This window comes from Lissotriton helveticus, chromosome 2_1 (genome assembly GCF_964261635.1).
Source record: "Lissotriton helveticus chromosome 2_1, aLisHel1.1, whole genome shotgun sequence".
NCBI classification, from domain to species: domain Eukaryota; kingdom Metazoa; phylum Chordata; class Amphibia; order Caudata; family Salamandridae; genus Lissotriton; species Lissotriton helveticus.
This window is the reverse complement of record NC_136059.1, coordinates 718,695,359-718,839,537: the sequence shown is the minus strand read 5'-3', so window position 1 is coordinate 718,839,537 and position 144,179 is coordinate 718,695,359. Positions and strand designations below refer to the sequence as shown.

The following is a 144,179-nucleotide window of genomic DNA, read 5'->3' as shown; positions in this document are numbered from 1 at the left end:
GCCAGTTCAAACCGGTGCTGGGGCTCTCCAGCCCCAGTCTTGGCGCGAAGCTGGACAAAGGAATGGGGGTATAACCACCCCCCTTCCTGGTCCCACCCAGAGGAGGGACGTAGCAGGTAATCCGGCCCCTAGATTTGGAATAAGAGTAGGAGCTGTGTCCCAAGACTTCAGATCATCCTGAACTCGACTTGAAACTAAGAAGAAAACTGGACTTCGACATTCTGCTGCACAGAAGACTGAAGAGAATCTCCCTTGTGGCCAAGGAGTGACCACCCTGTGAATACAGGCACCAACCAGCAACTGGACGTCTGCTTTGCCACCACCTCCCCCTGGAGCCCGAGCCCAGAGCCCAACAAGACCTAGATTCCCAGACATCTCACAGCCCGATCCACAGTCCCTGAAAAGAAGAGACCCGTGGATGCATCGAGAGACGTGGGACTGGCTATCTTGAAAGACCCCCGAGAACCTGACTGCGCAGCACCCGAGGCCCCCTCGATGCTGTGCTTTGGGGGTTGAGAAGCCCTACCACCGAGCAGCATCTGCACAAAAGATCAGCCCCCCAGCATCTTCACGATCTACGTGGGCCCCTTTTGCACTTTGCCACTCGGCGCGTCATCCCGGTCACTTGCCATGTGGCTAGTGGCCATCCTGGCAACGGAATCTACAATCTAAACTGCTGGTCTGGTTGCTCAAGACTGTCCCTCGCTCCTGTAAAAAGGATCAGCACCTCTGACCTTGCTGGTCCGAGAACTAAGCTTTCTTCACTTCCTGCGTGGCTTGCATTAGCCAAGGCCTGTTTGCTCCAATCAAGTTGCTGACACCGCCATCACCTAGAGCCTTTGTGGGACAGCTCGTGATCGACTCCTCGACGTCCTACACCTCTTCGTGTCCACGTGGCTGCGGAGACAAGCTGCACCTCATCGCCTGTTTGCACCCGACATCGCCTGGTTCCATCCTGGTTCCTCACCAGTCACTGGCTAGTGACTTCTGAACATTGTCCCCTCTGCTTTCAGGTCTTCACATCCTCGATCCACCCTTGGATCACACCGGACACTTCTCGCCTGGACGCCTGCAGCATCTTCATCCTCAGGCACCATCAGACTGCGTGACGAAACCCGACACACTTTGGCACCTATGCACCCACTTCCTGTGGGTGAGGTAACTTACTAACACCGGTTTTCTTACACTGGTACACCCTTCTAGTGCCTAACTCTAAAGTTTGGTAGTCCTAGTCCAGTCGGAAGACTCCTTTTGCAGTAACTTTGTAACTTTTACACACCATTGACTTTGCATTGGTGCATGCGTGTGCTTTAAGCGCTGCACCCGAGTCCCGCTGGCCTTTCCCGACTTCTTCACTGTTAGTCCCGAACAGTTCCAGCGGTTCCCCAGGCCCTAGGCCTATTTTCTTTCCAATTGGTGGTTCTTATTCCACTATTTTAGTATATGGTTTAAGTGGCCCCTAGGGCTCATCCATATTGTGCAACTTTTGTATATTTAAACTGTGTTTTGTTTTAACACATTTGCTTCTGTGCTCATAAAGAGTATAGGGGATATTTGTAGTAAATAAATATATATATATTTTCAATATATATCTGTGTGGTGTCCTTTCATTTGGTATTCAAGGGGATTGTGTATGGTAAAACAGCTTGCTTCACATGCCTTTACAGAGTTTAGCCTAAGACTGCTTTGTCCACACTACTAGGATAGCTGGTCTATAAGGTTGACTTACAACCAATCATCATAAGGGTTGCTTGGCATGGTACAAGGTGATCACTAGAACTAGTGAGCATCATATACCAGGCCAACTTCTCACATTGGTGAGCAGCGGTTGGGATTTGAGCTTGCTGTTGTTTTACCATTACAATCTTTGAGAGTATCATTTGAAAGATCATACAGGTACCTGTTAGGTACATATAAAACAAGACTAGTATACTTAAGTTCTACTGAACTTAGTTGTTGTAGAGGATAGGGAATAGCACACCCTGACTACAACTACTAGCTAGGTTTAGTAGGTAAACACCAGTGTAGGTAGATTGCAACATATCCACCCACACTAGAGCAATGTCTGGAGCAGAGGGGTCCACTGGACCTGTCCCTGTTGAGAGTGACCCTCCAAGGGCACCATCCAAATTTGCTATGTTAAACTTTAAAGAAATGAGGCAGCTGTGTACCTTAAGAGGTCTCAAGACGGGTCCAGCCCCTACCACAGCACACCTTAGAGAGCTTTTAGACCAGTCTGAAGCTCTAAAGACCTCTAAAGCAGACCCCACAGGGAATGTTGAAGGAGGCTCTCCCACTGAAGATGATAATGCTGACGCCCCTGTCCCTGTTGTCCAGATAGATGAGGAAGACCAGAACACTGGAGATACTCAGCCTGAGGATGAGGGGGATGAAGAGGAGGAAGAAGAAAGTGATTCTGATGATGAGAGACTTAGTCAGGTGCCAGTCAGGAGACTTAGCCAGGCTAACTTAAGCCAATTTGGGACTGAGTCAGGGTCCAACCCACTCAGACCCCCAAGTGGACTTAACCAGGAGTCTAGGAGGAGAAGGAATCACTCAGGTGAATCCAATGCTTCCCATGCTTCTAGAGGTTCTCATGGTCACTCCAAAAGAGGGATGACTAGCCCTCAGAGAAGGGAACATGAGGCCAGAATGAGAGAGGCTGAGCTTAGGATCCAGAAGCAAGAATTAGAAGTTGCCCTGGCCCAAGAGAAGCTTGCTAAAGCAAGACAGCCTAGAGAGAGTAGATTAGGATCCACTGGTGGCAGCACTATCCCTAAGGATAAAGACAGGTCCTATGACAATAGAAACCTGAGTAAGATTGTGCCCCCCTACAAAGCTGGGGATGATATCCACAAATGGATGACTGCACTTGAGAGGGACTGCAGAGTACAGCAGATCCCTCAAGAGCAGTGGGCAGCAATCTTGTGGCTCTCCTTTGAAGGTAGAGGCCGAGACAGACTCCTCACAGTTAGTGATGGGGATTCTAGAAACTACCTGGTCCTGAAGAGTGCTCTGATTGATGGGTTAGGCTTAACCACTGAACAGAACAGGTTAATGTTCAGAGAGACCCAGAAGACACAGACTCAGGACTGGTCTGAATTTGTTGAATGTGCCACTAAGGCTCTGGAGGGATGGTTGCTGGGAAGTAAGGTTACAGACTATGAAGGATTGTACAATTTGCTTATGAGAGAACACATTTTAAATAATTTCCAGAACCAGCAGTTGCATCAACATTTGGTTGACTCAGATCTGACCTCACCCCAAGAATTGGGAAAGAGGGCAGACAAATGGGTTAGAACCAGAGTTAAGCAAAAGAACCAGACCCAGAACCAGGGTGGTGACCAAAAGAAAACAGACCAGAAGGGTGGGGAGCAGAAAGCTAAAGACCAGAAGTCTTCAACAGGGCCCCAAACTAATACTGAGGGTGGGTCCCAAACTTCCAAGAAGAAGAAGAAAGAAGGTCAAAGAAAACCCTGGTGTAGTACTTGTAAAAACCCCTCTCACTGGACCAGTGAGTGTAAAAAGAGTGGAGCGCCCAACACTGCAGCCCCTAAGGCACCTGCACCGAATAGTACAGTCAGCAGTGTTGGTCCACAAACTAAGGGGGTAGTAGGTATCACCTTGGAACTGAGGGAGAGTCTGGCCTAGTCAGAACCCCTACACAGGCTGTCCTGATTTGTGATCTGGACATAGATTTGTCCACTACTGTCAGCCCCAGTAATCTGGGCAAGTACAGGCAGACGCCTTTGATTAATGAAAAAGTGGCTCAAGCATACAGGGACACATGTGCCAGTGTCACCGTGGTGACACCTAGCTTTGTGGACCCTAGACAATACATACCAGGTGATAATTACCTGGTGACCAATACCAGCAATGTCACTACTACACATAGTGTGGCACTTGTTAATTTTTCCTGGGGAGGGGTAACTTGCCTAAAAAGAGTTGTGGTTAGTGCTGATCTCCCAGTAGAATGTTTGTTGGGCAATGACATGGAGAGCTCTCTATGGTCAGAAGTTGAGTACAGGACTCATGCAGAGATGTTAGGGATATCATCACATGTCCTTGCTGTGACCAGGTCACAGGCCAAAACGTGCCTCTCTGAACCTCAGGTCTTGGATCCTGGAACAATGGACCAAGCACCTTCCAAGAAGAAGAACAGGAGGGTAAAGGCTGTGCCTTCCCAGCTGCCTACAAGTGAGGATCAGCCTTCACAGGAAGATGATCTTGAGACCCCTGAAGGAACTGTCCCTGAAGAACTGGAACCTGATCAGGTTGAGTTTCAGGGGACAGGGGGACCTTCTAGGGCAGACTTGGGGCAGGCTCAGTTAACCCGTCCTTCTCTTGAACCCCTCAGACAGCAGGCTGCTGCTGAGGCTGCTGGGAATGCTCAAGGTACCCATAAAGTGTATTGGGACGATGGGCTCCTTTATTCAGAGGGTAGGGACCCCAAGCCTGGTACAACCAGGAGGTTGGTTATACCTCTGCAATTTAGGGGCTTCCTTCTAACCTTGGCCCATGATATTCCCTTAGCAGGACACCTAGGCCAGAACAAGACTTGGGACAGGCTTGTCCCTCACTTTCACTGGCCTCACATGTCTGAAGATACAAAGGAGTTTTGTCGCTCCTGTGTAACCTGCCAAGCCAGTGGCAAAGCAGGTGGAACAACAAAGACCCCCCTGATACCACTACCTGTGGTGGGGGTCCCCTTTGAAAGAGTGGGGATTGATATTGTAAGTCCAATGGATCCCCCTACAGCATCTGGGCACAGATTCATACTGGTGGTGGTGGACCATGCCACCAGGTACCCAGAGGCAATTCCCCTTAGGACCACAACAGCTCCTGCTGTGGCCAGGGCCTTACTTGGAGTTTTCTCCAGAGTGGGGTTTCCTAAGGAGGTAGTATCTGATAGAGGTGCCAACTTCATGTCAGGATACTTAACAGCTATGTGGAAGAATGTGGTGCCAATTACAAGTTCACCACTCCCTATCATCCACAATGCAATGGGCTTGTTGAGAGGTTCAACAAGACCCTAAAGGGTATGATCAAAGGATTACCTGAAAAGCTCAGGCGAAGATGGGATATCCTTCTGCCCTGCCTTCTGTTTGCTTACAGAGAGGTCCCACAAAAGGGGGTTGGCTTCAGCCCCTTTGAATTGTTGTTTGGGCACCCTGTAAGAGGACCCCTGTGTTTAGTGAGGGAAGGATGGGAGTTACCTCTCAGAAAACCCAAGTAAGACATAGTGGACTATGTACTTAGTCTCCGCTCCAGGATGGCTGAGTATATGGAGAAGGCATCCAAAAACCTTAAGGCCAGCCAAGAATTACAGAAAGCTTGGCATGACCAAAAGGCTGTCTTGACTGAGTACCAGCCTGGACAGAAAGTATGGGTGTTGGAGCCAGTGGCCCCAGCAGCACTCCAAGACAAATGGTCTGGACCCCATACTATCATTGAAAAGAAGGGAGAGGTTACCTACTTGGTGGACCTAGGAACTCCCAGGAGCCCCCACAGGGTGCTCCATGTTAACAGACTGAAGGCATATGTTGACAGGGCAGACATGGGCTTGCTCATGGCTACAGATGTGGGGCAGGAGGAAGAGAGTGACCCCCTCCCAGACCTGCTGACTCAGAACCCTGAATATGGCTCAGTTGATGGTGTGGCCTTAGATGGCAGCCTCACTGAACATCAGCAAAACGACTGTAGACAAGTTTTGCAGTCATATAGACATATGTTCTCATTGACACCCAGTCAGACTAACTGGTGTACCCATGTGGTGGACACTGGTGACAGTCTTCCTGTGAAAAACAAGATTTACAGGCAACCTGGCCATGTCAGGGACTGTATAAAGACTGAGGTGCAAAAGATGCTGGTATTAGGTGTTATTGAGCCTTCAGAGAGCCCCTGGGCTAGCCCAGTGGTGCTGGTCCCCAAACCCAACACCAAAGATGGCAAGAGAGAGATGAGGTTCTGTGTCGATTACAGAGGACTCAATGCTGTCACCAGGACAGATGCACACCCTATTCCAAGGGCAGATGAGCTCATAGACAAATTGGCTTCTGCCAAGTATTTGAGCACATTTGACTTGACAGCTGGCTATTGGCAAATCAGGTTAGCTGAGGAGTCTAAAGCCAAAACTTCATTATCTACCCCAGGTGGGCATTACCAATTTGTGGTGATGCCCTTTGGTTTGAAAAATGCACCTTCCACCTTCCAAAGGTTGGTGAATCAAGTCCTTACTGGGTTGGATGACTTTTGCGCAGCATATCTGGATAATATTGCTGTCTTCAGATCCACCTGGGAGGATCACCTGGTCCACCTGAAGGAAGTGCTAGAGGCTCTGCAAAATGCAGGCCTCACTATCAAGGCCACCAAGTGCCAGATAGGGCAGAGTAAAGTTGTATACTTGGGCCACCCTGTAGGTGGAGGCCAAGTTCAACCACTGGAGAGTAAGATCCAGACCATAAAGGACTGGTCCCCTCCAACCACCCAGACTCAGGTCAGAGCTTTCTTGGCCTGACTGGGTACTACAGGAAGTTTGTTAAGAACTATGGGTCCATTGTGACTCCTCTTAATGATCTGACATCCAAGAAGATGCCCAAAACGGTTCAGTGGACAGTAAACTGTCAAAAGGCATTTGATGACCTGAAGAAGGCCATGTGCTCTGCACCTATCCTGAAGAGTCCTGACTACTCAAGAGAGTTCATTGTCCAAACAGATGCTTCTGAGTTGGGGGTGGGAGCTGTGCTTTCACAGCTTAATGTAGATGGTCAAGACCAGCCCATTGCTTTTATTAGCAGAAGGCTGACCCTCAGAGACAAACGTTGGTCAGCCATTGAGAGGGAGGCCTTTGCTGTGGTGTGGGCCCTGAAGAAGTTGAGACCATACTTGTTTGGCACTCACTTCAAGATTCAGACCGACCATAAGCCCCTCTTATGGCTTAATCAGATTAAGGGTGAAAACCCCAAACTGCTCAGGTGGTCCATTTCCCTACAGGGGATGGACTTCACAGTGGAGCACCGCCCAGGGACTGACCATGGTAATGCAGATGGTCTCTCCAGGTACTTCCACTTAGAACATGAAGACACAACTGGTCAAGGTTAGTCTAATGTCCCTGCGTTTGGGGGGGGGGTTGTGTAGGAGAGTAGGGTCTGCTATCCTATGGTCACCCCAAATGTTTGCTTTTTGCTTCACTGGTTTATGACTTAATGTGGCTGTGGGCCCGCTAATCAGATCGACAGCCTGCTGTTCTCTCTCTAAATTAATGCCAATGCACTCTAGGTGCATTACGAATTGGAACTGGTTCACCTTATAGGCCCCTGTAACAGGGTACCCAGGGCATAGGTGTTTCCAAGGCTTACCAGGGGCTGCAGCACGTATTGTGCCACCCCTGGCCAGGCCTCCATATTTGACACAACTGGCTGATCACTCAGCTGGGGTAAGTCGGTGTAATCACCCCTTACTTAGGTATAGTATGCCTATACCTAACCTAAAATGGACACATATGTTCCTATCAGCCATTCCTATGGAAGGCCTCATCAATCCTGGAGGCAGAGTGCTTGGAAATATGTGAGATGGTGCTCTAGCATGAGCTGAGCCTGTCTGCAGCTTTCGGAACCACTTCCTGTAGCCGTTCCATGATACTGCCATACCATATACTCTTAAGTGCATTATAATCCTCGCGGTTATTTGCTAACTTTGGTTTGGCTTTATCAAAACATGTTGAGTAAGATGTCATACGAATTGGAATACTACCCCCTCGCCAGTTCTGGCGACGGGGGTGGCATTCCACCCTTCTAGAGGGACACGACATGTACATAACCTGAACCCCGGTTAAAGTTAAACTAGAGCCTCAGCATCACAAAATGGATGCTGCCACCACAGACACAAGTCTGACCTCCTGCTGCTGGGAGTCCTTCCAGCGAGGGAGGCTTGGACAAAGGGTTTCCTGCCTTGGGAGGTGTTAGCACCACCCCAGACAGGATTTTGTGTATTGGGTAGGACAGGGCTGAATAGAATGAGACATGCCTGGGGCACACAAGGTGTCCCTGTGCATATGCCAGTTCAAACCGGTGCTGGGGCTCTCCAGCCCCAGTCTTGGCGCGAAGCTGGACAAAGGAAAGGGGGTGTAACCACCCCCCTTCCTGGTCCCACCCAGAGGAGGGACGTAGCAGGTAATCCGGCCCCTAGATTTGGAATAAGAGTAGGAGCTGTGTCCCAAGACTTCAGATCATCCTGAACTCGACTTGAAACTAAGAAGAAAACTGGACTTCGACATTCTGCTGCACAGAAGACTGAAGAGAATCTCCCTTGTGGCCAAGGAGTGACCACCCTGTGAATACAGGCACCAACCAGCAACTGGACGTCTGCTTTGCCACCGCCTCACCCTGGACCCCGAGCCCAGAGCCTGACAAGACCTAGATTCCCAGACATCTCACAGCCCGATCCACAGTCCCTGAAAAGAAGAGACCCGTGGAGGCATCAAGAGACGTGGGACCGGCCATCTTGAAAGACCCCCGAGAACCTGACTGCGCAGCACCTGAGGCCCCCTCGACGTTGTGCTTTGGGGGTTGAGAAGCCCTACCACCGAGCAGCATCTGCACCAAAGATCAGCCCCCCAGCATCTTCACGATCTGTGTGGGCCCCTTTTGCACTTTGCCACTTGGCGCGTCATCCCGGTCACTTGCCATGCGGCTAGTGGCCATCCTGGCAACGAAATCTACAATCTAAACTGCTGGTCTGGTTGCTCAAGACTGTCCCTCGCTCCTGTAAAAAGGATCAGCACCTCTGACCTTGCTGGTCCGAGAACTAAGCTTTCTTCACTTCCTGCGTGGCTTGCATTAGCCAAGGCCTGTTTGCTCCAATCAAGTTGCTGACACCGCCATCACCTAGAGCCTTTGTGGGACAGCTCGTGATCGACTCCTCGACGTCCTAGACCTCTTCGTGTCCACGTGGCTGCGGAGACAAGCTGCGCCTCATCGCCTGTTTGCACCCGACATCGCCTGGTTCCATCCTGGTTCCTCACCAGTCACTGGCTAGTGACTTCTGAACATTGTCCCCTCTGCTTTCAGGTCTTCACATCCTCGATCCACCCTTGGATCACACCGGACACTTCTCGCCTGGACGCCTGCAGCATCTTCATCCTCAGGCACCATCAGACTGCGTGACGAAACCCGACACACTTTGGCACCTATGCACCCACTTCCTGTGGGTGAGGTAACTTACTAACACCGGTTTTCTTACACTGGTACACCCTTCTAGTGCCTAACTCTAAAGTTTGGTAGTCTTAGTCCAGTCGGAAGACTCCTTTTGCAGTAACTTTGTAACTTTTACACACCATTGACTTTGCATTGGTGCATGCGTGTGCTTTAAGCGCTGCACCCGAGTCCCGCGGGCCTTTCCCGACTTCTTCACTGTTAGTCCCGAACAGCTCCAGCGATTCCCCAGGCCCTAGGCCTATTTCCTTTCCAATTGGTGGTTCTTATACCACTATTTTAGTATATGGTTTAAGTGGCCCCTAGGGCTCATCCATATTGTGCAACTTTTGTATATTTAAACTGTGTTTTGTTTTAACGCATTTGCTTCTGTGCTCATAAAGAGTATAGGGGATATTTGTAGTAAATAAATATATATATATTTTCAATATATATCTGTGTGGTGTCCTTTCATTTGGTATTCAAGGGGATTGTGTATGGTAAAACAGCTTGCTTCACATGCCTTTACAGAGTTTAGCCTAAGACTGCTTTGTCCACGCTACTAGGATAGCTGGTCTATAAGGTTGACTTACAACCAATCATCATAAGGGTTGCTTGGCATGGTACAAGGTGATCACTAGAACTAGTGAGCATCATATACCAGGCCAACTTCTCACATTCTCCAGCTTTAATCTCGAATAAAAAGACCTGGGTTGATCTTTCATGAATTACTTTCAATGTTGCCGGATTCATCAGATAAACTTGAGCACCTTGTTGTTGTAGAGGAGTTATCATTTGGCGAAGCCGCCACCTCCTCTCGACTGTTGCATGACTAAAATCTGGTTTGGAAACAAACTTTATTCCGACTGCTTCTTTCTGAGAGTTAGTCCTGGCTTGATCATACACTATTTGTCTTAAAAGAAAGTTCCCCAAAAAAAATTTGCTCTGGGTTCTCATTTCCAAAGCTACTACTGTCTCATTTTTTCTTCAAATTAAAGGGAAAGCGGTGCGCCCTTTGGATCTTCTGGTCCCAGTTCCAATTAGACTGTGATGGAAAAGCTGCCCAGAGTAATTTCACGATGAGCCCTTTGGGGTCCTCAACCTCAAGACCTTCTGATATTCCTAGTAGTCTCAGGTTATTCCTCCGCAGCCTGTTTTCCTGTTCCTCTAGCTTGGTCATCATGTCGGTGAGGCAGGCCTCATGAGTAGCGCATTGTTCTTTTACTTGCGTTACTTCAGTTTCAAGAGTCTCTGCTCTCCCTTCAACCATTGAGACCCTGTCGCCGATATCGGATTTTATTTAATTTTCTGATTCACCATGGAGTTTTTTGGAAGCCCCATTTGCAGCTAGGCTGTCTGTTCTAGCTTCCTCCTGAAATTGCTTGATGGACTCAAACATCGATGACAGAGAGGGTTCAGGCGTATTTGCGATCGTTAATTGTGGACTTGCTCCTTGTTGATGATTAGTGATCCCAGAGGGTAAAGATCCGTGTAAGTCTGAATGATCCCACTTCAGCTGACTGCGTCTTTTACTTCGGGCTTTTTTTTTATAGTATCAGTGACCGAATCATTTTGCTTCCCTTCAGACTTACTGCTTTCTGTCGAGCTTGATAGCTCATTGTCTGTTCCAGATAAAGACAGAGAAAAAGTTTTCATTTGCTAAGTCTGGAGTCTGTGGGTCTATTGGTCTGTAGTTCAAATTTTCAAGACCATTTTCCACATCCTTATAATCCTTGCAGGGAGTCATTCTTTCCACTTTGGGGTCAGTAAGAATGGTGATAGTGGTGGCAATAGAGGGAGTCTTAACGTTAGTAGCAGTGGTGGTAGCGGCTATGGCGTCTTGATTGCATAAGTAAGCTCTGATGCCAGCTCTTCCTCGCACACAATAGTCTCTCCTCCAGGGTAATTCATGACTGATTGTGTTGCTTGTAAAGAAGGCTGTATGGTGCCTTGGGCTAAGACCGCTCCAGATAGACTACTTAGTTCAGTTGGAGCGGGAGTAGGTGCAGGGGTGAGTGTAGGGGTTTTTTGGAGCACAGAAAAATGTCTAACAATGGATGGAGAGCTTCCTTCTCCTCCAGCTGCATTTTCCTTTAAACTGTTCGCTCCGCCAAGCCACCCCGTTTTTTTGCTACCCCCTACATCCCTTTTACTTTTAGTTGGGGGGTCTAGTTTATCCGTTATTTTCTCCACCGTATCTTTTTATCCTGGCTCCTCTTGGGTTGTGATAGCCTTTACGTTGAGGGTCTTCTGGCCGTGAGGAGACATTCCACAGCCGCTACTGCACTTTGTATTTCTGACCACTTTTCCGCTGTTTCCACCGGATCCCATCAGAGAGAGCGGAGGCAGCTCGGCCTCTGTTTGCAGCAAAACCAGCACCGCAGCATGCGCGCAATGTCACGGAGACTCAGGCAGGCGATCCAGTGTCTCTATGTCCACTCCAGACGTGAACGGAGTTTCGAAGCACCCGGGATTCAGGTGCAACGAGCGGCGGGGTCACGGCGAGCATCCATCAGGTGAAAATCCTTCGCATGTGGGCCAGGGCTGTTAGCTGATCGCAAAGTCCAGCCAGTCAGGTCAGCATCAGGTTGCAAGTGGCGTGGCGGCCGGGAAAGGGAAACGCTCACACTAGCGCCATCTCATGTCCCCATTTTTAATTTATCAGCACATACTTTAACATCAGCCGAAAATTTGGTACTCACATCTGGATTATCATTCGTACCTACACACAGCAATGATTTTTTTCAAACCAAAATTGAACTTCATTGTGTTTTTTAGGTTTATTTGTTTGATAGATTTTGTTCCAGACAAGAAACACCTACTTATGACACAACAGGGCTCTATAAGACTTCAAAATGTATTCCATCTATCCATATGATCACGAAGGAGATAATAACTTCTGAAAATGCTGTGATGATTGAAACAAAGAATGTCTTTAACAACTCTCATTACAACAAATACTATTTGTCCAAAGAGGAACACAGAGCTCTCCAGCATCTACAATCGCTTAAAAATGTTGTTTTAAAACTAGCAGATAAGGGCGGTGTTATTGTTCTCATGGGCAAACCATCATATAATGAAGAAATTCATAAACAACTTGCACCGACTGATAACTATAGAAAGATTTCTAATAAACCTACAAATGAACTGAGTAAAGTCATCTCTACTCTGAGTTCGAAAGGTCTTGATGAGGGATGCGTAAGTGAAAAAGAAGCCACATTCTTGAACAATACAAACCCAACAGTACCAGCAATATATATATCGACACAGATACATAATAATCCTGTAAATCCACCTGGACGCCCGATTATTTTGGGATGCAACTCAATTTTGAAACCCTTAGCCCAGTATGCAGATTTCTTCATTAGACCCTTTGCTATTAACCATCCGATCTTCAGTAGAGATACTACAGCAGTGATTAAACCCATAGAAAACCATCTGTTTGATCCTCTTGAAAAACTCCTTGTAACTATACATATTGAGAGTTTGTACCAGTATATATCACAAGATACTTGAAACACTCTTAGAAACTAGAGCACGACCGCATCAAGTTCCAACATCTTTTATTCTTGAATGCACTGAACTATCCTTAAACAAAAACACATCGGAAATATTGATAATCCATATAGACCATACATTGGAAAATGGATGAGATACATTAACGATGTGTTTCTAATTTGGAAAGGAGATGAAGAAAGCTTATTGAAATTCTATGAATGGATTAATGGACTATATCCGAATCTGAAATTCCCTATTAATTACAATAACCAGAATATGAATTTCCTACATATCTCGAATAAGACATAAGAAAACAGGTTGTTTACTACTCTATATACCAAGCCAACAGCAAGAAACACATTATTAAAATTCAACAGCGACCATCTGCAGGCATTAAAAGACAATGTACCCGTTGGGCAATTTTTCCGTTTAAGAAGAAATTGTTTAAAGAAAGATGACTATTTTATTGAGGCTAATAAGCTTAAAGAAGAACTAAAAGCCCATGGTTATCCATCCAGACTCCTACGTAGGTCTTTAAAAAGAGCATGGTATAATGACAGAGAAGCTCTTTTGGATATCATAGAAAGACCAGAACAATCACATTTGATTTGTGTCTCTACATTTGGCACATTATCAAACAAGTTAAAAAGAATTTTGTTTCTGGTGATCCGAATCGTTGTGAAAAACCTCTATTTGCCTTTCAAAAGGGGCCCTAATTTCAAGCACAAATTGATTTGAGCATTTGTTGAACGTACCCCACCTAGTATTCATCAAATGCTCCAAAAGGCAACAATTGTAAGTCATTATAAGTGTAACAACTGTGTAGCGAGCAACACTACAAAGATAGTAAAAACAAACTTTCAGATTAATGGTCACCATTGCCTTTCGTTTTTAATACTGCTAATAATTTATCAGGGTTTTGTACCATCAGAATTGTTAAATAGGGATATAATAATGGCTAATCTAATGAGTCATCAAGATCAATGATACTTTTCATTTTTCTTATAATTTATTTCATCTTGTTTCATATTCTGACACTTGTGGGGTATTTATTCTTTCCTTTTCTTTTTACTATTTGTTTCTTATGCTTAAATTACCAAGACCATTTCTTTTTTTTTTTTACGGAAAATTAGTGCTCTATCTTTAGTACTGAGGTATGACATCATAGTCCGTTATGACAGGTATTTAAACGAATCTTTTATGAAATGTGTACAGTGAGGCAGAAATACATATACGGTGTCTCACCACCTTCCCTTAAAATGGTTAACAAAGGTTACCTTTATAGATTTTTAGGTCTTGCCTGGCATTAGCAGTGCCATACGAGTGCCTTTTGTAACTGATACAAATCCCAAAGAGACTTAAAGCCACGTCCTCGTTTTCAATTGGCGCGCGTCAGAGTTTATGTTAAACGCTGGCGTGTGATTGGCAATCGGGGTTTTGTGTTACCGCCTTGTCCACTTTTAATATCGCACATGTGGACAGGCCGTCGCCATCTTTGTGATGTGGGAGGGTTCGGTTCTCTGGGGTGGTGTCTTTCTTCTATAGGTACACCTCAGTCCTGCTTGTCTAGCCTCCCGCTTGCATGTGGCGCTATGGCTTCTCACAGATGCTTTAACTGTGGCTTGTATGGCTCCAGAAGGCGCAGCAGCAGCTATCTGGTTCTGGTGCGAGTTGCTCAGAACCGCAGCTGGAGCCCGGCAGCCACTTCCAGCTTTGCACAGCGGGGGCTGGGGAGGGCGGCCCGGGGCAGGCGCCCGAAGCTTCTGCCGGCTGCAGCATGTGGTTCATCTACCTGCTCAGCTAGCTGTCTCTGTTCATACAGGTGGCCTTCGTGAAGGTGGCGATCTGTGAGTGCCCTGGTTCTTTAGGGTCTTGTTCCACTCTCTTTGGTTCACAGAGTATTGTGCCCCAACCCTGTTAAGCGCCCCTCCTCATTCAACCTCTGCCCATTGCTGCCCCCTTTTTTTCTAAACCCCATCCTCCTCTCCTTTATTGAACTTCCTGAAGGTCCTTGGAAACCTTTTGACCCATAAAGATTGCATTTTTTAAAAGCTCTTTTATTGGGAGATAGAAGCACCCAGTATCTTTGTCATTTGGAAGATTATCTCTTTCGCCACACATGATAATGTTTCTCATGTTTACCCAGTCATGTTTTCCTTGGCATTCAGGAACTTTTAGTCCTGAATTTGTAATGGAACAAACAAGACTGCAAGTCCCAGAAGGTAACCTTATTGGGCTTTTTCACCGCCACTCTCTCTGATGACTGATGTGTCTCTACCTTTTCTACATTTTCTCTGGTACTAATACCGCCTTCAATGAAGTTTGCATAGCCGAAGAATTCCACTTGCTATTTTTTCAAGCGAATTCCACCCTACTTTCGCTTTCATTCTGCTCCATCCCACCATGGGTAACTGCTGGGTAGAGTTGCGCCCTGCCCCTATGGCACACATGTCATCCCCTGTGGGTAACTGTGTGGTGGGCGATGTTTCGTGTGATTTCAAAGGTTTACTGGTGCTTTAAACTGCCCCTGACGTGTGAAAGTTCCTGCCTCCTCTAATCATGGAAACACACAATCGGGGCAGGCAGAGGAAGAGGCTAGCATGCTTTCCTTTTCTGTAGACTTGGATGTTATCCCTCAGGCTCTGGTGCGTGAGGAGTTGTAGATAAATAGCACACACCCTAGAGCAGGGTCTGGGAGCAGGCAGCCTCGCCTATGGTTGTTCACTTGCAGTGGTGTGCAAACTACTCTCCCCCAAGCTAAAGGCACCCCTTTGCAACAACATACTAAAGCTTGTGGGAAAGAGATTGCCGCTTTGTCTTTTAAAGTGTACGATTAATTTGTCCCATGAAACTTACACTGGGAAGCATATTTTACAAGGGGCATTGTTAGTTTTTCGTAGGCTCGTAGAGCCTAAAGAAAATATGTGACCGCCTGTTGGCGACAGCGAATTATGGCAGCTTCCTCTGGAAACAGATAACAGATAAACACCAGTAAGGTGTATTACGAGAGCATTAACCAGGACCGAAAAACAAAGTTACGCAATCTCTGCAGCCAGAAAAACCCACTACAGCTAACAGGGTTCTGTTTTAAACTCTTATGCAGCCGCTAATGTTAAGAAATGCAATTTAAGGTCTCTTTTCCTATGTATTTAATGTAGTCTATGAACTGTAATGTATGGATCCTTTGATTAAGTTAAAGCCATTTGCTTTGCTAATAGTATTGTATGCTAGCTTTGCATTATTTAGTGTATATTTGCGATATGTGCACATATTTGCATATATTTGCTCTCCCCTTGCCCCTTTCGTCTGCCTCATGCTATTGTAATCCTCACTATACAAAATTAACACATACTGTTCTTCTATGCCCCTTTGCTGAGGCAGCCGTGCGCTATACAAGTCACCATAGCATAGCATAGCATAGCATATTCATTCACCTCCAAATCTGAAACACTGCTCCTTTCCTAATAACACTATGCTTTAAACTACTACACAGCTAACAAAACAATTCTCACTATATGCAACTACAACATATCACAAATATACACTAAATAATGCAAAGCTAGAATACAATACCATTAGCAAAGCACTTTAACTTAATCAAAGGCGAGACTGATTGCATTTTCAATGCTTGTTTGAATCGCGACAAAGCGCCATTTCCGGCATCGCCTGGCTGCATCCACATTACATCGGACAGCTTTGTGAGAATGTGACTCTCTATAAGATCCATCCTACACTATGGTCACCACTCTAGACTCTAATATTTATAAAGCAAGACTTCCTGCTTCCCCCGCCACATCTAATTGATGTCAAAACGCCGCGGGGATGTCACTACCCATCGGGAGGCATGTAAGTATTTCTTATAAATGCGGACTAAGATTCACGATATTTAATCTAATACCTGCATGTTTTTTTCAACAGGAAGGTTGTTATGCTAAATCTGTGAATGTTTGCCATGTAAGTAAAAATCCCAATTTGTTCAACCTGTCACCATTTTGGAAGCCTTGTTCTTTTACACCGATATACATTGATGCTTCCAATCTCATAGTGAGAACATCAATGTATCGTACTCGCTAATATATAGGAACACTCTTTCTCCCAGCAAATGCTGACTTTGATACAAGTTATTTGAGACAAGAAGTTTAATGTCATCAATAAAACCAAATTTAATACCTCACTATTTACTTAATTTTTGGTTTATTTGTATCAAGTCGATGGTAGACAACTTATATACCACCATATAAATAATTTGTCTTTTTGACAGATTTAACCACTGATGTGCATCCATTAATTTCCAAAAAATGGGCATGTCCCTGTGATTTTGATAAAAGGGACTCCACAATCCCCTTTGATTTCCCGATCAGTCGTGTAAGTATATTTTAAATGCAGGCTAACTACAGTCATGCTTCAATGATCATATAATTTATTTCTGCCCTTCGTTCTTTTTCAGGACAATATATATTGTGACTCCTTTTGGAGCAACCACTTACGATGCAACTTACAACTGTTCATTCTGGGACTCTCAAGTGAGCAATATCTTTTTATTTTTGCATAACTATGAATGACTATCACTCTCTGATCTTTATATGATGGGTGACCTTTTTTCTTTTCATTGTAAAATAAAAAAAACAAATTCTTCATACAAGCACCTTCTCCTAAAATAGATGATGATCTTTTAAAAATAGGATCTAGGTCTTTTTGTACACGCTATTTTAAGAATGTTTGTCTCCTCTTTTTATCACTACAGGTGTTGTAGCTTATTTCCTTTTCAGTTTATTTCATTTTGAATGTGTTAGAAATGTGTTAGTTATTATATTCCTTGAATACTTCGTAGGAGGTGTCTTTTCCATCCTCCTGAAAAATCTATAGACCTGAAGATGGTCGCATTGATTTACAGAGACTGAAACGTCAACATAATGTCCAATTGACAAAAAAAAACTTTTGTCAAATATACTATTTGAAACTTAGCTCTATTTTCTAGACAGTTTCAAATACTGTGGACAGGATTTGGACTTTAAACACATTTGTGCCTAATTCAATGTTGGTCGGAAAGCCTCCAACCACAGGTCGGAGGCTTTCCGACTGACATCGAGGGTTTCAAATCTGACTGCCTAATATCCATGGAGGCGGTCAGAATTGAAACCGTCCAGTCATTTCCGTTTCCGCTATTGAGATAACGATGCTCGGAGAGCCTGTCGGAAAGAGAGTTTCTCCTTGTGGTCTCCAGTGGGGCCCAAGTGGGCACCTTCGGTCCCCCCTGTTAGTCCCCGCACCGTGTGGCAGGCACCCTGCCTGCCAAGCGGTGCAGGGATGAACACAATCTCCAAATTCCCTATGGGAGCCTCTGCTACGGCCAGTTTACGACCGCAGCACAAGCTCCCGTATGGAAATGGGAGAATGCAAATGCACCATGTACGGTCATATTGTAATTATGACTGCAGACGGGAGGTCAGTCGCTCCCAATTCTTCAATGATATCAGTCAGAGGAAACTCCTACCGACATCATTATCAGCCCCATCGACATGTGGTCCCACAAGATATGTATAATGTCAATGTGTTTTTGAGATTGGTCTTTTGTGAACCCCTTGTGTCTATATATAACATAAACCTTTTTAGGTCGAGCATTCAAGACCTCTTTAATATACTTTAGTATATACGTATATGTGTATGTACTTTGTGGGATCTGGAGATCAGCCCTAGGACTTGTCTGCTTCCGCAAAGGGACTTTTTTTCTGTTCAACTGCCTCTATTTAACTGTCTTGATAGAAAACGACCAGCAGAGGTCAGTAAAATAGTAGAATTGCTTTCTGCTGAGGGACATTCATTTTTTACTTTTCTGGCAACTGCCTCTATTCAACTTTCTTGACAGAAAACAACCAGAAGAAGTCAGTAAAATACCAGAATCACTTTAGCATTCTCTAGATTCCAGTCCAAAGAAATTGTCTTCCACGAGCACCCGTAGACAATAATATTTTTTCAAATCTTGTATTTTCAGTGTTATGAACACCGAAGGCCCTGATTTTATATTAAAAACAGAGCTTTGGACTATACCATTTCCAGCTGAAAGGCAATATTTCTTTCCACGCAGTTTGGTGCTTACTTTCCCTCCATGGTAAAGAACAGTAGATGTTTCAGCACCCTGGCTAATGAACTGCATAGCTAAATACATACAAGGTCACAAAGGCGAGACCGATTGCATTGTAAATGCTTGTTTAATATAAAATATTATTCTACACACCTGCTTTTGAAAAATGTCTTTCTCTTTAAAGTAATGATTTTTTAAATTACGTTTTGAATAAGTATACATTAAATTATTGATGTCATAACATGACATAATGAATCTAAAGAATCAGATAAACATATTTGTGAAATAAATACCTTGTGGGCACTCTCTTCTACTATATTACTTAACAAAGCTTTGGCATCAGTCAAACTGTCTGATCTCCGAGTAGGGTATGCCTCAACTCACTTAGAGATTAAGCAGATGAACACAAGAATATAGTTATAGCCATTATAAACTGGCATCTCGATATAATCTGTTTGACGTCTTGTAAATGAGCCCTCTAATTTTCTGAAATAATTCATAAGAACACCAGTCCTTCTAGCTTGATTACTCTTCTGGCATACCAAGCAAAGGTTACACAAATCTTCTACATTTCTAAATTTTGTGTATGCCCAATATCTGTTAAATGTGCGTACCATTTTATCCCTGCATGTGATTGATTAATCAAATATCTAGTCATGGAATTCAGCATAGTGTCAGGCAATACATATTTATACGCAGGAGGGATATAGATGTCCTGTTAATTTTTATTGTAACTTAACATTCCCCATTTTCTTCTCTCATCCTCTGGCGCTTCCTCATGGAGATCTCCCAATTCAGTTAAAGAAATTAGAACGTGATTTCACAGAAAACAACTCACATCTTCTGTGTTTACTACATCATTTTCTCTTGTCTCATCTTATTCTGTTCCTTGAGTCACAGTTGTATTCCCAAGTGCACAGTATCTGCCCAGTTGAGCAGCGTGTTTATTTCCAAGAGTGACAACATAATTTCCAGCCTTATAGGCAGCATGTGTGCCACATCAATCTGTTTTAGCTTTTATAACGCTTTCAATAAATAAAGAATATAGACTGTTCTTGATGGCAGATACAGAGGATGTCCTAAAACCCCTTTATGACCACAACTATTGTTTGGAACAGGAAGTAATGTTAAAGGGTTCAAGAAATTACATAATTTGATGCAAATATTCTTAGCTGCCAGTATGACTTGTTCATATCTGGCCAGACAACTGTTTGTCATTGAATGAGTTTCAGTACTGGTCAGCAAAATCTCTACAGAATGTGGAACAAACACAATCAATGTATCTCCCATCACAATCCCTTCGCTTTGCTTAATTACGATGCAAACAGCTGCAACAACTTTTCAACAACCAGGAGGACTTACTGCTACTTGATCCTACAGCTAAAGCATGCCTGTGCAGACTGACACACACATAAAAAGAAGGAATCAGAGGCAAGTTAGGATGGCTGCTTCCGCCATCTGTTTTTCACTCTATTTGACTTCCAAGAGAAAAGGCTGCTTTCTGGACCTATGATGGTTGGATTTAAAGCGAATTAGTGAATAACAGGAGAAGGAAGGGTACTTCAAGTTAACTCATTTTTATGGAGTTTGACCTTGCAACATAAACATAGCTCACCCAAGCACATCACAGCAACAGGAGCACCTGTGCTCTGTACTTATCTCATCTCGCAGCCAAATGTCACCACCGGAAAATGTAACTCACATGACTGATCTCAAAAACAAGCAGACAATTCGTCTTAGGTACAGAGTAACTAGGGCATTAACATCTATTGCTGTGTATAGAAATTGAAGATCTGGGTGCCCAGTGTGAGTGGCACCTGTGTCTGTGTTTAAAGGTCAGCCGTCAGTTGTGTCTCTCCAAATTAGGGAAGTTTGAAGAACGTAACCGGAAGTGCCATTAGTCGCACCCAGCCAACAATGCCTCAGCTGCACTCTTCATCTTGTAAAAGTGCCCGTTGTGCAGAGACCTTCAAAGCTGGCGTCACGGTCCATTAAGAAATGCCACAATAGTATTCTCAAACCTTTATTAACGTTACTATCGAATTGTCTGCTATTAACTAGTTCTACCAAAAAATGCCTCATTTAATTATTTAAGCTAATGGAAAACAGGCTCCCCAGTTGGTTCTGACTTGAAGGGGAGATTGGGGTGAAATATAGTACATTATTACAAGCCCCTGCATCTGTGGAGATTAAACGAGCGACCTGCTGCACTTATTCTCGTGCATTCATTGTCTGCCACCACAATGTGACCACGCCTCAGACCTTAGGGACGAAAATCCAAAACCCGGCGCCTTTAAGCTTCTCTGTTAGTTAATCCGTCATTATTTTATCTGCACCCAGATGGAAAGGTGACTATTAGACGGGCATATGGAAATCTAGAGACAGATAATCCAGACACAAACTGCATTGTCTGCACTATGTACTGCAGTGCAAGTATTCAAAGTTAAATATAACCTCAGAGTAAACATTGGAATACAGTTGGACATCTGGAGTTCTCATATACATGAAAGCAAGCAGATAAAGTGCTACGTTTGTCAATTTATCCTGTCAGTATATATTTATGCATACCTAGCGGTGGAGCGCCCCCAACATGACGTTGCTGAGAGAGAGAAGCCCTTGTAGGCCAAGTGCAGAAAGATCTTCCCCTGGTGCCCACTGAAAGTCATGTCATTCAGAAACATAAATCCGCAACATTGTGCCGCAGCACATTAGAGCAAGCACTCTGCTCTGAATACAGTGGGGTGAAAATGTGCACCCAAAAGACATCATCCTGGGAAAATATCCGGTCGGCTGGAGCCTGTAATTAGGTTTGGATATTTTGTCCACCCAGTGTTGAAAGCAGCCCCTAAGGCAGTGGTCTTCAAACTTTTGAAAAGCAAGATCCCTCATCGAATGTTTTTAGGCATAAGGACCCCCTTCTGACAAAAATTTCTAGAAGCTGGTACTTCTTATCATTGACAACCATAAATGTTCTCAAGAGAAGTGGTCAATCTGGGGTTGGACCTCATTAGTACCAGTCTAACACCAAAATAAAGCAATAAGCAGCAAAAAGGTGACTATTACAGCTTTACAAAAGGCCTTCTACAGAGCGGCAACACCTGTTGCTGCTATTTGGCAACTTTTTAACCTTTTGAGTAAATACATTCTTTTTGATAAAATCAGCAGATTATTCAGCAGATGATGGATTATGTGGCAAATGCGGCAAATTTATAACTATGCTAAAATCGCTGCGGTCACACAATCACATAATTCCAGTGGCCCATGGTATAATAGCTGTAATGCATAGGCTGACACGTTATTGCACTGCATTAGAGGTAAACCATACTATATTTCATGAGATGTTGACGGCTTGGCATTTACAGCTGCATGTAACTGGAGGTAGCTGAACATCATTCATCATAAACAAAATGTACGTACGCTGTTTAGGTCTTTCAACGTCTGGTAGGTACATATAAAATAACGTGTAGCTTCAATGAATAATAAATACATTTTAAAAAGTCGTTACTCTGTGGGAAATGCACTATGATAAATTATGAGACCTCTATAAGTTAATGCAATGCAAAAGTTTGTGTGAAACCAGAGAGCCACAGAATTAAATTGTGGCTGATGCAGTGCAGAATAGAGACTTGTATTTATTTTGTGCTATGAGGTCACAGCCCATGAAATAAAAGTACTGTGAATATGTAAGAGTTTATTTTATACTTGAATTACACACAGTATAAGATAGACCGCTACAAAATGTGCAAAATATTCTACTATAAAATGGTGCTTCCAAAATATGGTGGCTTATTTATAAGCCCCTTGATCTGCCGAGTGCGTCATTTTTATGGGCTTCTGGTTGCGCAGAAGGCAGACCCATATCTACGAGGCCACGCAAAGTCACTTTGCGTGGCTTTTCATGGCCTTCTAGATATGGTGTAAGGCAACACAGTGTATTCCATGGGCGTTGCAGTGGGTTTTCCCATGGGTTTTGACACATTCCCAGATTGACAAGGATCTGAAAACCTGAGGATGCTTCAAAACTGTACGTTGCCCCAGGGTATGCATAAAGAGGAGAAATATCTTTATATCTCCTTAATTGTTTCCTCTTTCTACATGTACCACACATAGAAAGAGGAAAAAGCCTCCATGTTTTTTTTGCGCAGGAAGGTTTTCCTTCTTGCACAAAAACAATCCAGGCAACAATGCAGACGGCCTTGCACCATGGTGCAAGGGTGCCTGCGTTGGTAACATCCCTCATCAGCCAGGCTAGCTTAAATCCAGCGGCAAAGTGAGCAAGGGACCCACATCTGAGCATACCCTGCCAACTTAGGGCGAACAAAGCAAACACAAGTAGATGATGGACGGAGCGCTGAAACTTTTCAGACACTCACAGTGACAGATCTGGGTTGAATCCATCATCATTCTTGAGCTCACTTCGCTACCCCAGTTCAGACCCAGCCATATACAAATCAGTCTTGACCCTGTGCCTCATGAGAACAATCCAGATCAAACTGCCAAGCCAGGTCCTCCCTGGACCGGAAATAAGCATCCTGGGACGGGTTTCTGGCTATCACCTTTAATGAGCCAGGCTAGCTTGAATCCAGTGGCACAGTGAGCAAGGGACCCACGTCTGGGCAAACCCATCCCACTTACAGAGAAAAGTGTTATGCAAACAAATGATGGACGGATTGCTGAATAATCATACATTCACCCCAGTCAAGAGCTCTGGGTTAAACCCATCGTTCTTTTGCTCACCATGCCATTCCAGTTCAGACTCAGGCATATGCAAATCAGTCTTGACCCTGTGCAGCATGGGCGGATTTTGCGAATTGGCAATCCGCGAAATTGCGTATTTACGGAATCGCAATCCTCAAAATCCGCGAACTCTCGCGAATTTTGCGGATTCCTTTTTTTTTGTGTTCGCAAGTGTTTCTGCCATTTCGCAAGGGTTTTTTACCAGTTCGCAAACGCGAACTTACTTGTCGGGTAGCAACGGTCGCGACCATGTTGTTTCTACGTCTTTTTCATTACAGCACCCTCTGTTTAACCACTGCCACCCTCTGTTTCACCACTGCCACCCTCTGGCTCACCCATGCCACCCTCTGGCTCACCCATGCCACCCTCTAGTTCATCACTGTAGATTATGGGGGGGAAAAGCACACCTGCCCTGCCTCAACTGACATGAATGAATTAATGTGTCACTGAATTTGAACTTCCAGGCTGGCACCTGCTTCCTTATCTGTAATTGCTTTCTGTTGCAGTGTAATTTTTTTAACAGGACCTTTGTTGTATACTTGTAGCTATTCTCTGAGCCTGCTGTGAGGGTCAGAGCAGGGTCATAGAATAGTTGCAAGTAGGCAACTGAACTCTGAAGGGGCCCCTCAGGAAGCACTACAGGGAATGGTTACTAATGATAAGATTGAACTTTTGCACCTGCTGAGTGCTTTCAGTTTTGCAAAAATCCAAATATCCAGCAGCATCCACAAAACGTAATCCTTCCAGGCACTACAGGGAATGGTTACTAATGATAAGATTGAACTTTTGCACCTGCTGAGTGCTTTCAGTTTTGCAAAAATCCAAATATCCAGCAGCATCCACAAAAAGTAATCCTTCCAGGTCAAGATCCAAATCTAAGTGACCAGCACATGAAGAAAGCACTGGGAGGAGCCTGCTGGACAGGAACAGGAAGTTGGAGACTGTGGGGCACTTCCTTCCTCCCACCCCCCCCCCCAAATGGACTCCTTGCAAAACAAAAGTGCAGGCAAATGTCAACCTGAGGAGTTATTCTGATAAAAATCATCATTTTCAAGGTTTATGTTGCCTGCTGGTGGATTTCTTGTGCGAAATTGTAAATTTTGCAATCTCGCAATTGCGAGATTGTCGCTGCCCGCCACATCTACGTGTTCGCAAGTGTTTACTCCCGCAAAATTGTATAGCATTCTAGTTGGCAAGTGCGACCAAGCAAAAAATCCGCTTCGCACGGATTTACGAATTTTCTGCAAGTTCGCGAGAGTTCGCGGATTGCGAATTTGCCAAAAATCCGCAAAATACGCGAGCGGAACGGATTTTACGCCCATGCTTACTCATGGGAACAGTCCAGCCCAAACAGCCAAAACAGGTATTTCCTGCACGGGAAACAAGCATTCTGGGAGTGGTTTCTGGGTAACACCCTTCATCAGCCAGGCTAGCTTGAATCCAGTGGCAAAGTGAGCAAAGGACCCATGTTTGGGCAAACCCTGTCAATTTAGGGCGAACAAAGCAAACACAAGGAGATGATGGACAGAGCGCTAAAACTTTTCAGACACTCACCCCCTGGGTAGAATCCATCATCATTCTTTAGCTCACTTCGCCACGTCAGTGCAGACCCAGCCATATACAAATCAGTCCTGACCCTGTGCCTCATGGGAACAATCCAACCCGAACTGCCAAGCTAGGTCTTCCCTGAACCGGAAAAAGCATCCTGGGACCAGTTTCTGGGTAACACCCTTCATCAGCCAGGCTAGCTTAAATCCAGTGGCAAAGTGAGCAAGGGAACCACGTCTGGGCATACCCTGCGAACTAAGCGAACAAAGCAAACACAAGGAGATGATGGACGGAGAGGTGAACGTTTTCAGACACTCACCCCCAGTCACAGATCTGGGTTAAATCCATCATCATTCTTTAGCTCACTTTGCCACCTCAGTTCAGACCCAGCCATATGCAAATCAGTCTTGGACCTGTGCCTCATGGGAATAGTCCAGCCCGAACTACCAAACCAGGTCTTCTCTGAACCGGAAACAAGCATCCTGGGACCTGTTTCTGGGTAACACTCTTCATCAGCCAAGCTAGCTTGAATCCAGTGGCAAAGTGAGCAAGAGACCCTCGTCTAGGCATATCCTGCTAACTTAGGGCAAACAAAGCAAACACAAGGATATGATAGACGGAGCACTGAAACTTTTCCAACACTCACTCTCAGTCACAGATCTGTGTTGAATCCTTGTGTTTGCTCATCTCTTCTGAACCATATGCCCACATATGGATACATTGGGGTGTTATGGTTCAGAAGACATGCAAAGAGAAAATGAAGTCCAAAGAAGTTAAAATTTAAATCAAAAGTGGGGAAATATTGGAATCCAATGTACCTAATTTTTATGGAATGTAAGTGTTGTGAGAGGATTGGCAAAGCAAGAGGTTGTGCCTATGACACCAAGGCTCAAACCTATTCGCGTTGCCAATGCTTGTTTTTTAACCTGCAGGTCTCCATGATTGTGCACGCATGAGTGGCCACCATATTGGAATGATTTTTCTTGACGGAAAAGCAAAAAAAAACAAGATGATAGTCCCTTGAAATGATTTTTCTTAAAAGAAAAAAAACATTTCAGAATGGCCAACACACCTGTCCACATGCATGACAGCCATCTTGGCTTGATTGTTCTCTAGCTTTATGAAAAATCATTCCAATACAGCTATTGTGCATGCTTGTGCACCCACAATGGCTATCTTAGTGGGGTTTAAAAAGCATTTTAATATGTCTGCCAGCGAGACAGAGGCCAGCATCGCTGGGAACACAAGACAGCTGGAAGGCAAGAGGTCACTGGGAGGGACTAATTGTTTAATAAACAGAGCACGACTAGAAAAGAGCTGGGGGAGCATTGACAGAAAAGAGAGGGAGAGAATATACGGCCTCATGCACAAATCTTTCCTGAGATTGCAAACCTTGCGATTCACTAAATAACAAGATTTGCAAATATAACAGGGTTTTTCGGTCCGTACCATAGACCTTTTGCCAGTCAGAGTATCAATTCTGACTCATGAAAGGACTCTGCAATTCTTTCTGAATCGCACATAGGTGTGACAGCGAGAACCCCTCCGATTGCAAAAGGAATGCATCAGAGGCTTACAACCGCGATTGCAGTTCCAATACTTTGATGAGATAATGACACCCAAATTGGTGATAGTTGATTCAAAAAGGGGTAGGGTTCTACTTAATAGCCATTCCCCTTTGAAAATCGTGTTGGCAGCCTCAGAACAAGTAGGCAGTGGTTGAGGGAACCACTACTTGCTCTCCCTGAAGTTTTCCAAAACGGAAAACCTTTTTTTGAAGTAGCACTGTTTCTTACAGGAACAAGAACTGCTTTAAAAAAAAAAGATTTCCATTTTTCAATGTAGTCATAGGGATGGTGGTCTGCTGTCTCTTGCAGGCCTCCTTGTCTGTGAATGCAGCCAATCATAGGGGGCGCAAACTGAAACATGACAAAAGCTATATATATTAGGCAGGTTGTTCTTGGACTCCCCGTGATTCCGTATTTTGTGAATCAACCTATTCGTTCATGGGTCAGATCGCAATGTGCTATTTAATTCGTAAAAAGTTGGTGCGCAATTTGAGCCCACTTTTTGCAAGTGAAATAATAGTGCATCAGGCCCATTATCTAGCACAATCTGATGGCAGCAGTAAAAGAAGATCATAAGTCATTCAATGAAAACACCCAACGTGTTTCATCCGTGGCTATGGACTTCTTCAGGCCAGAATGTTCTCAAAAATAGTATCCTCAGGTAATTTTCATGAACACACCATCGATCATGATCCAAAATGTATGTTGGTACGAGAAAGCAAATCATAGAACCCCAATAAAAATGGATGATGTGTAATATGATATCACCCACTGGCAGTAAATTGAAAAATCTCCAGATATCCAACAATGATTCTATAGTTGAAGGTCAACAAGGGAGTCCATCCACCCCACTGAGGCACTTGAATCGATGCCACAGACCGCAAACTACCAGCGACCATTACTCCCAGTGTACCAGAAAAAGTGAAATTGTTCATACTGTTATTATTGGTGTTTCACCTTAACTTTGTTCCTATTTGAAATGCCCTTGCTCTAGGGCTGCATCTTGCCAGAATGTGCGGATAGTTTTGAATTTCTATATCAGGAATTGTTTAGGGACACAGGATAGGTTTATCTTGTTTCTAGTATTCAATCAAAACATATTCAGAATCAGAACCAAATGCCCGAGGGTGGGACAAATGCAGGAATAGGGAGGAAAGGCATTGAATCAGGTGCAGAGAACTGAGATAGAAAATAAAATCATCAAATCATGAGCAAGGAAGGTACACAACGGCTGCTCTAACTCTATATTCGGTACAAATTGTGTATGGCAGACAGACCGTTAACCCTGTCTTTAAGCCAGATGTACAATGTAATTTGGTATTCACGTATGAGAGGCAGCACCTCTATAATATCATAATTGTTAGATACTATTATTAACTAGGTGAGAGAGGAGTGAATGGTCTTACGCAAACTTAAGTAATTAGTGCCTGATCATGAAAGCAGGTGTTATTAAAAAGTCTTGGGATTACCACTTGGAGCTGTAGAATTAACTGTGCCCCAGGAGGCGTCTCAATGCCTGCGTCAGAAATATAAAGAGGTGCACACGATGCTAAGGAGGATAAATTTATCCTTTGTTAGAAGACCCCTCACTCGCCAACCTAGTTGTTGACATGCTTCATCATCAGGGTCCCACCCGGATAGCCGAGTGCCATCCGGGTGTGCTGAGACACCTCCTGGGGGTACTCCTCCATCTGTTGTTTATCTTTTGTCAAGGGGACAAGGAGTATTCCCTCTACACAAGAAAACCCTTTCTCTCCCATTGTTTTCAGAATTAACTGTGCCGACAAAGCGCCAAGACAAGTGTGAACCTTAGCAGCGACCCCATATACCAATGGGCTACACAGAAGAGGTTGATGCCTTGCCAGTGGGCACCATGGCAATTCCGTAGTGAGGAGTGGCTGTCGGTAAAGAGTATTGCCAAGTTTGGTCCGTTGCACAGGAAAACTGAAACTTAGACCTGTGGGTTGAAACTGAGCACCGAGACCTGCCCTCTGACCTGACCCAGGTACTCTGTAGGACATCGAGAGGACTTTTCTCTGTCACTGGGACCCGGTTGGGAGCACAAAGATAAACCTCTTGACCCTGTGTGGGAAAAAGATGAACTTAGCACGCCAACGGAAGGATGGAGCACCTCTGATCGCTGCTGAGCCCGCCATGCCTCTCAGGAGAGAGCTTGCGCCTGCTGACTACTGCTGCACGGCCAAGTTCAGACTGATTCGACCAAGCAGGACTTGAGCATTGCAAGTGCCCACTGTTGGGGCATCTGCTGAAATGATGAACACTTCTGTACTGCTGGAGTGGGTAAGAATTGATATGGTGATCTCACTACTAAAGGTGCTACGGCACCGTATACACTTTGACTATTTCCTAAGAGTTAGAGTGGACTCTTGTGTAAGGCCTACTAATGAGCATTCCATGTATGCGGCCACCAGTCAATGAGGAATAACCCTAACTACATTTTAAGGAAGAGAGTGGGACAGGGATTTGCCAGATAAACACTAGAGCCCCACCTCCAGGGGACTCTGTTATTGCTTAACAATACTGTGATACTTCTTTCAATGTATAAAAACAAGTATTTGACTGGACATTAACCTATTAACATTACTGAGTGCACTTTGAATTATGAGCCATGTTCACTAACATGTATCTACACTTCCCCCCAAGGGAGCCTTTGACGGCATGCTTGGCTACAGCTACTACTAGGAGTCTAGTGGAGAATGGGTACTTGGCCCTATTGCTCAGGATCCATAGGAGGTCAGGTCCTAGAGCATCAGGAGTAAAATGCCTCACCCATCATTGATGGTCCCAGTAACCTTGGCTTGCCTCGTGGCCCTTTGTAGGGGTTTCTGACTGGAGGTCTAAATGTTTTTGAAGATTAGGTGGGTTGTACATATTCATTTCTAAAACTGCATGGGACGTATTGCTGAAGTCATCAATATCTCGAGCTTGTTACTTTTTGGATGGAAGTCCATCTTCCCAGATCTCTGTTCCCCCATGTCATTTAGTGCTGACTCAAACTATAAGATCCATGGTATACTCCCCTGTAATATTGCTTGCCAGAGAAGATTTATGAGGGAATTTAGGAAGTCAGTGCTCAATATTCCCTGATATCTTGTACTAAGCATTAATTTTTATTCACTAAATTGAGTTCCAAGTGAAGCTGAGATTGTGCAGTACAATCAATAAGATGGAAAAATAGCTGATAAGTGTGGCACTGCGCCGTGTCTAGAGCAACACAAAAAAGATGATGGAGGGAATACTGAATATTGTCAAACATTCACTCCCAGTCACAGATCTGGGTTAAATCCAACATTCTTTGCTCACCATGCACCCCTAGTTTTGACCCAGTCATATGCAAAATGGTCTTCACCCTGCTCCCATGGGAACAGTCGAGCCCGAACTGCTTAGGTCAGATCCTCCCAGGACCGCAAAACAAGCATCCTAGAACCGGTTTCTGGGTATCACCCCTCATCAGCCAGGCTAGAGTGAATCTAGTGACATAGCAACCATGGGGCCTATGTCTTGGCATACCCTTCCCACTTAGGGTGACTATAGTAATACAAAAAGATGATGAACAGAATGCGGAACATTGTCAAACATTTACCCCAGTCACCATTCTGGGTTGAATCCATTGTTTTTCTACTCACATGCCACCCCCTTGAACCCAGCCATATGCAAAGCATTCTTGACCCTGTTCCCCATGGGAACAGTCAAGCCTGAACGGCTAGGACAGGTCCTCCCTGGAGCGGAAAACAAGCATCCTGGGACCGGTTTCGGGGTATCACCCTCTCATCAGCCAGGCTATCTTGAATTCAGTGGCATAGCAAGCATGGGATTCATGTCTGAGCATACCATTCCCACTTAGGTACACTAAGGCATCACAAAAGATGATGGCTGAATGCTGAACATTATCAAACTTTCACCCCAGTCACAGATCTGGATTTATATCAGACATTCACCCCCAGTCACCCCCAGTCACAGATCCGGGTTCAATCCACATTTCTTTTGCTCGTTTCACGGTTCATGGTGAGTGATGAGTCGAGTACGATGCTGAAGTTCTTGGTGTAGTCTGAGGGGGTAGGTGGGCTTTCCAAGGGCGGTCGGCCACCAGGTGTTGTCCCATGCAGAAGGAGTGGTATCGAGGACGAGGACTTCTATCTTCTCAGGAATTAAGCTGCAAGCAGCTGTTGGTCATCCAGACTGCGACGTCTTGCATTCCTTTCTGGAAGCTGAGTTTGGCAGTGCTGGGGTCTTTGGTGAGGGAGAGGATGAGCTGGGTGTTGCCGGCATAGGATACGATGTTGAGGCCGTGTTGTCGGACGATGGCTGCGAGGGGGGCCATGTAGATGTTGAAGAGGGTGGGGCTCAGGGATGAACACTGTGGGACTCCGCAGGTGATTTTCGTGGGGTCGGAGCGAAAGGGTGAGAGTCTGATCATTTGGCTTCTTCCAGTGAGAAATGATCTGATCCAGTCTAGGGCTGTTCCTTGTATGCCAGCGTTGTGTAGTCTGGTGACTAGTGTGTGGTGGGAGACAGTGTTGAAGGCCGCTGATAGGTAGAGTGGGATGAGGGCTGCGGAGTGGCCTTGGTCCAGGAGGGTGCAGATGTCATCTGTGGTGGTGAGTAGGGCAGTCTCTGTGCTGTGGTTGCTTCGGAATCCAGATTGGGACGGGTCGAGGACGGTGTGCTCTTCAATGAATCGCGTCAGTTTCCGGTTAACTGTTTTCTCTGCAACTTTGGCTGCAAAGGGGAGGAGCGAGATGGGCCGATAGTTCTTGAGGTCGGTGGGGTCAGCTGCACACTTTCAGTCATCTGGGAAGGTGCCTGTTTTGAAGGTGGTGTTGATGGTGCGTTGTAGTTTGGGTGGGATGGCAGCTGCAGCTCTGGGGTAGATGTGAGGGGGAGGGGTCGGTGTAGGCCCCGAGTGGATGCTTTTCATGGTCGAGGCGGTGTCTTCAGCTGTGATTGGTGTCCAGTTGGAGATGGTGGGCTGGCTGGTGTTTCTGGGGGCCAGGGGGCAGTCTGTGGTGCTTGGTGGATGGTCGATGAAGTTGTCATAGAGGTTTTTGATCTTGAGGTGGAAATAGGTTCCAAGATTGTCGCTGTGGTCTTGGGATGGGGTGATGTCTGTTGCTTTGCTGCGTGGGTTGGTGAATTCTTGAATGACACTGAAAAGTTCCTTGGAGTTGGTGGAGTTGGCAAGAGTTTTGTTGTGGATGAAGTTTCTCTTGGCGGCTCTGATCTGGTTGTGGTAGCCCATCATGGCGTCCTTGTACGTGGTGTGGTTTTTGGTTGTCTTGGTGTTTCTCCAGTTCTTCTCAAAGGCATCTGCAGGTGCGTCTGGCTTCTTGGAGAGCAGTGGTGAACCAGGCGGCTTTCCCGGGGTGTTGTCTGTCAGGATTGCGTAGCGGGCGAGCTCCTCTGAGCAGTCAGACATCCAGGTGTGGAGTTCTCTGGCTGCACCATTTGCGTCGGGTGCCCAGGTGTGGTTGTCTCGGGTGAGGGTGGAGTTAAGTTGCTTGTCGGTAACCTTGCTCCAGTTACTTCATGGTGGGCGTGGGGTTGGTTTGGGTGCCTTGGGTTTAGTGATGGCGAAGTGTACGCAGTGGTGGTCGGTCCATGGCGGCTGCATTGTGTGGCTGTATTGGACGCTTTTTCCTGCCATGAAGATGGAGTCGAGCGTGTGTCCTGCTCTGTGGGTTGGTGTGTTGATGAGTTGTTTAAGTTCAATGCTGGCAAGGTTGTCACAGAAGATAGAGGAGTTGGGGTGGCTGGGGTTGTCGAGGTGGAAGTTCAGGTCTCCAATGAGTATGTAGTTTGTTGAGGCTATGGCATGGGGTGCTGTTAGACCTTGCACCATTGGCGTGGGTCTCCCTTCCATTTTTGCTGTTGCCTCATGTATTTTTGCTGGTGTTAGATGCTTTGGGCACTGTGCCACTGCTATTCAGTGCCACTGTGCAAGTGCTCCCTATTGTAAATTGATGTATGGATTAGTGATTCCATGTTTGGCTACTTTGGTTTACTTGTCAGACCCTAGTCTAGTGCACTGAGTGTGCCAGGGCGTATATTCCAAATACTGCTGGTGGGCCTGCAGCACTGGTTGTGCCACCCACAGAAACAGCCTTGTCCATGGCGGCTGCATTGTGTGGCTGAATTGGACGCTTTTTCCTGCCATGAAGATGGAGTCGAGGGTGTGTCCTGCTCTGTGGGTCGGTGTGTTGATGAGTTGTTTAAGTTCAATGCTGGCAAGGTTGTCACAGAGGATAGAGGAGTTGGGGTGGCTGGGGTTGTCGAGGTGGAAGTTCAGGTCTCCAATGAGTATGTAGTTTTTTGAGGCGATGGCATGGGGTGCTGTTAGACCTGGCACCATTGACGTGGGTCTCCCTTCCATTTTTGATGTTGCCTCATGTATTTTTGCTGGCGTTAGATGCTTTGGGCACTGTGCCACTGCTATTCAGTGCCACTGTGCAAGTGCTCCCTATTGTAAATTGGTGTATGGATTAGTGATTCCATGTTTGGCTACTTTGGTTTACTTGTCAGACCCTAGTCTAGTGCACTGAGTGTGCCAGGGCGTATATTCCAAATACTGCTGGTGGGCCTGTAGCACTGGTTGTGCCACACACAGAAGCAACCTTGTAAAATGTGTCTAAGATCTACCATTGCAGAGCCTGCTTGCAGTCTGGTACTGTCATGCTGACTGGGCAAGTGCACCCACTTCACAGTCCCTAAACCTTCCCTTTTCTTCATATCAGTCACCCCTATGGTAGGCCCAAGGGCAGGGTGCATTGACAAGCCCTGATGTGTGTGGCATGTCCTAATAGTGAATTACAGCCATTTTCGTTTTTCACTATTGCAAGGCTACCTGTTCTCCTTAGGCCAGAATGGGCTGTTAGAATTGTTACATTTTATAATCCTAACAGGCTCAGAGAACATGGTAGAAATTCGAGTTTAGTATGCCTGAACTCAGAATAATAAAATACATCTTTTAGTAAAGTTTATTTTAATATTCTGTGTTTGCAAATACCACTTTTAGAAAGTAGGTATTTGCTTGTCTAACCATTCAAACCTGCCTCTGCTACTTTGTGTATTCCTATGTCTGGTTTCTGTGAGTGACAGGGCTGGGGAATTCCAGGAGACAGGCGGAGTCACCCAGTGGTGAATAGAGATATCTGCATCTTGTGCCTTCCACAATGCTGGCTCCACCTCCTGTGGAGCGTATGATGTTTCTGCCCTGCACTGTGAAAGGAAAGGAGAGGTCTGGTAAACAGAGTGCTTCAGAACTGGTTTGGACTAGGCAAAGCCACCGCTACCCTCAGAGAACAAAGGATTTCTGGGTATAAATATTGGGACCCTGATGCCATGAATTTAGATCCCTTTTTGGACTACAAGAAGAAACCTTTACTGAAGAGAGGAACCTGAAGAAACTGAGGAGAGACTATTCCCAAGCTGAAGTGCTGCTTGGGGGATTGGCCTGCAGTGATTGCTTTACTGCCAAAGGAAGGAGAAAGGAACTTTGTAACTTTGCTTTCAACTTATGAAGGATCTCCATGGGCTTGGAAAAGAGCTTACCTCCTGCTGAAGTCTCAGGGACAACAGACTTCACCCCCCGCTCCCCAGAGTTCTTTTGGAAGTGCCTGCTGCTGTTTTGGGTATTCTGAGGAACTGTGTGTCGCAAGGAGCTGGAAGCGCGACTCAACGAGAAGAAGCGTGTTGCCGTCGCTGTGCCTACCGTCGCAACTCCGGAGAAAGGCGGGTGTCGCCGCTGAAACTGTTGCCCTGCACCGCATTGGAGAGAAGCGTGCCGCAACGAAGAGGAAGCGTGTCACCGACGCTGCTGCTGCCGTTGCAACTCTGAAGAAGGAGGGTGTCGCCGCTGTGGTTGTCGCACTGCACCGCATCAGGAGAAGTATCTCGCAACGAGGTCGGAGTGTGTCGCCGTCGCTGTGCCTGCCATCGCAACTCCGGAGAAGGAGGGTGTCGCCGCTGAAACTGTCGTATTGCACCGCATCGACCAAGAGCCCCTCACATCCCCAAGAAGCGTGCTGCCATCGGAGCTGCTGCCGTCGCATCGTGGATGTCGCCGCTGTAGTTTTCGCATCGAGCGGAAGCTTCACGCATCGCTGAGAAGAGCGTCGCCGCTGGAGCTGTTGCCGCCGCATCGTAAGGGTGTCGCCGCTGCTGTCCACGCATCGAACCGAGAGTTTCTCGCATCCCCGAGAAGCGCGCCACATCTGGAAGATCTTCACATCTTTATTTCTTTGCACCTGACTTTGCTTCATTTCCCATCACTGCGACATTGCTTGTCGTGGAAGTGCAACACAACTTAAGGTACATTGACCCAGAGTGTTGCATCTAAGAACTGAACTGAACTAAGCTTAAATCTACCATCTTAAAGTAATCATAGTGTGTATTTTTGTCGTTTATGGTCTTGTAGTAACTCTATATAAAGTCTACTTATTTTTTATATAAAAGCTGTGTGGTGTCCATTTGTAGTGTTGTCACTGGGTTACTGTATGTGGTCACGACTGCTTAACTTACAACGCCTCTGAAATAAGCCTTGACTGCTCGCGCCACGCAACCTAGAGGGTGAGCAAGGGTTATTTTAGGTGTGTAATCCCCTTTCTCTGACTAGTACCTACCTGTGCCAACCAGTGATCCCCAAATCTAACAGGTGCGATGAAGTCGGTGATGGTGGTGGCGCAGGGTGTTTGGGGGCCAGGGGGTCGGTAGACAAGGGTTTCTCGGAGTGTGGCTTTGGGGGTGGTCTGGATCTGGAAGTGCGGGTGTTTGGCGGAGGGGAAGGTTTCGCTGGAGGTGGTGAGGTGGAGGGTGCTCTTGTGGGCATTGGTGATGTCCCCTCCTGGGTGGTTGGGGCAGTCTTTCCTCTGGATCTTGTATCCGTCTGGGATGGCAGTGCTGATGTCCGGGACGGAGGATGCGTTGGTACAGGTACTGGCATTTTAGGGTGTTGCCGGTGCTGGCGTTGGCGGCGTTGGAGGCTAGGGTGGTGGTGTGGGACTGGCGGCAGTAGAGGCAGGAGAACTGGCCAATGGGTTGTGTTCGGCCAGGCCTGCTGGCATTCTCTAAGTCTTCCAGGGTTGAGTGCGAGGAGGGTGGTGGTGTCGTAGTGATGGGAAGTGGGAGGTCCGGGGTTCCTAGCGCTGGCCACGGTTGGGACACGAATGGGTGCAGACTGGCTTGCCTTTGGTGAGCCTTTGGCGCGCCGGCGGCAGCCCACTGCGCGCGTCTGCAGCACGAACCACACAGCGCCCGCCATTAAGTAGGAGAGGTGGGAGGGAGTAGAGGCTGGGAGGCGAGAGCGGGGGAATTCCGGGGGGAAGGGCCGTAGGGGCAGCAGCAGCGAAAGGATCAGGCATGCACAAGAAAATAAAAACAGGGGTGGAATTAGAACAAGACACAGATGGGCACAATAACAGTGGCACAACAGGGAAAATTAGGAAAAGAAAAAAAACGGCTGAGAAATGTTACGGTGGTTGCAGGCAGTCTGGTCCCAGTTGGAGTGGGTAGCAGGCGCAAGAGCAGACAGCAGCCTTGAACCTCTCAAGGAGGAGGTCGGGTCTGGAGGCAAGAGACTGCGGGGAGAGAGTGGACCTAGACCGAGGGTCAGAGGGCTTACTCCACAAACTTAACTTCTGGCCATTTTGAATGGTAATCCACCAAAACCGATGCAGATCTCACCTCACATGGTAAACACTTGTAGGGACATGATATATGAAATGCTACCTTTTGCCAAGGAGACACAGGCCAAGATACAGGGTTAAGGAGAGAAGAAAATACATTCTGCACACTCACTCGCTGTTTTGTCAATTATTTTATCTAGGCCTGGCCACCAGAAATTGCTTCTAATAAGACATTTCATAGAAGACATTCCCAAATGGCCCTCGTTAGCCATTTGTAGAATTTTCTCTTGCTTTCTTTGTGGCGGAATAATTTTCTCACCCATGAAAAGCAATTCTCCCTCATTCTCAATCTCGTGAGAAACTTTAATGTAGGGACCCATTTCTGAAGTGGCACATCTTTCCTTGGTCCAGCCTTCTTTCAAATATTGACACGCAATGTCACTGCTCATCTCCTTCTTTCATTGCTCTTCAGACACACCCAAAAATTCTGTTGCAATTGTATCTCTGATGGTAGCTATCATTTCACAGTCATCCTCATGGCCTGCATTCTCAGTATCAGAACGTGGTAATCTCAACAAACAATCTGCAGTGAGATTGCTCTTCTCAGGTACATATTTAACTTAAACATTGTATTCTTGTAACCTAGAAGTAAGTCTTGCTATGTGTGCCGTAGATCCACCCTCCCATTGGAGATAAAATTCCGACAAGAGGTTTATGATTTGTCCTCAGTAAAAATGTATTTCCCCCATGTAGAAAATAGAAACCTTCTCAGGGGTCCCACTGATACTTGGTCCTTTCAAACCAACAAAGAAGAAATTGTCACAGAAGCGAAATATAAAAGTAACATCTTTATTAACCTCAAATGAGGGAGACTACGTCACACAGAAGTCTTAGCAACTGAATGAGGCAGTCTAAGGAGTACAGAAAACTGGGGCCTTATATATGGTTAGGGTTGCATAATCAGCATAAGACAAAGGGGCAGTCCTGGCACATGTAAGCATGCAAAAATGACTAAGATGGGCATGCAAGATCTGCTTGCTCAACAAAGTGGGAGGAGCTAACAGTTGCTAATTGTGGTGAACACATCCTGACATTTACAGACTAGAAACAGTTGCAAGGATAGCTGCAAGCTCAACTGAGCATGTGCGAAGGTGGAAGATGCTAAATATAGTTTGTTTCTAGGCAGATTACAAGAGCAGTCAAAACTGAGGGAGGACAGAGAACATGGCGAGCACGTGGCAGCACATGGCAAACAAGATGGCTGCCAGAAATAATACAAAATGGCCTTCAGCTCATGCTAACAAATCTGTCCAATCTTTAACACCCACACATAGTTTCAAAAATGTTCTATGGCCCAAACACAGGCCAACAGCTCTTTTTCAATGGCTGTATTTCTCCTCCTCGTGTCAGAGAGTCCTGGACACAAATGCTACACACCACTCATCTTTACCACTTCTCTGACTCAATATACTATCAATTCCATATAAACATACGTCTACAGTGATAACACATTTTGTCCAAACAAAATTACTTGAGCATTGGTTTGCATGCAACCTCTCTCTTAATTTGTTGAAACGCTTTTTCTATTTTTTCCTACCATACAAATTCTGAGGAATTTCTCATCAATTCTTTCAGAGGTTCCATTTTAGAAGCAAAGTTTTGTATAAATTTGCTGTAATATGTCAATGACAACAGTTTTCCTTGTTATCAGGCGCATGTGCCTTGATTATAGCATCTACTAAAGATCTTTTAGGCACCACCCCACCCCCTGAAAGTGTGTGTCCAAGATATTCTACTTCAGTCTTGCGTGTTAAACCATACTTCTCCAGTCTTTCGCACACAGCCTTAATGTGTTCAAGATGTTCTTGGTTAGTCCTTGAAAAAAAACAAGAATGTCATCTTGAAAACACTTAACAAATTTAGCCACATCTTTGAATATATGGTACATCAACCTTTGAAACATGGATGTCTCCGAGGCAAGCCCAAACAGCATCCGTTTAAATTGGAAGAAACCTTGTTGTGTAAAATAAATGCAGTGAATTTCTTTGAATCTTCCATCAGTTCAATTTGATGATATGCTGAATGGAGATCCAAAGCCACTTGTTAAGATCCAGGGGCATCAGGTAAGGACAAGTTAATCATTTAATGTTGGCAGCACAGTACAAAACATTCTTTAGAAAATAACGGCTATCCCAGCATAGTACTAAGAAGCATTACATAAGATGCATCACTGATTCATAGACATAAAAGAACAATACAACACCAGCCCATCCCAGTTTGGACCCAGTCATATGCAAATCAGTCTTGACCCTGCTCCCTGTGGGAACAGTTCAGTCCGAACTGCCAGGCCAGGTCCTCTCTGAACGGGAATAGAAGCATCCTGGGACCAGTTAAGGGGGGTTGGGATGTGCCTTGTGTGGGTATTTAGTTTATTTAGGTGAGTTGTTCATCCCATGGATTGGAGATGGTATTAGTTTCTATGATACTATTTTGATTAAAGCATTAATGTTACGGTCAGTCAGATTATTCTAAAAGTGTATAAAGGTGCTGTTTAAAGCATGAGCTGTGTTTTTCAGAGCAGTCAGGTGTGTTTGTGTTCCCCCTTGTTTGTCCAGCCAGACTCGCAAATATTTGCAGCTTTTGACACAATCAATATTGGGGCCCTCGAATTGCCAGCAAATTCTTATGTGAATTTTGGGGGTGCAAGAGGACACAGCAGCAAGATGGCTGTCCATAAGCGAGGCTCTGCTGGTCAGGACATAGATCCTTCAATTATCCATGACAATGAGTGGCACATAGGTTCGGAAGATAGCCTAAAGTGCTGTTGAACAGATGCTAACCCCAACGGTGCAGTATACAGCCAGAAAGACACGGTGGAAGCAGGTGACCACTGAGCGTTCATCTGCCAGTTCGGCCTGCTGCCTTCTTGGTGAAGTGAGGAGGAGAGGGAGAGCTAGATGGGAATGCAGCCTGCTGGTTTGGGAGTCAGTGGTAAACTGGTGGCGGAATTCGCCCTCACTGCCATTGGTGGTCTGTTGGTTCGAAGTTGGGGAGGGGATGGGGCTAATGAGTTATCTCAAGGAAGGTGCTATGGCAGTGGACGACAGAGGAGGTGAGGCCATGGGCTTCTTCTGTGTTCTGTGGGAACTTGAGGATGCACGGTAAGCCCGGGTGCTGACCTCTTCTGACCTCTCAGTTGCAGAAAAGCAAAGCAAGCACAACAAAAGCCCCCTCCCAACAAAAACAAAAGACTGTCCAGCAAAACAGAAAGAATAAAACATAGGAGGCAAAGGCAGTGGGGATATCGCCCATTGCCTCTGGAGGGTACGGCGGCTGGTGAATCCACAGCTGTGGGCTGGTCGCAGGCATATTACAAACACAAAGCTGAGCACCATAAAACAAGACTGGCAGACGTGCAGGTATCTACAGGCATACTAGAGGACACTGGCCTCACTGTGCTCCCTGTGTTTGGTCCGTTCGGTTTGTGCCTCCAGCGGGAGCTGGGGTTGATGATGGGGCATGGAGGGGACTGCCCGAAGAGGCTTCAGATTTGATGACAATTGTAATCTGTTCTACATACCAAAGTCAAGCTTACTCACACAGAGGAACAAATTCCAATAACAACTCAGCTCAGGAGCATAGACTACTCAAGATACTCTGCAAAAGCAGCAGGCACGGCCACATAGGTGTTGTGGTCACCAACAGGATATCAGTGGGAGGTGACAGGCACTGAACCTTCTGACATCGCACCAACAGAAATATGTAAAAACAATGGAAACAAATCTAAACTGGCATTTGAGACCTTCCACATCCATTCCCAGGCACCAACAGCATAGAACACCACTGATTAGCAAAAGTTTGTGACAGAAGTGCACCAGATGTCAGACATTTGCTTCTTGACATGACAAACAGCCTGGATAAGATCAACTCCAAAACAGATAGTGTCACTGATCAGCAATGGCATCGGTTAGCTAGAGCAGTAAACATCAGAAACAGAAGATATATCAAAAGGACATAGTAAAAAAGTCTTCAGTAGGAAAAAGTTCTAGAAGTGATAAGGGCGAAAAAGGAAGACCTGAAAGCGAGGTCGCTGAGAAACTACCTTCACATGCTAGTTGTTGTGAAAACAACAAACATTGGTTACATGAAAGAATATGTGGGAAAAAGGCTGAAATAACCATTTGGGGAACCTCCCTTACACCTCCCCTCTTCTCATTCGAGCAAAGCCAACGTTCCCTGTTCCCATGCCCTCCTCCCGGGGCACCATCCCAACCAATAATTGCATGGCTGTTCAATTACAAAAAATGCAACCCAGTGCTGACATTAGCCAGAAAACAAGAATCCATTCGATATAAGAGGAATTATAGATCTTTGTATCCAGACTTCCCACTGCAGTGCAAAAGGTGAGAAGAGACTTCCTAATCAAACTCTCACTACAAAACTCTGTAATACAATATAGATCACTCTTTCTGGCTGAATTGAGGCTCATGGTGGATGGGAAGTCCCGTCTCTTCTCTAACCCGAAGTAAACGTATATATTTGTGTAACAGACTTTGCAACAAACACATTCAACATGAAGAGAAAAATCCCCTTAACTGTAATGAATAAACAACAAACCAAAGGCAAGAGTGGATCACTGTTAACCCAGTTCACTACCTTTGCAGACTGTTTACAGTAATCGTTGCTATTTGCAGGAAATTGTGTTACTGGTTGAGGGGGGTGTGATCGTACTCAAGCAGCAACCACAATCTGTCAGGGTGTGTCACAAGCAAACCCCAATTTAGCATGTGCTCAACCTTCTGGTATCTTGGTACAATAGCATTCAGGCTTAACTTTGAGTCAATGGGTAACATATCTATACATCACTTCAAGCAGTACTAAAGTGAAAACACCAAGCAAGAAAATTCCCACACTAATTCAGAAAAATAGGGTAAAATGTAATAAATTATTTGAGACCAAAATAACAAAAATCCAATCATTAGCACCAGAGATATGCAATTTTAAAGTTTTAACTGTGGTTATCTGTTTGGCCTAGACTAGAACAAAGACACAGGTTCAGGCTGACCGGGTTGGAGCCCGGGTCGGATACAGGGACCATGTTAGGACCCCTGAACAAAGTATCTTAAATCATGGTTGCAGAATATTGCGGATCCAGCTGTGAGGATGAGGCGCACAGCAGCAATTCCAAGGCAGCTGCAGGGCTGCAATGTAGAGTCCTGCATTGGATTTGAGGATACCTTTGATGAGGAACTCGCAATCCGAAGCATTGCATTAGAGATGCGTCACCTAATGGTGGTTCTGAAGAAGCTAAAGGGGTGGCGCTGCAAAGCCCCTTGTCGCAGATAAGGATTCCATTTACGAGGAGCTTGCAATGCGAAGACTTGCATCGAGGATGCGTTGTGCAACAGCAGTTCCAAGGAGACTGCAGGTTGAGATACTAGGTCCTGCATTGAGGATGTGTCACGCTGGGGAGGTACTCAAGTGAAGCTATGAGATTTGTGGTGCTGTGTCTGTTCTGCCCACAGCACAACAGCATGGATGGCAGAGCACCTTCAGGCCCATTTCCAAGGGTCCAGGACTGGGGTGGTACCACTTGGGGGGTAGGGCGCACAGCAAAGACCAGGTGCTGGGTTCAAGGTGTCTTGAGACTTTTATGCCCCTGATCAGGAGGTCAGCCAACTAGCCCTTGGAGTCCCTCTGGTGGTCCTGGGCTCAAGATACCGCCCCAGTCCTCATCACTCAAGTAGCAGAGCAGTCGGGCAGCAGGTCACAGAGTCGGAGTCTTTCTTGCATAGCAGCATTACAGGCCTTCTGAGTCTTCCACATGTCCAGAGGTGTACTGAGAAGTTCTGTCTAAGGGCTCACTATTTATATCTTGTGCCCCCCAGAGTTAATTGGCATGGAATTTTCTGCCTCCCTACCCTGGCCTCAGCTTGTCTGGGGTCACAGAAGATAGTGTCAAGCCCTTTGTGAGTGTGCTCATGCAGAGCCTTTGTGATGTGCGAGTGTGGTAGGTGACAGCTCCTTCCCCTTATCAAGTCAGAGATGGCCCACCTACTCCCCTTTGTCTCAATGTCAGGGAGTAATACACAGAGACCAACTGCCAGCTACACCTGGTCAAGTGACCAAGGGTACAGGCTGCATGTACAAAATGGTTAAGAGACGAAAATGTCATCTTTCTAAAAGTGGCCTTTTCAGAATTGTGACTTAAAATCTGACTTTATCATTAAAGAGGGTTTTAAAGGACAATTATTTAGACATCACACTCCTACTTGCTCCCAATTGTAAGTTAGCGCCTATTAAATGAATTATGGTAACTCAATGTTATCCTACTGGAGAGGTAAGCCTTGGAGTATTTAAAAAGAAATTTAGGAGTTTTGCACAACCAACACATGTAAAACTTAAAAGTGCATGCCCAACATTTTAGATACACTGCAGCTTGCACTCTGGGCTTTTTAGGGTCTACTCTAGGGGTGACTTTTGTGTATTGAAAAGGAATGTTCAGGCCTGGCAAAAGATTTATTCAGCCAGGTTGAAATGACAGATTAAAACTGAACACATAGGCTGAAATGGCAGGTCTGATACATGTTTAAAAGGCTACTTAAGGGGACGAGGCCTGGTACAGCCTATCTCCGGAGCTCCATGTCAAGACAGGCCCCATTAGATGACAGAGGCATCCTTGGCATGGAGGGGGAGATGTGAACAACTACCCTGTGCAGCAGCGGAACTGCGGTAACCAATCCTCGTATCTCAAAAGCGGAGAAAGCTCCCATTCCGGCCCTGTGCTGCAGACTGTGAGAAGGGCCTGTGGCAGAGCTGGAAGCCACTGCCCACAGTGAGGGTTGACACCCAATTGGACTGGTTGGATGACTCCTTCGGTCAAGCTACCGACAGCCCAGAGGAGGCTTTGAGCTTGAACTAGAGCCCAGGATGCGGAAAGAGCCCCTCATGTCAGCCTTGCACAGTGGACTGTGATAAGGGCCTGCGACAGGTTCAGGAGCTGTGGGCCACAGCAAGGAATAGTGCTGATCAGGACTGACTGACGACAAGTGAGTGTCATCTTCCATTGTCATACCGGCAACCTGGGGGAGGCTCTGAGCTCGCCCCCTCCTTTCTACAAAATAAGTCCATCACCCATGGAGCGGGTGTTTGCACGCACTTGTCTTGCTTCGCACTTCCAGATAATACAGAATACCACACAGTGGCTCAAACATGATGAACACTACACTACAACCCCTAGATAGAGATTCACTTAAAAAAATTAAGTTAATCAAAGACTCTCTTTTCAGAATAAGGCTTGTGCTTTTATTTATGCAATGCAGAAAGGCTTTCCCAGATATCAAATGAACAACAATCAAATGTATATAGCTATATATATATATGTGTATATGCAAGCAATATTAACACACTTGGGAAATACAACTGTTAAATGCATGGATAATAATAAACACAAGCAGCAGATAATAATGGACATCAGGTGATGACTTTGGATGTTTACCCAGACTCACTCACACAGCACAAAGTCAATACTCAAATAAATCACTTCTGATGATGATAGGCTCTGGAACTGAATATGCACACTGACGACAGTCATGCACCACAATGACTGTTATAGCCACTGGAAACTGCATAAGCGTGCAAACAGCCACACATCAAAATGGCAACAATTATAAACAAATCACCTCACCAGTTGCAAACACTGCATGTTAGCACACTCCAGACTGGGGAATTCACAGCTAGGGTTAAGAGCCTCAGCAAACCGGTGTTCTGCTGTACCGAATTAGATGCATCCATCCCATTCAGACTCCAAAACAATCCCAGTCTCTAAATTAACAAACCTCAGCTTTATAATCTCAAAACACACCAGAAGGTTCAAGAGGCCTTCCCTTTGTGCCAAGGTAACTTACTGGATTTGGCCACTTTCTTTGCAAGCATTTCGAAGGCAAAAGGAGTTCCCACGTTCTCTCTGCATTCTCACATGTTCCAGCCCTTATCTTAATGAAACTTACAAAAGTCTCCAATGGTACATTCAACAATCTCTTCAAAAACAAAGCAAACTTGAATGTGAATGACCCAAACAACTTGATGTAATCTGGAGGCCTGCCTGTGTGCGCAAAAAGCTTAAGCAAGACAGAGTCACAATTCAAGATGACATGAGGGCATGTCAAAGCCAATAGTAAGAACTTCATGATACTTCCCAATGTACAACACAATGCACATTTGTGCACCACCGCCTATAGCATCACATAAGTCATCTCTCAATGTAAAACATAATGCACATTTGTGCACCACTGCCTATAGCATCACATACTTCATCTCTAAATGTAAAACACAATGCACATGTGTTCACTACTGCTCATAACCCTGCACTTCGGGACCAAACTGTACATTCCACACCTCTCTCTCTCATGCATTCAAATGCACATTCCACACGTTCTGTTCTTGGCAAGCAGTTCTACTCTGTAACAGCTCCCACTTTAAGACTGCAAGATTACACAGAAGAAATATTCAAGGGGAAAAGGCATATGCAGGACGTACATTCAGGCTAGGGTAAAATAAAACACCAAAATTCAATTAAAATGATGGTAGTCAAAGGTCATCACATGGTTTCAAACCAAAGGAGTGCCTCTAGCACTACATTCCAACCCATGACCTTTGAGTATCATAACATACATTTAAAAAATCAATTATTTAAATAAAAGCACGAATATAAATGAAGCACACATTAAAACAGTGACATTAAAAAAGCATGTAACATAATACTTCATTTAAAATTGCTCATGAATATCAGATAATCATCACACATTCAAACAGTGACATCAAAAGCATGTAACATAATACTTCATCTAAAATAGCTCATGTGTATCTGATAATAACTCAGCTTCAGGAATAAATGTATGATGAATACGCAAAATGAATGCACAAATAGAATCAAACATTTTAACGCCTTGATGCTCCTAGTGTTATAAATGGCTAATTCTGGAACTTCTACTATTGAAGCAGTCAAACATATATTTTGCTTAAAATGAAACTCACTGGGTTTAATGGAAAAATATTCTGCTGTGTGAACACAGCCTTCTTGCTTTGAATTATTTATTTTAACATTTTACTTTACTTTCAACATTATCAGTTTATTGTATCCAAAAACAGTCTTTACTAGGTAAGTTAATCTGGTTGATTCAGACAAAGGATGTCAGCAACAATGTCAGTCTGTGCTGAATGGTGATCACTCCAAGGTTGGGGGGGGTCCCACACCCTCACAGGCCCACTCAGACAAAGGCACCCACGTGCAGGACAGGGACATCAGGTACACCAACATGTCGCAGTATGATCTGGAAAAGAAACAAGCATCACTATTCTTGCAAAAAATATTTTTCAAACAGCACATTTTCTCCTTTTTATGTTTTGGGTCTGTCTGCACATTTTTATCATTTCTGTCTGCATGCTTCTCAGCTGTCTCTGGGGAATTATCTGAGAATTCTACCTACACTTTGGCCTCTGAATTCTCGGTATTAGAGTAAAACTCTCCTTCTCCTTGCTCAGTGAGAAGGGGGGGGGCTGTCTCCTTCCTGACTTTCTCTCCATACACTGCTGAATAAGTGACCCTTGATCATTTGGCATGAGCCCAAGACCATCCAACTGCCCTATCTGGTCTGGTAATTTTCATTTCTCCAGCTAGCCCCACACCTCCTGTGCAACTGGTCTGCGCTGTGCATTCTGACACATAGGAATCACAGTTCTAAGTAAGTCTAGGGGGATATGCATCACTTCATTCTCTGCCCACCTGTTAGTAGTCTCTTTCTCTACTAGGTGCTCGCACTTAATCATGCACACCAAATCAGAATTGTGTCCCCCCGCCTCTGTCTCTAAGATTTTAGCCTTTTCATCTGTAAGGGAATTAAAGCTTCTGTCTAGTAAAGGTATGGTACAATGAGCATCTGCATGATACACAGTAGCTACGCTTTGCAGTAATATTTCCTGCCACTTCACTTGGGAATCCTGTGTCTCAGGCACCTCAAACACCCCCCCCCTGAACTTTCTACAGGGATCTGCACCATCTGTTCCTGCAAAACTGCAGTTTCTGCTTGTATGCACCACTTGATCACATTTGCTTCTTGTGCATTACCTGTTGTGTATAATTCAAGGGAAAGTTCAAAATTCAAAATCACATTATGCCTTACTGTCATTGTATTGGACACCCGATTATTGCCTTGGCTGCCAGCAGTTTGAGGAGCTGGAGCGGGACCAGGACTCATAGTCCCAGGCTCCTCTGGGGTCCTAACCGGCACCGACGTCGGCATCCAGCGCCTGGGGGTGCTTAAAAACACCAGAGGGCTCCCGCAGCACAGGATGCCCGATTATTGCCTTGGCTGCCAGCAGTTTGAGGAGCGGGAGCGGGACCAGGACTCGTAGTCCCAGGCTCCTTTGTGGTCCTAACCACCACCGTCAGCATCCAGCGCCTGGGGGCGCTTAAAAACACAGGAGGTCTCCCACAGCACCGGATGTGCGCGGGCATGAATGGGCAAAGTCCAAGCCAAGGGTGGGCCCGTCTGTGCCCGTCAAAGGCCAGAGGAGGCTGGGCTGGGCCACCCCTCTAAGTCCTGGTTTGTGAGATCTCTCGTGAGCCCCTGTTATCTCCATACAAGGTATTGTTCTTCTGGTTGTCCTTGACTCTTTTCATGTGAATTAAACTTTGCCACCTGCTGGGGTTATCAAATAATAAATATGGCTAAAAGGAAGGGCCCGATTGACCAACTTGGGAAAGGAACAACAGGGAGACTGGACGCTTTCTTAACTAGAGCTGAATCTGTTCTCAACCATGAGATTCAGCTAGCATAACATCGGCTATCACTAGGACCCCCCTTCTCGCAAAAGCGCTCCTCCCTAGGCAGCACCATTAGGGCATGTGATACTCCTACTGCCCACCTAACATCTCCCACTGCCTCTCTGCCTCTTGCACTATCAAAATCATCCTCTCCCATAGTGGATGTAATGACGGACTCCAACATCACCATCAGAGGCCAAGCCACTAAAATCCAGTCTGCGAATGCTAGTGAACCTCTTGTTAAAAAAAGGAAAACAGGGGAAGTACAGAAGCAAAATCCCCAGAAACCAGCTTGGGCAGTGAGACAAGAGGGACTGGCGGGTCTAGGGCAGCTGAAACTGGCCAAATTTTAAATGGGTTTACTCTATCAATGCCGGCTCAACCCCCGGATCACTTGATGATGGTACTTGGGAAGGAGTGCAGACTATAGTCTCCACGCTTTTGGAACCACTTTTACAAAAGATAACCCACATCGAGGAAAGACTTAAGAACATTGAGGATGTCGGGACCAGCTGGAAGAAAGACCGAGTTGATAACAACTTTGCAGTCCTTTGGAAACGACTAGATCGGCTGGATACTTTGACAAACAGACTAAACTCACATGTAAAACCACTAAGCCTACTATTACTGAGGTGTTGGTTACTAATCTACCAGCCAATGGCATACTTAATTGTAACCCACAGATTGCTGCGCCAACATCCCTTCAATCTTCTGGTGTGTGTGGCACCTGCAGTAAAGTCAAGGAATGTTTTTCATCAGAGCCACTAACCGTGCAGTACAACCTTTCTAATGCTGGTGGTACTAATAGCTTGCCTGAGACTGTTCCCCATATGTCCTCAGTTTTTCGTAGTGTGCCTAGGAGTACCACAGACAGTACAAACTTAGGGGGTGACAGACTTTGTGCAGGGGTTCCGGACCCCAAGAGAATAGAACGATCAGGCCAGCAGGGAGGTACTTAGCCTGCCACCGGCACCATGTCCTTTTGTCTTGGTCCTGGCAGGGGTACCCCCTATCAGGAAAAACCAAGTGGAAACATGGGACCAACTGCGCAACAAAAGTGCTGATTGGTTGTCAAAACATAAAGGGTTTAGGGTGTCAAACATAAATTATATCATCATGGTGCGTAGAGTATGGTGGGTAGAGCCGTCTCCTAGGAATATTGAGGGCACTGTACAGACATTAATTTTCAAAACCCATCAACAGTTAGATCCTTATTGATGGCACAGGAGGTAAACACCACCAACTCAACCCATATCTGGTCACTGCCTCTTGGATATTTTTTACAGACCATCAATGGGGTTTCTACCTTTATCTGGTTTAGATAATCAGGACTGACTGCCCTCCCTGCCGGTTTATAACGAGCCGAGTTCTGAGATAAACAAGCACCTGCCCGGTGGGCACTGTACCATAGTTATGTCTGCTAATGATCCAAATTTAAATATAATAAGCTGGAATGTTGCTGGCTTGGCATCTAAAATGTCTATATGCCAGACTAGATAGAATTGGTCCAAAAACAGGACATCCTCATGCTACAGGAAACATGGGCTACGTGGGTTCTATACTTAGATGGGTTTGAATGCTCTAACATTGTTGTCCCCATTCCTAAGGCAGGTCGTCGATCTGGTGGGCTTTCAATTTGGGAAAATGTTTCTGCTGGAGGCAGTGCAAAAGCTCTTGACACAAAAAACAATATGTTTTAGGCATTGATTTACACAATGGGGGATCTCTGTATTTGTTTAATTGATTTTTATAATAATTATTTCCACACCTCACCAAACATCCAAACATAAATTTTATTAACCTGTTTAAATTTATCTCAACTTTAAAAAATCATAAGTTATAATAATCGAGATGGTATTTTTCTGGGGGTGAATTTAATGTTAGGATATTTAGTGGAAACAAATCAAGCATGGATTCTCTTAATACTGCCGCCCCTTGTAATAGGAGGATCGAATTATTGGATTACCTGTGCACTCACAATTTGCTTAATATTATGGAAATTGCCGTAGTACCCAACAAGGATAAGTATGTTGAGCCAACATATGGAGGTAGGGGCAGTGCGTCTACTATCAACTATATTTTCATTTCCTCTACTCTAGAAGATTTCCTGCTAAAAGCTGAGGTTTTACCAACTGTTCAAGGTGAACACAACCCTATCCAAATAACATTGAGAATTGCCCCTAAGCCAACCTATGCTAAAGAATGTGGCTCTAGGAACCCTTCACCTTCTACTGACAATCTGAGACAAGTCTGGCGAGCTATTGATAACAATGATCTGTTTCTTAATATGGTAAAAAAACACTTGCCTCTTATTGACACTTGCTTGATACTAATTGATCATAACCCTGAGGCAATTAGTGTTTTCGCTCAACTTTGCGAAGGCATTGCATTTATGTTATCAAGGCCCATAGCTGAAACACATTCTGATCCAGAGATTTTTCTGTAGCAGAGAGCTTCGCAAGGCACGCATAATGAACCCCAGAGACCAGGTTCTTATTAAATCCTTGAGGCAGCAATATAAAGCAGTCATCAGCCAACGGAAGGTTTAAATTATAAAAGACTGTTGGGGTAACCTTGCATGCGTTTCTATATGGAAGAATGGGAATGGCTTTTGGGCTGCAGTTTAAGACATGAGGTCGATGGGACACTCACTGACTCCCAGAAGCTGTAATTTAACTATCGATGCATGGGAGGCTCATTTTTCTAAGATTTATTTAGCTACTACTCAAAATTAGTTCCATTATGAATATACATCTGCCACTAGGATTCAAATATCCCTGTCAGAAGTGGAGGACGCTATCCAACATAGTCTATGCAATAAAGCTCCCGGGCTGCCCATTGATCTCATTAAGAGTAAACCAGAGTTCTGGGCGCCCCTTTTATTAAATATTTTTAACAACTTGTCTAATGCCACAATTCCCAGCACATGGTCTTCTAAAATTATCGTACCTATTTTTAAAAAGGGTGATCGATCGAATCCAAGCTGTTACAGACCGATCTCCCTGATTAATAACACATTGAAAATTTTAGGGAGGATCCTGTATTACAAGATAAAGTCATGGGATCAGGAGGGCCACATTTTACATCCTTGTCAGTTAGGGTTCAGAGGCAAAATAGGCACTGTTGAGCAGTGCCTATATCTTAAATTGATTATTGGCAAATACACTATAGCCCCAAAAATTCCTTTTTATATGGCTTTTATGGATCTTACCTCAGCCTTTGATTAAGTTAATAGGTCATGATTATGATCAATTCTTTTAAAATATGGCTTGTGTGGGGTTTCAGTTCATTTTTTAGCTTATTTGCATAGGGACTGGAAGGCCCGAGTGAAGATCGGTAAGGGTGGGGAGGCATCAAAAGACATTAAAATTGGTAGAGGGGTCAGGCAGGGGTGTGTCTTGGCCCCTCTCCTTTTTATCTTATACATTAATGATTTGCATGAATCTTTGGCAAAGCTTACTAACGACATCCCTAGAATTAATGGCAATATACTCCTCACCCTACTATACGCTGACAACGCATAAAAACGCTCTACGTGCTCTTGTATGTGGTTTTGTAGATTTTATAGCTTTTTTAGATCTACGTACTAATTTAAAAAAATCGTTTTTAATGGCTTGCTGACCTAAAAAGTATCTTATTTATACAATCACCATAGACTCTGAAAGTTTACATCGCACTTGCACTTTTCCCTATTTGGGATTGGTATTGGCAGCAAATGGCTCATGGGGTGACCATGTGGCGCATAGTAAGAGCAAGTTCTCCAAAGCCATTAATTCAATACTTGGCCTCCCGCAACCCAAAAAGACAGAGGTGGTTTTAGCTATTAACCCCTTCTCCGCGGGGCTAATTCCCCTGCGGTACGGGGAAGGTGGGCCGCGCCGCGGTGCTTGTGATAAGCTCTGCTCGCCGCGCAACACAGTGGCCCTGTGCTCATGACGAGCTCGTCATGACCACGCATGTTTAATGGAAAGCCCAGCACAGCAGGTGAATCATCCCCGCGTGGGCGATCCGCGGTGGTCATGACAAGCTCAGCTCGTCATGAGCACAGCGTCACTGTGCCTCATGACGAGCTGAGCTCGTCATGAGCACCAAGGGGTTCCAAGGGGTTAATAAAAAAAATGATTTCACTGTATCCGGCTGCCTCATATAGTGCAGAGGTTTGGGGTTTCACAAACTGCATATTAACACAAGAGACCACTAGTAAATTCACTAGTGGTCAGGGGGGTTTCAGAAAGAAAGAAGACCGGAGTATGTCCTCCCTAAGAAATATATTTCACATAAGATACTCCAATCACACTCTATTAAGACAAGTTGTCAGATAGTGTGTGCTAAAAGGATAAATAAACAACTGTAGTAGTGAGGATTGCGCACTCAACCACTTAGGGAATGAGGGCCATGCTAGTCATGTCCGTGTAGTTTTAAGGGAAGAAAACTAGTTCTTAAGAGTTACCCTCATACACCCTAGTGGTGTCATGCTTCATCATCGGGTCACCCCGACCCCTAAAAGTCGAGTTGGGCTCAACCAGAGTGTTGAGTAGCTCTTTGGATAGATGAAGGAAGGGGACTTAAAGATAAAAAACCAAAATCTGACCCCTGGTTTCCCTTTATTCTTGGGTCAGATCGGGTTATTAAAAAATTCTAAAAAGCAGGTCTTTTTTGGATTTTAATGGTCCTAAGACCCTAGTGCCAGTGCCCTAAAAAGCGGGTCTTTTTTGGATTTTAATGGTCCTAAGACCCTAGTGCCAGTGCACAAACTGCAACAGCATCCAGGGTGAAGAAAATAGATTTTGTCGGAGACTCCTAAGGGTTCTGATTTCCTCATCACAATATGTTTGTCACAATGATTGAAATTGCTATTTATCGAAGATTATATCAGGGCTTGTCCAGCCATATTTTGGCTTTCAATCTGGAAAAACGCAGGAGCGATCCTCACTAGAGACATAATAAAGGATTGCCTTAAGTGTGAGAAGGGCACGGACATACCTTGGCTGGTTGATGTAAGGGAGAGCCTAAATAGTGTGAATCTTGAGCACATTTTTCAAAACCCTACAGATTTAGAGGGTATAAATAAAAAAGCGATACAGGATGCTTTATATGCTCAGTATAGTAAAGCAAGATATGTAAAGGAGTCACAGAAAACCTCTGTTGCTAGGCAAGTGTCCATAGAAGATGTCACTTATTTGCCATTCAGCTATCGTTTAAAAAACATAGGTCAATGGGAAAGAGGATTGCGCTTTTGCCTAAGGACCAGTACATTGAGATACTTACTTTGTTTTCCTTTGGAATATAATGCTAACCTTGATCAACTGTTATACCCTTGTGATGACCGAAGTAATCAAACAATGCCACACTTTCTATTTTTATGTAATTTCTATTCAAAATATACAAAATGGATGTTGATGCCATTTTTTAAGAAAAAAGCCATTACTCACTATAAGCAGCTTACATGGAAATCCTCAAATTGCAAGAGGATGAATTAATTTTCCGTGTAGGCTCATTTTTAAAAGCAGCAGTATGTGCAAGCAGAACAATGGTCACCATATGAAGGATGCTCTTAAAGATAGCCTACTGATATTGTATTCATGATTATTGTTAATTATCTGGATTTTTCCCTATTGGTGTAACTTATAAGATAGTAGCCACATATATTTGACCAGTTCTTATTCATAAAATGTTTTTACATCGCTGTACCTCTATCAACCACATCTTTTATTGACCTATGTGTTACTATGCTGGTATTTGAATTGTGCTTTTATGGATATTTGTATCCCAATAAAGATTCCTTGACTTGACTTGACTTATTGTCATCTTCCCAGTGTCCATCAGCATGCAAAAACACAAAAGCACCGGTATCTGCCCTGTGTCTGTCACAGCACAACTCAAAAACAACTGTGTCTACCCTGTGTCTATCAGACCACAACTCAAAAGCAACTGTGTCTGCCCAGTGTCTATCAGAGCACAACTCAAAAGCAACGGTGTCAGCCCTGTGTCTATCAGAGCACAAGTCAAAAGCAACTGTTTTTCAAAGGGAGAAAAACATTCTCCAGTCCAAAAGTCTAAGAGCATCCTCTTCTTTCCTTGTTTTTCACACATACTCCAAGTAGCACAGTGCCCCTGACCTGTCACATGTAACTCAATGTCTCCTTTCTGTATTGGCCACATGACTGAAACACATTTGCATAATCTCTTTTGCAGATTTAACAGCACATTGCCGCTTTTCTCCCCATTTAGAGTCAGAGTCAAGTTAAAAAATAACATTTGTCATCATTTCTTTTTGCAAAATAACGTCTCTCCATGTGAAGCAAGGTTTGTCATTCATTGACCAGTCTGATTTGTAACTGTAACCAACAATCTTTAATTCTGACATGCTGGTTTGTTTATCTGCCTGCATGTTACAATCAAAGCAGTGTGTATGAAACTCTGCTTCATTTTCTAGAGTCAAAATTACTTCCAAAGAAACCATTCATTTCGGGCTGAGTAAGGTCCTCCACTTTGTCATCGGCAACTCTTCCTACGCCCTCCAGCGAGTTCTGGCAGAACTCTGGAGGCACCCACTACATAGGCAGGGACCCCAATAGAGGTGCTCGCTCCCTGGGAGACAGGACGCAGGCACTGTAAGCAGTGATGGCACTCATGCAGGAACACGACAGAGACAAGTCATGCTCTCCCCTGAAGCCCACTCCACAGAGGAGAGTGCATCCTGAGAACTGGTGAACTGTGTGCCCCATACTCTGTTGGAAGAGCAAGTGTCACTGCATTGAGACCTGATTGAGGGGACGGATAGCTGAGTACCATATCACTTTATTATAGACTGTTTCTTCGTAAGGGTTCATGTTTTTCTTCTCAAAGTTGGATTGTTATTTGCATGCATCATATCTGCTTTGGGCTTCATGTACTACAGTATGCCTAATCCTGTGTGCCCCCTATTCCAGCCCACCTCTTGTGTGCCACTCCATGTACCCGTCCAACACAAGTGTGCAGCATTAAAAACCTAGTGATCTGAGCTGCCCTGCGCTATCACCACTCCATTTCCCTACACGTCAGGGCGCTTTGCGATCCTTCTTCATCCCCCACCTACAGAGAATTGACAGAGGCCCCGACACTGCACCCTACCAATAACACATTCTCCAGACATAGTGGATCAGGGCTTCTCTCTTATCTCTTTCCTGACCCTATTCATGACCAAGCAAAGCATAACCACACTACCTCCCCTCTTTCTCAGATCTGAGCCCGGGGTCCACCGTCGCCCACTGCAAAAAGTTATGCCCATATCCATCCTCCACTGGAGTGCCTATCGGGACACAGGTTAATTTAGTGACTTTTTATGGTTCACCCTGGCAAGGATTATCTTTTGGGGTACAGAAGATGATATCTCCTAATCCTCAAATGTTATCTTGAGGATTAGGAAATGTTATCTCTTGATGAGGAGAACTATCCACTGCGGAATGCCATAAACTCTCAGTATACACCGGAGGTTGACACTGCAGATACTGTCAAAAGCTTTCTCAAAATCATTGAAGTTGATGTATGGTTGTCTCTCCTACTTTGTGCACTGCTCTGTGATGTTGTGTAGAGTAAGGATCTAATCAATAAAATCTCTGCCCTTGCTGAACCCAGCCTATTATCTTCTTAACTGCTTGTCCACTGCATCAGAAATGCACTGTATAATGATTTTTGACAGAAGGGTGATTCCATGCCAGTTGTTATAATGCTCCTTTCTTTGGAATCTTGATTTTGATGTATTAGTTCCAGTCATCTGGTACTTTCTTTCCCTCCCAAATCAATGTACACAGTGGTTGGAGGATCTTGGCTGGTGTTTCAGGAGCTTTTTCCATTCTTGAGAGATTGGATGACAGTGATGATCTCTTTTATCTGTGGTGGGTGGTGTTCACATCTAAGTCTGTCTCTAATTTTTTGATGTATGTTTCACTTGTTGGTACCTGCAAGATGCAAGATAGTACATACAGCTTCGAAGTCAAGACTGGTATGAGGCAGGGATGCAAGATGTCAGCGTTGCTCTTCAACTCAGTCATTGGCTGGGTGATGTAACGCATAACTGAAGGTAGGCCAGAGGCATCCGATGAACATTATGTTCTACACTGGAGGATCTTGACTATGTAGATGACCTAGCCTTGCTCTCTCACACACACCAACATATGCATGAAAAGACATCCTGCATCAACATTTACGCACAGCAAGTGGGCCTGAAGATCAACCCAAAGAAATCAGAAGTCATGCCGCTCAACTTCCAAAACTCTTCACCAATCAATGTGGATGGAGAGCACCTAGCCATGGCTGAAGTATTCGCCTACCTAGGCAGTACTATCAGACATGATGGAGTGTAAACAGTGACATCAAGAGCAGACTGAACAATGCCAGGAATGTATTCAGGATGCGCTCTGTCCGCACTCTTGTATAGATCAGAAAGCTGGCAGATGACATACAGTGACATCATCAAACTGCCAGCCTTCCATATCAGTATTCTGAGAAAAATCTTGTACATTTTCTGGCCGTGAACCATCTTCAACCAGGAACTGGTTGCAAGATGCATGCAAGAGAGCTTGTACACAACCATTATGAGAAAAGGATGGAGATAGGACACACCATCAGAAGAGAACAAGACTCTATCACAAGAACAGCTCTCCACTGGACCCCAGAAGGCAAACAAAAGAGAGGCAGGCCAAAGAATACTAGACGGCTAACTCAGGGCCAGACTGAGACAGATAATAGACCCGGGCACCAAAATAAAGGTGGCCCCCATTAGTGAATTAGATAGATAATAATAAAGTAGCCCATGTTTGCAAATTGGGGCTGTTATGAACTTGTGAAGCAGCATGGATTTTAGCTTCCTATAGGCAATGATTGTTCTAATATCAGGGAAATCAATAGTAAAAATTGGCTCAGCAGACCATAAAACTTGGACCACAAACAGCCACAAAAATATCCCACTCACTGACTTAGCGGAGCAGCTCGTCATGCACTGCCTGATTGCCCTGTAGGCCAATCTGAGCCTGGGTGTATTGTCGCAACAGAAATGATGACTTTGAACCACAACTGGAGCCCCGTACAGACATTTGCCCACAACAGACAGAAGGGGAGGTCCTTCTTTGCTGCCCTAAATGGCAGTCAGCATAAAGGGCAAGTAAATAAGTAAGCAACCCTCAAAGTAGTCTTTCAGAGTCCAAGATACAAGGGAGAACAAGTCTACAGGCCTCTCACAGGCAGACATGCGCATTCTCCAGCAGCAGTTACCTTCTTTTGTTTCTACTGGTGGGCGTAGTCCCGAATAGCACTCTGACTTACTGGTGTGGGAGCTTAACTATACAGGAGTAACACAGCAGGGGTTGGTTCATCCATGACCGTGACATTGCATCCTTCCAACTTCCGCAAAACATCCTCTGACTTGATAAGAAAGCTTTCCCAGGAAGCCCTATTTTTAAAGATATCCAAGCTGGAAGAGGGTCAACTCAAATGCACAGGATCCTCACACCTTCTATGGGCTTGCCAGTGGGTCTATGGGAAGGAGATATTTGAGACTGATATTTTTTTAATTATTGGATCTGTGTGGAAAGAACCCTGGTTGATATTGAATTGTTGTTTTTGAGTCTGGCAATTTCCAAGAACTTTAGATTTTACTAACATTATGTGTGTAATATACTTACATAAAGGGGCTTTCAGCTATGTCTCTTCATTGATATTCTGTTCTTGTGTTAATCACATTTTGCTCCAGCCCACCACAACAGAGAGCATGGGTCAAATGAGCCAGACTGCTTTAGCCACCAGTTAACTTCACTTTGAGTGACTGCATTTAGCCCTTTCACAAAGAGCACATCCACACATAAAGTTGTTCCCTTCAGGGTATTTCTTTGGTTTTTATTTTATAATTATTTTAGAATTGTTTTGCTTGTACAGCTTGATTGTCACGTGGTCACATTAGGACCAAGCAGCAACACCACCATTTTACATACTCATGTTTTAAAGTTGCTGTTTTTTTCTTAAATACAATGACATTTGACACACATTTTATTGAGCCTGTGCAGGATAGTATTCTCTAAAACAGCCTTGCTTACATCTCCACTTTAGTATCACAATATCTTAAACATTCTGCACAGGGGCTTATGTATGGCAACATGAGTGATGCTTATTATATAAATGGCATCACTTCATTGTTTGGTTAGAGGAGCATCTCGCTGATACTGGGAAGTCATCCCATGCTGGAATTCTAGCTCAGCTGATTCCTGTCTACCTCTTGCGAAGGATGCTGCCCAGATCTCCACCAGGATGGGCAGCCTGATGACACTAGCCCACAGGTAAGAGGGAGTTAGATCATCACACAGGGGTTTGGCAGATTCACCCACGTAGACACACTAGGATAGGTAGCGCTCGGTAGGAGTACAATATAATACAGTTCTTATATGCAAGCATATGCTCTGTAACAGCAAAACGGTTTAACTGTTTATCTTCTTCACCATTCTCATAATGCTAATCACATTGTTCTTTATCGATCAATTGATTATTGCAGCAGATGTATTTTATTCATGAATCAAAATGCTTCGATAAATATTGAAACTGCATGTTGTGTATTTCTTATGTACTTCTTTGAGTATGCATAAGTAACCAAATAAAAAGGTTCTAGATCTGATTTCTTTGGGGGGTCAGGTTGTCATGTTTCAAGGTTGCAGAATCCATTTGTTATGTTATGTTATGTTAATTAATTTTCTAACGCGCACAGCTACTCCAAGGAGTGCCGCGGCGCGAGCACAGGGGACTGAAAGCACGACCAGGCTAAGCAAAGAGATAGGTTTTTAGCAATTTTTTAAAAAGCCACAAGATCTTCAGTATTGCGCAGGCGTCAAATCGTTTCAGGCCTGGGCCACCAAAACAGCAAGAGAACAGCCACCCATCGTTTGCCGATGAAAGCAAGGAATATTTGGCAAGCGAAGAGCGGAGGAGCATAACAGTCTCCTCGGAACATAAAAGGAAAACCGTTTCTGCTGGTAAGTTGGCACAAGGCCATAGAGGGCGCGGTGGGTAATAGTAATAGATTTACATTTCACTCGGACCGCCATGGGTAGCCAATGAAGGGAGTGGAGATAACCCTGAACACTAATTCTTAGGGGAATCTCTTCCAAAATCCGTGCCGCCGCATTTTGCACTACTTGAAGTTTGTTAAGAGAGTAGGCTGGAATCCCCACATAAAGCGCGTTAGCATAATCATTTGTTACCTTATCAGGTTAGGGGTACAGATGGTGCACTGTGAGCTAGCAGGACTTAGGCCAACATATCCTGAGGGTGTGCATGGAATCAATGTTGCACAGTTCTGACATTTATGTTGTATAATAAGCACACAGTTTTTTGGGGAAAGTAAAAGCCATACAACATGGCACCACCAGTGTTCTAGCTTTTGATACTATTTAATACATCACCCGATTTGTTTTCTTTTGTGTACCCAAAGACCCCCTACCCACCTCTTAACTAGGGATGTTTGTGGTGTTAGAAACAAATTCTCCTCAGCTGAGTTGGCAAACCCTATGTATTGGCAGTGAGTTGTGCAGGCTTGAACCTTTCAAAGGATTACCCCAAAGTGGTACCCTCTCTAAAATATACATATTTATATGGCTGACGACAAACCATGAAGCATTTAGGTCAGAGGTATTCTATTCATGGTTTACATTCCCAGCAGCAGATGCACGAACAAGACTTTATCATGCTTCCACGGGAGCTGCAGTTCCTAACAACTACACAGCTTACAAAGCACTTAGAAATACCACTAACCTACCAAGAACACCAAAATTGGTTTGACGGTGCCCCTGCAAAACACTACAAATGAAGTTAGAATGGTTAGAGTTAGAACCATGGCCAGTCTTTGCCGGTTACACACAATACCCAGACATAACAAATCTGACCGCACCACAATTACGTACATTATACACAGGTCAAGTTAGAATAAACAGATATTTGACACAGTTCATCATGTGAACAATGACCATGAATCTGGCTACACCTGGAATTAGTCCAGTAACTATGAATTCAGTCATGCGTATGGTTCCCATCAGACGTAAGGGAATTCTGTTCTGGATTGCACACAAAAAACTAAACAGCTTGAAGCAGTGTTTCCCCATATGGGACCCCAGGAAAAACATACCTTTTTCACATTATGCTTGCCTATGGAGATGGCTCCCCCAGTTGAAGATTGTGTCATTTGTGCTACAGTCTTTGCTGCAGTATATACCAGAACACGTGGTACACCCTCAGTCGCTGTTTTGACAGTAGTGCTTAAACAGATCCAAAATTAGTATGGGGCAGCCCCTGCCCTGGATTTTGGGATGAAACTGGTGGGCGATTTTGCTGCAGTGACTGCCATAATGTTAAGTAACATTAAAGGGGAAGCAGCAGCATTGGCTGTTCACCAGCGAGACGAATTTCACTCCGGGAGACCAGGAGTGTGAATTACCTAAAATTATTGAGGAAACCTATGCAACAATAGGTGGAGATCATTTTGGGGCCAGACCTAGTAAACCACAAATTAAGAGTAATTCTGAAAAGGATAACTCGAAGAAAGCACCCAAATCTTCTAACGAGAAGTGGGATAATAAGGAAAATAAAGAAAAGACATAGGGCTAGATGTAGGTAATTCTAATTTACTGATTCATAAATACCGAATTTTACCAATTCGGTATTTATGAATCGGTAAATTAGAAGGTGGGAGATGTAGGAAAATTTTCATTTACAATTACCGAATCGGTAACATTCGGTATTTACCGATTCAGTAAATACCGATTCAGTATTGCCCATTGATTCCTATGGGCCTTGAAGCCCATAGGAATCAATGGGCAATACCGATTTGGTAATTACCGAATCGGTAAATACCGAATCCTGCAAGGGTGCAGGGGGTGTCACTTTGACACCCTCTAGCACCCCAAATACCGGCATGTGTGACATGTGGCACACAGACATGCCCTAAGGGCATGTCTGTGTGTCACATGGCACAGGTGTGCATGCACAGATGTGCATGCACACCTGAATTTGGTATTTTACCACCCAATAGGATTGGGTGGTAAAATACAGACTCTTAAGGGCCTGTGGCACTCTTAGGAGTGTCACCTACATCTGGGATTTACCGAATCGGTAAAATTACCGATTCGGTATTTTACAGAATCGGTAAATTTACCGAATCGGTAAATTTACCGATTCTGTAAAATGATGGCCCCTGCATGCCAAATCCTAAATACCGGTCGGTAACGGCCGAATTCGGCCGTTACCGACCGGTATTTCGTGACCTACATCTGGCCCATGGAGCCTATTAGAGGTTTGGTGATGTGGAAGCAGGGGGCATGCCACTGCCCTGCTCCCACACTGCCAACTCGACTGCAGCTCGTCTGCCAAATTATACGTTTTCTCGTTGTCTGGCGAGCTGTCCTTTGGCTTTTCCATGGAGGCACTGCCATGTGAACACCAAAGCAAGTTGGTGCACAACATGGACTGTTAAGTCCATGCAGTACAGGAACTAGGCATGCCCCCCATGAATCCCATGGTCCATGTACCCCCCTGTATGCATCCCATGGTCTGAGGCACCAGGAGGCCCTAGAGGCCCCCTTAGTTTACTCACTGCCAGCAGTTTCATGGCATTAACACCGCGGTGAGACCACTGGCAGTGAGGAAACTTGTAAAATGCTTGGCGGTGCTGAAGCTCCACCACCAAGCATATTGCAGTCTCCAGAAAGCTGCACCACCACCAAGGATTCCAGATCATGACTGTATGCAACAGATAGGTAGGTGGATGGCAAACAGTTGTTTGAAACTGAACTGAGGTCTTGCTATTTGTCAGACAAACATCGTTCTGATCCCCCAAGTGGTGGCTCAGGAACTTGGGAAACATCTGATTCCTGTCACCAAAGTAAGAAATCTGGGAGTCCAATTTGACAATAAGCTCTCCTTTGAAGGACAAGTACATTCCATTACTTCCACTTGCTTTCTGATTTTTAAAACTCTCAGAAAAATCTTTCCTTTCATCCCCTTGGTGATCGCTGCAATCAACTTTGCCAAAATTGACTATTGCAGTGGGCTACTGCTTAATGTGCCAAAGAAATCCCTGCATAAACTACAGGTGATTAAAAATGTAGCTGCATTGCTACTTTTTAGCATCCCCAAATACCAATCAGTCACGCATATCCTCCCTGCACTCCACTGGCTTCCGGTCAAGAAATGGGTGGAGTTCAAATCTCTATGGAATGCATTTACGGCACTGCACCACGACAGCCCTGAATCTTTTATGCATTACTTACAGTGCCATCAAGATCTTTAAGGGCTGCATCCTCGGCCAATCTGGTTATTCCCAAGGTTAAGAAAGCAACCTGTGGCCGAAGACGTTTCGTCGTGGGAACGGCCAAACTTTGGAACTTCATGCCAGAGCAGCTAAAAACCCACACCCCCCAACCGTCTGGCTTTCTGCAAAGCTCTAAAAACATGGATCTTCAACAAATAGGTGCTGCAAGCTTGGTATTATGTTCCAATCCACATGATACATTGATCCAACTTTTTTTCTCTATTAGTACATTCCACTGGGTCTTTTCTTCACTTTGGCCAGATCTTCAGCGCCTAGACACCTTCAGACAGTGGAGTGTTCTACAATTCTCTGTGTTATTTCATCCATGACTGTTGCAGCGGTCCCTTGGAGGTCCTACCGCCATACATGTAATATGGCGGTCTGGCCACTGGTGCGGCAGTCCCCATGTTGTATATCGATTTAGATTCCGTATGAATTTCCTGATTCATGCCCTTATATAGGTACAATTTACATTGCCCATACATAGGCATAGGAATCCAGTCCTTATTTAGGCATAGCCCATGCTACCCAAATACAGGCATGGATACTTACATCCATTCATCTACGTCACAACGATTTCTTGGAAAACCAGACTCTTAAGTCGTTAGGGACATCCCCTTGATTGAATATGGATTTCTCCAAGAAACTCACTATTATGCATGAACAGCTATTACTTAGGGGTTCATTCATGACGTTCACATGCCCAACTTTTACGGCAATACTGGCATTCCTAAACACCTTCAAGGTATAAATATACCTTCACTTGCTATGGCAAAGCATGGTGTGGTTCTGTGCAGTTCGACTACCTACTTGCACGACGCAGCTCGCCACAGCAAGTACCGGAAGAAGCCAACTCCACAGCTGATGTACTGACCAGAAGCGGTCATCCTCCAGCCAAGAATCCTGCTCCAGTGTTTCTGACTCCCCTTGCGGGGTGTTGGGAAATTGAGTCCCGGTAAAGAGATACCAACCTCTCACATTCTAAGGTATGGAACTGATTAGAACCTAGAGAAACCTTTGGCAATTCTTGGCAAAACTAAAACCTATGCTAAACCAGCACCTACTTCTTCCCTCGTTCTAGACCTAGGTTAGGTACACTGGGGTAGGCGTATTTTAGAAGCAACAGTTGAGTATTCTAGCCTGTGTTATTTATGTATGTATTTTTATATATGTTATAGCAACAGACAATGCTATTACAGTATTATTTTATATTACTGTTTACACTGTACGCATTATACTTCGCATTTTGTCTAACAATTGTAGCAGTTCACCTCTCTTGCATGAGAAAGAAGACTGTTCAATAAACCCTTTTTATTGAAAAACCCATTTCTCTATTTCTGTGCAACTCTGTAGAAATGAAGCATGCATGATTGACTGAGTGAAATAGTTATCTATTGTTTCCACGACTCTGAGGATATTGTTCCGACTCTAAGGGAAACAAAGTTGTTATGTTTTTGCGGTTGTCAGAGACTAATCCCTTCTTGTTCATTCGAGAAAGTTTCTAGTGACCTCTGAGTTAGCCGGCACACACAATTAAGTTTAATACAATCGATAGAGACATACTGACCTCAGTCCTATGTCAAATCTATAGTATATATTATTCCAATGCGCAGAGCCTATTAGGGATATAGGAACTACACTACATGGCGCCCAACGTTTGGTAAGGCACTAATTTAACGCTAGATACTGAAGTAACTCAGTCGTGCTTTTCTCAGAGACCCCCTACTCATAATACTCCAATAGACGTCTGGAGTGGGTAAGGGATAATATTCGCCATAGCTGAGTAGGACAAAAAATCCTATGTATTAGCTTTTTGGGTTGTTCAGCGTTGAAGGATACAGTGTTCCAAAATATTGTGCCCCTTATCTTTGTTTCCTTGAAACTAGCTCTGCAGTTTTCATTAAACAAAAAGATGTCCTTAAACCAGAACAACAACACAGAAACCGGTGGAGCTGAGGCTGATCCAGCCGAAGAAGCTTTTAACTTTACCGGTTTCCAAGAAACCGATGCGAATGCTATAATCATTCCTCAAAATTTAAGGAAAGCCATCACTATAAAACTAATAAAACATGGCCATCAAGAGGTGGTAGGGCAGTTTTTGTGATAGAGGCACATGACCAGACAGAGGTATTCTATTCATGGATAGTCTTCCCTGAAGCAAATCCAGTTTCATGTATGTTTCACTTCTACAAAGAAGATGATCCACCAGAGGAATATATTCCTTTCGAGAATATTGAAATTCCACTCACATACCAGGAGCATGTGCTCTGGCTTAACGGCACCTTAAAACATTCAAATCACATTACCAGGCTTGGTCCACTAGGTAGACCAGGAGCAAAATGGTCGGCTTTACACACCTGACCCTGACATTAAAGCAATGTCGGATGATGAATTATTTAGTAATATAAAAAGATTAGTGGAATTATACAATTAAAACCACAAGAACTAGCCGGAATAAGAGAGAGAGTTTGGGTGGGAAACCAGTAAACCCACAACTGTCCGAAAGTCCTGAAAAGGTCTTTTCTAAAAACACTCCTACATCTTCTAAAAAGAAGTGGGAAAATAGCAAACAACCTTCCAAAGAGAAGCGTTCTCAATCCCGAGGTATGTCTCCTCAAAAGGAGCCCTCTGAGAGGAGGTATTATCTCAGGAATAGGGATCATTTGAGAAAACTTGACAGGTATCAAGATACTGATACATATTCCTCTTGAACCTTTCAGACTTCGTCACAGAAATCTGAAAGAAGAGGATGGTCAGAAAACAAGGAAGAACACGTGAATTCCAAAGACGAACAACACGTTCAGAAAACCAAAAAAACTCAATTCACCAAAACGAAGGTAACAGGTCTAAAATTGAGACATGCCAAGGATCTTGAGGACACAACTCAAGAACGGAGAATGGGCTCAGACAATGTTGGACAGCACAGCAAAAGTAGCAATAGCTCGCCAGAACCTGAAGGGACTTCTGGAGACAGTGGACTTGAATGAGGATATTGAAGTTGAAAATGCAGATACCAGGGTTAGTTCTCCACGTATGTTATATGAAATAACACTCCGGACGGAGGGAGACATACCAAGAAAATTGAAAGCATCTTTTGGGAGCGACTTTCTAAAGGCTATGATATACTTCTAGCGGAACAAGACTGGCCACCAGAATTTTTCAGGGAGTGCCCACATGGCGACGACATCATTATGCCAGCCTTCTCTAACCATATTCCAATACATTTAAATATACTTATGGCAGGAAATGGGCAGTCGCCCAAGCCCCAGCATTACACAAAAATCATGTAGGATGGGATGAGGATTCACCTCTCCATACAATCCAGTTGAAAAAGCAACCAACTGCACAAAGGCAGTACCCAGTTAAGCAATAAGCTAAAAAACAGGCCAGGGAGCTCTTAGATCAACTTAAATATCAAGGTGTTATTGAAACATGCACCTCATCAATGAACAATCCTTTGTTTCCTGCCTCCAAACCAGACAACACATATTGTCTAGTATTGGATTACAGACATCTAAACTCTTGTTGCAAAACATTTGCAGTGCAAAATGCACACAGTACTGCATTAATGAACAACATTGTGTGTAAAAAATATAAAACCACATAAGACATATCAAATGGTTTCTTCCTCAATAATGGGGACACAGCGTCACTTCTGTTGTCTCACTCAAGGATTCAAGAATAGTACTGGATTATTTTCAGCAAGGGTAACAGAGTTACTACAAACTTATGATGACGAGGCATTGTCATATGTCGATGATATATATCTGACAGACGATGACCTGGATAGGCACTTGAACAGGATGAACACCATTATACTGGGCTTCGCCTCAGAAGGGTACAAATTCACTTAAAAAAATCGAGAATTGCCCATCTAAATGTCCTCTTTCGAGGATATGAACTATCAAGTGAAGGCAAATGCCTGGCAGCCAACTTTTTAGAAAAGTGTGCGCTGCTCCAACCTCCAAAAATGCTTAAAAAACTTACAGTCGATTCTAGGTTTCCTGAATTTTGGAAGAACTTACATTCTAAACTACACAGAAAGGGTTAAACCTCTCTAAGAATTAATCAAACCTGATTTCAAACCCATTCATTGGAAAAAAGAACACACAGAAATTTTACGTTCACTACAAACAGACATGTTAGCAACAAAACATTAACAAACATGCGTTAACGTATGTAATCTAGTGATCCGAATCATTCTGGGTCAAAGCGGATTCACCTACTTAACTTTTAACGAAGGTGAGAAAGTACCAATAGCATACAAATCACATTTGTACACGCAAGCAGAAATTAAATTCACTCCTAGAGAAAAAATTCTGACAGCAGTTCAAAGCGCTGTAGCAAAAGAAAAAGCCCTCGCACAGGGAAAACGCATTATGGTCGTAACTCCTGTACCTGCCTTAGAGGCAGTGACAAAAGAAAGCATCCTAAATGCAAAAGCTTTACATCTGAGATGGATACAATGGGTTAATTCTCTTACTGCAACTGATGTTGAATACGTACTTGATCCCTATGTAAAAACACAAGCATTTCTACAATACGAACAAGAATGTCCTGCTGAAATTCTGCCTCGAGACCAGTATGAATGTATAATTTTTTACTGACGGAACAGCACAACCCGCTACTGGGGGTAAACAAGCTTATAGCGCTGCATGCGCGATCGTTAAAGGTCGAATGCGCAATGGCAAATTCAGACCTATGGTCACAAAAACGCATCTCTATAAGATTGTACAGCTCAGCGTGCTGAACTACAAGCATTCAAAATGGCACTTGAAAATACGGATCGCAAATTCTCCACACTCATAGTGTGCGATTCTTTCTATTGTGTCCAATCTTACATTGAATATTTACTGAATTGGTTTCAGAATGGTTTCAAAGATGCAAAGATGGTGACCTATTCTTAGGACACCCCCGCGCCGCAGTGCCACCAGCTGTTGCGTGTGCTCCCCGCCTGCCGCTTCCCTCAGCCTCGCTGAGTCTGCCTGCTGACCACGCCCCCCGACGTCGCTCGGTGTAGCAGCCTGCGCCACCTGTGTATTTTCTGTAAATATTTGTTTCCCTGTTGCCTATTTTAGACATTCTGCCCCTTTTGTTTTGTCTTTCTGTGTCCCCCTGTGCTGTGTTTGCCTGCAGTGCCCCCAGCGCCCACCCGCCCCGCTTCCCGTCGCCCTGAGAGCGGACACGCCCCCTTTTCCTTCTGTGCCCTCCCCGCTCCCGCCTCCCAGCTGCTCCTCCCTCCCTCGCACTTCGCCATAAATGGCGACCGTGCGCACGCGCAGCGTTGACGCGCAGCGGGCGCGCCGATTGTGCGCCAAAGGTAAGCCAAAGGTAAGCCCATCTGCGCCCGTCCGCACCTGGACCACGCCCAGTGCCAGGACCCCTGGCCCCCGCAGACACCAGCCCACCCGCCGGACCTACGACGCCACCGAACTCAACGCACTCAACACCGGCCGATCCCCGGGATGCTACCGAGCCACTCCGAGACGCACCCACGGACCCTTCAGCTGCCACTCCTGCAAGTTCACCTGCTACCGGACCTGCACTACACCAGCACCCAACAAACCGAACTCCAGCAGCAACCACCTGAAGTGCATCCTGCTCAACACCCGCTCCGTCCACAGACACACCATCGAACTCTGGAACATCCTTGACACCACATCGCCAGACGTTGCCTTCCTCACGGAAACCTGGATGAACGCCTCTTCAGCGCCCGACATCGCCATCGCCATCCCGGACGGATACAAGATCACCCGGAGGGACCGCACCAACCAGACGGGAGGAGGCATCGCCATCATCCACAGGAACACCATCCGCATCACGACCAACACCGACGAAACCCTCACAACCGCCGAACACCTGCACTTCCAGATCCACACCGACCCCAAGACCACCCTCAGAGGCACCCTCATCTACAGACCCCCGGGACCTCGCACACAATTCAGCGAAGACATTGCCGGCTTCATCAGCCCGCACGCCCTCCCCTCCGCCGACTACATCCTCCTCGGGGACCTCAACTTCCACTTGGAGAACAACAACGACCGCAACACCGCTACCCTGCTGGACAACCTCGCCAACCTCGGTCTCAAGCAGCTGGTGACCACCCCCACCCACTACGCCGGACACACACTTGACGCCGTCTTCTCATTCAGCAAGGACATCGTCTTCAGCCACGCCACCGGACTCCACTGGACGGACCACAGTTGCGTCCACTTCACCTTCAGAAGAACCATGATCCGCCACCACCAGCAACAGGTTGCACGCAGAAGCTGGAACAAGATCACAGCCGACCAGCTCGCTGCATCCCTGAGCCAGCACCCACCCACCAGCTCAGCAAACCCCAGCCAAGCCGCCAACAACCTCACGAAGTGGATCAGCAACTGCGCAGATGACCTCGCCCCACTGAGGACCCCTCCCAGCAGACCCGGCAGCAAGAAAGCACCCTGGTTCACCGACGAACTCAAGAGCTCCAAGAAGAACTGCCGAGACCTCGAGAAAGCATGGCGCAAAGACCCGACACCTGACAACATAACCACCCTCAAGCTCGCCACCCGAAAACACCACCAACTGATCCACACCACCAAGAAAACTGCATTCAAGGCACGACTGGACAACAACGCACACAACAGCAAGGAACTCTTCAACATCGTCAAAGAGCTCTCCAACCCCAACACCGGAAACAACGACATCACCCCATCTCAAGACCTCTGCAACTCCCTCGCCTCCTACTTCCACAACAAGATCGCAGACATACACAACAGCTTCAGCACACAACCGACGCACCCCACGACCGCACCAACGCCCTCCACCACCACCGTCTGCGCCTGGACCCCGATCAGCACCGAAGACACCATCCGGACGATGAACTCCATCCACTCCGGATCTCCAACCGACCCCTGCCCTCACCACGTCTTCAACAAAGCCGACGCTATCATCACACCCCATCTGCGGGACATCATCAACACCTCCTTTGAGACCGCCACCTTCCCAGAGAGCTGGAAGCATGCCGAACTTAGCGCTCTACTGAAGAAACCATCAGCGGACCCCACTGAACTCAAAAACTACCGCCCCATCTCGCTACTCCCGTTTCCGGCCAAAGTCATCGAGAAGACCATCAACAAGCAGCTGGCCGCCTTTCTCGAGACAAACGGATCCCTCGACCTCTCGCAGTCTGGCTTCCGGGCCAACCACAGCACCGAAATCGCCCTCATTGCAGCCAAGGACGACATCCGAGCCCTGCTGGACAATGGGGAAACAGCGGCCCTCATCCTCCTGGACCTCTCCGCGGCGTTCGACACTGTCTGCCACCGCACCCTAGTGCAGCGCCTCAACGTCGGAATCCAAGAGAAGGCACTAGAATGGATCATCTCCTTCCTCGCCGGAAGGACACAGAGAGTCCGCCTACCACCGTTCAGATCAGAAGCCACCGAAGTCATCTGCGGCGTTCCCCAAGGCTCCTCGCTCAGCCCCCCCCTCTTCAATGTCTACATGAGCCCCCTGGCGGACATCGCACGCCACCGCAACCTCAACATCATCTCCTACGCCAACGACACCCAGCTGATCCTCTCCCTCACCAACGACACCGCCAGAACCAACCTACACGAAGGGATGAAAGACGTAGCCAAGTGGATGATGAACAGCCGCCTGAAACTGAACTCAGACAAGACGGAAGTTCTCATCCTGGGCTCCTCGCCCTCTGCCTGGGACGACTCCTGGTGGCCCCCCGCCCTGGGCAGCGCACCCAAACCAACAGACAACGCACGCAACCTGGGCTTCATCCTGGACTCCTCCCTCTCCATGACCAGACAAGTCAACACCGTCTCCTCGTCTTGCTTCAACATCCTACGCATGCTACGCAAGATCTTCCGGTGGATCCCCACCGAGACCAGGAAGACGGTCACCCAGGCCCTCGTCACCAGCCGACTGGACTACGGCAATGCCCTCTACGCCGGAACCACCGCCAAGCTCCAGAAGAGACTCCAGCGGATCCAGAACGCCTCAGCAAGACTCCCCCGACACAGCCACATCTCCGGACACCTGAGAGACCTGCACTGGCTCCCGGTCAACAAGAGAATCACCTTCCGTCTCCTCGCCCACGCACACAAAGCCCTACACAACCAAGGCCCAGGATACCTCAACAGCTGCCTCAACTTCTACACCCCCACTCGCCAGCTTCGATCGACCAGCCACGCCCTAGCCGCCGTCCCCCGCATCCGAAGAGCCACCACAGGAGGAAGGTCCTTCTCCTTCCTGGCCGCCAAGACCTGGAACTCCCTCCCAACCCACCTCCGCCTGAACCAAGACCACCTCGCCTTCAGGAAGCAGCTCAATACCTGGCTGTTCGAGCAGTAGCGCACCCCCCTCCCCCAAGCGCCTTGAGACCCTCCGGGTGAGTAGTGCACTATATAAATGTTTTGATTGATTGATTGATGCAAAAGGTGGCACAATCAAGCATAAAACGCTTTTGGAAAAGTAGTTCAGTTAAGAGAAGGACTACAAAACACTCACGTGATACACACACTGAGTCATCAACGTGATGGCATTCACGTTGAAGGGAATTCATTGACTGATGAAGCCGCAAAGGGGGCTGTGAAATCGGCTTCTGTAGCTGCAATCACTCGTTCAAAAACAAAAATATACAGTGAAATAATGCTGGCTGTCAATGCTACAAGCAAAGGCAGTGGTAGTAGATTACCTAAAGGATTTCCACTCAAATACTCATATATAACTGATACAAACAATGTTTCGTTTGCTCGAATCCCTGGAGTGGGGGATAGGGTAATTCCAATCATGGAACACAGATTAGGACTGATCCTAGCAGCACATGAAGGGCTCCCCTCTGCACATGCAGGTGTTTCCGCCACAGTATTATTATTAAAACAACGGTACTGGTGGCCAGGCATTAGGAAACAAACCCGGAACTATGTTTTGGTTTTTGAAATATGTAAAAAGATGAAAGTCTCTACTGTGAAACGTCCTGCGCAGACGCCCCTGTTAATTTCAGATAAACCATTATCTTGTGTTTACCTGGAACACTGCGGTCCCTTACAAAGGGATGGTAACTATAAATATATCATGGTCGCTGTGGAAAAGTAAATTTTGCCATGTTCTGTGTCCCTACGCGTCCTCCATCATATGTTATGTGTGCATGATTAATATGCATATGTATTCCCCATGTTCGATTAAAGACGCAATTATATTTGTGTCCATCTCTAGTATGTCAGTTTCCAGTTCTCGTGAATACTACGAATATCAGGCCTCTTTAAAGTTACATTGCCACGTTTCTCAGTGTGCACGTTATTCCATTGTAAAGTCCCCGTTTCTAGGCCTCAAAAGGGCCTGGACACCAGATTCAGCTTCTGTCTCCTGAGCCTCGCTGAGGAGCGATACAGCCCCCACCTGTGTTCCTGACCCTTCACTTACTTCCTGCCTTGCAGTGCCCGGTTCAGCCTGGCTCTGCCTCTGAGTCTGCCAAGAGTATGTTATGATTCTAGTTATCAGTACAGCCCTCCTTCTCTGCATTCCTAAGCTACTGAACCGCATCAATAGTTTCCGTCATTGTCTAGCCTTTACGTCTCCATGTAAGAGAAATACTGCATTTAATGGTCATTTAATATTCTTCATCACGCACTACATGTAGAATAATGCATGCTCCAGTCTTAGAATCAAGTTAGCCTCTCCCCTCCTGACTCTTAGTTTATATCAACATGTTCTCTAAACATCAGATACTAGATATTGTTTAGGTACATGTCGCCCTGACTCTCCAGACTTCAGTCTCTGCTCCTAGCACAGAGTTCGTAGCCCCCAGCTTCTCCTAGTAACACGTCATTGTCAGTTTGCGCACACCACTAGGTTAGAGGTCCCGGCTCCTTAGGTAGCCCCCTCCATGTTTCCGCCCCATTTATGACATATTCTGTTACGTTTACATCACATGTCTATGTATACGCCTCTTGTTACACCTACTTTCACCCTTATCTTTCGCGACTGCTATTGACCACACCCACTGCTCCGCCTATCATATGTACTGTAATGCAACTGTTTTACTATATATGCTTATGTATTGTTATTAAATGTTACGCCAGTCCTTCCCCAGAGAGCGCGCTCATCCCAGATCCTGCCCGGCAGCTGTCGGGGCCCCCCTGTCAGGCCCTGCCATCCTATTCCTGTGCAGGTTGTCCTGTTCCTGTCCTTTATGCTGTAATAAACCTGCAAAACTCCTACTACCTCGAATCTTGACTCTTATTTATTGAGCTATCTGTTATTCATTTATCCATTCAAAAATAGAGGTATTATTTATTTATTTACCACATAATGGCGCCCGAACAGGGACTTGCCCTTTCCCCACGCGTCGGTGAAGCCACGCCGACCCCCTGACCCTCTGCAGTCGTGACGGAACTCTTCTGCGCACCGGCAGATATTTCTGCTTCAAGTATCCCTCAGGCCCACGGAGGAGACGGAGGAGGCGGTCCAGCATCCAGACGAGACGGTGGAGGAACGCGGCGAGTCCCGACCAGAGCCCAAGCCGAGAGTCCAAGGTCCGAGGTATCCGGAGGCCCACCCGTAACAGAAGTCCGAAGTTCGTCCGTCCGGCGTCGAAGCAGTCCAGTCCAGTCCGAGGCCTTCCGTTCTTGCTGCCCGGTGAGTACCGTTGCTGGGGTAGTATCTAGACAGGGTCAATCTAAATTGTCTCTGGTCCGATGGGTCTGGGTACGCAGATCTGAAACGAAGTGTTCACCTAGGTGGATACGGGTCTTGATGCGTCCCTTTATGGGACCGGTATGTTCCGTGCTGTTTCAGCAGCGCATCCAGTAATTCTAGTCTGTTCCGTTCTCGAGAAATTCATGTGTTTCTGTTCTCAGTGTTCCAGGTAGTATTCTGTCCGAACTGTTGCTTCATAATGTTATTCAATGTATTTTCAATGTCGTGGTATGCCTGAATTGTTTTCTCAATTGTTATTGTTCCTCGTGTATTGTATTGTGTTCAGATTCAAGTTTGCAATGTCCCTCTTTTCGAGATTACGTCAGTTAAAAACTAGAAAGGGTCTGCTAGAAGAAGCAGTTCCTGTTCCGCCTAGGGACAGTCCAGGTCATTTCATGTATCAGAAGCATGGCATAAGCGCCATATTGTATCTAGATTTATGGGTAGAGTATACCAAACAGTTAGAGGAAAAGTATAGATGGCCCGTATCGGGTACATGGGATGCCGAGTGCATCATGAGAGTAGAAGAAGCATTATGGAAAAAGAAAGCCAGACAGTCACAGAAAGATGCCATTGAGTTATGGCGCAAAGAATCTCATAAAAGAACCGAAAAAGAAATCAGAAAGTCAGAATTAAGTAGAGAATCCTTAGAGCGGGCCCAAGAAAGGGAATTAATCGAGATTGGTGAACAAGTTAAAACCGAACAGTCAGACAGACAGAGGCATGCTCTTATTAAGGGTATGTATCCTCTTCTTGCCGAGGGCTTGCCAAAAGCGACCCCAGAGGCATCCAGTAGTTTCCCGCCACCACTAGTTCCGACCAAGCTACGTCACAAACCGACCGCAGCTGATATTTTCATTTCGTCCTATTTGGACGACACAGTCCCAGAATATGCAAATCCTGTTCCTGCTCCGCCAGTCCCGGTAAATCAGGCACTTCCCGCTCCTCCAGACACCGGAGTACCTGTTACGGTACCCCCGGTCCAACCCGCCATACAAGTCCAGCCTGCATTTCCATTTCCCACTCTGCCAGGACGAAGAGCATCAGTAGACGACTCTAGTTTAGGGGCCGCAGGGGGAGGTCCTCCAGGAACCCCGCCGCCACACAAGCGTTTAACGTTAGCCGAATTACATGCACAAGCGTCACAGCGTACGCCCAGATATCAGTCTGTTGCAGAAATAAGAAAAGCCCTTACCGAATGTGGCTATGATCCAGTCCCAGGCGAGGATAATATGGTTTTATATTCATTACGCGTGAGAAAGGTGACCGAGTATCTAGTCACTTTACCGAATATGAAGGAAGATCTAGACAGAATATATCGTTTCATCCGTACAGGGGATGATCCAGAAAGTATTAGTGAAGTCATGTCTCAAAGGAAAGCTGAGATCCAGCTCATGTTATTAAAGTTCCTGATTAATTGTCTAATAAGAGAACAAGATTCCCCGACTAAAGATCAGGCCGAAATGAAAATCCTGACAAGGTGGAGTGATAATATAGCCGAGGGTAAACACAAGACTATCAGTAGTATAGAGAGTATGTACAAGAAAATCCGTAAAGAAATAATAAAGATACACGAACAACGTAAAGCAGCACAAGTAAACGAGAAAGAAAATGACTCTTCTACTGAAGAGGTAGAGGACGAGAATCCCGCCAGAATAGCGTATGTAGGAAAATCTAGATTTCCAGATCGCCATTTACGCCTAGAACACAAGTCAACTTTCCATCATCCGGCACTAGAACAAGGTTCTCTAGAACAAGTATTTCAAGCTACCTATCACATTCTGAAGTCACGAATCGGTTATAGCGAGTTAAGTACTATGCATGAACAAGAACTAGTCCGATCAGCAGTCCGATGGATTACTGATTCTACCACTTTTCCAGACGAAATAGTGGCACAAATGTTCCTGAAATTGCCCCCAGCCGAGCAACGACTGGTGGGTATGTATATGATCCAGCACCTCATTACTCTGTATGAGGGTCAACATTCTGATCCAGGTCCGTTACACGATGTCTTGAACGAGTTACTACAGTACAAATGGAAAGGTTTAGGTACCGATTTGATTAGTGTCATTCTAGAACAGCGCCACAAATATAGTATGTTTTTGAACCCGCATTTTGTTCATGTCTCACCCCCAGAAAGTAAACCCTTTTACATAGACAGACAGAATCCGTTACGAGAAGTACATCCAGTTAAGACAGAGGGTGGTGAAATGCAACGAGTGTTTGTTTACACCCCGATCACAAAGATGGAACTCTTAGAGATGAAAAAGTTAATTCCCTGTCATGATAAAGATCCAGCAGGGTTCCACCGAGAATTAAAAGACATGCTCCGTATGGGAGAATACACGTATCCAGATATTATTAAAATGTTAAAAGTCTTGTTGCCCACAGGGGTATATGAGAAACTCAAAGAAAAAGAATGGGAGGTGGGAGAGAAAAAGATCGATTGGGCAGTTCTAGAAGCCGAAGATAAGGCACGAGTACCAGGTACCGGTCTTGGAGATAAATGTAAAGAATTACCTGAACTGTTAATACAAGTTTTGCCTAGGTTATTGACAACTAGAAAGGAAGACTGGGATGCAATCTCAGCCTGTAAACAGAAACAAGATGAAGATATTAGTGATTATTATTCCAGATTTGAGAAATGTTTTACCATAAACAGTGGCCTCAAGACAAGTAGCGAATCATACCCTCATCTTTTTGTTACTAAATTAGTCGAGAATTCAAGTCCACAAATTAAAAACCGAGTTTTGAAAGTCGAAAGTACCTGGCAAGCTAATACCCCGTCCCAAATGTTACAGATGCTTCAATATCACCAGAATAGAATCAGAGAAGAACAAGAACATGAAAGGAAACGTATGAAAGACACGAAAATGAAAGTACTAGTTGCACAATCCGTTCCTCAAGACAGTCAGAAAAGGGGTCCGAATCAAGCCAGTCATCCTGCAGCTCCCGTTAAAGGAAACTGCAATTATTGTAAACAGCCAGGTCATTTTATAAACGAGTGTGCAGTTCTGAAACACAACATAGCTACCGGTAAGACTAAAGAAAGACCACGTCCGCCTAGACAAGAACAAGTTACACAGACTCCTCAGTCACAGAATGCACCACAGACAGTTACAGCACCGCAGCCTATCGCTGCAACACAGCATGTTACACAGCAGATGTACCAGTATGCACAGTCTGAGTATCCAGAGTATCAGCCATATTCATGAAACAGCCTAGAGAGGGAGGTAGGCTTGCCTCTCATCGAGATACCTGTAGATCAAGAAGGTCCCTATGTTCATAGTCAAGTATTAGGGAAAGATAGAAAGTTTCTGATTGATACAGGGGCAAGTAGGACCACTATAAGTCACGCCGAAGTTCCAGGGGCTCCGCTCTCAGGCTCAAGAAATGTTTCCCTTGGATTTTCAGGAAAACCTATTGTAAATGAGATATCTAAGCCAGTTACTCTAGAAGTAGGTCCATTGTCCCACACTACTGATCTATTACTTACTAAGTCATGTCCAGAAAATCTGTTAGGCATTAAAACACTGAAAGAATTAGGTGCAGTCATATGCTGTTCCCCAGAGGGAATACGCCTGTTTCTACGTGACTTCAAGGGTCACTATGTATTACGAGATTTTGATCCGAGATTGTCTAATGTTCCGCAGCATCTATGGGCGCAAGGTCCAACTGATGTAGGTTATATGCAAATCACACCCCATCGTGTGACTCTCAAGCCAGGTGTAGTGTTACCACGAATCAGACAGTACAGATTGCCACCTGAGGCTGTAGCAGCCTTATCCAAAATTATTGACGAGCTCATGGCTCAAGGAGTAGTTGTAGAAACTGACTCCAATGTATGTAATTCTCCGATCATTCCAGTCATGAAACATACTGATCCAAATGCACCCCCAGTATATCGATTAGTGATTGACCTTCGAGAACTTAATAAATGTATTATTCCCCAGTACCCAGTTGTCCCAGATATCTCTTCCCTATTGACAGCCATTGATTCCGAAGCCACATTTTTTACTGTCATAGACCTCAAGAACGCGTTTTTCAGTGTCCCCATTCATCCAGACAGCCAGTTTCTTTTCGGATTTTGTTTAAATGGAAGGAGCTATATGTTCACACGAGCTCCTCAAGGTTTCACAGAAAGTCCTAGTATTTACAGTCAAGCACTTAAGAGACAACTAGACAATATTCACATGCCAACTGACACTGCCCTGCTCCAGTATGTCGATGATCTACTAATCACAGCCCGTTCTGAACGTGCTTGCGAGCAAGCCTCACTTACAGTCTTGTATTTCCTTGCCGAGATGGGGCACAAGGTGTCCCCTTCGAAGCTTCAATTCTGTGTCCAGCAAGTGATCTACTTAGGCCACTTGCTGTCCAAGTGGGGTAGGCAGTTGACACCAGACCGTATCCAGTTAATAGCGAGTCTTCCTCAGCCCAAGACCCAGAAGGAGGTACGTGCTTTTATCGGCCTTACTTCTTATTGCAGACAATGGATTCCTCAGTATGCATTTCTAGCTAAACCACTGATACAGTTAACGACACAGGAGGCAGCCGTATCGACTGTCCTCCCTTGGACATCTGAACATGCACTTAGTTTCAATGATTTAAAGAAAGCCCTATGTCAAGCTCCAGTTCTAGCAACACCGAACTACAGTAAGTCTTTTACACTTTTCGTCACAGAACGCGAAGGTACAGCATTATCTGTCCTCACACAAGATCAAGCAGGACAATACAAGCCCTGTGCTTATTTTTCGAGCACATTAGATCCTGTAGCCCAGGCTCTGCCTGCGTGCCTCAAGTCAGTTGCAGCCACAGCACTAGCTATCAGACAAAGTGATTCCATAGTGTTAGGACACTCCCTGACAGTACAAGTTCCACACTCTGTGGAAGTTCTTTTAAACCGAACACAAACTCAGCACTTGACAATTGCACGTTTAACAGGTTATGAATTGACACTGTTTCAGCCACACATAGAAATCAGACGCTGCAACGTCCTAAACCCTGCTACATTGTTACCATCAGTTACTTTGAATCCTGCCACACACGACTGTGTGGAAGTAGTTAACATCATGACAAAGCCAAGACAAGATCTGACAGATATTCCATTACCAGATCCCGACCTGACACTTTATGTGGATGGTTCATGCATGAGAACAAGTACAGGAGAACTAGTAGCCGCGTATGCAGTGACTACTGACACTGAAGTTATTGAAACACACCGTATTGACACCCTGTCTGCTCAAGCAGCAGAGCTAGTTGCTCTGACTCAAGCCTGCATACACGCCAAGAACCTGAAAGTTAATGTTTACACAGATTCACGTTACGCATTTGGAGTCGTACACGACTTCGGAGTGCTCTGGCAGGAGAGAGGTTTCATGACTTCTCATGGAACCAAGATTCAGCATGGTCTCCTTATTCAAGCTCTGTTAGATGCAATACACTTACCGACATCCATTGCTATCATGAAGTGCAAAGCACATACGAAAGTCATTGACATTATTTCTCAAGGTAATGATCTAGCAGATCGCACAGCCAAGCTCACAGCTCAGACTCCAGACATTCCAGTTAACATGACACCGACACACACTCCAGATCCGACTACATGTATGACAGTTAAGGACCCTACACAAGATGTCATAGATATCCAGTTACATGCTACTCCCGATGAAATCAAGAAATGGTCCGAACAAGGAGGGGTCCAGACAGATCAAGGATGGTTAACGAAGGGTAAAGCCACATGGTTTCTCCCCGACTCTATGGTTCAAGTCATTATCAATACCGCACATAGTCCAGCACATTTAGGAGAAAAAGCTATGTTAGACAGTATCCAGAACATTTGGTTCAACAAGCATTTGCGAGCTGCAGCCAAGCAGAAAGTCCGTACCTGTATGATATGTTGCCAGTTTAATCCAGGTAAAAGTGTCCCGGTGGAACAAGGTGGATTCCAGCCCCCTGACCACCCTTTTGAAGTCCTCCAAATGGATTATATTCAGATGGAGCGATGTCGAGGTTTCAAGTATGTCCTCGTAGTTGTATGCGCTTTGTCCAGGTGGACGGAGGCATATCCAGTCCCAGATTACACAGCCGCGACCACTGCCAAGCAGTTGGTTCGTGAGTTCTTCCCCCGTTATGGACTCCCTAGAGTCGTATATTCTGACAACGGCCAGCCATTCTCATCTGAGCTAATGAAACACGTGTCCCTTTTGTTAGGGTACCAGTGGAAGTTCCATTGTGTACGCCATCCTGAAGCAGCCGGTCTCGTAGAGAGACATAATCAGACCCTGAAAATCCAAATTGCAAAAGTTTGTCAAGAGAAAGGTGTGGACTGGCTAATAGCTCTGCCAGTTGCCCTGTTCTATATGCGCATGGTCGCACATTCCAGATCAGGTCTGTCCCCGTATGAGGTCGTTTTCGGCCGCCCCCCTAACATGTGGGGTACTCCTAGACCTCGAAGTATTACCGATGTTTCAAGTAATATGCTGACAGATTACCTAGCTTCCTTGATGTCTGCCCTCAACTCTTGTCGTTCACAGGTTGCCGCCGCATTTCCAGACAATACCGAGGTGGCACCGCATGAAATCGTTCCCGGATCCATGGTCCTAGTGCGAAATTTCGATCGTTCAAGTCCGCTGGAGCCTCGCTGGAAGGAGCCCCGACAGGTCCTCCTGGCCACCCGCACAGCCGTGAAGTTGGAGGGACGCAAAGGCTGGGTGCATCTTTCGCATATCAAAAGGTTTTATGGATTGAAACCAGTTTCAAAGAACATTTCCGAGGATTTAAAGGACTGCCAAAGTACTATTCTTAAGGACTGTCCCGCAAAAGACACTGATACTGCACCCTCCCTGTTAGAGACAACTCCGCAACAGGAGTATAAATTAAAGTTAAGGTCTAGTAAAATAAGTCAGCCAGTTTGATTGTCTAAGTCCTCCCCTAGGTGAAACGGTTAGACCGGTTTCTGACATGTATAAAATAGACCCCCATAGTGAGAGAGTTAGTCAAAACTCAATCCGATGTATCGTTTTTCTATGTTTCATATTATTTCTCAGTATTATGATTTCCTGCACCAGTTATGCGTTTTATCTGTATTTTCCAGTTTCTCATGTAAATAAGTCCTCTAATACTACAGTAGAGCACACGTTTAGTGATCTGCCTCCTCATGAACTCTCTTACCGCCTCGCTATGCGTAACAATTCTTTTATCCGCATGTTACATTATTCACACCAGACCAGCAATGCCACTAATTGTTGGGTGTGTGGTCGACTCCCCCCTTTCCAGACACCGAAGGGAGTTCTGCCACTCTTTCCTTATCCATTTTCACATAATGGTTCGTGTGGAGCATGGTCCACGTTAACGTCATCCTCAACAGATATGTCTTTTCTTAACAGTACATGTTCCCCAGACAAGCAAGGTCTTCCCCACAGAACAGGGTTAGATCTAGAAAACGAAGTTTACAATTTAGGTAATTATTCTTCGAATTTCATGGTCCTGAATGTTCAGTCTGATTCCACTCCAGACTTACCTGCTATTTCAGTACTACCAGTCAAAGGCGAATTATGTGTTAGAAATAATGGTTCCGTACATGTAGGACATAGCGATTGTACTACTATTGTCAAATATAGTGACAGTGGGAAATCTATTTTCAAAGCTTCACGTCATTCTTATTTTATTTGTGGTCAGACTGCATATGTTCGTCTGCCCCTCGATTGGGAGGGAACCTGTTACATTGCCTTCCTACTGCCACCAGTTTTCCTAGCCCCATCTGATTATCATAGAAACACACGTCTAGTACACCTTAGACATAAAAGGGAGATCGAGTCCCCCATTGTCGATTATACTGAAACTGCTCTAGAACAGTATACAGATTTCAATAGAGGTTTCTTCTTCTTTATAGGACCTATCCAGAATAGTAAGCTAATCCGTAGGTTAACAAGAACCCTTGAAGCTGTAGTAAATGAGACTGCCTCTGCTCTAGGTAACTTAACTGAAGAGCAATCTGCTATGAGATTTGTCGTTTTGCAAAATCGTCTCGTCCTTGACGTCATACTGGCCGACAGGGGCGGGGCATGTAGAGTCATCGGATCTAGTTGCTGCATTTTCATTCCAAATAACGCACCGTCTGTTTATTCAGCTATAACCAGACTCCATAAAATTGCCCATCTGTTACACCAAGATCCAGGCACCTGGACATGGTCCGGTTGGTTCTGGAATATAATTTCCGCTTGGGGATGGAAAGTCTTGTCCTTTCTAGGTATTGCAGTAGCGATCATATTCAGTTGCTGCCTCTGTATACAATGTGGCCCTGCGATTTGCGGCATTTGTGCTACCTCTTGTATTCCTAGTCCCAAGTCCCGTTCTAAATCCCGTTCCAAGAAAATTCGAGACGAGCAAATGATACTGTATGAAATGATAGATGGTATCATGAATATTGATGTTTCCTGATGGAAACGTAGTGACAAGGAGGGAATGTGGAAAAGTAAATTTTGCCATGTTCTGTGTCCCTACGCGTCCTCCATCATATGTTATGTGTGCATGATTAATATGCATATGTATTCCCCATGTTCGATTAAAGACGCAATTATATTTGTGTCCATCTCTAGTATGTCAGTTTCCAGTTCTCGTGAATACTACGAATATCAGGCCTCTTTAAAGTTACATTGCCACGTTTCTCAGTGTGCACGTTATTCCATTGTAAAGTCCCCGTTTCTAGGCCTCAAAAGGGCCTGGACACCAGATTCAGCTTCTGTCTCCTGAGCCTCGCTGAGGAGCGATACAGCCCCCACCTGTGTTCCTGACCCTTCACTTACTTCCTGCCTTGCAGTGCCCGGTTCAGCCTGGCTCTGCCTCTGAGTCTGCCAAGAGTATGTTATGATTCTAGTTATCAGTCCAGCCCTCCTTCTCTGCATTCCTAAGCTACTGAACCGCATCAATAGTTTCCGTCATTGTCTAGCCTTTACGTCTCCATGTAAGAGAAATACTGCATTTAATGGTCATTTAATATTCTTCATCACGCACTACATGTAGAATAATGCATGCTCCAGTCTTAGAATCAAGTTAGCCTCTCCCCTCCTGACTCTTAGTTTATATCAACATGTTCTCTAAACATCAGATACTAGATATTGTTTAGGTACATGTCGCCCTGACTCTCCAGACTTCAGTCTCTGCTCCTAGCACAGAGTTCGTAGCCCCCAGCTTCTCCTAGTAACACGTCATTGTCAGTTTGCGCGCACCACTAGGTTAGAGGTCCCGGCTCCTTAGGTAGCCCCCTCCATGTTTCCGCCCCATTTATGACATATTCTGTTACGTTTACATCACATGTCTATGTATACGCCTCTTGTTACACCTACTTTTACCCTTATCTTTCGCGACTGCTATTGACCACACCCACTGCTCCGCCTATCATATGTACTGTAATGCAACTGTTTTACTATATATGCTTATGTATTGTTATTAAATGTTACGCCAGTCCTTCCCCAGAGAGCGCGCTCATCCCAGATCCTGCCCGGCAGCTGTCGGGGCCCCCCTGTCAGGCCCTGCCATCCTATTCCTGTGCAGGTTGTCCTGTTCCTGTCCTTTATGCTGTAATAAACCTGCAAAACTCCTACTACCTCGAATCTTGACTCTTATTTATTGAGCTATCTGTTATTCATTTATCCATTCAAAAATAGAGGTATTATTTATTTATTTACCACATCGCAGTGGATTCGTGTTCAAGGTTCCTTTGGATGTGGCCTCAGCGCTTGGCTGACGCTCGAACTGTTATAAAAGATTTGCGAGTCTTTATCAGCACATACGCAATTGGCAAGCTACATTCTGACCAAGGTCCTGCGTTTGGCTCTCGGGCTTACAAGGAGTCCATGTCCAGCTTGGGCGTTGCATTGCGGTATTCTAGTCCATTAAATCCTGAGGGAAATTCGGTTGTGGAGAGAAAACAACGGGACATAAAGCAATCTTTAACAGCTAGGGTATTAGGTTTGGTTGACAGGTGGGTCAAACATCTAATAAGTGTCCAACGTAGTCTTAACAACTTGCCAAGAAGTTCTCTAGGTGGTATCACTCCGTATGAGGTCCTTTTTGGGACAAGAATGTTGGTCTTGGACCTTGATTGTCACACATCAGTGGTGGAACAAAAGAAATTTGATATCAAAGATAGTTTGGCTGTTTTACAGGACTTAAATGAACTAAGAACCAAACAAAGCAGCGTGTTCCTGAAGCAAACCACCACTGGGGATAAAAAGCGTCCGAGCAAGTCCTGTCTGGATCCCAAAGCTTGGTGATCTAGTCAGAGAAAAGATCGCGGACAAGAAGGAATTTGGGCCTTCTTACAGACAACCAGTACCTGTCCTAGCAATCCACGGATCAAGAACAGCTTGCTGGTAAAAAGGAGAACAGGTTTGTGTCTATCGACCTGATCAAACCACACCATGTGGCCGATACTAAGCAGTATTATTGACAGATCTGCCTCTGGCTATTTCATTAACTTTGATACATTTTCTGAGGATCCCAGCGAACCTAAAACAACGCCAGCGAAAAGAACTTTCAAAGATTAAGCAACTGAACCTTTTCATCACCTGGAAAAGACTTATCTGGTTTCACCATGGATTTAACTTTGGATTGTGTTGGGAATATTTTTTCTTTTACTTTGGTTGACTCTAGTAATAACTCTGGGTATGCTGATAAATGGAAGTTATGTCAAAATGCACACAGCAAGTGAGAATGTCTACTTACTCCTTAAGCCACACAAATCATCCCATCGTGAACAGAGAGACTGGTTAGCAGTAAATATCACAACCGTTCCTATACCTGATGGTATAGCTTGGGACAAAACAGAATATGACATTTTTGGCCCATCGGAGCAGTTGAAGATTCTACACCAATTCAAGATTTCATTGAGTGACTTTGTTTCATCTAGTACCTTTTCTGATGATTGGGACTTCGAGACTGTTAATAATATGATGTCAGATTTAGAAATGTCTGCAGTATTCACAAATCATGAATATTTGGAAGGATCTTCAGACTATGAACAAATGTATTGTTATAAACATTATAGTCATCATTTCTTGCACAAATCTGCAAATCTTAGAAATGTATTAATGTATAACCAATGGGAACATTGTCCTATGCCACAAAAGGGTAGCTCAAAAACATTTGCTATGAAATTTCCATACTTTTCAGGGTTCAATGTATCTAATCCAGATACATTTTACTTTAGAAATGTGAACAGAACAGGAAGGAAAAGTATGTTGACCAATACTAAACAGATTTATTCTACAGCCTTTTTTGCCTAACTGTCTAGACTAGGTTTTGACTTTTGGAAAGACAACATTGAGACAAAAGCTGTCTGGGGTACGAAAGATTAGCAGGTACACAGGATAGAAGCTCTGTTTACAGCCTGTATCATCCCTGAGCAAATTATGTTTTTGAACGACACTTTCCAACAGATGTCTTGCCTTGGGTTAGCCAAGATCAAAGACATGAACAAAAGACATGAACAAACTGTCCATACCTAGACCTACACCTGAGAGTGATAACACTTCAGAAGGAGAGGTCGTTGTACATACTATTTTGCATCACAACAGAACAGATACAGATTGGAATAAATGGTTGATCTGGCACGCAGACACAAACAACTGTCACAATAGATTACTGAATATAACTCAAGGGTTTAAAATTAATATGGCAGACCCAAGATATGTTCAAAGACAGCATCCTGGAATAGTAACAACATACAGTGCAGGGAAGCTCTGCCTTGATTGGCTACAAAGATCTACACTTAAGGATGTAAAGCAACACTTATCGTTACTTAAAGATGGTGCAGACCTTAGGGAATTCTTGCACGGGACGATGAAAACTGCTTCAAAAACGTTTCATATATGCCGGTATATATGCTGCATATAACGAAATATGGAAGATTACACAAGCAGAGACTGCAGAATGAATACGAGAAATTGATCATAGTAATTTAGAGAAATCTCTCTCTGTAGTTGACAATGGGTTAACGACTCTGTCGTCCAGGATATATTTATTGGACAGCATAGTATCTTCCTTCTGCCATAGAATTCATGGAACAGGACGTGGTCATGTTGCAACATGGTCAGTCGCAACTACGTTCTATCATGCTATTAGGCTGGAAGTTACAAAACCTTCGTTCAGGCTATGTGCCTTGGCGTTTAATCAATACCACGTCACTGTTTTCAGAATTCGATCTCACTGATAAACAGATCAAATTGGCACAAAGGGGAGCATACTATACGGTGCTGAGCATTGAAAAACTGGAAAGATTACCATTTACAGTGGCAGAAAAAACAGCTACTGAATGGATTATACATGGAACAACCATTCAGCCTGTTACAATCTTCCATTTTCAGTATTGCCTAAAACAGATTCCAGGAGGCACATATGAAAGGATGGGTAAAGAATACATCAAGACATCCTGAGAATTACCATACACACACAGATGTTGGAGTGGGGGCGTGAGGTGTTTCTTAGCGGTTCAAACTGTGAAAATGCACTAAGCGGTTCTCTCCTTTGTCAGGGTATTAATTTACACAGGGCCTGTGATGGTTCCTCGACCAAATTATCCTGTCACCTGCAAGGTTCACCAGCTGCAGTGATTGATCCAATTTTTGGACAACTTTCAAATGGGAGTTACCTCATGTTGAACGATCACAGCTGCTGTGGCATGTTGCCAGGTATACCATATCTAGTAACTGTGTCATCCAGGGTCACTTGCTGTATGCAAGTATTGTTTGCACAAACCAAGACAGTCTATGGCCTTCACTGAACATCTCTTCTATACGAATTGATACTCTAAGCAGAATGAAAGCAATTCTTTTGCAAAAAACTGTGCCACTGACCTCGGCCAAAGAAACCTATGATCTACAAGTCGTAAGGACTTCTGTCGAGATACATGCCCTTTTGAATATAAACAGCCCTATACATTTCTCAGAAATGTTAAGTCGTATCTTAAACATGTCTGATACATGCGGTACATCTATTTAAGAACGTATTTTACGGACTGTGAGCACCTTTTCAAGCAGTCCTCTGAATATTTCCAAACTTCGTGCACTCTGTATTTGGCGGACTGCCCCTCCGTTTTGGACTCATTGCAGGGATACTATTTTTGTTCCTTCTGCTATGATATGACAAGCCAAATCACCATCGACACCCAGTTCTCCATGGAGACAACTATACTGGCGATGAAGTGTCGTGAGCGCATCGTCAACATTTTGGGGTTACCTCGTCTACGAGAATTAAATATCACATTGTTTCTGTCATTCAGACCAATCTGGCAAGATTGCATCTTACCTGTTCTACGCTGCCTGATATGCGGAGAAGAATGCATGCTAGACACCTGTCTGACACTTCCATCAGTCATGCCAACGGATGTTGATACTTTGCTGGACCCCGTAATGGCCCATGCTCTGTGTTGTCCCCAGGGGCTACCAATTCTGATGACGGCATTCATTGAGATCTCACAGACTCAAAATGCTGATGCTGAGGTACGAGAGGAAATAATAGGCATGCAGGTACATCCAGTTCGAACATTCCTGATGTGACCAATGCTCAAGGTGATGCTTCACATCTATGTGTGGTTAATCTTCTAAACAAGGTAATCCAACTTTTGCCTACACTGCTAGATGACTTTTTGTCTACAGACATAGAAGATTTCATGTTTTCTCCAAGCCCTAAAACACTGACTTATGATTTTGGCACACAGTGTTCTGAGAGACTTTGAATTTGGCCTTCATTTTTTACAAAACAAAGAACTTTTTCCTATGATTTTTTTTCTCCAAATTAGTATTTTTCCCTTTTTTCGCACAAAGTAATCTGCTTATAGTAGAACTATTCATAGAGAACAAGAATAATTCTTTGAATACTTCCAGAGACAATATATGACCTTGTCCACAAACAAACAGTTTTATGTAATCTGCCATGAAATGGTTTCGGCCCTTTTTCTTCTGTATTCACGAGCCATTTCATAAATATATATTTTTATGATTCATTCATGTTTGCATTTCAAAATATCAAAAATTTGCTATGAATGAATACTTGTAATAGTTTGAATACATTATTTACAATGTGTTTGAAACATGCTTTTAGCACTTCATGTGTAGATACATTTTAGATATGTTATCATGTTTAGAATTTAGTAATGTGGTACATACGAAAGTGGAGTGGGTGTTGTGTATTGATTTAGAATCAGTATGACTTTCCCGATTCATGCCCTTATATAGGTACAATTCACATTGCCCTTATATAGGCATAGAAATCCAGTCCTTATTTAGGCATAACCCATGCTACCCAAATACAGGATTGGCTACTCACATCCGTTCATCTACGTCACAACGATTTCTTGAGAAACCAGAATCTTAAGCCGTTAGGGACATCCCCTTGCTTGAATGTTGATTTCTCAAAGAAACTCATTATTATGCATGAATATCTATTCCTTAGGGGTTCATTCATGATGTTCATATGCCCAACTCTTACATCAATACTGGCATTGCTAAACCCTTTCAAGGTATAAATATACCTCCACTTGCTATGGCGAAGCACGGTGTGGTTCTGTGCAGTTCGACTACCTACTTGCATGACGCAGCTCGCCACAGCAAGTACCGAAGGAAGCCAACTCCCCAGCTGACGCACTGACCAGAAGCTGTCATCCTCCTGCCGAGAATCCAGCTCCAGTGTTTCTGACTCCCCTTGCGGGGTGTGGGGAAATTTAATCCCAGGAAAGAGATACCAACCTCTCTCATTCTAAGGTCTGAAGCTGATTAGAACCTAGAGAAACCTTTGACAATTCTTGGCAAAACTAAAACCTATGCTAAACCAGCACCTACTTCTTCCCTCGTACTAGACCTAGGTTAGGTACACTGGGGTAGAAGCACTAGTTGAGTATTTTAGCCTGTGTTATTTATGTATGTATTTTTATATATGTCATAGCAACAGACAATGCTATTACAGTATTATTTTATATTACTGTTTACGCTGTACGCATTATACTTCGCATTCTGTCTAACGATTGCATGAGAAAGAAGACTGTTCAATAAACCCTTTTTATTGAAACGCCCATCTCTGTATTTCTGTGCAACTCTGTAGAAACGAAGCATGCACGATTGACTGAGTGAAATAGTTATCTATTGTTTCCACGACTCTGAAGATATTGTTCTGACTCTAAGGGAAACAAAGTTGTCATGTTTTTGCGGTTGTCAGAGACTAATCCATTCTTGTTCATTCGAGAAAGTTTCTAGTGACCTTTGAGTTAGCCGGCACACATAATTAAGTTTGATATACTCGATAGAGACATACTGACCTCAGTCCTATGTCAAATCTAGAGTGTATATTATTCCAATGCGCAGAGCCTATTAGGGATATTGGAACTACACTACATAGCACCCAACATTTGGTAAGGCACTAACTTAACGCTAGATACTGAAGTAACTCAGTCGTTTTTTTCTCAGAGACACCCTACTCATAATACTCTAATAGACGTCTGGAGTGGGTAAGGGATAATATCCGCCATAGCTGAGTAGGACGATAACAGTGCGGCACTAATGAACAACATGGCAGCGGGGCACTAATGAAGAACATAGTACGTAAAAATTACAAAACTACATTGGACATTTCAAATGGACTTTTCTGTCAGAATGTAGCGCCTAAAAGCAGGTACTTGACCGCTTTTAGTGCCCTCAGTTCTCAAAAAAATTCTGTCGATTGTTTCAAGCGTATAAGAACAGCCCAGAGTTGTTTTCAGCATGGTTTTCAGAACTTTTGCAAGATTTTGACGACCAGGCATTGTCCTATGTTGATGACATATACCTAACGGATGATGACCTTTCTACACACTTGGTAAGAGTAGAAAGCATAGTTTTAGGATTTGCTCACATGGGCTACAAATTTAATTTAAAGAAATGTAAAATTGCCCATCTCAATGTCCTGTTTCTAGGATACGAGTTGTCAAGTGAAGGCAGAAGCCTTGCAAAACATTTCCTGAAGAAGTGTGCCCTTCTACAACTCACAAACACTTTGAAGAAACTCAAATGAATATTGGGTTTCCTAAATGTTGGCAGAACATATATTCCAGACCATGCAAAGGGGGTAAAACCATTCTACAACTTGATCCTTCCAGCCCTTCCAAATACACATTGGACAACAGAACATACACAAATTCTACGTTCAGTACAAGCTGACATGTTAGCTTCAAAACACTCACACACATGTGTTAACATCACAAACCTGTTGATCAGCATACTTGTGGATGCATCAGGCTACACTTATGTCACATCCAATGAAGGAGCCACTGTACCAATTGCATATAAATCACATCTATGTACAAATTCAGAAATGCGTTTTGCACAGACAAAAGATTCTGACGGCTGTACAAACAGCTGGGGTAAGAGAAAAATCATTGGATTAGGGGAAACGCAATATTGTCATGACTCTGGTTCCAGCCTTAGAGGCTGTTAAAAAGGACAGTGTTCCTAATGCGAAGGCTTTACATTCCAGATGAATATAACAAACCAACTCAATTACAGCAACATATGTAGATTACATATTTGAGTCCACACTACAAACACAGGAATACCTTCAATATGAAAATTAATATCCTCTACCCAATGACAAAACGTCAATACTGTGCTACATGCTGCGCAGTTAAGGGTAGGATGAAGGATGGAGAATTCCACACCCATAAAACTTACACGCAGTCACTAAGGGCCTGATTACGATCTTGGTGGACAGGGATACTCCATCATAAATGTGACAGATATCCCGTCCGCCAAATTACAATTCCATTCTCTCCTATGGAACTTGTAATTTGGCGGACAAGATATCCGTCACATTTATGATGGAGTATCCCATCCGGCAAGATCATAATCAGGACGTTAGTGACTGCACAGCACAGCAGAGCTGGTTTAACTGAAACCTCTAATTCTGGCACTTGAGAATATGGATCCCGGACTCTTCACACTTATTCTGTGTGATTCATATTATTGTGTCCAGTCTAACAATGAGTACTCATACCACTGAAGCCAAAATGAATTCCAAGATTCCACAGGTTACAAAATAAAACACAAGCTGCTTCGGGGACAGGTGACCAAATTAAAAGGATGTTTGCCACAGACTCATGTGATACACATGCTGAGTCATCAATGTGCAGGAATACATGTTGCAGGGAATCCCACGACTGATCAAGCCTCAAAATCAACAGTGCAACTGATGCAGTCTCTGCAATTACTCGTTCTAGCACAAGGCTAGATCGAGACATTATGACTGCTGTCAATGCTGTGGGCAATTACACCCAATTACTGAAAGGTTTTCAAACTAAATACTCATACCAGTTAAGTGTGCAAAACATAGCATTTGTTTATATTCCCCGAGTGGGGGGATAGAATTATCTCAAATTCAGATTGCAGATTAGGTTTAATCCTAGCAGCAAATGAGGGTCTAGAATCTGCTCATGCAGAGGTGGCAGCTATAATTGTATTATTGCAGCAATGCTACTGGTGGCCAGGTTTATACAAGCAGACCAAAGAATGTGTCCTTAAATGTGACATTTGCCAACAGACTAAGGTTGCCGCCATAGCGGGCCCACTACAGACACCTCTATCGATCCCAGAAAAGCCTCTCGCTTGTGTTTATCCTTACCACTGCCGCCCTTTGCAATCAAATGGGACTAACAAATACATTTTGGTAGCAGTGGATTCCTGCTCCCAATTTCTATGGATTTGGCCAGAGCAATCAGCTGATGCCTGAACTGTTATAAAAGACCTGCAAGTCTTTTTCAGGACATAAACAGTAGCCATATTCCATTCAGACCAGGGTCCGGCTTTCGCCATTAAGGCTTTTGGAGACACCATGGGAAAATTGGTTGCGACTGAGCACTACTCCTCCCCCTACCATCCTGAGGAAAACACAGTAGTAGAAAAGAAGAACCGGGACATAAAGCAGTCTTTAACAGCTAGGGTATTAGGTTCAGGTAGCAGTTGAGTTCACCACCTGTATTTAGTTTAGATGGCCCTCAACAATCTACCTAGAGAATCACTGGGTGGGCAGACTCTCTACAAGATCCTGTTTGGGGTTAAGATGTGTGTTCTAGATCACAGCAGTCCCAGTACAGTGGGGGAAGAAACACCTTTTGACATCAATGAACATTTGGATGATTTACAGGAACTGAGTGACTTTCGAGAAATGTCCAGCTAAAATGTAACACCACAGGAGAAGTGAAGGAAGCACCAGCAACTCCTGGTTTGATTTCAAAGATCAGTAAACTGGTCCAGGAGACGATTGTGGTCAAGAAGGAATTCGGGCCATCATACAGAGCTCCTGTACCTGTCCTGGCAGTTGAAGGAACCAGATCTGTACTTTTACTTCCCCTTGCTGGCTGCGAAAACAACAGATTTGTGCCAATATATCTCATCAAACCACATTATGCTGCCGGCTCTACACAGTAGGCCAATGTAATGTATGTAACGTATGTATACTTGTAAAGCGCACTGTTACCTCGTTACGTGGTGTCCTGGCGCTGTATACCGCTGGGGAACCCGTCCTGGCTTTCCCTGTGAGAGGGCACCCCAAGGTGAAGCCAGGCATCCCCGGCGTTGCTGGGGCCGTTGTGGAGATTAAGCAAGCTATTGCCCAGAGTTGCAGAGTGGGACCCATGGTTAGCGTAGGCACCTAAGCGAGAATTATCGAGTCTGCGGACATTGACCCAAGACCCTGCCGCGTTGGGAATTGAACCCTGGTCCCGGGCCGACCTCTGCTTCAGGGTCTGCCGCTTCTAACCGGTGAGCCACACTTCTCCACCTAACCGGTGAGCCACACTTCTCCACACTTCACAAGAGGGCTCCTGGGTAGTTACCTGTTTCCTCTAACTATCCTACAGGAAGCCCAGTTGGAACCATTAATCAGCAACCAAGCTTCTTCTCCCTTGCTGGGAACAGCTAACAATGAAATGTCACTTCTACCTATTACATTAACAACTACCATACAATCAAAATGAACGGAAACACTGATTTCACTTCTGCAAACAGACAAAGACGGTATCTACCACAGCTTACACCCTTTGAGTCAACTCCCAGTTCTACACAGCCTCCAGAGCAGCTTCTAGAGCTGCCTAAAATAGCTCAAACAGCCACCGCTATCTACTTCATTGACTTTAATGAATTCTTTTTGGATTCATCTGACCCACCACTAGCACCCAGAGGTAAGCTGCATGCACTACACATTTAGATGAAAAAGACATACTTTATTCCTTCATAGATATACATTTGCATTATAATTGCATTACTTTTCCTCTTTCTTTGGTTTGGTTTTGTGACAGTCTTTTTCTTGCTTTTAAACAGACATTATCTCCCAGAATGCTCTGCTGTTGAATTGGTTAACTTGATTTTAACACCCCATTTTTCATGACACAAACTGAGAAGAGACCTTTCCCTGGTGAACATTTCTGCTGTTCAGGTTCCAACAATTCCCACATTTACACACTTGCGAACTGGGAACAATTCACAAATTACATGGAGGAACATTAGATAACATGCTTCGTAATGGCACATACATTTCTTCACACACTAATCAGGAGGGATGGCTAGTGTGGCCGTTAGACAAGAAAGGATGCCCAGCACTTTTCTTGACAACACCAGAGGGTTTAGGATTAGTAGGCCTGACCCGCACTATGTAAATTTGAAAAGGGCTCTAGCAGTTTTACACAATTGTATGACCAACTTGTGTCATCCGCAATTAGCATCATACAGAGTGACATGTCTTCTTTACAACATGGGCAGTCACAGCTTAGGGCTATCATGTTACTGAGCTGGACTCTACAAACACTCTGTGCTTTCACATTCCATGGAAGCACCTTAATGCCACTAGTTTGTTTTTACCATACCATCTTACTTAACAACAGACCATCATGACCAAAAAGGACGCAACATACACTGTGTTACACATAGAAAAGTTGGAGAAATTGTCCTTCACTGTTGTAGAAATACCTTCCACGGATTGAATAATTCATGGGTTTATTTAAACTTTCACTGGCAATACTGCTTTCAACACCTTCATATATGCAGATATGAAGCACTAGGAAAGGGTATGTAGACAAGTCATCGATCTTACTTTTCAAATACCACTTAAGGAATGGTGAGAACAAGGTTTTTCATAGCGGGACTGACTGCGAGAGTATCTTGGGAGACTCCTTAGTGTGCAGGGAAGAGCTTCATGGGGCATGTAATGCGTCCAAGGCAAAATTGTTGTTTTATCTGAAGGGTTCCCCAGCTGCTGTGGTTCCTCTGGCTTTCAGATTACTCTCTAATGAGAGTTATTTGATATTGAATGATCATGGTTGCTGTGGGATAAACCCACCCATTTTTTTTTGCTGAGGTTGCAGTGGCGTGCAGGAATTACGGAGATTTTAATATCCCGATATCAAGTCTCAGAATAAGGACAAATACTTGATAACTGGAGGGAAGATCCGCCAGCTACATCTATAGCATATGAATACTTTTTTTCTCTGCTTCATAGAAGGAATAAGAAATGGTACATTGTTGAAAGTATTTTGGCTGATGATCTGCCTCAAACCTGAACACAGATTAAGGAAGGGAGTTTTATTAGGATCATTTAGTGACCACGAGGTGTTTAACATCCGAAGTGTTTAATGTGCGAGGTGTTCACATTGGATTTTAACTGTGACCTAACAGTCCGTTTTGAACAAGTAGGTGGAGATAGTGATTGATGTCCCTCTGTTATAATGTCCACATGCTGATATGACGATGTTAGGATCCCTGGACACGTTTGTATAAAAAGCCTGAAGAAGGTGGTTTGGACCAGTTACTGCCACCGAAACCTGTTGCCTTTGGTCGTTTTGTAATAAATTGTTATATATTTTTTCTCATGATATTACTTAAAGAAATGTTCACATGCACACAATATGCTTTTTAACTGTGAATTGCATACAATATGCTTTTTAACTGTGAAGTGAATATCAATGCTGATTGATCAATTTGCAAAACTGTGAGATATGAATTTGCTTAGTGCATACAACAGAAAAAATTCCTTTGAAATACTAGAGTGTATTCCATCTCATGCTTGTATGTTATTTGTTGTTTAATGTATTTTATTGATTTACCTTTTTATATATGTGAAATAGAGTTTTTAATCGTGCATTCACCTGGTGAATAAAGCATTTAAATATTATCCTTTGGCAATTGCAATAGTTTGTATATGAATGAGGTTTGATTGAGATTTGAGTGTCTAAGCATGCTATTGAGGAGTCCCAAAGGGAATTTTCTTTGATTTTGTGCTGTGGCATAAAACCAGGAATTGCCTACCTGGTAACGGTTCCTGCAGTCATGACCTGTTGTACACAAGTACTGTTCCACCTGCCCATCAGTTAGGGATGCAATGCTTTAGCCTTCGATATAGCTTTCAGATGTGTACTTTGATGCTTTAAGCAACCTGAAAGAACTATTGTTTCAGAAGGATGTGGCCTTAACGTCTGCAAGGGGAACGTTTGATCTTCAAGTTGCAAAGTCTTCTTCTGAGATACAGTCACTACTCTGCATCAATTTCCCACACCGTTTCGGGGCACTTGTGCACTGCATTTATAACATGTCTAGTACTGCGGGGGGTAGCGCACTTTTAAAAAATGATTGGCTCAGAGTTGGTTAGCACCTTCCAGATAGTATACACAATTATTCCATGATTTATACACTTCCTGCTTGGAAGCATTTTTGGAGGCTTACGGCTTGCCCTGTTCCTAGTTGTCGGGACTGTGCTTTTATTCTGTTTACTCCGGAATGGATGTCCCATTCCAAGGCCATATGGGAATGGCACTACCACACGTGCTAAATTAAACAAAAGGGAGGGGGACCAGGAGGTGATATGGTCCAGTGCCCGTGCTCCAAAACCAAACGTTTAATTCCAGAAAGGGGGCACTGTTCCATTGGTAAGTGTGCAGCGACCTTACATACACACCCCAAACTGAAAAAGAAACAGAAAAAGAAAAAGGCGGGGATCCTTTAGAAGGAGAGGAGAAACTAGGTGTGGTCTAGGACCCTCTCAGTGTACAGCATAGGGGTTGATGGGAAAGACACTCTTTGTCTCTTGTTGCCCTCACACACCCCGAAGTATGTCATGCTTCATCATCGGGCGGTGCTCCTCGTTGAGCCAGCGCTGCAATGCCCAACGGGACCCCCAAAGGATCACTTTGGCGGAGATCTTTTGAGAGAACAGCCGTAAGATGTGTGCGGTTATGTGGAGGTAGCCCTATTAAGTGATGGTGTAGGTGATACGTGGATAAAAACGGCTAGGGGATCCCAGGACGTAATCATTTTAATAGTGAATAATGGGTTCCCCTGTAATACTAAAAACCAAGGAGGTTGTGAGTTACAATTTGGGTATTTTATGTACCCTAAGTAACATGTGGTCAGGTCAACATGTTTTGCGCTGGCGTGGTCAGAATGATCCAGTGCGCTTCGTCAGGACCAGTTTAAAAACCTAACAAGACAAAAGGTCTAGTGGTTTACAAGTGTGTGAATATATAGGGGGATGAAATGCTACCCCCCTCTGTTGGAGGTACACATGGTGCTAGGCTCCTATTTAGAGCACCACAATGAGCAGATAAATTATCTTTCCTCCAGAAGAACCTAGAATAAGCAATGGAGAGAAAGAGACAAAAGAAGAAAAACACAGGAATGTAGGAAACATTTTAAAAGCACAGGTTTCATGTACTTGTCTGTGCTGGACGTGGTACAAGAGACGTCCATTCTATGATTCAAGTATGGATGCAGGAGGTAGAAACCTGGCAGTTGCCCCATTGAGTGTCATGGTTGGTAGTCCCGGTCTCACCAGCCAGCCTTAGTGAATGTCGATGCCAAACCCGGACACCCGCTCTGGCCTAGTCCATTAGGCAACTGTACACGGCTTCTAAATACCACTACCTATACATACTGGCGTGTTTGAAAGGGCAGCCCATGAGAGTAACCCAGTGTCGAATTTCTCCATGGATGATAGAGAAACTGCAAGGCACTAGTACTGCTCCCATGGTCGCCCAAACATCCTTACAATAACATAATGTACCCCCAAGTGCAAAACGGAAACCTCATCTTTGTGAGAGCGGAGAAATACTCCATGGGTGGCGGCGAAGGTTTTTACCGACGGTTCACGGTCTAAAGAGGAGACGGTATACTTTTAGTAAGGGGCTACATACTCTCAAATGCACTTAAATAAAGAGACATACGAGGCAATAGAGAATTTTTATTCAGACACCATATTCGAGTCCCCATTAAAGAGGCTTCTGAAAGTCAAAGGCTTCCGCCACAAAATTTACACTCGTACTCACGTTTTTGCAGGTCAACCAGTGCTTGTGCGCACCTACCCTCCAAACGCCGGCCCAGATCTTGTGTATCGGGGCCGGCGTGCCTGCTGTTATACCCAGCTCGGTGAGAAAGGAGGCGGCGGACACTTCCGGGTGCTGAGTCAGGGCCCGTTTGCACCGAGCATGTCTCGGGGAGGCAGTGAGTGTTCTTCGCACATGGGCAATCGTCTCTGCGCCTGCGTGCAGAGATCTGTGTTTGACAGTTCAGTGCAGTACCATGGTCGTTGTGCTTACCCGATACCCAATATTAATCAAGACAATGCTGCCCAGAACTACTCATGGCATGATTATCGTGGGGGAGAGGGCGTGTTTGTTTGGATGTTAGTGTGTATAAAAATCCCCCACTTCATGCAAGAGTAAGGTTTTTCACAATTATTAATGTTTACAAATGAGAAAAGATAGTGTTGCACCCATAGTACGCACCCCAAGTCTCTATGATGATAGTTAGGTGTGTGTATGTACGAAATCCAGACTGTCATGTCTATGTAATACAAGGACAGCGTCTCATCATTCGTGGGAGCACACAGCCCAGTGTCATCTTGCAAGGTTTTAGTCAGACATAGCCCTACACGGTTGGGGGGGTGGTTGGGGGGATTGGTGGTTTTAGCCAGGGTGAAAACTGGTCCAGTTTAGTGGGTTCTGGTCCCCGTAGGTATGGACAGCGGTGACTAGTATCAAGGCTAAAGTCTACGGATGTTGTTAGTGTCTACTGGAGAGTGAATGTCATTAGCATATGCCTCATAGTTCCGTCCATGGTATGTCGTCATTAAGACCCTGTATATGGGTACATAGATGATGGACCCAGCGCTGTTCACGTCTCAAGAGGGAAATGTTACTCCCGGTTGGGTTTGCCTCCAGGATGGTCCACTCCATTTCTTCACTTGAGTGTCCTTTTTCGATGAAGTGGTTGGTCATCTTGGTGGATTGGCGCCCTCTGCGTATTGTGTTTCTGTGTTCGCTCATCCTCGTCTTTACTAGTCTGGTTGTCATGCCCACATATCTCATCTGGCATGGACACGTGATAAGGTATATGCAGTTCTTAGTATTGCAATTCGTGTGGGCATTTTGAGTCCAAATAAAGTCCCCCACCTCAATGGTCTTTGTGTGCTTAGTGGTGTGGCATGACGCACATGACCCACATGGATAGTGTCCAGATACCGGTGGAAGGTTCCATAGTGTGTTATCATCGGTTCTTTTCTTCAGTTGGGGACGTGTGTGAATCAGTTGGTCCCGTAGATTATTAGTGAGTTTAAAAGCGAAGCGAGATTGTTGAATTTCCAGCTCGCCTGTGTTCAAGATCTTCCAGTTGCGTTTGATGATCCCTTTGATCCTGTTGGACAGAGGGGTGAAAGTAGTAACACATGTGATTGCATCGTTAGTGGGATGTGACTTGGTTTCAAGTAAGCCCTGTCGATGATTATTTCTTTCACGTTTCTTCGCTTTGCGGATGACATCCTTGTGGTATGCTCTATCCTGTAGATTTTTACTAAGGTGTTCTGCCTGTTCGTCGTAGTCTTTAACTTCACTACAATTGTGTCTTATTCTGAGAAATTGGCCCTATGGCAGGTTCTCCCGGAGTGCCTTAGGGTGGTAGCTCTTAAAGCTAAGCAAGCTGTTGCAATTTTTTTTTCGTGTGTAACTGACCTCCATCCAGCGTGATGAGTAGGTCCAGGAAGGTGATCTCTTTTGTGGATTTAGTCATGGTGAAGTGTAGATGAGGGTTGAGACCGTTGATCCACTCATGGAATTCTATGCACGTTTCTTCTGGACCGTTCCATAGGATAATGACGTCGTCGATGTATCTCTTCCATGTGACCAGATTCGCCTGGAAAGGGTTCGTATCCGTGACGATGTTGTTGGATTCAAAATGTGACATGTACAGCCCCGCCAGACTCGGCTTGACAGTACTCCCCATTGAGGTACCCTGTACCTGGTGGTAGGTGGTATTTCTGTATTGGAACACATTATTCTTCAGGGCGATGGTGATGCATGCCAGTATAAAATCTGCTGGTGTGACCACACGTGCTCCTGTATCTTGAACATATGATACAGTTATTTAGCACGCCCTTACCTCAGGAACTAAATGACATTTGGTTCTTTGTCATTTTGACCTGTCTGGCTACACTGCATGCAGCCCTTTTTCCACTGTCTGCTGTGCACTTTTGAGGTTGCCCTGGACATATGCCTAGGAATGCAACTCATTCAATCTTCAAACATAGAACTGCTGGTGGGTCCCCTAAAAGACCCACTTGTATCTTTGCCCCTCGCGTTGCTTCTAAATGCATGTTATGAGCCTTCCAGTGATTCTTCTGCTCTTGGTGATCTGGATCCTGACTCTTCTTCTGTAGACTCAGTACCAGCTGTTCCTCCCTTGGCGGAGACTGAGGGGAATACACTTAAACATATTTGTTCCATGGATCTGATGCTTTGGGTGCCTCTAGGAAGATTGTCTGAAGTTGCCTGGAACAGCAATAGTTTGTTTACTGCTCAGAAAACATAAACAATCTGGCAGTTTCGAGTGGTGGGAAAATGTTAGTTTTGCCATGTTTTTATCATCCTAAATTGTGTTTGAATTGTAACATTTTTATACGCTTTTAAAGTAATTTTAATGTGATTTTGGCTTTCTAGTTGCTTTTATTCTCAAACCGCATGATGCTTTTATAACTATATACATTTGTTAGCATTGTTTTTAAGGAAGCTCTTTTAGTCCACTTATGTCCAAGGAGTGGGTGTCATGTGGTTACATTAGTCCTGAGCAGCAACACCATCATTATACATGCTCATGCTTTTAAGTTACCTTCTTTTCTTAAAGAAGATGACATTTGGGCTGCAAGACGGTAGCTGCATTCTAGGTACACTTATGGCAGTCGCATACATAATCCATAATTATCCTGCCGGTATCCTTAACAATCTAACTTCCCAATTGGATCTCTGTGCTGTGGAGACGGCGAGGGGCATTTCTGTGCTCTGAGTGGCATCCACTTACCCCCGATTGATCTGGAGGAGGCACGGTCTGGCAGGGCCGCAAGTTTGGTTGAAGAGGATCCAGAGCTGGTACCGGAGCTGCAGAGAGGTGATCGGCTGCCATGTCAGCGAAGACGGTGTGCTGGTGTGGTCATCCATCGTGGACTGCAGGCTGCCTTGCTGTGCCCTGTCAGGGTGGCCTGTGCGTGGGAAGCAGTCCCGTCCGGCAGCCCATGTGTCTCAGTGGTGGGCAACGGGTGAGACCGGGGCCTGGCATGCTCTCACGCAGCAGATTTCCAGACCTATAGCCTAGGAGTGCCGCCACCTGGACACATTGCAGAGTGACCCAGAGTTGTTGCCCTGCACACGCTTAGCTTAGGACCTGGAGGAGCGTCCCACCAGTGGTCGGCTGCCTAAGCTCGGCTCACTGGGCCTCACAATCCCAACCAGTGGACAGGTGTGGCCCTTGACTGCCCTCGCGTGGCTGAGAGCCTTTCCCCCCAAGATACGAGAGGGGCTGCTGGAGCTACAATCCCTGCATCAGATATTATACTGGCCGTGGGGACGAGCCTTTGCTAGGGGTTGGGCCCTCCAGTTACGGCCTTGCAGCCTATTACGTGTTGTGTGTGGCCCGGCCTAGAGGTGACGGAGGCCCTCGTGAACTCTCTCCTGAGGACTCCCAGGCTGACTTTTGTGTTGGGGTCTGATGTGTGACATCTTGGCCTTGTACCCACAGGATGTGCTCCCCACCATCGTGATTGGCGAATGGTACCACTTATTCTGGCCACCCGCCTCAGCGAGGGTAGCAAAAGGCTCGCCACCCACGCATTGCCCTAACAGCATATTGAGATACTCAGCATATACTCCTGCCTGCCACATCTATACTATAAACTACATAAAAGGGATCCCTACAAAGAAATACAGGCAGGTAGCTGCAAGAAAGTAAGACTATAAATAAGACCCTACACAAGAAGGGAATGTCTGTCACCTGCCTATGGTATCGGAAGAGCGTAAAGCGTCTCTCTATAAGCAAGCGGATATCTCAAGCAGGTAGCGAAACCATAAGTAACACTAACACCAGGCGATATTAACAAATATATGAAGATATCAAAAAATGCATTGTCAAAAATATTTTATTCAAAATAAAAAGAATTTTTATAATCTTTTTACATATAAAATAGAAAATGACCGTAAGAATACATATTTTTCTTCAAAATGCACACACAAAAACAATAATGTAGCTCATTAAGTGTCCCCAGTCCAAGTTAATCAAGGGAAAATAATTGCTTAAAACTTCATCATCTCAATTACACAAAAGCACTCTGTCATAAAGTCAATCATACCGCAGTCGCATCCATACATCTATCATAGTGTCAAAGCCAATCAATAAAAAATACATATATAGGCAGGAGCCTCAGACAAAACTGGCAGTGGTATCATAAGCAATCCGTTATCTAGGTGGAATAGTACAATGTTGTATAAAAATGAACAGCCGGGTTTTGGCTGGAATACAATGAGTATTTATATCTGTAGTACTAATAACCAAGAATCGCCATATACAATTTCTTCAATCAAATAACATTGGTTTCATATGCTTGTGGAAAGAGGGAATAGTAAGTTGGTAATATTTAAACAATTCACATTCCTCTCTTTCCATGTACCACTGTTGTTATGTTATGTTATTTTAGATTTATATGGCTCACAGCTACCAAAAAAGCTTCCGGCGCCAGCCTGATAGGAATCAAGAGAGCAGAAGAGTTATCTATTTAACAACCAGGCTTTTAACTCTTTGTGAAAATTAACATAAACAGTTTCCTTATGGAGCAAAAGGGGGAGAGCATTTCTCAAAGTCGGGCCCTAGCAGGCAAAGGAACGACCCCCCATCCGGGAGAGTTTGATCGTAGGAACTGAGAATTTTGCATGCGTGCTGGAGCGGAAAAGGTAGGACGGTAAGTAGGGGCAAACTAGAGCTTTCAAATATTGAGGGGCCACTCCGAGTTAATCTTGAACATGTAGCTCAGGGCTTTAAATGTAATGCAATTGTCTATCTTGAGCCAGTGGAGATCACGCAGAGAACTAGAGGCAGGGGCATTTCTGGGAATCTGGCAAAGCAATCGGGTGGCTGAATTCTGTACCACTTGCAGCTTATGTAGCACATCTTTATTTGCTCCCAGGTAGAAGATGTTACTGTAATCCAGTCTGGAAGTAATAAGAGCTTGGACTACTGTTCTCTGAGTGGAGCTAGGGAGCATCCAAATGACTGCGTGGTTCCTGTCATACAAAGTGCTGAAGTGCGTTTCGGTGAAGGGTTTCAATGCAGCCATCACCTTGTTCAGGGCACAAACAAGATGGAATCCAGAATGTGTGCCGGCGGATAATTTAGGGGAATGTGGGTGCCAAACAGGAAGCAAAATTCAGGGATCCATTAACGGCAAAAAATGGCCCTTGGTGTTAATATGCAATCAATGCCAACGTCTGATGCCAACATCTGTTGTACCTTCAAGCCAACTAATAGAATAACTTAGAGAGTGAAGAATCAAGTCTTCAACTAGTAAGATGAGTAAGACTCCATCCGTGCAAAAATAGCAGATACTCAGCTTGGGGTGTGCTGGATACAAGAACAGGGCAGTCATTGGCCCCTAGAGACCCGGGGCTGAGTGCAAAGCCTCTGTTCAAAAACAGCGCAGCCCACTAAGGGTCTGTCATGGGGCGAGAGCCCCCTCTGGTAGGGCCGAAAAGTGAAGTGCCTCAAAGATTCTGAGGTGAACCAGCTGTCAGGAGAAGATGTCCGAGGGGCTCCGTCTGTGGTGACCGGCGTCCTGAATCTGTTTCAAACATGTCATTGTATTCCAGCCAAAATCCGGTGGTTCATCTTTATACAACATTGTACTGTTCCACCTAAATAACGGATTGCTTATGATACCATTACCAGTTTTGTCTGTGGCTCCTGTCTATATATGTATTTTTTATTGGTTGGCTTTGACAGTATGAGAGACGTAATAGATGCGAATGCGGTATGATTAACTTTATGAGAGAGTAATTTTGTGTAATTGAGATGATGAAGTTTTAAGCGATTATTTTGCCGTGATTCACTTGGACTGGGGGACATTACATACATTATTGTTTTTGTCGGTGCATTTTGAAGAAAAATATGTATGCTTAGGTAATTTTCATTTATATATTTAAAAACATTATACAAATTCTTGAAAATACTTACAGATTTTTCAATTTTGAATTAAAAAAAATTGTACAATGCATTTTTTGATATCGCCATGTATTTGTTAATATCTTCTGGTGTTTGTGTTACTTATGGTTCCGCTCCCCGCTTGAGCTATCCACTTGTTTATAGAGAGACGCCTCGCGCTCATCCTATACTGAAGGCAGGTGACATCTATTCCCTTCATGTGTAGGGTCTTATTTATTAGTCTTGCCCCATCTATACTGTCTGCATTGTGCTCCCTGGTGCAACACCCCCATTAGGGGGCATTGCGCTGCAGCCAGTCCCTTGGTCGCAAAAGCAGCCAGGCTAGGTCCTGGTGAGGCTTGCAGCCTGGGGCTGACCGCCCGTCCTGTGATTTCATCCAATGGAGTAGCAGACCACTCATGCCACCCCTTGGCAACACATTAGAGAGTCTGGTGGGTCATGCAGGATTTACCTTGAAATCTGACTGTTAAGGAGTAGAGGAGCCCCTCAGCCGCAACATGACTAGGGATTAACCTACAGGGACCTCAGCCAAGCAAAGCACCATGGACAAATGTACTTGTTTAGTGTATGAAGCTCGCTCTGTATACACTATACCACACTCAATCAGCAAATGATGTCACACACTCAAAGACTGAACTCAGACAAATGTTGTTTGTATAAAAATATTATTACGTTTATTTCTAGAACCAAGCCAAGCCTGGTACAGGTAAGTGAAATAAATGCTTTGCAAAACCTTATGCAGTGTTTTACAACTGAATGGATGTTCAAAAGCAGTTGATTAAAATACAAATAAGTTAAAATGTCGAAATTACTTTTCAGATTACTTTTCAGTTACTTTTCAGATTACTTTTTAAGTAAAATCAGTTTTGCGCAATTGTTATTTTTCAGGTTTCCATACAAATCAACTCCACACACTACATTTTTCAGAGAAAATCAGACAATAGGTTCCTATGGAGAGATATAAAGTTAACGGTTACCAGGTAAGTACATGGTCTTTGGGGTTAAGTTTCTGGGGTTAGAACAAGGGTTCTCCCAGGGTCAGGGATGCACTCTCAAAGCACTCTCAGTGGCACTAGGGCAGCTGGGTGCAGAATTCTGAGGCTCCGTGTAATCCAATGGGGGATAGGGCGCCTCCGGTTGGTTGCAGCTTACGAGCAGGCCACAGGGTTGTGGAAGCAAAGCTCCTGGTGTTAGGCTCAGGGCAAACAGGGATCCGAGTTTGCACTCAGAGTATACCAGTAGCAAAACAGGGGTGGCTGGGTGCAGGGTACTGTTTTGACATGGAGTGCCCTGTTGGTTTCAATGGGGATTCTCCAGTTTTAATAATGACTGCAGGCTCGGGGACGAAGATCTTCTGGAGGTGACGACCATTTGGCAACGTGAGTTGGGATGACTGGTGATGCTGGGACATCATCGGTTGGACCACCCAAAGCCGTGGGACTTCGGGTGCAGGGGTGTCTTTAGGCGTTGGTTTTTCCAGCTCCGGTCGCGGTCAGAGGGGTCCTCCAGAAAGAGACTGCAGGCGTCCTGAAGAGGGTCAAGGCAGGTCAGAGATTACCAGATCTCAAGTCAGGATCACCGGGGAGACATCCTTGTGGTGTTGGGCTACTCAAACTCGGGCCCTGGACATCAGGGACAGAGTGGTGCAGACTCACAGATTTGGCCAGAGCCAGAGGCTGTGGCTGAGCAAATCCGGTGCTCATGGGAGACAGAGTCTTTTCTGTGGAAGGCCGGGCAGGTCCTAAAGGTTCTTGAGGTTGCTGTCTGCAGGACACTCCGGGATTTTGTTTCTGCAGGTTCAAGGTGGAGACCGGCCGGTAGGGATGGAGCCAAGTCAGTGGCCATCCTCCTCTTCTTAGCTTCAGCACGGCTCTTTGGTCCTTCTTCTTCTTTTCCTCTTGGTCGGTTCTTGTCTGAGGATGCAAGGTTTGGGGTGCTCCTAAATACTAGATTTAGGGGTGTTACAGGTAAGTAAAGGTTGGGACCAATGGGTCCCTTCCTTGGAGGGGGTTCACCCCATATTAGGCCACCCTCCAGTGGGAGGGGGGCGTTTGCCTCACTCTGGTTGGCTGGGTCCCCCCATATGCAAGATGGCAGGGACTGAGAGTTATGCTTCACCTCGCCTCCCCCGCCTGAGGGGTGGGGTTGGCAAAGACGGGCACACCTCCTTTCCTCACTTTGTTTTTCTCGCCGATTCTCCCACCTAAAGTGGGGGTCAGAACTGGTGGGGACCACTTGCTGGAAGCAGCAAAAGGCCTGGGGAAGCTCACAAAGGCGGCCAGCCTTTGAAGCTTCCCCTTCGAGGACCCTGCCCGTCCTGGGGGAGGAGGCTTGGCACCTCGTTCCAGGATGTGCATTGTTTCAGACCACCCAGAGAAGCAGGCTCTCGACTCAGGGGTTCAGAAACATGCCTGGTGGTGGCAGCTGGTGAGCAGCCACTCAGCATGGACACTGATGTTAGGTCGTTTTTCAGGGGGCATCTCTAAGACGCCCACTGTGTGCATTTTACATTAAATCCCACACTGGCATCAGTGTGGGTTTAATGTGCTGAGAGGTTTGATACTAAACTTCCCAGTTTTCACTAAAGCCATTATGGTACTGTGGAGTTCATAATAACAAACTCCTAGCACCATATACACTTAATGGCATTACTGCACTTACAATGTCTAAGAATGAACTTAGATGCTGTAGGGGTACGGGGCTCATGCACCCGTACCCTCACCACTGGTCTAGTGCACCCAGCTAGAGGGGTGGCTGATCTATGCCAGGTTAGTGGGTTGTAGGCATGGCACACTGGGATGTATGCCATGTTGACTCTTCACTTCGTTCCTCACCAAAACACACAACCTGCAAAGGGAGTGCGGGTGTGTGTAAAGGTACAGGGCCTCTAAGGGTGGCACAATAAGTGCTGCATCCCTTACAGGTCTTCCCTGGCCACAGTGCCTTGGTACCTGTTGTACTATTTACAAGGGGGTGACCTGTGGCCAGAGAGTGCCAATTCGGTTTTGTTTTCAATGCCGTTTTAGAGAAAAAACATGTGCCCTGGCAACCTGTTTGGCAGAAGCCAAGGGCACCTTCAGTCAAAGTACATCAGCTGTTTAGTAAAAAGTGGGGGCAACAATGCAAAAAGAGGGCATTTTCTTACACTAAGGTGCTGTGACAGTAGAGCTAGGTGCAGCCGCGGAGACCCGCCTGGATAATGCTGAGCTACTGGCAGCAATAACACAGTCGCAAGACATGCTGGATGCCAAAATAGCGGCCGTGGACTCTGAAGTAGCCTTGCTATGTCAAGATCTCTGTAATGCAGTTGACAGCATCACAGGCGCCGAGACCAGGGTGTCGAGTGTGGAAGATTTGGTGCCCGCTCCCCAACAGAGGGTCAACAAACTGTCAGCTGCGACCAAGGAATTGGCGGCACAAGTAGAAGACGCAGAGTGTCGTGTGAGTCGCAACAACCGATGCTTCGTTGGCCTCCTAGAGGGATGTGTGTGCTCATGGCTTTGATAATTTATGCCTGCATATTCCCTCTCGGAACACTTTGTTGTTGAAAGGGCTCACAGGGCCTTCGCACAGAAGCACACCCTGGGTGCCAGGCACCAACCATGAATTGTCAAGCTCCTCAATTACTAAGATAGGGATGCCATCCTCATGCACGCTCGACGCCAGATCCTATTTGATTCTGACCAAATAATTATATTCCCGGACGATACGAAGATGGTCCAACAACAGCGACAATCCTTCATAGAGGCGAAACAGACGTGAGCTGAAGATCCAATACATGTCACTGTATCCGTCCTCAATTCAAAGTTGTTTTTTTTCGATATTCCTGAAGAAGTATTCACATGGACAGATGAATCTGCCTCACTGTGACCCCCAAAACTCCACCTCACGTAGAATCGGACTCATCCCAGAGCAACAGGTGCTCTCACCCTAAGGAATCCATGGCAAAGCATGGTAATCGGTCCCGATCCTCCTGAAGGAATATGCGCTTACATGACAATCACTAGCCCCCCTTTGACTCCAGTGATGCACATAGCTGTAGCCCTTATCAGCCATGCCCACCTGCCCAAACTTTTTATTTCTTCCTGCAAAATGGGCCTCCCTAGAGTACAATGTCTTTGTTGCTCTAGCACAATGTTAAATTGGGGAAAGGTCTTGGGGATTCAGTGGCGATTCCTTCTCCCGGGCCCCCATTGGGGTTTGGGGAAGTCATCAACCACAACAGATACTTTGTGTTCTTTGAAGTATTGGGGTGGAGGTATTTGCTTTTTAAGTTGTCACTTTGCACAGTAATGACATATGCGCCCAGGGAGATCCTGGTGTTTGGCCCCAGGACTGCTTGTCCCACTGACAATGCCTGAGACAATTCTAGGTGATCAGTTGGGCCACCTACAGGTGATTACTTGGAATATACGTGGGGCTTTGGATAAAATTAAGTTGGTGTGTTACTGAGGCAAGCCAAGAGACTGGGGGATGACATTCTCTTTTTACAAAAGACACACCTCTTAGGGTCTAAGGTTCCCTGCCTGGCATGTTTCGGATGCACACAAACATTTCACTCTGGTTTTACGAGGGGCTCATGGGGAACCCGCATTCTTATTCACCATAGAGTTCCTTTCTAATCTACTAGAGTATGGGCAGACAACTATGGTAGACATATGTTTGTGGCTGGCACACTCTATGGGAAGCCACTTACATTAGGAAGTGTGTATGCCCCCTCCCATTAGGACAATCATTTGTAGATAAATTCATCAGCGTGTAGGGAGATCTCCCCTGTGGTCTGTCCGTGGTTGGCAGAGACTGGAATGATGTGCTAGCTCCAGAAATTGGCCAATGGTGTGCTTGTGGAAGGGATGTCAAAGTTAGGCCCACTTTTATTCGCACTAAGATGGATTGATGCCTGGCAAACGTATCACCCTGCCGAAGCTGGCTACACATATTTTTCTCCCGTACATGACTCCCATAGAGTCTCAGATGTTGATATCTTGCCTAGGGGGCTGTCTGATCACTCCCCGGTATCCCTTAGACTCCATGTAGGCCCATGGCACCCACCATTTTACTGGCACATCGCCTTGGCATCGGCTGACTCCCTCCTAGAAGAAGCTGCTATATCGGTCTCTCACTGAGCACTTTACCACAACTCTGAACACTTCGACCTCCCGTGCTATATTATTTGAAGCTCTCAAACCAATGTTGGGTGGAGTTGATATTAGTTACTGTGCATGTGAACATAGGCCCAAACTCACTCCTTTGTAGCTCTGGAGACCCAGATGCATAACCTAGAAAAAAGTGGTCGACGAGACAGGGGTAGTGCGGTGGGGCACCAGCTCCATTTACTCCAGCAGTAATATCAGCAGCTGCTCCTCGATTTTACCTTGGACATTCTATACATGTGCTAAATTCACTATGCAAAATGCTATTGCAATTATTGCCCATTCAGCAACACAGCTATCACAATAGAATTAACACTAGCGGCCTGACTGGGGCTTCGACATGGCAACATGGGTGATGTTTATTATATAAACTGCATCACTTCCTTGTTCAGTATGAGGATCATTTCACTGACACTGTGAGGTCATCCTATGGCTGCTGATTCCTGTCTACCTTTTGTGAGATATGCTGCCCAGCTCTCCATAAGGTCGGGCAACCTGATTACACATGAGGATGCTCTTATGAGGATGCTTCTCTCTTTCTTGCCTTCCTCATTTTTCCTTTCTTTTTTACTTACTTTCTTTCTTTCTTATTTTCTTTCCTTCCCTCTTTCTCAAAGGCAAGAGGCTGACAGTCAATGTCAGACCGATTGGCATTTTTAAGTCTGTATTACCCAAGACCTTTTGATTTTACTAACATTACATGAATAACATAGATACCTATAGGGTTTTTCAGCCAGACTTCGTCCATTAGACAGCAGTTCTGTCATTCACATTTTTCTCCACCCATTCCAGCATACATCAATGGGCAATATGTCACCCCACGTCAGCCATTCGCTGTCTTTACTTTCAATTATGGTGTTGCCCTTTCTGAAGGATCAACACACAAAGTAGTTTCCTTCAGTACGAGGGAGTACTATTGCAATGTGCGCTTTTCTGAGACCAAAACAACATTTTGCCTTTAGCCAGTGTTTTCTTTCAGATTGATGAGTGCCCAGCAGCTTCCCAAACAATATGGTTTTGCAAATACCCCCGACAAAACAATAGGTAACCTAAGTGACCCTATCAATTTTGTGAATGGGATACCACCCCACCTTGGGTGTCTTTAACTTTTGAACAGTTTGTGACCACTATTTCAATCCTAAATCATTGACACATATGGATAGCAATCACTAATTGTAAAGGACGCCAACAAAACCCCCCTTTCAAGCAGGGATTCTGTTATATCCTATGTTCCTTCTTTGCTAATGCTTTTCCTATGTTTTGCATCCTAGCATCTAGTTGCTAGGTTACAGTAGAATGTTCTGCTCCTGATCTTCAGTTGAAGACTGGAGTTTGTTGGATGTGCACTCTGATGGATCTAATGCTGTACTTGAAACTCTTAATTAAACTTAATCCTTAAGTTTACCTTCTTCTCCTGTGGTTCCTTGGATACAACATAGATTGGCGACGAGGTGGTCAAGTCAGCATTAACTACGAACCTACGCTCAAGATTTTAATTTTATACAGATCTCTTCAGACTCCAGCGCTCATTCAATATTTTTACATTCCTCAACGAACTGAAGTCTCCTGTCTACTTGCTTCATATTGAGTACTTTCAAGAAACAACGTTAACTTCATATAAAAGTAAGCCTTTACTTTATTACTTGTGATTTGATTGCACCAGCGCCTGTACTTCCCATTGTGTCTTGATTGCACCAGCGGCTGCCCATTAATTCATATACCATTTCAACTTTCATCCTAATTTTGACTTTGTTGTAATAAATCTCACAACAACCAGTGAAATGGTCATCCAGTAAATTGGCCATGACTTCTCTCAAATCGGCTCCTTTGGTGATTTGATTGCACCAGCGCCTGGTTATCTCTTTCTACTGTGTTTTGATTGCACCAGCGCCAGATTTGATTTTATTCTACTTTCTTCATAAATTTAACTTTATTAATTTTCTCAGCGGCTGATATCCTAGTTGTCTCTAATTGTGCCCTTGATTGCACCTGCGGCAGACCTGACAGTGTAATTATTTTACCAAGTGTTGCTGAAAATACCACACTCCCCATTTCATTTTAACTCATTTCGACGAATTTTTAACAAAGTTAATACTAACAAACATTGTCTTCTAACTTATAGAACTCTCACTATTCGAAAATCGCCATTACCGTTTACTTGGCGGTTTATGCAGCACGAGAACGACGCGCGCTGCATTTCTTCTCCTTCGCCCTTCATTCTATTCATCAACAAAGCGTGTCATCTCCATTTGACGGTGAGGAACTCGTCATCACGCACGCACAACGTAGCAGCCATTTTGAGGTTGCTTAGTTACCTGCAACAACTTCACGGTCTTCCGCGACTCGATTTCATGATTAGAAGGTACTTTATAATTATTTTACTTTTCAACCATACTAACAATTGAACTTGTGTGTCTTCTACGCTAACACACACAGCCTATTTAACACTACGTGTATTATCTACGCTGATACACACAGCTGATATTTAATTTCTTCAACCTAGAATACTTACTCGTGTGTCTTCTACGCTGACACACACAGCTGAAACTACTTATTTAACACTACATGTATTATCTACGCTGATACACACAGCTGATATTTAATTCTTCAACGTGTATCTTATACGCTGATACACACAGCCAACAATATAGTTTGACTTCAATGTATGGATTATCTACGCTGTTACACACAGCTGATTTTTGATTTTCACACTATACAACCTACATTATTACATTGATACTTACAATTAACACTGTTAATTTTACATTTTTACAATTAGCTTATACATTCAGGATGGCTCAACAGACTGCAGTTCTCCCTTCTTCATTTCTTCCAGAACCAGGTACACCTAAAATAAAATGGTCCCATTGGTTTAAAGCCTTTAATAGCTATGTAATTGCCATTGATGCTGTGAAATTTCCTGCTGCTAGGAAAAATGCAATGTTATATAGTGCCTTGGGTGCAGAGGGTCAAAGAATCTTTGATCACCAACCTCCTGTTAATAGACCTCCCTCAGATGATTGGAATGAGTACACTGAGGCTATTGCCCGTTTGGAAAAATATTTTAAGGATGAACCGAGTGTAATTGTTGAAAGGCATAGATTTTACACACGCAAACAAAGAGAATGTGAAAAGATTGATATATTTTTAGCTGAGTTGAGAATTTTGGCTGCAACTTGTGAATTTGAAGGCCCTATTGATCAATATCTCAGGGATCAAATCGTTGTGAATTGCTTTAACAACAAAGTTCAGGAAAGAATTTTATGTTGTCGTAATCCCTCTTTGCAAGAAACTTTAGAATTGGCTAGAGGAATAGAAAGATCTGCTTTTGCTTCTAAAGAATTAGGCAATAATAAACCTACACATGTAGATTTAGTAAAATCTACTTCCTCAAAAAATAATTCTCAACGTAACCAATCTTCTAAACTTGAATGGAAAAAGTCTGATAAGCCTCCCGTTTGTTATAGATGTGGATCAAAATTACACCTTGCCAATTCAACTTCCTGTCCAGCTTTAAAAAAACAATGTACCAATTGCAAAAAGATTGGTCATTTTGCTACAGTGTGCAAGTTCAAGTCCAAGACAATGTACCTTGAAGTCTCTGATTCTGATAATTTCAATACATGTGAAGAACAGATTGTAAAAAAAATATTGTTATCCGTTGACATGATAGATGATCATGAAGATCCATCTGTCTATGATCCAGTATGTGATATTAAAATTGGTGAGATTATTGTTAAGGTCACTGTAGATTCAGGATCCCCTATTACCATCATTGCGGATTTCTTGTTTCTTAAACATTGGGACGAAAATTTACTCCTACCTCCTGATATACGTACTGTTGCATTTAATGGCAAAGTCATTGATTTAATGGGTTTCTTTAATGACAGTTTAACTTTTGAAGACCGCTCTATTCAGGCCAAAATCTACGTTTCAAAAAAAGGTTATAATGTCTTGGGTTGGAGAGATCAAGGTAAATTCCCTTTAGTGTTAAGACCTGGTACCAGATATCCCATTTCTTTAGACCGTTCCATCAATGTTAATGCTCTGGTTACTGAAGAACTTTCTCTGGAAAGTATCATAAATAAATACAACAATGTTTTTTTCTGACAATCTTGGTTCAGTTAAAGGTTACGAACATAAAATTATTTTGAAGCCTGATGCTATCCCAATAATTCATAAGATAAGACATGTCCCTCTAAGCATCATGGAAAGACTGAAGACTCACCTTCAACAACTGAGTAAAGAGGGAGTCATCGAAAACATTAACTCTTCGTTGTGGGTTTCTCCAATTGTAGTCGCACTTAAGAAGAACTGTGATGAACTCAGGCTGTGTGTAGACCTAAGAGCTCTAAATAAAAATATTCAGGTAGATTGTTTCCCTCTTCCCCGTATTCAAGATATGTTGGCTCAGCTCAGAGGCACAAAGGTTTTCTCTACCATAGACCTACGAGCAGCCTATCACCAGATAGAGTTGTGTGAAGAATCTAAAGACTTAACTGCTTTCAACACTCCTTTTGGTCTGTTTAGATATCTGAGGTTACCTTTTGGTCTTGCCTCAGCGGCCTCAGTTTTTCAGAAACTAATGTTTCAGTTATTTGGGGAAGTTCGTGACGTCTTAGCCTACCAAGATGACATTTTGATCTCTACCAACACTGTGGAAGAACATCTTGTCAAACTTGATCAAGTTATTGGTATTTTAAGTGACCATGGCATGACTGTTAAAAAACAGAAATGCAAATTTCTCCTTAGTGAGGTTGAATACCTTGGTCATACCATCTCTCACAAAGGCATCGCCCCTAAACATGATCTTTTACAAGGTATTCGTGATTGCGCCCAACCCATTAACAAAGATCAATTAAGATCATTTTTGGGTTTGAGTGAATTTTATTCCAGATTCGTACAGAATTTTGCACATGTTAGTGAGCCTTTGAGGTCACTTACCAGGAATAATGTTAAATTTGTGTGGGATGAGGTACATAGAGTGGCTTTTGAGTCCTTAAAGGAATTGATCATACATGCCCCGGCTCTCAAACCGTTTGATGGGAACTCTCTGTCATTCATTACAGTAGATGCTAGTAATACTGGTTTAGGTGCTGTTCTGAGTCAAGCTGATGGTGGGATTGAAAATGTTGTTGCCTTTGCTTCCCGTCAACTTTCCTCTTCTGAAAGAAATTATAGTACCATCGAAAAAGAAGCTTTAGCTTGTGTTTGGGGAGTTAGACATTTTTCCACATATGTTTGGGGTCGTGAGTTTGTGTTAGTTTCAGATCACAAGCCATTGATTTTTATTTGGAATGACAAGGGTTTAAGGAATGCTAGCCCTAGGTTGAGTCGTCTTCTTTCAAAGCTTTATGACTTTAACTTTGTCATGAGACATATCCCTGGCGGAAAGAACTTCACGGCAGACTTTTTGTCTAGGTGTCCCTCAAGTGCTTTGAAATTTTCTCCTGTCCTTGATGACAAAGAAGTAGTAGTTAATCTTTTGGATGGACTAGTTTTAGCAAAGGACGTGGTTTCGGAATCCGATTGGATTAAAGAATCTTTGCAGGATTCTTCTTTTCTTACACTAAAAAAATATATTGCTGAAGGTTGGCCAAGAGAAAATCTTATTGACAAGGATCTTCTTCCTTTTTCCAAGGTTAAGGATGAATTAAGTTTGGAGGGTGACTTCCTTTTGAGAGGTGTTTCCCTCATCCCTCCTCTTTCAATTCGAGATAAGATCATTGAGATTGCTCACAAAGGTCATGGGGGGATCACAAGTACAAAAAAAAGGTTGAGACTTCATTATTGGTGGCCAGGGATGGACATCTGTGTAGATACCTTCCTGAATGGCTGTAGTGAGTGTTCTCATGCTGAGAAGTCATTGCGGACTGTTAACAAACCTTTGTGTCCCGTTGCTTTCCCTGACAGTCCATGGGAGAAATTAGGTATGGATTTTCTAGGGCCCATTGGTGGTTTAAACCAGGGTTTCAGATTCATACTCACCATTGTAGATTATCACTCCAAATGGGTTGCCTGTAAGTTTTTAAAAGAACCTAATACTCATAATGTCATAAAATGTCTTAAGAAACTTTTCCAGTCCGAAGGAATTCCCAAGTTCTTAGTATCGGACAATGGGGTACAATTTGTATCTTATGAAATGAATAGTTTTTTGGATAATTTTGCCATTAAACACCTTACCACTGCTTTGTACTCCCCACAGGGCAACGGCTTAGTGGAGAGAGCGAATCGTGTCCTGAAGGACGCAGTTCAACTAGCTATTTCATCTAACCTTTGTGTTCAGGATGTTGTCTACGACAGAGTTTGGTCGTACAACAACACACCACACTCAACCACTGGGGTGACACCTTTCCTCTTATTAAGAGGGAGACAATCCTTTAATGAGTTATCCCCTGGTTGGGTTGTTAGCAAAACATCTCAAGGTAAAGATGTTGTTGATCTGGATCTTGTCAAGGATAAGGTTGTTTCTGCTCAGCTCAAGTCCAAAGTCAGATATGATCTGGATAAACATGTAAAAGAAATTTCTTTAAGCGTTGGTGACAAGGTCAGAATCCGAAGACCATGTAAGACCAAAGGCTCAAAGTTTTATCCAGAGACATCTATTGTTCAAATCAGCAAACATGCTGTTAAAGTTACTGGTGGTAAGTGGTGGAGTAAAAGGGCCGTTTCAAAAGTGAAGGGCTCGGACGTTGCTTCTGTTGATGTTTCAGATTCAAACGGTATTCCCAATATAGTTGACCTTAACACTTTGTCTCCATGTAATCTTCCTTCATGTAGTTCCAATGTGTCTGATGGTGCTCAGTCATTCTTTGACAATCCTAATATTCATGAGGAAGAATCCCTTCAATCCACTGCTTTAACCAGTTCTGATGATAATAACTCAATTTCTTTAGATATAAGTGAAGTTGCTTCAGGCCCTTCTGAGGTCTCTGCTTCCTGTTCAAAATCATCCAGAGTTAAGTTCACACCGAAATATTTGAATGATTACATTACCTGATATGTTATCCAATTGTAAATTGTTGTTTCATCTTATGTTTTTCCTTATTTTAATTTGTTTTGTTTATTGTGGGAAAGGAGGTGTGTTATATCCTATGTTCCTTCTTTGCTAATGCTTTTCCTATGTTTTGCATCCTAGCATCTAGTTGCTAGGTTACAGTAGAATGTTCTGCTCCTGATCTTCAGTTGAAGACTGGAGTTTGTTGGATGTGCACTCTGATGGATCTAATGCTGTACTTGAAACTCTTAATTAAACTTAATCCTTAAGTTTACCTTCTTCTCCTGTGGTTCCTTGGATACAACAGATTCTTTATCCATTTCTAATCCCATTGTCTGAGCCAATAAATTGTTACCAAACCCTAAAATGGGTTTAGTGCATTGCAAAAAGCGTTTTGCAGTCACAAACTCTGAACAGGAGAGTCTGCACACCAAAAACTTCTTTTCGATCTGGCCCTATGTGTTTTTCATCTCATCATTTGGTACAATAATGGGAATTGAGAATGCAACAGTGATATTTTATAGAAAGTGTTATTCTCTCAATACTAAGCTGTTTCCAATTAGTTCTTGTTCTATATCTCAGATACAAAGCACGTTAGCTGGGAGACACCAATTCTAAAGAAAGGTGTGCTTTTGGGTGGGCACATTTATAATTCCTTTGTCACAAATACCCAGCTGACTCAGCTGTTTGCAATTACTTTGCCGGTTAGGTCCAGGATTAATCCAGACCTTTCTTCACCAACTGGTACCGCTCTTTGTCAGTCCCCCTTTCCTCCAATGATCCACGTCTTAAAGAATCATATTTGGTTCAATGTATTTGTTGGAAAGAGGGTTATTGGTAGGGGCAAATGTAGGTCTTCCACTGGCAATAAGGCCACTAACACCTGATAGGACTCAGCATAGGTCTTAGAAAATTATTCCTTTGCTCAACCCTTGGTAACGTGGCTGCGAGCAGACAGGCTTAACTTCAAAGACAGGTATGTAAAGCATTCAAAAACACCATTTCAGTAAATAATTAAGACACAACACAAAATAAAAATCCAACTCCAATTTATAAAAATAGGTAATCTTTTTATCTTTTAAATGACATCAAAACGAAAATAATCCACTGTAGGGAACCAGAGATATGAATTTTTAAAGATTAGTCACTTTCTAGTGCTTAGAAACCAACAGCGCCCCTTTAAGTCATTTAGTTTTCTCTGTCAGGGACACACCTTTATAAATTGTTCTGAGGATTTCTCACCACTGTAGTGGGCCGCCTTCCTCAGCAAGCGGGGTCCAGTTAGAACACCTTCCTGGCGTTCTGCTTGCGGGTCCCAAAGTATCCAACACACAATCCAAGGTTCTGGAATCTCCAAGAGGGTCCTTGAAAGTGTGAAACTTCAATTCCGCAATCCACTTGAAAAAAAACCTTACAAATCCACTGGTACTCCAGGCTTTGAATTCTTTGTGGGGCTGTCCAGGTGAGCTCTGTTAACCTGTAGCTTGCAGGGAGTTCAACTCTTGATTCCTTTGGCAGCAAGGTAATCCACAGGGCTGTAGTTTCACTTGGTGCAGTCTTCAGAGGTCAGGCCTTAGAAATGTTTGCACAGCAAAACTTCTCAGCAGGGCACTTCTTGCTTCAGTAAGTTTCAAGCAGCAGATCTGGAGGGCTCTGTCCCTCTCAGATACTTATTCAAAATTCTCTGGGTCAAGCACCAGGTCACTGCTGACCAATGAGAGCAGGGCAACTCCTCATAGTTATGACCACATCCTGTAGAGTGTGGCATTAGTTTGTCCCAGAGTGCATCATTCTTCCAAATCCATAATGGCTGATTTTCCAGCAAGGAGGTAAGAGCTGGCTAAACACACCCCCTGGGATTGCTTATTTCCATGGACTCTCCCTCTACCATCTGCACATACCTTCCTTAAGCCTAGCCCTGACTCTGGGTCAAGACTGTCAGAGTGGACTGAAACCCAGGCCTCCCCTCTGCCTTCGAAGAGCATAGTTTACGGCGCCACCTCCTGGCCTGGCATTCCTATAGACCAGCACACTGTCCTCCCAGCAGCCTGGCTAATCCACTCAACTCTGACCAATCAGGGCAGACCACTGAAAGGCTGAATTTAGACTTACAAACAAGAAAGTCTCATAACTTCTTGTATGTACACTTTAGGAGAAATTCAACAATATAATATTTTTGGATTTACTACTACCATTCTGGGAAGTCTTTGAATGGTCCGGCTAGTCCTCTGCTATCAATATTTATTAATCAATCACTTCCTACCATGTTAACCTATTGGCAATGGGGTTTGCAATGGGGAAAATGACTTGGGCCACTTTTCAAGAATCAGGGCTAATCTTTCACCCCTTAGGCGGAAGGCCGGGGGTTAGGCTGTCCGTGTTTTTAACTTTTATTTTGCTCATGGTTTAATGCACTGGCAGAGCGTGTTTTTACCTTTCAATTCACTCTCCTAGTGAAGCGCTGCTCACACAGGCTCCGCCGATTCAGGCGCGGAGTACACACCTCCCTCCAAACGCTGCGGTCACATCCCACGCCCTCCTTGCAGGTGGGGCGGTGGGGGCACGGCTGAGGCAGCTGACGCGAGCGCGTCATTATAAAAGGACCGCCCAGCTCGAGGCTCGCCCTACTCTTTCACCCCTGAGGTGGAAAGCCGGGGGTTAGGCTGTCCGTGTTTTTAACTTTTATTTTGCTCATGGTTTAATGCACTGGCAGAGCGTGTTTTTACCTTTCAATTCACTCTCCTAGTGAAGCGCTGCTCACACAGGCTCCGCCGGTTCAGGCGCGGAGTACACACCACCCTCCAAACGCTGCGGTCACATCCCACGCCCTCCTTGCAGGCGGGGCGGTGGGGGCGCGGCTGAGGCAGCTGACGCGAGCGGCGTCATTATAAAAGGACCGCCCAGCTCGAGGCTCGCCCTACTCTTTCACCCCTGAGGCGGAAAGCCGGGGGTTAGGCTGTCCGTGTTTTTAACTTTTATTTTGCTCATGGTTTAATGCACTGGCAGAGCGTGTTTTTACCTTTCAATTCACTCTCCTAGTGAAGCGCTGCTCACACAGGCTCCGCCGATTCAGGCGCGGAGTACACACCTCCCTCCAAACACTGCGGTCACATCCCATGCCCTCCTTGCAGATGGGGTGGTGGGGGCGCGGCTGAGGCAGCTGACGCGAGCGGCGTCATTATAAAAGGACCGCCCAGCTCGAGGCTCGCCCTACTCTTTCACCCCTGAGGCGGAAATCCGGGGGTTAGGCTGTCCGTGTTTTTAACTTTTATTTTGCTCATGGTTTAATGCACTGAAAGAGCGTGTTTTTACCTTTCAATTCACTCTCCTAGTGAAGCGCTGCTCACACAGGCTCCGCCGATTCAGGCGCGGAGTACACACCTCCCTCCAAACGCTGCGGTCACATCCCACGCCCTCCTTGCAGGCCGGGCGGTGGGGGCGCGGCTGAGGCAGCTGACGCGAGCGGCGTCATTATAAAAGAACATGTTGTTACCTCCGCACAGCGGACGCGGGCAGCGGGCGCACCTTTGGCGCGCCGAAGGTGCGCCAATGGTAAGCCCGTCTGCACCCGTCCGCGGTGGACGGGGCTAAGGACGAGGCCAAGGACGAGGCCCCTTCCCTGTGCCCCTACAGATATGACAAGATTAAACCAGTTTGTTTATTCCTCTGAGGCTCTTCAACTAATTCGCAGGAAGGCCTCCCTATCTGAGGGGATTTTGTCAAACTGCTCCACCAAGTTCCCGATGAAACTAGAAGGGCCAGTAGCATGCCGCTGCTGTTCCTTTCAAAGTGACGCTACACCAAACCCTCTTACATTCAACCATTCTCCCAGAATTGTCAGGAAGGAGCAGCATACCTCTATGCTATGTAATGTTAGATCCCTCCCCAAACACGAGTTTGAAATTTGGGATATGTTAAACTCTCACTCTCCAGAGATCTGTTTTATGACCGAAACGTAGCTAAATGACACCAACCTCCCATCCGTCAAGATTGCGATCCCGGAAAACTATAAATTTATGCATCTTGACAGGAAGGGTAAAATAGGGGGGGGCATGGCCATTGCCTTTAAACAGCACCTCAACATAACATGGGCTTACTCGTATCAGGATGAGCTGATGGAAATTGGCATTTTCAAAGCAAATTTTTCAGCTTCAGAGTGTTGGACAGGCGCTTTAGTCTATAGACCACCTGGCTCAAAAAAATGCATTATCGGACACTCTCACAGACCTGATAGCTACTTATGCCCTGGCAACAACTAAGTTTATAGTACTTGGGGATTTTAATTATCACGGGGAACAAACCTCCCTCCCAGAGGTCAACAAATTATTCTCAGACATGGAACATATGGCCCTTTATCAAAGAATATCTGGTCCTGCGCATAATGGCGGCCACACCTTAGACCTCGTCTTCACTAATATCGAGAACCTTAGATGTGACCATCCGCAGCCTCTGGTATGGTCGGACCATCGGATGATCAAGTTTACTTCCCCCCTGCCAACTCAGGCCTCCTCTGGCCTGCCTAATGTCATGGGCCCTAAGGCAATGGGACAAACTTACCCCTCAGGCTTTTGAGTTGGCTTTTCGGCCAACAGAGGGATCAGAAGACCTGGATGTAGAGAATAGACTGTTAGGACTCAACAAGGGGATGAAGGAGGCACTGGACACCATAATCCCTTTGAAACATAAACCTAGTCCTACCCCTAGCCGTATGTCGGCCAAATGGTTCACTTCAGACCTGAGACAGGAAAAGTCGGCATGCAAAAAATTGGAAAGGCAATGTAGACACAAAAAAACAGAGCAATCAAAACATCAATACAAAGCTGCACTTGCCACATACCATCGGATTCTAAAGGCAGCTCGATGCGCGACCATTGCAATCCAAATCGAACAGTCTAAAAATTCGGCCAAGGCCCTTTTTGATATAGTAAAAGGGTTCTTTGAACCCACAGTATGCAAATTACCCGTTATTGAGATGAAGGATCTCTGTGACTCACTGGCCGAGTTCTTTTATGAAAAGATTGAAAAGATCTATGCGAACTTTCCCCCGGACATCCAGGCTTGCCCTCCCGTTCTGGACAACTTTGAGGATGACCCTGTTAGCCCTAGTTGTTCTCTTGAACATTTTGAGTATATTACATTAGCAGAGACCCAAAGGGCGTTAACTTCTGCCAAATCAGGGTCTCCAACGGATCTATGCCCACCAAAAACTATGTCACTCCTATCACATATACTAGCCCCTACAGTACAAAAAATATTCAACCTTTCCATCAGTGAGGGGGTGATTCTTGCCTCGTGGAAGGAGGCCTTTGTGCGCCCTATTTTGAAGAAACCCTCGGCCGACCCTGCGGAACTGGCTAACTACCGCCCCATCTCCCTGCTCCCTCTGTTGGGTAAACTACTGGAAGGCCTGATTAATAGCCAACTGAATGGATACCTTGAATCGGACAACATCTTGGATGCCTCACAGTCAGGTTTCCGCCGAGGATTCAGCACAGAGACGGCCCTTCTATCTGTGACTGACTCCTTGAGAATAAACATGGACAGCGGCGGTTCAGCCATCCTGATTTTGCTTGACCTCTCCGCGGCCTTTGATACCATCTCCCACTCTAGGCTCGCGGAGAGGCTAAGCGCCTGCGGCATTCGTGGGTTAGCCCACAAATGGCTTCGGAACTTTTTGGCAGATCGTTTTCAAACGATCATAATAGGTCCCCACCAATCTAAAAGAACCTCATTGGATAAGGGCGTCCCCCAGGGCTCCTGCCTTAGCCCTACGCTTGTTAATATCTATTTGGCTTGGCTAAGGTGGTAGAAGCCTTGGGGTTTGAAATAATATCGTACGCCGACGATACCCGGCTGCTTTTTAACATTGGCCAATATCCCGAAGAAGACAGAATCCGCTTTGCTAAAGGGATTCTGGCAATCGCTCAGTGGATGACCTCCAACTGTTTACAACTCAACCCCTGCAAGACGGAAGTCGGGAGGGCTGAAGCGGTCTGGACCAATGAGTGGTGGCCATCACAACTAGGCCCTCCTCCCATTCCAAAGCCATGTGTAGAAAATGTGGGTATAAAACTTAACCAGTCCCTGTCCATGCATGATCAGGTGGCCGCAATATCAGGGGCATGTTACTACAGACTGAGGCTACTGCGAAAGATTCTGCCTTTTATCCCCACGGAACATCGGAGAACCATAACTCAGGCCTTGGTCATGAGCCGCATGGATTACGGCAACGCCTTGTTGGCTGAGGTGGGAGCCACTGCCCTGCAAAAATTGCAAGTCATTCAGAACACGGCAGCAAGGCTGGTCCTGAATATGCCGGTTGGCTCCCCCTCTCGGCCACTGCTACGTCAGCTGCACTGGCTGCCGATTAAACAAAGGTCGGCTTTCAAGATATGTTGCCTCACTTTCAGCGCACTGCATGGTCAAGGCCCGCAGTATCTCCAGGACAGACTAGCAAGATACACTCCATCTCGCCTGTTAAGATCTGGCTCCTTGCAGCTACTTCAGGTACCCCGCATTAGACGACAGCGATCAGGAGGCATGGCATTTTCGTACATTGCCCCTAAATATTGGAATAGTCTCCCCCAATCACTTTGAGAAATCCCTTCTTATCTTAGTTTCCGGAGACACTTAAAAGCATTTCTGTTTTAACTAACTCCTGCTCCTCGACAATCCCGCCAATGAGGTGACTCAGAGTAAAGCGCCGAGATGCCCCCCGGTGATTCGTGCGCTATAAAAGAGACAATAACATAACAACATAACATAACATAAAACCATATTTAATAAGTATTTCCCTAATTCTACAGGACCCCACCCCCAACTAGGGGAGACTTCAGGGGTTCTGAATCTGCAGAAATATTGCAGATCATCCATACCCAATTCTTCTAGCATCAAAGTCGAATTTGAGCAGCTCTTTAAAACAATGTGGGGAGTAAAATGTAAAATGTCACTTTACCCAGGCATATAAAAACTCATTTTATAATGGCGCTCCTTTTATATAATTGACCCCCCACCCCTGGGATACCTAGGGGTGACCCTGGGGGTCCCTAATATGCAAAAACATGGTAGGTTTTTCATTTTTAAGGGCCCCTGCCCCCAAAGTCGAGGTTGGGCATAATTTGAGGTTTAAAAGCTGTCCTGGCCACCAGGGATGCTTTTAAACCGACCTCAGGCTTCAGCACTGCACACATGCTAGTGCAGAAAATCTGCTGGCCTTTAAACTGCCCTGCCCCAGGATACTGGAGACTTCTAGGTAGTTTGAATCCCCTGCCCTATTACATACTAGGGGCTTATGGGGTAGGTCATGCCAATTACAGGGGTAACCCACATACCATAGTGTACCCTAGTGTATGTTGGGTATCTCAACTGTATTCTAATGTGTTCCTTTTAGCTTGGCACTGGCCCTGGGCCTGGTTAAACAGATCCCAGGGTCAGTCAGAGTCAGTTACCACCAGTTCCAGTCAGCAAAAAGTTGGGGTGTGCCCAGGGCACCGGATGACTTTGCAACAGTATTGAATCAGAAAGGATGGGGGCATGATTTCTCATCAGCTCCAAAGACCACAATGAACATAGGTAAGTGAGAAAAGGTCTGATAATATGTACCCTATCAACCAGGTGGGTTAATGTAATGGGGTTGAAAGATACATATGAGAGAGATTCCAGTATGAGAACTCTTACACTTACTACTCAGCGGTGCACAGATTGAATTTGCATCTATATCAATTCTCTGTGCTAGCTTTGAATTCCTATGAAATAAAGGAAGAACCGATGCTGCCTGGGGGCATTTCTGGTCACTCTCTCATATTAATGCAGATCAGTGGAGAGAAAGGGAGCATGACTCTTAGATGTACAAAAGATGATATGCACAGAGATGGTGAAAATCATCAAACTTAATATTAAAGAATACTTTATTTGTATTTATTTATTGAGTTTTATATAGCGCTGGCTAGACCCGGAGGTATCAGAGCGCTTTACACGAGGAAGAAACATTGTTTCAGAACATGGTTCCAAAGTTACATCAGGTACTGGACGTAGTTACAGGAATTACATCAGTACAAAAGCATAGCATAAACATTAGGAACGAAAATAGGCATGGGTAGAGAAGAATAGGGGAGAGAGGGAAGGAATAGGCGGGGGTAGGACGAATAATGAAGGGAGGTGGTGAGGGAGGGTATAGGAGGCATAACGGGGAGACGAGGAAAAACAGTGTCCGACATCCGGCTGGGTAGGTGACGGCCGAGGGGTGAACTAGAGCCATACTCCTCTATAGCTGTGTGGGACAGCTCCACCGGTCATCGGTCAGAGGTTGCTCGGGCACCACAGTACATACAGAAAGGTTCTAGTTTCCGCCTAGTTGGGCGTAGTCCAAATGTTCCATTGAGCATGCCGGTCACGGTGCACGGTGCTGTGCTCCCAACTGTAATGGGATAAAAACCCAGGCCTCCGCTGTGTGAGACTCCCTTGTCACTGTGGACTCTCTCAGAGGACACTCTGTGACTCCAGGACATATATGATGGATCCCTCCCCAACAAGGGGAGAATGAGTGCTTTGAAATGGGGGCCCCTTAATGTGGCCAGTATTAGAAAATTGGTGTGTCATATTAAAGCTTACAAGGCGGAGGAGCATCGTCCATCACAGCGCGTTAATCGCAGGCATCCAAGAAGTGGGTAAATAGAGACATTTTGGAGCAGTCGAGGGGCTGCCATTTTGAGGAGGACAGAGCGGAGAACAAGATGCCGGCGGTAGCAACAGGGCACGGCAATCAAAGCAATCAGGGCCTCACCATTTTAAAGCTTCCAAGGCAGAGGAAAACCAGCCATCGCAGTGCAGTGATTGTAGGGACAGATAATGGTGCGTGGAGGCACGACATCTAAATGGCAATTAAAAGTATCAGGATGTGCGGGAGGCATGCAGGCAAACAGAAGGCGCAAGCCCCCACCTCGTATTCAGTCAACAACTATGAGAGGGGGGTACCAAAGCACCCAGAGAGGGACCATCAGAAGCCCAACGGGGGTGTAAGTGGATTGTTGATTAAATTGGCCCATACATCGATCCATTGCGGCAGAGGTTTGTTGTGAGTCATGCTTACCCCAGGGTGGTTCGGTCGTGCAGGAGAGGGGTGCAGATCATAGGTCCAGACCGCAGTGCTTCTCCAGAGCGAGATGCTTCGTTCATCAGCTACTCAGGGAGCACCACTCTTGAGGCCCGGTCTTGCAGGGGAGCACTGCGGCGCACACGCCGCTCCTGGATATTCAAGTGCCTTGCTTCAAACCTCATGCACTCGGGTAGTACAGCGAGAGAGGTGTGGCGTGGATCGTCGGGTTCCCGGTGACCGTTTCAGGCGAAGGGCAGCACCATGCCTCAGCTCTTCAAATGAGGTGCATAGCAGAATCGTTACCCCGGGAGCACAGGCCTTGATGTTGGGATCTGCAGGGGAGCAGCGATGAAGCGGCACATACCACTCAGGGTCGTCCAGTGGGGTGCCTCACAGGGGCAAACGGCGAGAGAGATGAAGTGAGGCTCGTCTGGCTTCCGTAGACGCCTCTGCAGGCGCACCACGACACCGCAATTATCGGAGGCGGGGAAAGATGTAGTGAGGTTTGTCAGGCTCTCGTAGACCGTTAATAAAGTCTTCATATAGTCAGATGCACCTCACATAGGAGCTGTTTTAAAAAGCCTATAATTATGTATGGTAATAAGTTTTTTTAATCAACAAACTAATAAAAAAACATCGTTGGCTTAGAATGCTCGACTCATAAGAACGGAGGTAGACAGATATAGCAGGTACCTTGAGGGAAATTAAAAGATATAAGAAACATATCAATGTAATCACAAAGAACTAGAACCTATAGCTCGCGATGGCGCTAAAAAGTATGTGAGCACAGGTACAAAGCACAGCATGTCCTGCCTTGTTCATTAAGAAAGAGAGGCGTGTAGGATATTTATACAAGATTATTGATGTTTGTCAGACCACAATGTCTGCAGAGAATGACATACCAAAAGTCTTCTCTGTATATTATTTTGGCCAACTTGCTTCACATAAAAGCTACACTGTCAGGTACTTGTACTTGAAATAATTTACCAGAGTCTCATTGTGAATGTGAGCTTTTATAAATACAACTGACTAGAGACTTTATATTGTCGCTTAATAAACTGCCCAATTTATGCCATCAGTCCCTCAATGTGGATACTTGGGTAGGTCTAATCAGTTGTTATCGGTGTAAAGAGGTATTAGAGCCTTATCAAAGACTAAAGGGAAAAGGTATACCTAAGAGCATAAAGGGGGGACTCATAAACGCCAGATCTATGTGTAAAAATGCACTGCACATTTACGAGCTAATAACAGAGGGGGAACTTGATTGTTTTTTTATCACTGTGACGTGGCTAAAAGATTGGTGTAACCATGACATTGTGCATGCACTCCCCCCAGGCTATTTAATCCAAAGGATGGATAGACCGGAACAACGCGGTGGAGGCCTTGCGATTATTTATCGGGATAATATGGCATGCACTATTACGGCTCTAGTGGATATCAAAGGAGCAGAGAGCATTGGTTTCTGCTTTCAGGTTCATGATTCTTTTACTTTTGCGGGAGCACTAGTTTACCGTCCTCCAGGTCAGCTAAATCAGTTTCTGGAAAGCATTGGGGAAGTGCTTAGTAATTTGACGCTCAGGTTCTCAAACTTTACGTTATTAGGGCATCTGAATCTGCACCTGGATGACATTACTGATCCAGGTGTAATTTGTTTCAGAGACATTCTGAATGTCCTCGGGTTAACCCTTCTCACTCTAGACCCCCCTCACAAAGCTGGCCATATATTGGGCTGTATTGGTTCCAGTTTAGATACAATTAAAGTAAAGCCCCCTCTGACGCAAACTTGGTCAGACCATAAATTCATTGCTTTCAACTTTTTAGTCGAAAGCAGTGTCGTAGGAAAATGTACTTTGCATTCCAGTCGGTTGAATAAACCCTGCTGGAAAAAGATTATAGAGCACCCTGATCTTTTAAGATGGGCTACGGAGAGTATACCCACTTTGACTGGGAACACAAAAATAGATAATAAACGATTTGGGGAATGGATCCGTGAAATTAGTAAACGGATGGACCCCCTAGGCCCAAACAACAGACCCCGTTGTAATAAGCAATCGGCACCTTGGTTTACTAGAGCCTTAAAAGAATAACAAGGTGAAGTTAGAATATTTGAACGAAGATGGCGTCGTAATTATGATAGTAGAGAACTCAATCTATATAAAACGGCTAGGAGACAATATCATGCCCTAATTAAAAGCGCAAAGGCTGACTTTTACACAGCTGCCATTGAAGCCACTAAAAACAAGCAGAAGGAGATTTTTAGAATTGTAAACACCTTTAGGAATCCCAAAATATTGACACAGGAAATTCCACCATCTCAGATGTTGTGTAATTCTATAGCCGACTACTTTGAACACAAGGTACAGGATCTTATCAAAGATTTTCCTTTCTCTGAGCCATCTGTTTCTGACGAGGCCACCACGGTAGACACAAATATGGCTAGTATGAGGACTTTTCTTCCGATCAGTCTGGAGGAATCCCATCAGGCTATATTATCTATCAAATCAGGATCTCCTTTGATCCTTGACCTCCGGTGCTGCTGCAAGCTATGGCAGATACGGTAAATCCCATCATAAATAGTATCATCAACTCTTCACTCCGCTCTGCGCAGATTCCATCAGAGTGGAAACTCGCAGCAGTAAAACCTCTTCAGAAGAAGCAACTATCAGATCCGACTACCGTGTCTAATTTACGGCCCATATCACTCCTCCCAGTACTCTGTAAACTAGCAGAAACATTTGTGAATAGGCAGCTTACTGCGTTTCTGGAAGATAATAATATATTACATATTAATCAGGCGGGCTTCAGAGCCCAGCATTCTACAGAATCCGCTCTTTTGTTCACAATTGAAACTCTTCGGGCTGCTATGGATCAGGGCAAGAAGGCATTGCTGATCCTTTTAGATTTATCTGCGGCCTTTGATACGGTCTCTCATGCTATCCTTTTAGATCGTTTGACAACATCTGGCATTGCAGGAACCGTATTGAAGTGGCTTAAAAACTTTCTGTCTCATAGACGTCAAGTAACCACTCTAGGACAATTTTGCTCAGGGGAAATAGTGTTGACGACGGGGGTGCCACAGGGCTCCAGCCTGAGCCCAACACTTTTTAATCTTTACATGGTTCCCCTTATTAAATTAATCTCGTCCTTTAAGATCAGCACTATTGTGTATGCGGATGATACGCAGCTGATCTTAGTCCTTGATAAGGACATGTTAAATGCAGAACAAAATCTTAAAAATTGTCTATCAGCTACCTTCGCGTGGATGAGAAATAATCACCTGAAATGTAATTCAGGTAAAACAGAGATTTTGCCATTTGGACTCCATAATCTATTCTCTCCCAAACAATGGTGGCCTGAGGATGCGGAAGCCCCCCTAACACAATTAATGCGGCTCGTAATTTAGGGATCAAGTTTGATGATACCCTATCATTCAAGCAACAGGCATTGGAGGTGGCAGGCACCTGCTTTAACATCATAATGGGCCTGAGAATTTTTTTCGATCTTATTCCACTAGCAGCAAGACGTACGGTGGTGGTGGCTTTAAAAACATCAAGACTGGACTATTGTAATAGCTTGTATGCAGGATCGAATAAAGCGGTCCTTCACAGGCTACAGATGGTCCAGCATGCTGCCGCCCGCTTGGTGCTTAGATGGCCTAGGAAGTCCTCTGCCTCAGCTGCGCTGGATGCCTTCCACTGGCTTCCCATCCATAAACGCATTTTGTTCAAAGTTTTAATTATTACTTTCAGGGCCTTTCATTCTCAGGGCCCGAAATATCTTTTGAAAGGCTTTACCCGTTACGGTCCATCACGAAACCTCAGATCCTCCACGGATAACCTACTGACTATCCCTAAATTTAGGCTTGCTTCCAAGGGAGGGAAATCCCTGGCAGTAATTGGCTCTAGGGCTTGGAATAAACTCCCCTCTCATCTTCGTCAGATCTCTTCTGAAATGTGCTTCAGGAAATCTCTTAAGACCTGGATCTACAGTCTTACGGATACAGTATGCAAAGCGCTGGTATGAGTGTTGGCGCCCATGGACAGCACAGTTGCGGGTCATTTTTATATCAGTTTGATCCAAAGCGCCAAGATGCTCCCTGGATTGATAGTGTGCTATAGAAGTGTTGTGTTACATTACATTACATTACATTACATGAATGGATTGGGGGGAAATAAGCGAAACCGTAAAATAAATACAGCAGGGGAAAACACATGATCCGAGATAAGTACCAGTGGATTTTTCAAATTAACTTGGAAACATGCAGAACCTCATTTATGTAGAGATTTAGAGACGTAACAATAATAGTCAACGTAAAGGCATGGAAAACAGCCAAGATTTATAAAGAACAATTTCTTTAATTATTTTAGAGACTAATATACTAGCAAAATTTATCGCAAACGGTTAGTTTGTGTAATTACTGAACTCTACGATCCCATTCAGTGTGGAATTATCCAAACAGGTCCGCTAAAGCTAACCTGAGGGGACTACACAATTCCATGGGAAAGACCAAAAAAATCTGGGGCCCACTGGCAATTCCTTACATGTTTAAAATGATTGAGGAGAAAAAAAATTGGCTTGCTGTTCCTTGGATTGATTCAAAGCCACTGGCCCATGTGAGAAGTAAATGGTTGAGCCCACAACGTTTGAACAAACCGAGGGAACAAGGAAGTGTTGTCCCCTGTCTCCAATGAAGGAACGAGCTTCTGCCTGAAAGCACTAAACTTATACTCTGGATCTAAGAAGAGCAATGCACTCTTCAGTCTCTCACCGCCTCCACTAAGGACCACACACAACAAGGATATGAGAGCTAGCTTTGAAAATGGGGACTGGCAAATGGAATATGAGAGAAAACAGAGACACTAAATACCCCCACTCTGACGTGCCACTCTGCAGGGCACTGATGTCTGCAGGTCAAAGGAAGCACTGGCATGGGCGCCAATTCAGAACAGTGAGTGTAAAAACTCAGTACAAAGGGTCAAAATTCTGGACAAAAATTCAGGACAGGAGGTCAAAATTCAGGACAAAATTTCGGGACAAAGGGTATGCTTTACAGACACAATAGTATATAAATAAATAGGCAAAGAACACAACTACAAGTCAATTCTCCTGCCCAGTCACCTTCTCCTGCCCCGTCACTTCTTCTACCCCATCACTGCTCCTGCCCCGTCACTGCTCCTGCACTGTCACATTTCATTACCAGTCACCCCTCCTGCCCCGTCACCGCTCCTGCCCGTTCACTGCTTCTGCCCGTTCGCTGCATCTATCTGGTCAGCACTCCTGCTCATGCCCGATCACCACTCCTGCCCCGTCATTTCTCCTGCCCCGTCACTTCTCCTACTCCGTCACCTTTCCTGCCCCGTCACCGTTCCTGTCCATTCACCGCTTCTGCCCATTCACCGCTCCTGCCCGTTCACTGCTCCTGTCGGTTTACTGCTCCTGTTCGGTCAGCACTCCTGCCCCGTCATTTCTCCTGCCCCATTCACTTCTCCTGCCCCGTTCACTTCTCTTGCCCCGTTCACTGCTCCTGCCCCATTCACTTCTCCTGGCTCGTTCACTGCTCCTGCCCCGTCACTTCTCCTGCCCTGTCACTTCTCCTGCCCCGTCAGCTCTCCTGCCCCATCACCGGTCCTTTCCTGTTGCCTCTCCTGTCCCATCACTGCTCCTGCCCCGTCACTCTGTGAACAACATTGGCAAATTACACAAGGCCCAAGTTCCCCACAGTACTCTGTTTGGGGAAAGCTCCTCTGGAATCACTAACTAGGATCTACAGGCTCCAAGTGAGTCACTGGCCTTCAAGGCACTCACTGGCACATGATATGATAAAGGCACATGGCACATTGTCATTCAAAAGGGGATAATCAGCCTCAGTCAGAATGATAATGGGCATGTTCACAGTCTGTGAGAGTTCGAGGAGGGGCTGCTGCAGCCTCTGGAGCTTAACAGAGATGTGCGAGCTGGCCCCCCGAGAACTTTTAATCTCTTGGGGCTTCTCGCAGGGGAACAGCGCAGCTCGCTGTAATTAATCTTCAAAATTACGGACAAAAGGTGTCCGTAAAAGGAATGATTACGGACAACAGACATCACACGAAAATGACGGAGGGTCCGTGAAATTTACAGACGGTTAGTCATCCTACATCTGAAGGCAATAAGGGATATCTTAGTAAATTGCCAAGCAATTCAGCATTTATCCTCAACACTGAAAAACATATACTTAAAATGTATCCCTATATAACATACTCTTTCTCTTGTGTGAAGTTGATATTGCTGAAACAGAAGCAAAAGAAGAGATGAATATCCTTATATATGTTGTTCAATATGGTCTCTGATTCACATAAGTTTAGTTTTCTTCTTCATTCTTATGCCACTGGATACTAATTAACAGACATTAATATTCTGTAATTCCTATTGTGAGCATATATTTAGCACTTACTGAGAACTCCTTCGACCACATGCATACTCTTATATACATGCTATATATAACTATTATCTTGAATGGATATGATTCATCTTCCTTCCTATGACGAACCCCAAATTTAAACGCAACCGTTGGCAATGCTTAAAGTCAAAAGTTCAAAATAGTTCAAATGTGTTTCTCAACACAACCTAACTTTCGGAATACATAATGCCATCCAACAAATTCTCTAGGAAGTAATTGTTCGAAATTTTCGAAATAAAATCCTGAATTCAAATAGCAAGTTCCTGGTGGCAGCCGCAATATAGCCTAATACTTTGGCAACCTGGAAGCTGGAATTTAGGAATTCATATATGATATGAAGCCATCCTAAGTTGGACGGAGCACATCTCTTTGCTTTATATTACAAATGTTGGATAGGATTACCTTATATTCAGACATTTTGCAGACCAGATAGATTAGCAGTAACTAACAAATGGTTGTAAAGGCAAAGGAAAAAGCCAAAACAAGACAGGAACAAGAGATGCCAGGACGATGCTACATGTCTGCAGTTTATATGGGGAGCTACGCACTTGGGAGAAGCAGATAAAGCATTAAAGTGGCATGGATATGTGAACCTAGAGATCCTGCTGTTGCTCGAATCCAGCCTAGAGGCTGTGTGCATATAACAGCAGGAAACATGGGCTTGCAAAGGCGACAGTGTGCAACATGGCTACTTCAACAGTGAGGAAGAATTCATGATTTGCTCTCCAAGGTAACGGCAACAACATTTGACTTGTGGATAGAATTCTATCATTGACACCAGCCTCACACCATACACAAGAGTCGTAATTAGTAGTCTGGAGTTGTGTTCAACAGGAGGGGGCGCTGCAATATCCCCCAGTTAAGTAGCCACAACAATATTTGGACACCTCAAGAGCCCACTGTCCCTTGTCACCCATGTAAGGAACTAGCTAGAGAGACCACAGTCTGATCTTGTGCCAGGATAATTGTTTTCTTTAGTTGGTACACCAGTGACCCCTTTCTATTTAGCATCATCTTTATTAAGATTTGTGTCTACTGTGTCACGGACACATCTCAAATGCTCTCACACCTGCATCACCAATCCTTCCCAAGACCTGGATTTACACACACATTTCAAATTTAGGGTGGAAGGTGAGGCTCTCAAAAAGAATTGTCAAAAGAGGATATGTGTGTGGTCTGATAGCACAGGGTTTATCCTCCATAATGAAGATTAGAAGACAAGATCTTTGATGTAGAAGCTTATCTTGTGTCACCCTGCTAAAGGGTTTGAAATGCAAAGTAATGGCATTCGCCCAGTATGGAGCCCACGGTGAAAGGGGGGCAGACAGGAACAGTTTAGAGGGGCTGCACCACAAATAATTAATCATCCAACTAATTGAACAGTGCACCAGTGAGGCGTGAACAGGGGAGAAATGATGACATATTTCCCTATCTAGAGGGCTTATCGGATAGGAGACCTCGGTTTTGGATGCTTAAAGTTTCAATAGGAGTAAACTCAGATTGGTGTATTCACGAATCGATTAACATTATTCGTGCGAATGATGGACTCTCTGGTTGTCGCCCTAATATAAAGTGTGACACTTCTCCTTTTATAATTGGCTCCTCTCCGTTTCTACCTATTGAGCACAGAAGTCACTGCTCTGTTTTGATAAAAAAAAAAACACTTTGCTTTAACTTCTGAAAGTAACAATTCTGCGTATAGGACGGAGGTGTTCTGTATTGCTATGTCTCTTTTGTAATGTATTTGTGCACTAAAGAAAGTTAAATATAAGCTGTTTGTCTTGATTAATATTTACCTGATACTTAGTTGTGTTATTTTAATGACTAAAACGTTGAGGTTGTTTTCAATTGTATTTTTATATATTGTTTGTATAATACAGGATTTATTCATAGACAGTTGCCTTACAACTTACAACGTTACTCCAAGTTCGGATAAACAAGCCCCTACAGGACGTTTACCTTGCAAAGTGCCTATTTGCTAAGCCTTTCTGTGTTTTATCGTATTCCTCCATCCTATTGGTGCGCCTCACTTACATTCTCCATTTACTCAGATACTCCCAGACAGCTATCATAACAGCTATTGAGTTGCACAGAAAATATGTCTCTCCGTCGGGTTAAAAACAACAATTGCTCACATCTTGCCTGTGCGTGGTTTTTTTATGTCTTCAGAAAGCCGTTAAACTGACTGATGTACCTACTGAGTGACATGTTTGTTATAATCCAGCTCTTTCTATCGAATGTCTGTCAGCCGTTCAAGGCTCCCTTTCAGCCGTTGCACGCGCACAACTAATTTTCCTCTTTGATCCTGATGGAATGTTATATTAATAGTGCAGTTTTAAGCATGCAAAGCAAAAAAGCATGATGTGGATGGAAAATTACTTTTGTCTCACAAACACATTGTTCGATGTTTTTCGGTGTGTGGAAAATGTGTTCTCTAAAGCACAAACACGCGTCGTCTATTTGTCGAGAACACTACATTTAATAGTAAGGAATAGCTCCTAAATCCAGCCGTTTGAAAGGGATTGTGTTGCTGGGGGCATGTGCCCACGCGAGGGCGCCACAGGCAAATAATAATCTGCAAGAGAACTTCTAACGTTATATATTATATTTTACAGTTTACCGCGTGTCAGCGTCCGATCTTTTAACACAACAGTTCACTCTCGCCTTGAAACTGAAATTATGTTTGTGCCCAGATATATGCGTAAACGAGTGAGTAAGTTCAGCTGTGGAGAGCCAGGTGTCTCACTCAGTTGCGCTTCAGAGTTCGCTTTTTGTCGCAACTTCGTTTGAGGTCACTTTCAACCAGTGCCTTGGATGGAAATATAAAAGTATTATAGCGTTTACTACCCCTGACCAGACCCTGAAGTACTTGCACTACTCACTGTAATGACCCGTGTCCCACGAGAGCAGCACCCAGGTAGAGCTTGCATACATTGTAACACCCTCTGGCCAGGCAGAGGTGATAAATAAACGTGTGAGGGTCGCTCGTGATCTTCAGCCCACAACCAGCAAAGTGAGTGCATGTTTTTTTTTATTGGGGAATATGGGGCCCGGCACAGACCACTGACACCGAAATAGTGTGAAAAAGGCCGCTTATTGAAACAGGTGCACATCACAATTAAAAGGCCCTTGGCCTAAATGCCTTACAAAACTACAACTTCACTATACAAGCTGTTACCTATATTACGCTACCCCCACCCCTAAAGTTCCCCGACACATTTAAAACCTGCAATACAGTACCACCTACTGTGACCTTTTAGCGTTTGACCTTGGAACTTTGACCTTTGAACTTTACCCTTTTACCCTTGGTGTGACCTTTTAACCTTTGCCATCACTTTGACCTTTGAACTTTACCATTTTACCTTTGCCCTTTCAACCTTAAACTTTACGACTATTAACCTGTCACTAACCTAACTTCTTAAAGCACCTTAAAGATCCTACCTCATGAACCTGTCTACCTGTTCCCTTTCAGCCTGGATTGCCTCTGTCAATAACGAATAAACTTGGCTAAAACATCCCAACTTGACTGACAACCGCCTCTGCAACTGCTTCAAGCGACAACCCTAACACCAACGCATATAACCCCTGCACACCTGTTACAAAGCAAAGCCAACCATAAAAACCAGATTGATAGACCGGAAATAATTGCCCGCAGAAGGAGCAAACAAAAAAGGGGGCGGGAGGGTGTGGAAAAAATTCCTCACAGTCTATGACCAGCCACCGGGAATACTATCAAATGGTGGCTGGAAACACAAAATGGAGACCTAAATATCCCTTGGGCTATAAAATAGTCCAAAAAGCCCAACAAGCCCAAAGGGGGCGGAGCCGAGGACCACGCCGCTCCCATTCCCCAAACATCCCGGGGGGCAGACCTCCCTACGCTCGGCTGCCCCCCAAGACCCCTTTGGGGAATATGGGGCCCGGCACAGACCACTGACACCGAAATAGTGTGAAAAAGGCCGCTTTATTGAAACAGGTGCACATCACAATTAAAAGACCCTTGGCCTAAATGCTTTACAAAACTACAACCTCACTATACAAGCTGTTACCTATATTACGCTACCCCACCCCTAAAGTTCCCCGACCCAACATTTAAAACCTGCAATACAGTACCACCTATTGTGACCTTTTAGCTTTTGACCTTTGACCTTTGACCTTTGAACTTTACCCCTTTACCCTTGGTGTGACCTTTTAACCTTTGCCGTTACTTTGACCTTTGAACTTTACAATTTTACCGTTGCCCTTTCAACCTTAACCTTTACGACTATTAACCTGTCACTAACCTAACTTCCTAAAGCACCTTAAAGATCCTACCTCATGAACCTGTCTACACGTTCCCTTTCAGCCTGGATTGCCTCTGTCAATAACGAATAAACTTGGCTAAAACATGCCAACTTGACTGACAACCGCCACCCAGAAAAAAGGGGGGGTGAACTACCCCTTTTTCTGCCCCCCAAAAACTTGGAAAACTGAAGAAGCCTCTGCAAAAGAAACCTGCACCTGACACCGTCCGATCCATGAGAAAAAGGAAACCACGAAAAAAGAGCTTAAAAATCACCTATGAGTCATAGATAATGCCAGCCGCGTGGGCTTCGAAAAAATAAATCAGGGCACCAAAGACCCCTTCCATGACTTCCTATTGCCTCCAATTAAAAAGACCCCATACCCTGTCTACCATGGACAGCACTCAACCCACCTAGCTGTCGCTCGACCATTGGCGTAATTCATCTGTATAGAAATTCCTAACCCCTACACCCCACCCCAACAGCCTATCTTTTAGAGGGTAGCAGCTACCTCCCCCCCTAGGCCCCCTCCTCCTATACGATGATCTTCCCATGTAAACAAAGACTCCTCCTGTATCAAAACAGACACCCAGGAGCCTCCAACTGTAACCAGACCTGAAAAACAACCATAATATTTCAGAAAACGAAAAATCTGAAAAACCACATAACACATTGCTAACAGTAGTACATGCCCTTCACCCCAAGACCCCAGGTCCTACATGCCCCGAACCCATGGCCAGACTCCCAAGACCTTGTGTGACTGCAGATGCACAGCAACACGGAACAATGGACTAATTTCCCCTTGGCCCCTCCAGTGTGACCTAACGAGGACCCAGCCCGGTGCCACTCAACTCACAAGGAAGAACTAGACAACCCGGAGCCAAAATTAACAATTAAATACTTACGCCCTGCACCTTGCCAAGACCTCTCCGATTTATGGTAGGCGTGTAAAAATCCGAATGTATGCTGTCCCCAGGAGGCTACCCCTAAGCTCACTAGTTTAACCATACCACTACCTAACCAAGGGTAAACCCCCCAAAAACACCCAGAGGAGAGGGAAAAAAACAGAACTAAAGGGTTCTCCAGAGACGCACCTGAGAAACTTAAGGAATAACCTACCGCACCTAATCCACAGTTTCCGGAGAGAAAAATTGGGGCGTCCAAACCAAAACCTATAACCCACATGTCTGGAAAATATGAAGTATCCCTGACCAAAACTACCATGCACTGCGGACCACACGGCTGTCCCACTCAAAAACCACTCTCCCAGTTCAAACGGATGCCAAAGAAACTGTAACGATCACAAACCTCACTCTGGATTATTTCTATATTTCTTTATTTTATTTTTTTAACTCTCAGCCCCTCAAGCCTTGTAACCGTGAACCTCTTACGGACTCACCCACTGTGAGCCGGAGAAAGCATAAGCACTGTCCGAGCCCCTCCCTGTCGCCTGACACGCTAATAACATGCCCTGTAGTTCCAATCTGCGCATACTAACCCAGCGCCGTACCGGGACACACTGTCTGCCCTGTTTGTCACTGGCCCCAAAGCCAGGCCCAAGCTGCCCCCAAAACACTGACCCGCGCCTACTGACAGCCTATGGAAAAAATTGCTTGGTAAATCTGTCCCCTCTAAGTACCCCCCTTTGCCACAGTATCAAATACAATGACCCTGAATGGCAGCCTGTACTAAGTCCAGCTGCTTTCCTTGTTGCAAAAGTGCTCAGCACATGCCCCTGAGCTCCCAACACTGCCCATCCTTTTCAGCAGTCCGTGGAACCGGGCATATCCTCTCTAATCCCTACCTGAACACAGGACCTCCCTGATCACCGACCTCAATATCACACCACAGAAATGACTGTGCTGACTATCACGCTGTCACCTATGCCCCCCATAACTGTCAAGCCTCCCCTGGCACCGCGTAACAGGCTTGTCAGCTTTAATTGCCATCAATCAGCCATGCCTCCATGGCCACAGTATCATTGTTGATGCTCCTGCATGCCAGTGCTGTTCTGGGTCACTTGATTTATATGTTGCCAAGGGAACCCCAAAATATCAACACAAACTCCTCCAACATGTGCTACTGACGTAGTGGCCACCTCTCTGCTGTGTTGCCAATGGTACCCCACAAGTGCACTCTGAGCTCCTCAAGCCTGCCCAGCAACCTCTGGCAGCCCTTGAACCAGTGCTAAATCCATTCTGGTCCATGTATCCTCAAAGTTGCCCATGATACTGCAAAGGTCAACTCTGCGCTCCTCGAGCATATGCTAGTGCCGTACTGGGCGACTTGTCGAACTAACCACATTTGCTCTATCACAATTAGTAACCAGGCCGCCCTGGCCCCAGGCTCCATCTCACCGGCCTGTATTTGACAGCCCCCAACCTGGGTCCAGCTGTATTTGACAGCCCCCAACCTGGGTCCAGCTTAATTTGACAGCCCTCAACGTGGGTCCAGCTGTATTTTTCTAGCCCCCAACCTGGGTCCAACTGTAATTTGACAGCCCCCCAACCAGGGTCCAACTGTATTTGACAGCCCCCAACCTGGGTCCAGCTGTATTTGACAGCCCCTAACCTGGGTCCAGCTGTATTTGACAGCCCCCAACCTGGGTCCAGCTGTATTTGACAGCCCCAACCTGGGTCCAGCTGTATTTAACAGCCCCTAACCTGGGTCCAGCTGTCTGCTCTCTTGCCCCAAATCACCAAATCGCCTATGATCCCCCATCGTGTTTTGCTGTATCATAACCAGACCTCCATGGCCAGAGGATAGATCCCAATGTCCTCATATGTCAGTTCTAAAACGTGTCCAGCTATCTGCTCTTGCGCTCCCATGTACCCAACACCCACCTGATCACAATCTTGGCGGCTGTATCACTATGTAAACAAACCTCGCTGGGCACTGAAACCATCGTAATGGCTCTGATGTCAAAAGTTACCCCTAAGACCTACCTGAATGCCCCAAGATATCCAGGCTTCCAGCAAAGACTTGCCACCCCACAATGATCACTTTTCCCCCAGTGGCATATTACCTCAAAATGCCCCATCGCCCATGACATTCCTGTTGGAAAAAATGTAGCCGCACCAGGCCCCCTTCCTCCAGTGCACCTTCCAAGCGAGCCACCCCCTGCTTAATAATCTTGAATGAAAAACCACTATTAACCCTTAAGTTCTGGAGAATCCCCCAAGCGTGAGTCGTTTCCCTTAGCCATTAACGTAATTTTGTGGTAAATGTAAATGTTTAGGAATTTATATAGCGCAAATCACCGAGCGGTTTCTAAGCGCTTGCTTAGGGAACCCGTCCTGGTATTCCCCTGAGAGGTAACCCCGGCAGGGTATCCGCAAGGTGAAAGCCAGGCATCCCACCGCGAGGGGCCATTGTGGAGATTAAGCAAGCTATTGCCCAGAGTCGCAGAGTGTGAACCCGTGAATTGAGTAGGCACCAGAGCGAGAATTGTCGAGTCCATGGACATTTTAGGACTCAAGACCCCGCCGAGCCGGGAATTGAACCCTGGTCCCGGGCTGACCTCTGCTTCCAGGTCTGCCTCCTCTAACCAGTGAGCCACACTTCTCCACTGGTACTATACCTCCACAATCCAAAGTATTGAAAGATCCAAATTACTAGGTGTATTAGAAGCAGTTCCCATACGCCTGCCTGTGTTGATATGTCCCTGCCGCCGTCTGCCCTAACATTGGTAATAGAAAGTGTACCCCGGGGACTGTAGACCTGCCTAACTACCTGCAAAATACCTGGTGCTCTTCCGGTATGAAGGCTCCTGCCCGCACCACCAGTATCAGCTTTTCTCTTTAATTGCCAGCTTAAACCATCTAACCACAGCCATAGGCCCTTCCGTAGTGTAAACTTATGCTCCCCAGCGCAGCACTTGCCTTCCCTCGTACCTAAACACCACCTTGAACTCTCATGCCAGAGCTCATTCCTCCATTACACCCGACACCCAAATTATGCTGATGCCCTTTTACCTAGTGCCAAAACCGGTGTCCAATCTGGAGCTCGCCCTTTGTCCCCTTTGTTCACCTCCTGTCGGGCTCCCCACGGCTCTTCTGATGCAACTAACCTCTCTGTCCGCTTGCCCGATGAAAGATCCTGGAAAATGTCATGAACAAATGGTGAGATCCCCCCCGTGCCTCCAAATTATCGTCCAATAACTGCTCCCTCATAGGCCAGATCGTGATATTCCATGTGCCCGCCCTCATACGAGGCAGCATTTCCCGCATACCCTCCTGCTCACTGCACATCCTCATCATACTCTGACAGCATCGACAGGAACCGGAAGCCTATCTTTTGAACCTGTGACCCAAAACAGCACACCACTTACCATTTGTGCCATAGCTCCCTCCAAAAGCGCTCCACCTTTATCAATATACCCTTGCGCCCTATTGAAAACCGTACTGTAACCTTCCAGCCAAACTATATCCTAAAAGTGCGTTTTTGTGTCAATTTCCGCCAGGGGGAGTATTGTCCCCCTTGCCCGGGGCACCGCTGAAACCGTACGCGGCCTATGTGAGGCAGTACCATACCCTAAAAGCTGCTTTCTGAGTCGCTTGCCGGCAGGGGCAGTACTATCCCCCTTTGCCTGGTGCATTGCCGAAGCCGCACAGGGCCTACGTGGGGCAATGATCTTGTGTTCCAGGTGCACCGCCGAAGCCGTACGTACGGGGCCTACGTGGGGCAGTGATCTTGTGGTCCAGGTGCACCGCCGAAGCCGTGCGGGGCCTTCGTGGGGCAGTGATCTTGTGGTCCATCACCCTCCAGTCGATTTCCGCCAGGGGGAGTACTGACACCCTTGACCTGGTGCACCGCCGAAGCCGTACGGGGCCTACGTGTGGCAGTGATCTTGTGGTCCCCGATGCTCCAGCCTCGCCGCACTGGGCCAAGCCTTCTCTTCACCAAGGGGTACAGGAACCGTACAGTGCTCTCCCGTGTCGGGAAAGCTGAAAAAGTGATCCTGCCGCAAATATATGGTCCGGTGTGCTGGTCCCTGCCTGTATCCTAATCTGTCATCTTAAAGTACCCGGGGCCTGCACCCAGCTGACTAACCCTACAGAAGTGGGAGAGGGAAAGCTGCTCCACTCTGAGAAAAAGATAATGAGCTGACCCCTTCACAAGTAATGCTCAGAATAAGGAGATAAGCGTGACATGCCGACCCATCCTTGTGGCCGCACTCTGCCAGTCAAGAAGTTAAAGAAAAAAGGGGGGTCAGTGAAACCTTCAGCCCCCCCACTGAAAAGCCCCCGCCTCCGCTTGCTGTAGCTCACTAAGGTTTAATTGCAAAAAGAAGGTGGGGCGGGAATCAAGTGTTAAACGACCATTGGGCTCTAAGGGGTCCAGCCCCCCCTCTATCGCGTGTGTCATCCCTGGCTGAGGCCGGGACCATGCACAGCTGCCCCCAAATACCACCCTGGTCCTAAGAAGACCATACTTGTAATGAGGCATTGGTGCTTTTCAGCCCCTCTAAAATACCCCTGACTAAAAACTCTGAAGAATGATGGCAGAATAAACCCCCCTCGCCCCCACCCCCCAAAAGTTTTGGAGCCCCCGCACAAAATTGTTGCTAGAGATGTGCCTCTCAAAAACCAAACTCAGGCTGCACCCCTTCTACCCCTGAACGGGAAATCATCTCTCCACCCCCATACCCAGAGACCGAAACACAGCCATATTCTCCTAATGAAGGGCCTGTGCCCACATACCTCCATCATTTTCGCCCTCCAGAGACGGGAGCCACCTGAGTCTCATCTGCGGTCACGTACCGACGAGTTTACCCGCAAGCCGTCGCAGCGCCTAAGCCTGCCTTCATATGGAGTTCTCCCGCATCGCAGGCAAGCTCCCACAGCGAGGAGCCTCTCCTCCCTGTGGAGTTCCCCGTCTTCACTGACAACCGGCAAATGTCATGCTGCTCTAAGGGATCCTAAATCTAGCAGCCAAGCACAGCCAACTAGAGGGAGACGGTATATGAAAGGGTGAGTAAAAAGAAAATACAAAAAATAAAAAAATAAAAAATTCCTCACAGTCTATGACCAGCCACCGGGAATACTATCAAATGGTGGCTGGAAACACAAAATGGAGACCTAAATATCCCTTGGGCTATAAAATAGCCCAAAAAGCCCAACAAGCCCAAAGGGGGCGGAGCAGAGGACCGCACCGCTCCCATTCCCCAAACACCCCGGGGGGCAGACCTCCCTACGCTCGGCTGCCCCCCAACACACCCTTGCCGGTCCCCTGCTGGGCCTAAAGACGCCGTTATACTGGCGACGAGGGTGGGTGCTCATCGACACCACACCTCCGAAGGCAGCAAGCGCAATCCAGACTCCAGCACCACCCACCACGTGTTACGCTGTCGGCTCCCTGCTAAGAGCACGGCAGTCGGCTAATCGGCCCTGCCCTTCCAACGGTGAAGGCCCGGAGACACACAACTGCACCGCAAGACTTGGCAACCAACTGCGCGCCTGCTGGAGGTACCGTCAGCAACAACGAGCCTGCATGCAGGCAGGCGCAGGTGCGACCCGGAGCAGCAGTCAACGCACCCTGAAGGTACTCAAGCCATGCCCACATCACCACGCGGCCAAGCGCCAGTGCGCGCACCCCTTTGCCAATGCAAGGAGACCCTCAGCTGCACCAGCCACAATGACGTGTGCAGGCATTCTGCACGCAGCAGAGGAAAACAGCAATAAGCCCCACAATAGCAATACTACCCTGCTGGGTAGAACTCATAGCTCTGGCATAGCACAGGACGTGAGTAGAAAGTGAAAATAAATACGCTACAAAAGATTACTATACCAACACGCTGAAGGGGCATGTACAGAAGAAGCAGGCCAACACAATGAAGGGGCATGTACAGAGGAAGCAGGCGAAGAGAACAGGACGACCGTAATCATGACAGAGGCAGCCGTGCAAGCTAGCCCACAACAGCAACCACAATTAGCGCAAAAAGCCAGACACCAACACATTCAACCAATGGTGCAGCACAATCAAATCAACGCACTACCACCATTCAGCGAACTGGTGGACCCTGCCACCGCTTCCCCTAGGTGGAAAATATGGATTGTCCGCCTGTATAATAATTTCACCGCAACACGTGAAACAGACAGCACGATCAAAAGATCCTTATTGTTGCACTTTGCAGGGGAAGAAATATACAAACTTTTTGCTCACCTGCCAAACGTTGGAGCTGCAAATGACTACGAAGCAGCAGTGAGGGACCTGAATGCGCATTTCCACCCACAGCTGAATCCGGACTATGAGAGATTCAAGCTCCCACAAGCACACCAAAGGTAAGGAGAATCAATGGACGCATTCTATGCATGCCTTAAAGAGCTAGCCAGCACGTGCACAACTGACATTCAGAATAAGAAAGTGAGGGCGCAGGTCATGCAAGTCTGCTGCAACAAAATTCTCGGATCCTTCGCCAGCCCGAGATCCCGCTGGAAGACATTCTCGTGATGGCACGATCACACGACTTGTCAGATTCACGAGCTACAGAGATGGACATCGCCATCACCCAGCAACCGGAAATACCCATTACCATAAAGAAAGAATGGGCAGACACCATTCGTGCCCAAGGCAGAGGCAGCAGAGGAAGAATACCTGTGAGGACCACACCTGGGTCATGGTGTGGGTACTGTGGGCAAGAAGAGCATGCCCCGCAAGAATATCCAGCACAAGGGCAGACATGCTCGAAGTGTGGCACCCTGAACCATTTCGCAGTTGCCTGCAGAGGGGGCCGAGGTACCAAGAAATGCGAGGAAGGGGACCGCTATCAAAGTCAGTACGACAACTATTTCTCGAAGATCTAGAAGAATTGAAGACTGCCAAAACACAGATACGTACTAAAAACAATATCCTATCCCCTGTGATCCAAGATAGGCTGGAACTACAAATCATGTAGTTGTCCACATAGGAACGGTAAATCTTTTACCTGCTCAGAACCAAGACAAACAAGGGGAATACAAAAAATGTCTTAATATTGCCCTCACACACTTTGCAGTGTCATGCTTCATCATAGGGCCGCATCATACATCCAGGTGCAGACCAACACTCTGGATGGAGCGCAATGTGTTTTTTTGACAAAGAACAGTGGTGAGGGTAGACAAAGTAGGAAAACGTGATAGAACACACAAAAGACACGTACAAGAACGTGATACAACTCAAAAAAGGGGAGGTCTATTCCCCTGTGATACGGGACCAAACAGTGCAGTACATACACTTTAAAACAACGTACGGGTCAACATCAATTATTTTATTCTGTCTATGAACCCCTGGTAGGATTAAAAATACACTCAGAGGTATAAAGGGGAAGTAACGACCCCTATAGCCCCACTGCAGATACCAATATGTTTCTGCCAATATTATGCCCCCACAAGGGTCGCGCTGGCATTCATCAGGGTGTTGGTCCCTAGTTAGCGGTCTTCACCCAAATCGGGTGTTTTACCTTTTTATTAGGTCTTTAGATCAATATCCAATTCTTTTATACTCAGCGGAATTTCCGAGAGGGAGCACATTTCTGTAAAAAGAAAAGGGGGGAGAGAAAGCACAAAACCTCTCAAGTTTATGTACCCCTTTCTCTGTGTGTTCCTCCCATACAAAGACAAACATTACCTTCGACCCATCAATCTAAAAGCAGTCTCTCAGAAAAAGCCCAGAACAAAAGTGTAACTGAGCCCCCATACATCCCACCTGGAGTTGCCACACTCCCAAATCACATCTGATTTCTCTGTAATCATACAAGCTATACACTTGCCCTTATTCCTCTAGTGTATGTCATAAATCCATTATATATCCTATGTGTGTAATGCCTTAGTTTTATACTCACACGAGTTCACAAGCATTTCTCTGAACCCAGGACTTAAGTGGGACTGTGCTCTCGACGTCACACTGTGGAAATCAAAGCACAAATAATGGTTGTAAAGGTGGAATAATATATGCCAAATCTTGTCAAAACACTGTCAGTTTGTTGTATCTATAAATGAGTGGTTCAGCTATCCTCTCACAATAGGTATTCTGTCTTTAGTTCCTCCTGGCTCTTCCCCTCATTGTGCTTATCCCAAGGTCCGTTAGTATTAAGAGAATAGTGAAAAAATTGTGCTGCCACACACACACCGGCCAAGGGAACACGGTCTCTCAACCCATTTCCAGCACTGAGATTCCCAATCTCTGTGCCTCCACACGGCTATCTGTCCACTTACTAGTCACAAGAGACACACAGGATATTGTCCTCACGTAAGTCCACCCCCGATAGCAAATACCCGCCATTTCCGTTGTTTTAAAGTGCAATCCGTTGAAAAGAACACGGGTGAGGACCATTTTACATGGGCCCATCCTTACTGAATATTTAAGAGGTCTCCTTGTGGTTAACGAACCGTTAATTTTTTTAAAGGATGCCACATTCAGAAAGAATTGGTCGTTGATCGCGTGGAAATGCTCTAGAGACTGGCTTATTTTAATTATTGACACAGCCAAAAAAATCTCAGATGATCTATTGATTAAAATTCAAACTAGTAAAGATCATTTGAAGACTCAGATACAGATCTCAGTCTTTAAAAAGAAACTAGATGAAACAAATAAGGTTGTGAATGAGTATAAGGATTATTTAGTGAACTTCAAAGTACAGAAACAACAGAAAGATCTCAAGAAGTTCTCTAGGGAAAAAGTATATCCTTATATTAATGATGATTATGCAAAAATGAAGGAAAACCAAAATCAAAACACACAAAAAAAAGCCAATGCGGCAGAATACAGACACCCAGACACCTCGAGTAATGAGAGCAGGATGGAGACTATCGACCCAGATATAGGGGAAGAGGGTGGTCGAGGGCTATATGCGCCCTTACCATCAAGGCCCACAGATCGGGTATGGGTGGCCTCTCATGTATTCTCCAATGGGCCCCCCCTCAGTTCTTTCCCAAAGAATATCCGCCTTTTTTAAAGAGAGGCAGGGGGAGAGGGAGGGGCAAACAGAAAACACAGAGACTACAGTGGGAGGACATGAACCAGAGAGTGACCCGCAGTATGGCCCGAGAAGGGGATCCGAGCACCAGCAGGGAACACACCTAGTAATGAACCTGAGTAGTAAAACATTGACATCAACACAGAAGAGGGTGTTGTCCAAAGGTTTAAGTTTTGTCCCTACGAACCAACTTGATTCTTTCAAATTAAAATGTGAGTTGGCTGGCTTCTTTCGGAGCGTACGTTTGAAAGTATTTTTTGAGGGAAAAGAGGGGATAGAGAGAGAAGATTACACTGGACTTAGGAATAAGTCTACTTTTGTTCCATCTTTGGGCCAGCTACCACCAGAAGTCCAAGTGTTTGAACAATCAGTTTTGAGAGAGGTAGATCTGACAGCAACAGGAAATAATGACAAGCCCTTCTTCAATTTGTCCAATGAGGAGACCAAAGCTCTTGGTGAACTAAAGGAGCACGTGTCAGTGATCATAAAACCCGCTGACAAAGGTGGAGCGATTGTGATTTTAGATCAGAGCACCTACAATGCGGAATGCCTGCGCTTGTTGAGTGATAGAAGGAACTATGCGATTCTGAGTTCTGACCCCACGGAG

General features: G+C 45.1%; 1 long non-coding RNA gene across 1 annotated transcript; it reads right to left on the bottom strand.

Annotated features, from left to right (window-relative positions):
* Window positions 1–45,279: 45,279 nt before the first annotated feature.
* LOC144819480 (uncharacterized) lies at window positions 45,280–123,039 on the bottom strand. The gene is made up of 2 exons (XR_013607394.1): window positions 122,893–123,039; window positions 45,280–45,597 (listed from the first exon to the last, which is right to left on the bottom strand). It is a non-coding gene; the product is annotated as an uncharacterized LOC144819480 (long non-coding RNA).
* Window positions 123,040–144,179: the final 21,140 nt, after the last annotated feature.